Genomic DNA, 108,541 nt, shown 5'->3' on the forward strand with positions numbered 1-108,541 from the left:
ACCGTCGCGACGGTCCGTCCGTATGATCCCCTAGATCTCAGAGACTTTAAGGGATAGAGAAACCAGATGTTGCACAAAGGTGCCTTATGTGTGTTCGCTATACGAGTTTGTTTTATTTTTTGATTTTCCCCCTATGAGGAATTTTTGGAAACTTCGTTCGTATAATCACCTATATATCAGAGACTATAAGACCTAGGGATACCAAATTTTATTCCAAGATACCTTATATGAATACGCAGAAAATGTGTATTTTGGAATTTCCGTCCCTCCACGCTCCACCGCAATAAGTTATTTTCCATAACCCCCGTAATTCTCGGAATCTCGAACTCAAATTTGGCAAGAACCTTCAATTAGTGATTCTGCCAAGTTTCATTAGGATAGGCCGATTAAACAGGAACGTATAAATATAATTGCTGCCCACAGCTGTTGTTGTTGTTGCTGCTGTTTTGCTTCAATATTGTTCTCACACAGATACGAATAGACACGCAAGTGCTTTGTAAATGTGCAATTATACACCCTTTACGTGAGCCTACCGAGGGAGGTAGAATCGATTAACATTTTGTTTTTAATTTATATAAATACTAACAGGTATTGCCCGTCTTAACCCGGCTCAATATAATGTTTCCAATTGTATTTATTTTGTGTGTGCATAACCTACCCATATGTTTTCACCTTATAAGTTACCAGTAGGAAGGCATTTAAGGTATTTAAATGAACATTTTCTGTTCTTGACAAAAAATTGTTCAGTGGTCGCCCGTCAGATCTGTAGACATCAGGTGTGTACATGTCATATTAAAGTCAGATATTTACGTACTCATCAGATGTTAAACATCAGTTTTAAAAACGTCAGATGTATATATAGACAGCTCGTTTATTATTAAAATTCGCATAGATTCTTCTAAAAAATGGGTAGGACTTATGTAGGTTTATTAAAAAATCGGTGCTAAGTAGATGAACATATAATAATATCATTATGGGGGGAAAAACAGTATACACCCTAAGAGGGTTTTCTTGTAAAGTTCAATGCCTAAATTTCGAGCGTCCATCGAGATAATTCCGTTACACGTTTGATATTTTCTATTAACTTCAGATATTTACGTACTTGTCAGATGTTAAACAGCAGTTTAAATAAATAAATGAAATAAATGGCATATGTTTGAGTAGTTGTCCGAATAATATTGTAAAACGTGAATTGTAAAAAAGTCAGATGTAAAAACGTCAGACGTATAAACGTTAGTTGTTCATATGTCGGATGTGTGCATTTCAAATGCAACAAAGACATGTCTACATGTTCAAAGGTTCATACGTCAGATGTATAAACAAATGTACAGGGTGCGCCATCTTTTATGTCGGTATGTAAATATTGAATAACTTTGTCATTAGTGAACCGATTGACTTGAGTAGACCAGTGTTGAAAACCTCAGTTCAAGAAATTGTGCAGAACCAAATTAAATAAAAATATCTCGTACTTGAAAATAGGTTGTTTATTTTCAAAGATATTCAATGTTTACATACCGACATAAAAGATGACGCACCCTGTATACGTCACATGCTGTAGAACTTTTTCACATTCAGCCAGTAAATTCCAAAGTTGGCAATTGAAGAGCTTTTGTAAATACCAATAAATGGAAACTTCTTTTTCTTGTGGATTTATTTTTATTTTCAATAAATTGATTACAGCTCGTCACTTTGTACTTGAAATATTTGCAGTTGTTGTGTACTTTATTCTGCAATCTTCCTTCCCTGACTTTGGAAAAAAAAACCTGCTCAATTCGCTCACTAAGTTAGCAACAAACCCCTAACTAGACGTACACAAATTAATCATTATTTAGATATATACATAAATTAATAATATCGTTTATCAACATTTACAACTAAATATTAGTTAATATTTGCGAGATTGCCTAAACTATTTACACTAGGCCAGGTCGGAATTTGCGGGCCTCAAGCAGAACTCAAGCGTAGACAGGCGCTGCACTGCAGCCATTATTCAGTCGATACTCGGCGTAGACGAGGCCCGTGTTGTGCCAGTGATAGAAGGCGGCCACAATGATCAGATGCCACCAGTTGTGGGAGTGACCCACAAAGTCCACCTTGCCGGTGAACCAGCGCTCGGGAATCTTTGCCGCATAGAAGACAAACGCTACCAGACAGAGCAGATACATGCCGACAATGCGAGGCACCATCAGCTGTAAGACCCATTAGAGACAGTTAATAATTGGGGCTAAGAAGAAATAGGTGTCCACCTACCCGTACGAGCTCGTTCTCCAGACCACCCATGGCGATAGTCCAATGGCCTAACGGAATTACACCATAGGCTGACCATAACAGCAATACGGCCACCTTGGCGTTCATAGAAACATTCAGCTTCGGTATTTGCACCGCAATGGCCAATGCGAACATTCCCAGAGCAATTATGGAGTACAGAGTTCTCAGGAACTAGAAATGGGAAAGAGAAACAAATTAGTTAATGAGAAAGACTTGGGTCAGAGTACAGGATTATAAAAAACTAGAAATGAGAAGGAGAAAAACATTAGGTTAATGAGTACTTGTAAGACTTGGATTATGGGAAGATGAAGATGGAATTGAACATTTCTGATTAGAACATAGCATTCCTAAGTATTGTATGATCTCACATATTACAAGAAAAAAAAATGGATCAAACTTATGTAGATCTATTAAAAAATCGGTACTAAGAAGATGAACAGATAATACACCTAATTCTGTTTTTACACGGTCTTTTTCACAAGATTTTTATATAACACGGTTTGAAAACTACAAATTGCAAATATATTTCTTTAGAGATAAGAAACCAATCACCTCTTTTTGCATGTCTTTTTTTACACGGTTGTTTCTGGAACCAATCTACCGTGTAAAAACAGAATTAGGTGTATTATCATCATGGGAAGAGAAGAGAATACCCCCTAAACAAAACATTTCAGAGAGAGTTTAAAGAGGGTGTAAAGTTAAATTTCAGGCGTCCCTCAAAAGGAAAAAAGCTCGCCATCTGATTGAATTCTCATAAATTTCAAGAAATTAATATTGAATTTTAAACCGCTCCTCCCCAACTGATCTGCAACACTCGGTAGCATTGCCGGTCCTTCGATATAATTCCATTATCTGATTGCATATGGAACTGTTTTTCCAGAAAACCCAAGGTTTTAAAACGGAGATGCAAATAATTATTTAATTCTTTTAAAATCAAAAAAAGAAAAAGATTTTATTTACCAATTTCCCTAAAATTATTTGGACTTTATTTTAGGACGTTGATGTTCATATTCTAATTTCTTCTTCTTCAACTCTCTATGCGACTCACCGGGAAGCACCAAAAGGCGTAGTACATGCCGCTTATATAGATGGCCACGAGCGAGAGGGAAATGCCCAGAAAGTCCACAGACAAGAACAGTTCGTAGTGCTCCTCGGAACGGCAGGAGAATATGTGATATATGGCCGACATCAGCATGCAGAGGCAGAAGCAGACGAGTAGCAGGACCACCAGGACTTGATCGCTGAGCTCCGCGTGCGTGCGCAGAAACTGAAAATCGAAAATGGTGAGGCCAACAAAAAGAATACAGCCAGCCAGATGACTCCAAATGTTGATCTGCAGATGGGATAATGGTAACAAATTATTGATTTGTTAATTTATAGAGCAGCTCCTGTGAAGTGCCTACCGTTTCGTTGGTCCACCAAAAAATGCTCTGCAGACACAGCTTGTTGCTCAGGAATGTGCGATAGCCCCGACGTATGTACGGATTGAACTTTAGATGATCGGGTGCCTGTTGGATTGACCAAAACCAAAGAAAAAAAGTTCAATTAAAAAAGAAAAGAAGTGCAATTCAATGTTCTAGACTGGGCCTGGTTAAACAATCAATCGCATTGTCTTTTGTCTTTTCGTCGACAAATGCAAATTGCATTTTGGCATTGAAACCTTTAACTTTTGGACGTCTGCCAAATTAAAATGCCTAGAGCTTCAATTGCAAAATCAAATCGGCGGTGCAGAGCAGCAAATCAAACACTCGAAACCATTCACAAACATACATACATCTATGTATGTATGTACATCGACTAGTATACGAGTATATCTACTGTATATACGAGTAGATACAGTGGCAGTAGCTTCTTTGTGCCATAATTTTGGCCTTGATTCAGTTTTCTGTTTGCATATTTCGGCGTTCGCTGCTATTACAACACAAATGCGTTAATAGAGTCTTAACAATAACGATAAACCGCGTTTCAAATGTAATTGAATGTCAATGGCTTCGGCTTTCGGCCTTTTTATGCCACGGTCCCTCGCAACTATTTGCGCAGTTTGTCAATGCGCCAAAATTAATTGGCGCTCTATGGGTACAGCCTCTCCCCAACCCCTCCCCACCCCACACACGAAACAGGCGGGTCGGTAAATAGTTAACCCGAAACATTTGAAGAACTTGTTAACCTTAAAGCCAACAAGACTGGGCGGGCAATTTGACAATTGCTCTTAAATTCACAAAAAAAAATAAACCATCAAAGCAATAAAAAATAAAAAGCACACATGCAATTGTAAAATATTGTATTTGTTTAAAAAAAAAGCACTAAAAAATAAGTTACCCATCATTTAGTTGCTGAGCATCAAAAATTGATGTTCTGCAAATAGTTCAAAAAAACAATACATCAATCAATATTAAGTCTTCATTCAGAAAAACCGCAGTTTAAAGACATAGAAACTTTTTCTATTTTTCAGGTAAATTTTTTGAAAATTCAAAAAATTCATTGCTTGTTTGTGCTCTTTGTGGATTCAACTGGAATCCGAACCTTCGACTCTAATAGTCTTTTGTTTATTAATCTCCCTTCTCTGGCTAATCGTAGGTCAGTTCTTAGTATGTGTGTTTCCCCACAAATTGATTGTCGAGGGCAAGGGCGTAGGCAGCTTTTACCAATGGGGGGAGGGCCAAAAAATTAAAATTTTGATTAAATAATGCACGATGTATATAAAAAATAACTTATGCATATGATCAATGAAAAAACTTCAACAAATCCAATTCAGATCCATTTTAAGGCGAAATAGTGCCGACTTTATATGGAAAAATTTTTTGTAAGGGGGAGGGGGGCAACGGCCCCCTGCCTACGCCCTTGGTCGAGGGAGTAGTTTTTTTGCCCTTTAAGGTTGTCTTAATATCTTAGTTAAATTATATGTATATTGCACAGTCCTTTGCTGGTTTTATGTTTCAACTATTCTGATATTTTTGCTCCGGCGCAAGCCAAACTTGCTCTTTCTTTTTAAAAACCTATCTGCTATCGCGGGCATTAAATTTACTTTTTTTTTATTTTCAATAAAATGTCAACTTATTAATTTACTTTAAGGGAAATTAATCAATAAGGTACTGGGTATATGAATATGTTATTTTTAATATTTAAATATTTTATAAGACTGTTTAAAACCACTCAACGATAATACCACTCCTTTAATAATATCTTATTTGTTATGCCTATTCATATTTTTATTTATTCTTTAAATATTAAATGTTTATTTGTTCCATCGATTTTATATATTGTAATTATAAATATTTTTATTGAACGTAGTATAGAACGCATTTGTATTGTAATAGCAACTCTATATATCGATAAGTTATAATTTATCAAACAACTCAACTACCTTCACACAAAATGTAAAATTATTTAAAAACACACACTTCACAGCTTTGGAAATAATTTATTTGTTATGCTTATAAACATTTATAGTATTATCTGTTGTAAGAATTTTTGGACTACACCTTTTGTGTTCTCTTTAATAATTTAATTTAATTAGTTATTCTTTATTCAATTAATTTTATTTGATTCAAAAATGTTTCAAAATAATTTATTTTAAATGTGTTTGATGTAATATTATTGTTTATTGAAAGACCTATCGATTTCTTTGAAAGTTCATTCTGGGACATGGTTTAAAATTTGCCAAATTTTTGCTGGACGATCCACTGATCCCATACTTTATATATTATATACAGTGAAAACTCTTTTGGCCGGACATGTCTGCCCAAGGGGAGTGTCCGCTTAAGGGGATACTTCAATACTTTATATACCGATCGAATGTTTTAAAAAAGGTCTCCGAGATAAAAGAGGTGTCCATTAGGGGAGTTTTCACTGTATATGTATGTATTCCCTCCCAATCGCTTGTACTTACATCATCGTAGTTGCAGAGCCATTTCAGTTTGGAGAGCTTGTCGCCATCATAGTTGGGGCCGTGGCCGAGAATATTGGGTTCTTCATTGGCCGGAAATTGGTGTGCCGCGTCCGAGGCTGCGCTTGCATTGGTGTTGGAGACTGATGCTTTCGCCACTTGTTGGCCATCGTGCTGTAGAGGAAGAAGCAACAAAGAATGCTCAAATAACTGTTTCAAAAAGTGCTGCTTAGTTCAAAGCATATTTGCATAAAGGTCAATCAAAGAGCGCAGCTGCCGGCTGCTAGCAGTTCCGGCTTCTTCAAAATATAGTTTTTGTTATTTTAGTTGCTGTCGCTGTTTTTGTTGTTGTTCTTGTTGTTGTTCATAGCCAACTGCACGTTGGCATAAACGAATTGTTTATATTTAGACACGAAAACTGCAAAGTATAATTGATTTATTTCGCGCTTTTATTATAAAATGCAGCCAATTCGCTGTCTGCTTTTTATTGTTGTTGTTGTTGTATTTAATTTTGTAAAATGCAAAACGTAAACAAAAACAACGAACTACAAACAATAGATAGGGCTTAAGTGTGGCATAATACTCGTAATTATTCCGAATTGCGCAAAATAACAATAAACTATGCGGCTGAGCTTCAAATGAAAAACAAAACAAAAACCAACACAAACACAATAAACTGTAAGCAACAATAATAATAATAACAACAACAACACTAATAAGGGGGCTTGACTATAATTTGTTTATCTGCCGCTTTAATGCATAAAAATTGCAAGTGCAAAAACAATAACAACAACAACAAATACTACGAAGAACTTATGCGCGTGGGGGGCGACATACTTGTATGTATATGTATGTATGTATGTATAGGAGTGTGTGTGTGAAAATGCACTTAAATCTCGATGACGTTTGTTTACAATGCAGTCAGTGCAAATGTTTTTCTTTAGCATTTTTATTCGAAACTAGATACCGATAGAAACGATAGATATATACGCAAAAACGTCGAGCACTCGTGCTATAGAAAGCTCTTACAATTTACTGTAACCAAATTTGAGGCAAGCCCATAAAATGCAAAATGTTGCGCCGTCCGATCTGATAAGTATACTCTATTATAAATACACATCATGTAGGTGGAAAGTGAATAAGAAAAGGGTTTTGCATTCTACAATAATAGTATACCCTATTAGTCTTTTTTTATAGGGTATTAAAAGTGACAAAAAGTTTAGACACCAAGAAAAAATTCAGTTTATTTTGTAATCTTTCCGTAAGTATAAAATAAAGTAAGTAAAGCATAAAGCTAATTGAATGAAAAACGCATACTTTTTAAGCAATCTTTGGAGCCCGTTTTACCTCTTTTAGAGTTCAAATTTGACAAACTTTTCACAAGCCCAAAGATACATTTAAAAAAAAATGGGATATGCAGCTTTTATTTTGTATTTTATCAGAGAAGTTCGGATTGAAATTTGAAGTTCGCATTGCATCGGATGAAAAGTTCAGAATATTAATACAAACGTTGGAGCTTGAACTTAGAAATTTGTGTAATGAAACTAATAAGAATTGAATGACACCAGCCACCTCCATTAAATATGTTAAAAAGGCCTTTCAGCATATGATCTACGGAAAAGCCGTTTTCCTGGAAGCACTTTTCAATTCAATTCCATTCCCAATACAGTCAAGCTATCAAACTTAAAGAAATTATAGGAAATAGGATTTCACTAGAATTATATTATTATCTTCAATTATATGAAGAAAATGTCTGTCTCAAAAAACTCTTCAGTACTTAGAAATAAAGGTTTTTTTTTTAGAAATTTGTACGCTGATTCTTTATATTTGTAAAAAAAAAAGACCTTTGAGGGTGTAAGAGAATTGAAAATGCATTTCTATTCAGAGAGAAATATGTATGTGCTTTGTATAAAAAGAAAATATGTTATTCAATATTTTATAAACACATTTCTTGCACCTAGGAAATCATTCACGTTTCTTTCTTACGATTTCTATATTTGAGCAAATTTTTGTGTGTTTCTATGATTGATAAATAAAACATAGCAGCTTTATTATAAGCTTGGTCTGCAAATAGATAAGTAGAGTTTGCTTGTCAATTTTAAAGCCTTTCGAAGTCAGCTATCGCAAGCCACAGGGGATCATACAGACAGACTTGCTATATTGGTACTTATTTTAGAGAAACTATTGTTTGTTATTTTGGCACGAATTTAAAACAAAAACCAACTTTTGTGCTAATGGCATGATCAAATAGAATGTTAAGATCAAAGCGCTTATAGCCGTGGATGTCCTTTAACCCGAAGAAAGATTTTAAAGCTGAACAACTTCCCACCTAGAAACGCTTTTGGATGCACGTCGGCATTGCCGCTTTCCGGGTCAACATGAGAGTGCTAAAGTGCATTATTAAATATTAGCTTTTAAACGCTTTTTTGTATTTATTTTATTATGCAAAGCATTTGTATATTTTAGTTAACGTCAGCGTGACGTCGATAGTGGATTGTGAAAGTAAATAAATTTACAATTTAAGTGAGCGATGCGTTTTTGTAAGTACAGTACATATTTGATTTCATCATTTTGATTCACTTAAGGTCGGTTTTAATTCTGTGAAAATAAGTGGAATTAGGTCATGCCCTTGAATCAAGCCTTGATTAGTCAGCAAAAGAGTCTCTGATAAAAGGTATTCTCTGTTGAACTTAAGTAGAAAAGTTTGTGAATTACTTTAAACGTAACACGGAACTAAAAACATAACATTTTACACAGCTTTCGTAAAAAAAAGACATTTATTTTTAAAGATATTTATCTCACATGGGGAACGGAAAGTTGAAAACGGATGCTAAACAGGTTCATATTTCGGTAAATTTAAGAAAACTAAATAAACTTACTAGATTAATTTAAATTTTTAATTAAATAAATTAGAAAAATATTAAATTTGAAGAAAATACTATGTGTAAAGCGTATTTTATCAAAATCGTTTATAATTATAATTACGTACTTAAACATCTTTATATTTTGTAGGATATTTGAAAAGTTAACTTTGAAATCATAAAGTATTTATTTAACTCATTCTTACATCCTTTTGTTTATTTTTGCGCGGCAATCGTCGTAGTTCTGTGGTTGTGGTTGTAAAAGTAGTAATAACGGTGGTCTCCATTTTCAAAAATTTAAATTTAACGCACAACAAGGTTTATTTTTTTACACTTAAATTGCACAAGAGGCCTATAAGTTTATTTTGTCTAGTAAGTATTTCTTTGAATTGTCCTTTTCATTCAACACTTATGGCACACATATTCGACTTTGTATTTAGTATCAATTTTTAAACTTCAGAGCGAGCACGTAGAGGAAATTTCTGTTGCAATTTTAAATTTATTGTCCAGCGCATGGAATTTTACCGACCGTTTCGACTGCAAACTTGCTCGAAACTGAACTTTCTGCTTTTTGGGCGACAAGATCGAACATTGGCAGGTGCACTAAAAAGCTTTTCAAAAAAGCTTATGTGTGGACAATCTCTTTGCCGCTCTCGCACTCACGAAACGATAAGCGCTCGATTGCAAAATCCATAAAGTATGTGGGAGAGAGAAACGAAGAGAGATAGTTATGCCCGGCTTGAGGCGAAGCCCCAACAGTTAGTTATGCGAAATTTATGCGAATGAACAGTGGACCACAATTCTCAAACTTAATTGTTCAATTTAAAAAAAAAAAAAAAAAAAAAAAACAATACAAATGCATATAAAATGTATAAAATTCTACATACAAATGGTGACAATTATGTCTGCGAAAGTGCTCGCCTAAATGCGACTTTTGAATTGATTATTCTCTTTTTTATACCCTGTACCCGTAGGGTAAAAAGGGTATATTAGGTTTGTGCAAAGTATGTAACATACAGAAGGAAGAAGGAAGCATCTCCGACCCCATAAAGTATATATATTCTTGATCAGCATGACGAGAGAAATCGATCTAGACATGTCCGTCCGTCTGTCCGTCTGTCCGTCCGTCTGTCCGTCCGTCTGTCCGTCTGGATGAACGCGAGGATCTCAGAAACTATAAAAGCTAGAATAACCAAAGTTGGCATCCAGATTCTCCTAGGTCCGAGTAAGGACGAGTTTATTTTATTTTTTGGAATTTTCCCCCCCTTCCCCCGCTACAGAATTTCGTCAATAGCGTCCACATTTCAAATGCTACATTAACCAAACTTTGCACACATAATTTATATATAATTGTCTATTGTTGTATAAAATTTTATTCAATTCGGTCTAAGAAAAGTTATTAGCGAAACAAATTCTCGCCAGTACAACCCCCTCAAACTGCAGCAACAAGTTCGCTCTTCTTCTTCCTCTTTTTGCTGCTGCTATGGGCGCATATAACTCAGTGACGGAAGTTTACCTGGGTACAGGGTATTACACTGTCGGGCTTGCTCGACTGTAGCGTTCTCTCTTGTTTTTTACATAAGTTCTTACAAATTCCGCCCACTGCATCTTTACAATTTCTATACTGCATAAAGCTAATTTTAATTAGTGTGAACAACATTGTATTTTACCTGTAAGATTTCCATCAAAATTGCGTTTCTTTTAAATGATATTCAAACAGAAAAAAAATCGTTTAAATAATTCCATTTAAGAATGTTAATTCCTTACTTGTTTTCTGTGTTTAAATTGAATAAATTGAACAAATCATTTGAATTGCGGTTCAGAAACTTGACTTCACTGACCCACTGTGCGACGGGGTGCAAAACTTTCATTTGTGCTGAGCAAAGTGTGTCGCCCCGCCTGCTGTGGCCAATTTTCTATACAAAAGTGCCTCTCTTATATAACATTTGCAAACATAATGTTAACGAAGAGAACAAGTCGTAAAATAATTAAAGTATTTATTTTTGCTTGCGTTTGTTTCGTGTCGATAAACAAAGTTCATATTGATTTAAAAATACGGATGCACGGCTAAAAAAAAACAATCTCCTAACCAGTTTCATTGAACTTCAGGAATTCCAAAGCTGACTTTCGAAATGCCCTTCGCTCATTATTTGCCCTGCGCATGCGTACGTTTCGCATTCGTTCATTGGCCCACAAGCTCGACATCTCAGAGTGTGTGGCAACATATGTATGTATGTATGTGCATGTGTATATGCGTCGCTGCTCCCAAACTAGAGACGTCGCGACGTCTTGACCTTGGCTCCATTCGACACACACAGAGCCAAACCGAAAGTGGCAAAATACTTAATACAGAGACAGACGCATAATTGGCCATTTTATAAGCGGGTCTATTTCGCATTGCGTTTTGCCATCGCATCGCATTTGCTTTATGGAAATTTTTTCCTATGCTTCCTACTTACATAGTTACATGCATATATTGCGTGTACATAAATATACGTTTTTTATGTGTGTTATCTGTAAGTCGTCCATAAAATACCGAAATTTATGTACAGTTATGTGAAAAATATAAAGACAAATCAAAGTGTTTTAGGAAAATACTTAATATATAAATAGTTCCACCGATTTCCAACTGATGTTATTTTACATCATTTACTAGCTGCTGTAAAATCAATGTTCAATAGCTGAAAGGGTGAAAAAAAAAACAGCTCTGTTGTCGTCTTTCCTCACAACGCTCGCATTTCACCACCCTCTATACATGACGCCGATCTGAACAAAAATAAAACTCAAATGATCAAAACTTTCGGTCCGAGTAAAACCTATCTTAATATATAGTTTCATATGATTCCTAGTTTATTTATTTACCAATCAAATTTTGTAAAATGCTAAAAATGTTGTGATAAGTATGCTGTTTATTTAACATTTTTTATACTCTGTACATGAAATGTACAAGAGTATATTAGGTTTGCGGGAGCTGAAAAATGTAACAGGCAGAAGGAGGCGTGGCAGACCCCACAAAGTATATATATTCTTGATCAGCATGACGAGACGAGTCGATCTAGCCCTGTCTGTCTGTCTGTCCGTCTGTCCGTCTGTCTGTCCGTATGAACACCTGGATCTCAGAGACTATAAGAGATAGAGACACCAAATTTTGCACGAAGATGCGTTATGTGTGTATTCTATACGAGTTTGTTTTATTTTTTTGATTTTCCCCCCCACTTCCCCCCTATGGGGGTTTTCCCGATTTTCCATTCGTATAATCGCCTATATCTCGGAGACTATAAGACCTAGGAACACCAAATTTTAGTCCCAGATGCCTTATGTGAATACGCAGAAAATGTATATTTTGGAATTCCCCTCCCTCCCCCCTCTACCCCGCAAATCGTAACTCCCGTAATTCTTGGAATTTCGAACTAAAATTTTGGAAATACCCCCAGTTAGTTATTATGTGTCCGTATGCCAAATTTCATTATGATAGACCGATTTAACAAGAAGTTATAGCCATAAATATATTTGCTGATGCAGCGCTGCTGCAGCGCTGCTCAAGCGCTGCCCGCGGCTGTTGTTGATGTTGCTGTTTGGTTGACTGCGAAAATGCTTACACAGACACGAATTGATGCGCATAGGCATACATAAACACACACAGACGCAATTGCTATGTAAATGTGCAATTATACACCCTTTACGTGAGTTCGAATACCGAGAGAGGTAAAATCGATCAAATTTTTTTTTTTATTTTCTTAATTTTTTTTATTTTCTATAATTATTGTAAACATATGTACAGAGTATTTCAAAGTCGGGACACCCGACTTTAGCTTTTTTACTTGTTTTATTTAAACCTCTATATATGCCTCGTACTTGATGTTTATGACATAAGATTATTATTTTTCGAAATTCTATGTCTTCTTAAATAGCACAAAGTTTTCGTGAACATTTCTTTAGCCACTATCTATATGTTTGTTCCGACGGAACAAATTCCCATTATGTATTTTGAAATAAAATTGTTTTCAAATTCCTTCAGTGATTTAGGAGTTGTTTTATGCTACATTTGAACTGTGGCCCCAGTTTGTCTCGCAAGTTGTCTTTATATGTACATAAGTATTATCGCTAAGTTCCCGTTATCAGCAAAGGTTGTCGCACTTACCCAGCCACTATCGGCAGCATCCTTAGTAGTCGTCTTGCGATTATAACAATTAGACTTTAACTCGCTGCTGATCTCACAATCGGCCAAGATCTGTGCCGCAACGAGACTCTCGTGTGGACTCATTTCGCACGTGCGCTGTAAACCTGACAAAAAGTCAATTAGCAACTGGACAGCAATTCCAGTATAGTATGTATAATTTGCCGCTTGTGAATAAAACTGGACAAATATTTAGCTTAAAGTTCAAATTACAATGGACAGGCTTTGCTTGTTAGCTCGGGGCTGTAGCTCTGTGTTATTCGCAGAATAGTGTGAAAACCGAGCTAGGCTTTCCAATAGAAATGTTTGCTGGCAACTTCGGCCAGAGAGTTCTACACATTGTCAATTGCTAGGTATTGACAAGAATTTCTTTATAGCATGTTAAGACTCAAAGACTGTTAGTTACTTTTTGAGATAATGTAGTAACGGCTTCTTTTGGAATGAAACTATAAGTGCTAAGTATAAGTTTTCAGGCAACATTTTTTATTACTGTCATATTTCTTTTGTAACTACATACGTCTAAGGCCGTATCAATCAAATCACAAACCAGTTCACAGCCTCCTCACTTATCAGCTAAAATGCACTCCAATTAATAATAAATGCAATAAAGAACGTCATTACAAATGCGGAACTGACTGCCATTTTCCTTATGTGTCTGATAGCGTGTACACCATATTGAGTATTTCTATGAATATATTAAAAAAAGCATTCCACTCTTCAGCGACAACTTTAATATTTCCTGCTAAAGGCCCACAATTAGGACTCTCAATAGTTGCACCTGTCCGCCGCTCTTACGTGAGGAAAGCAGACAACAAAGAAAAGAGAATTTGTTTGCATAATCAAATTTCTACACTTTTCTACACAACTCAGCAAAGCAAAGCCCAGGCAATAATTGAACAAAGGCAACCAATTAAAGTTTCATTTAATCGGTATGTTTGACAAAAACAAAATAGAAGAACTCTGTCCCATCACTCTGAATATATTTTTTAAAATAGCTTTTGAATTACTTTCGGTTCTATTTTCCAAATCAATCCAATTGTCGCCGACCCGAATATTTTACCCGCACGGCGCGCCGTTAAAAGTCAAACTGCAATGCCAGCAACGAACACGTCTATGGCTAGCTTGGGAAAGAGAGAGAAAGCAAGAGAGCGAGCAATAGTATCGAGTCGAGGCGGAGAGCGCCACACGTTGTTCCACAAGCACCGTTATGATCGTGCATCCAAACCATGTGGCAGTGTCAGAAAGCTTCCACGAAACTTTTGGCACTCTGCTCTGCCCGCGGGTGCTGCGTCAGCGTTCGCACGTTTCTTTTACATTTTATCATTAATTAAGACTCTCACACAATTGATTAAATGTTAATTTAAAATGCTGGCGCTGGTGTCGCCAAACCATTTGCAGGACAAGGCCGTATTGCTCTTGCTTGGTTCAGACAAACTTTATCCATATATTTGAGAATATTTTACTATTTCTACTGCCGCTAAATAGAGAGTGTCGCTTTTGCTAAAAGCTGCACTGAAAACAAATGACAAGCATTTCGTTTTAAAATAAATTGAAAAATTAGCTATAGTTAAAAACGAGATCTATCCATACTATGATTCATTTTGGGTTCTGATCCCCAAACTGTTTTGGAGTTCAATAATCTTGTTTATTTATGTTTTTTTATTGTTTTTTAAATACATTTTCTATTATTTAATATTATTTTTTTCAGTGATGAAACACCTTCTTGCCGTTCTTTTGGTTTGCAGTTGATGTTGTCGATTGATAATTCTGAATGAATGAATATTTTGCAAATGTTTTGACATCATAAATAATCAGCTTTTAATATACGATGCGAGTGAATTTAAGAGTCAAAATACTTTTAATAACTGGTTCTCTATTTAATTAAAAATCAGCAAATCATGTATTTGTAGTTCTGGAAAAGAAAGAACTCAGCTGAAGCTGTTTTTAAACGATTACATTGAAATTTGATTCAATGTTACACATCATCGAAGGAATGTATTATCTTTCTACATTTTCCAATCAAACCCAGCGAAAGTTTACTTGCTTAGTTCGCATTCTTTGCTTCTCTTCGAAGTTTTCTGTTTGTTTTTTAGATAATGTATTTCCCCATATAACAAAGAAATCAACATAACCTAAGAAATGCTAAATCTTTTAAGGAACTTTTCCAGTTTCCACCGGTTATTTATCAGTCACTGATTAAGTCCCTGTGGATTACTGGGTGCTCCTACAATTACATACATAGTTAGGGCATTCCTAAAAATCTATAAATATTAAACATTTATTCCGATATTTTGAAACACTGTGCAGTAGCCGCGTGTTTGCGATTACCCTTCACATTGACCGAGTTTTTGTTTTTTACATTTCTGCACTTTGCTTCCCATGCATTTCACTCGCGTGTTGCCTCTCCCAAGCGTTCCTCGCTGAGTCGCCCGAAATGTCAAATCGCTGCAGCTGTTATTTGTTTATCACGAACTGTATTTGAATTAAATTTTTCTCAATCAGTGCATTTTAGCGGTAAATAAATAAATCACAACCATTAGGGCAGCTAACAAAGATACCCAAAATATACTTACATATGTATGTATATGCATGAATGAATGTTTTAATGAGAAAATTATTTTAAAAGAATATACGCTGAAGAGAGAGAAAGAGAATCTTTGTATAGTATAGTAGTACGATCCAAGTCCAACTTTGCAGCAACATTGATTAGATCAAACACCGATTATTTCTAGGCAGCTAGTATATTAGCCCTGAGGAGATCCCTTTGCAATAAGGAACAAGAAGGAAGTAAGCCTCAAGAACGATAATTACTCGTTAGTGTTTTAAAAAGTATGCCGAGAATAACATATGTAGTTCTTTTTTTGTATATTCAAGCATATTTGTGGAGGAAGAATGCCTGAAAAACTATTATTATTTGCACACCATGATTGCGCTCTTATGTTTTTTGTAGTGCTGATAAGAGTATATTTTTGGAATAACAAAGTACACCTACGAAATAGGCGATGATGAGATGGCTGGAGCAAAGGTACTCGCCCACTCTTATATCGGGAGTAATTTAAATATCATACATATGTACATACATGTTATAGTAGACTTATCTTTATGTTAGCCGTTAATTATAAGCTTCATATTATCTAAAAATGATGAATCTTTACTTTTCAAGTGACATAACATATAAATTTAATCAGAACTTACCTTAGATTGAAAATTTAAAGTCCAAACTAAATTGGAGTTCGGAGAAATGTACTTTACAGCTATTAATAGAATGTATATTACATTTATTAGATCTACTGGTTAATATTAACTTCCCAGATTGTAGACAATATCGTTATAGCCCATATCAGCCCTACAAATCTCCTGGACCAGAGAAGCAGAGTCACACGTTAAGTCAAAAGAGTTCAGGCCCATCAGCGTTTGTTTCTACTTAAGCCTCTAGATAGACTATTATTATTAACTTATCTCAGATGGACAAGGCACTTATTCCCTGGTCTTCAACTACGCACTAAGGATTCCCACACGATTAGAGTGGGAACTCGTCCCTCATGTTAGGAGTAGGGCTATCAACGTACTACGGCAGGATACATCGGAGGGGGATCTACTCTCAGGATAAGATTCTCCTTCCGTATTTCGGACTACTACAGTTTTTTTATCAAAGGGAAGGTATTGCTATCACCCGACACCTCAAATACTTTTTATTTCACGACTACTTTCTAAATAGAATGTTAAAATTACAAACGCCTGCGACCATGTCCTTTAATATAAAACCATTTTATTTTACCAATTGTTCCTATGGCAGATTTGGCCTAAGCGCGCTATTTTCGATTAAAATGTAGCGTTTAATTTGGTTAAGATATCGATATAAATAAGTTATTCTAATGCTCTTAAGTTTAATTAGTTTGTAATAAACCTGCTCAGCGTATGGATATTATGGTTCAAAAGTCGCTTAGTTTCGTCCGACCTATCGTTTATACCTATAAGTTGGGTCTGACACACCGCCTTCTGCCTGTTAAACACATTTGGCGATGAAACTTCAGAAGAGAATTTGGTTCAGTATAGACTATGTTAAAAAATGGAGTTTGTAATAACCTTCCCTTAATTTGTTGTCCCTAGATGTTATGGTTTTCACAACTTCTTGGAGACCAATATGAAATAATGTGTTACTCATAATAATCAATCCTTATACCTATTATATGGAATCTTGCACGCCGTCTTTCGCATATTAATATTTGTAACCAATAACATTTTTAAACGCTTTCAAATAATAAAATAAATTTGCATATATTAAATAAACACTACTGAATATGATTTACAAATTAAAATCGATTCCAAAGAGAAGCTCTACATTTCCCCAAGTCTTTAGATTCGAAAGAATTCAATCAGGTGTAGAAAAAAAGGGGGCTTTGAAACTAAACGATAGCATACATATATAGATGATTTAGGTAATGTTTTCAGTTTTTATTTTCGTTATTTTATGTATATAGTATATATATAGAATTATATATAGCCTATGATGTATCAAGACAAGAATCAGCCCTTTGCCCATCTCATCATATACACGTACACACAACACATACAATTGTATTTATGTTTATTTACGACTCTTCTCCTTCTTCGACTTTTCGCTTACACCACCCGCACCTTCCTCATTCCTTATTCCACATTCCACCTTGCACAAAAGACCAAGCAATTTTTGAACAAAATTCGATGACTGAACTCAAACTTTCATTTCTTTTCGTTTTTTGTTAATTTTCATTTTTCTTGTTGTAATTCATAAAAGAAATCATTGTTTAATTATAAATGTAATAATAAGTGTGTGTCTGGGGTGTATAGGGGGTCTGGGGGGAGGGGATCTCTCAAATGGTTTTACTTTTCGCTTAATGGATATGAATTGAATTTATATAATTTTTTATTTTTTTCCGGTTCTTTAAATATAATATAATAATAATAATAATTTTCTTCCAGCTGATTTTTATTTGTAGGTTGGTTTTTCTTTGTATTTTTTAATTTTTATTATTATTTTTTATTTAATTTATTGTGTTTGATGCTGATGTTGGTAGCTGTGTTTAGCTTTAAATGTTTTATGCTTACATAATTTTTCATTAATTATTATTAAATTAATTTCTTTTCTCTTTATGCTGTTCGGTCAAAACTTATTTCCAATCTGCCATTTGCTCAGTTGTTGTTGCTGTTGTGGTTCTTGTGATTTTAACATCGTCCCCTCCGCTCCAAACGTGGCAATATGGCAATAATGGTGGTTGTTGTTGCCGTCGCCGCCGCTGCACTTGATATCTTTGATGTTGTTGCTGTTGTGGTTTTTGTAGACGATGTTCTTGTTGTTGTCGAAGCTGCAGCTGCTTCTATTGTTGTTGTTGTAGATGTTGCTCTTATTGATGTTGTTGTTGGTATGAACAGCCGCACTGCGGCCGCTGCAGCTTCGATTAGCTTTATTGTTGTTGTAACTATTGCTGTAAACTGCTATCTTTGTTGCTGTTGTTTCTGATGTTGAATTTGTTGTTATTATTGTTGTTGTTGTTGTTGGACTGTTGCTGCAAACTGGAACGCATCACATAGCATACTTTCTAGTCCACTCTCGTGCCAGCTCATTGTATTTTTCCCGATCAGTTTTATATATTCTGGCAATCTCTGGAACAAGCGGGTCATCCGGATTTGGATCACAGAGTAGAGAGCAAATAGATAATAAGACTGCAAAAACAGGAAAATAATTAATTAAATATAATAAGTATTATTAATAATTGCCACAATTACCTTTTGAAATAGTTAATGCTGGCGACCACTGAGATCTTAATATATCGAGACAAATCGATCCATTGCTGTTAATGTTTGGATGGTATATACGTGTTGTAAAAGCCACTTTTGGTGGTTTAAAAGGATAGTCTGTTGGAAAATGTATGGTTAAGAAAAATACACCTCCTTGATAAGGGCTGTCCGGCTGCAAGAAATAGAAAACGATATCAACAAATTAGTTGGTTAATTCATATCAAAAGTCTTATAATTCACATGTATAAATTGGTGCTACGGCTTGGAGTTCCAGAGATCCGGAGCAGAGTGAACATTTGCAGCTATCTACGGCATCGTAAGAAACAACGAAAAGTTTAGGACTGAATTAAAGATTTAAACGTTGTTTGTTTAACTAATCCGATATATAGAATTAATGGGGGATAAGGGGGGATAAGTTAAGTTTCCTTAACAAGTAGATAGTATTTTGTTAACGGAACTTGTTATTATAAAGTATGTTTAGACTAGCCAATAGAAGTAGCAGTTGCCAGTAAGAATCGTACCAATAGGTAAATTTTGGAATTGACTTCCCAATAACCTGATGATAAGTGGTTATGCTTGATAATGTACAACTGCTTTTCTATTTTAGTTTTGATCGTTTTAGACATAAAAAGTCAAAATAATCTCAGGTCATAAATTCAAATATTTAACAGTCTATGAACGGATCCAATTATATTGTTTAAGGATTGAAAACGCGTCATTTTGGCGAATGTGACTGGATTTAACCATTTTTACAAATATAGTGATTTATCTAATTTTTTTAAAGTACTATTCAAAACTAAATATGCCGAATTTAAATGGAACTGGGCCATTTAGTATACTGATTGACATATATAGCAATTAGAAGTAATTACTTTGCGTATTTGCGTTAAGATGAGATTCTGGTTCGGCCTGAACAGGTTATAAAAACGTTCTTTATAATTTAAATGACATTTTCAATAATAAAATCTTTTTGACTTGATTCAAACATTTGGTTCGTTGATTCGCTCTCATGAAATTCCTCAATTCCTCTCTCGCTCTGCTGCTCTGCTCTGAAACTCCAGCGACATATTTATAACACAATTTCTTTCAACTGCAAATAAAATTTCAGCAATTAATAAATCAAGCAAAAATTATTTAAATTATATGTATTATAATACGATAAGCCAAGTCAAGGCAGCAGGTGTGCTGTTGTCGTCTTACCGGGCCCATTATTGTAGCTTGCCAGTGAAATACTGCAAATAGAAGAGAGGGAGAAGAGTATGTTAATATTCAGAGTACAGAAATTGAAAACAAATTGCAAAAAGGTAACTGCACAGAGTGATGAGACGAGCGAGGTAATTTCATTTTATATTAGCCAATGCCAATGCCCAGAATTTTTCCCATACCTTCCCCCCTCTTACGCAACCCCCTCACAAAACACCACCTAACCCCCTCAACACATCAATTGAAGTCCAAGGGTAGTCAGTTAGTCTCCACCCTATAAGGGCAGCAGCAACAACAAGAACAACAACAACTGCCAATGCATCATTAACAAGAATGCAGCGGCGGCGCTCTCTCTCTCTCTCTCTCAAATGGCTGTATGTACGCTCTGCTTCAATTCCCGTTTCCCCCGTACTCATACTCTTCCACAAATTTACTGCTCACTGCTCCAACAACATTGTGCAATAAGAACAAAAACAAACAATCGTTCAAAGAGCCTTGGCACCGTGTGCTGCGCCATGTTTGCTTACGTCGATGTCGCTTTGGCTGTGGCTACTACGCCCGTTAAGCCCATGAGCCACACTCTCCACACCATTCTTTGTGTGTGTGTGTGTGTTTGTTGAGCGCTCCTCTCTCATTGTGAGAGCCTCTTGGCTAAACAACCGCAAAACCGACGATGGCAGCTGACAAACGGCGTCGACAGCATTTGGCTACCGTCAATGTCACCACACACACACACAGACAGACATACACACACTTATAGACACGCACATGCACACCTTTGGCTTTTGGCCATAACGGTTGAGAACTGGGTCTGGCCACCGAACTACTCCACACCAAAGTTTTCAACATGTCAGCTCGGCAACAAGCGTGGCGTAATAAAAAACATTACATTATTATTTACAGTTATACCATGAGGGAGGGAGGGAGGGAGGGAGGGAGGGAGGTAGAGAGACAGAGAGAGTAATATCAAAGCACAGTCAACAGAAAAAGCCAAAGCCAAAAAGTCCAAATAATGTCTAAGGCATGAGGCAGCACCTGACCATCATACACAATTTATGGAATATACAGCAGGAATATTTTGAATACATAAGTAAATGAACAAATCGAAATCGGTACCTGAATAAACTCCATTTAATTATAATAAATAACGATTCGCCATGTGAAACACCTCCCTCCCACATAGCTAATGACCTTGAACGACATTAATAACTGTAAACCTATATGCAAGTTTGCAATTATCTACTACACCTTTTACTGTTATCTACATATACATATGTATTTATATATGTACATATTTCTACATTGAGGCTTAACCCGACAAGACGCAAACTTCTTACTTTTTGTTTTCCAAATTCATTCGTTTTTTATAGAAACTTTCATAGAAGTCTGCAAAATGTCAAAAAAGTGGTTCATTACATTTTAAAAAAAACTTAAAATAAAAGCCTATTTTTAATTAATTTTTACTTATTTATTTCTGACTTTTTTCCACTTCCTGCCCTACAGAATATTATGAATACGGTCAACACTTCAAAAGCCACATAAATAAACTAAACTTTGCAAACGTAATAAAATAGATAATTACCTTCCCTTTAGTTTAATTTAATTTGATCAACATCGGGCAGTTCTAGGAAAAGTTACCGAAATTATTTTAATTTAAACAAAATCTCTTGCTTTTATTAATGAAGTCACTTTTTGTAAAAATCTATTGAAATTTTGTTATAAACTTTAAAAGTTGTTCGTAAAAGGTGTTAGGAAATCAAATAGATTGGGTGTTGAAAAAAACATCGCTAATATTATATTTAATCGATAAACTGATTGAATAATATTTTATAGTTAGACGAGCTATATGCAACTACTGGAAAAAATGTTGCTTTATCAATTGGCTTAGAAGGGACATATCAACGTTAAATGTGGCTTAATGTGTAAAAATTGATATTTCAACTTCTTTATTCGATGTAATTGGTTAGGGGATATAGCAAAAGAATATTTCCTCAATAAATTGTAACGCATACATACATCTGAAGGTATGGAACCTAAGTACGACGTCTAAGGTTAATACTGCTCTCTATATTTAACTAAAAACGATTCATGACAATTACCTCCCTTTGCCTGCCCCGTACCAACTTGTCACCTTTCGCCAATAATACCTACTGATAACATATTTTGTGAAAAGTGTGTATAAAGCTTTGTGAATGGGTGGTTCTGGGGAAAAAATATAATTAGACGACATACCAAGAAACCAAATGATATAACAGGAAAAGAAAGTAAATTAGGCAATGTAAATAATATGGCCATGGGGCAATAATCAATATTTCTTTTGTATCAAATGTATCGATGATGGCGCAGCCCCAACAGCGCACTGTTCGATTTAATTGCGCTTTTATGCCCTCTACTGGCGTGGTAAAATATACAAAAATACAATTGATTTAATTACAATTACAACTACACATGATACGAGTATAGTATATATACTAGTCAGACATCACGTTACTCTCTCCTCCCCATATAACCACCCACTACCAACATGCTTGAGCTGACGGTTTTATTGTAGTACATTTTATATTCAAGAATTAAACGGCTCTCGTATCGATAAGAGCTGCATTTTAATATGGTCAGCGGAAGTGTACTTCAGTACTCTTTGAAGAGAATACGATTACGGCCGGATTTATAAGAGCAAAGATGAAAATGCGCGTAAATAGTAAGCACTGCTATAGGTACATGGGAGGGAGTGGGTCATGTGCAAATAGCCTGCAATGGCCGGATAGAAAAGGCCAAGGTAAAAGCTATGAGTGCACCGAAATGCTGCTTATTCAGCGACGCGGACATTAAAAGGGAAGACCACATCCCTCCCTCTGGCACATGTACATCAGTAGAAGTGCAAAACATAAACAGGACAGCGGATGCACTCCGAGCTCAACTCGTACTTGAAAAGGAAGCAACCACCATCATAATCAACGCACAATATCCGCTTTTTAGCGGACATTACAAAAACAGCAGAGACAGCGAATTTGTAGAGGAATCCGCGTCCGCCCGAGGTCAGGAGAGTGTCCGCTACTTAAATACTTTATACACCGATCGAATGTTTTAGATAAGTGTCCGCCGAAGAGTGTCTTGATAAGAGAGGTGCCCGTTAAGGGAGTCTTCACTGTATCTTCTTAAGCGGACACTCCCCTTGGGCGGACAAAAGTTGGCCGACCATGAGTGTCCGGCCAAGAGAGTTTTCACTGTAGTGGGATAATGCAAGTAATCTCACTCAAGGGGTAGTTAAAACTTGCAGACGAAACTACGATTCCAAGGACATAGTCCTTTTAGTAATGCTTGAAAGGTTTGGAAAAGCGACTCGTCTTCTCATTCTGATGAAGAATACATAAACTTCGTGGGGTCTGCCACGCCTCCATCTGTGTGATACATACATTCGCACTAAATTAGTATAACCTTGTACATTACATTTGAGGAGTATAAAAAGCTTTTAACGTTCAAAATATTCCTGCCTGAAAATTCGTAGAATTCTGAGATCGTAAAACCAAATATTGTCTTAGTCAGTAATTACTGGTGAGTATTAAAAGCTCTTAAATTTCTTTGCATATTATTTTTCATCAAGATATTAGTCATTGAGCATACTCATGATTCATGTGAAATAGGTCTGTTTAGCATATTTTAGTGTGCTACATATATAGTATTTCCAATCAGTCTCAATTTTAGCAATCGGTTTCAACAAATCATCGCATTAATATAAAACATTTGTTTCATCAAATTTGATTAAACTTTTCATTTGTCAGAATATTTTCTTTAAAATATTTAGATTTTGAAGGTGTTATTTGTTTGTTCTATCAACTTGATTAATTAACGAGTTTAAATACCTTTGTATAAACGATCTTTGAATCTGAAAAATGCGGTTTTCGAGAATTTGATGACGAAATATTATTTTCTATTCAAAAAAGGTGACTACGAAAATGTTCATGTATATGTCTCCTTCGATAAGGGTTTGTTGATTTGTAAATAAATATGCCATTTTTAATTGCCTCTCTCTTTAGTTCAGTCTACGAATAAGAAATGCATTTAGCTTTAAAAATACTAGACTTAAATCAAAATTTTTGTCAAGATCGTTTAAGTAATGTGTTTTCATTGTTGAGCACTAAAAACAGATTTTAATCGGCTGACAAACAATGCAGACAATTCTACCTTTCTTTTAATTTATATTTTTGAGGTCTGATAAAGAAATAGATTAATTTCGTTTCAAATTAGCCAACAAGTTTGAACGGAAGTGATTGTCAGATGTGATACTAGCAAAAAATCTAACACAAGCAGACTGTTTTCAGAACATAATAAAATCTTTATAAAATATATGATCGATTGCCATGCAAATAAGTTGATGCTTGAATAGGGTTTGGAGTCTCCACATGAATATTATAACTCTACAATGCCCACCTTCATCATTCTCACGACTTCAATTACATGTGTATCTTAATGTGTACATATGTATGTATGTGTGTAGGTAAGCGATTTCACTTTCAAATGACGTCATTGAAGCGAGCTCCATATGATTCACATAAACACTAAGAGAAACAACTCTCTAAGGCGAATGTATGTTTGTGTGTGGATGTTAAAGCGGATGCGGTCTAACTGTAGTTGGTTGGACTAATTACATGAGTGTTTATCTGGAACAGTTATCATATTACTGTCTGAGCCCCTATCCACCTAGTTAAAATTTATGAAGACAAGTTTCTGTTTCGCATAAACATTCGCAGTTGTTGGGTCTAATTAAACATAGAATATAGCAAGAATAAATAATCCATCAAATAAGTGCTAGTCATTAAAAACTCGACGACTCTCTGTTGCACTCTGACGTTCCCCCGTTAGTGTTGATTGCTTGCCAGATAAGCTGGACTGCTTAGCATTTGGCCATCAATATTTTTAGACCTGAGTATATACATAAGTTAATGATGTACATATGTATGTACGTATATGTCGTCGTCGCTCGTCTCTGCCAAAATCTCCAAGTTACATAATTGCAACAAGAAGGTGCGTGGGCATGTAGTGTGTTTTCATTCTCTACTCACAATCATCGCCAACTGGTCCAGCTGAACATTGTGCAGGTGGATCTCTGCCCAGATCTTGCAGTTCCTGTAGGAAAAGGGAGAGAGAGAGACGAAGAGAGAGTGGAATTAGTAAGATCAATTAATAGAAAATGTATTTTAAGTGAAATGTTATTTATATACATATATTTTCCGGGAGGCGTGGTTTCTGCTTAGGTAAACTAACTTAGGTTCGAGTCATATGATTAACATATTCTAAAAAAAATAATTTTTTTTCGATTAGTATTTCTGGCCGTTTGCAGCTTAACCATTTGTACTGTGTGTTCCGGCTTCCCCAGGGAACCCCTTCTGCACATAGCCCGACTGTGAATATTTAGTTAGCTGTGCGTCTAGACAAAATTAATGAAATAACCAGTTTGTGAACAAAAACTACACCAAGGTGGTGCAGAAATATTGGAAGGTGCCTTATTAACAACCCTTTGCAGGAGGTTCGATCAACGCGGGCCAAGGTGACTGAAGAAGGCATAGGGGAAATTTTAAACAATTTGAATAGAAACTGCTGGCGACAAATTAAGAATCAATGGCGAGTTTGGAAGCGATGAGTCGAGTTGGGCGGTACATCAAAAAATTGAGACTATAACCTACGCTTCTAAGTCGAACTCGTGCACTAGAAATTAATTGTCTATGCAAATAGGGCATGAAAAGTCCTGCCTAATTTTCGCCGGAGTTGGTATATGTTTTCGTTGGCTAGATAATCCTTATACTTATCGAATCTTTGGCTTGGGACAATTCACGACGTTTATAGGAATGAGTTGTTGTTGACGTTTTGTGTGCTGTGACGGCGTTCATTTAAGTTGGAAGTACGAAAATAAAACAGAATTTGTAAAACGCACTTATAAATGAAATATACAGATATATGAAATATATTTTATATATTATGCGGCAAGGCAGGCAGCAAAATGACGCGAAAAATCAAGTTCGTTGGCCCGAATACACTGTTGGCTCTCTCATACGCACACACACACACACACACACACACACATATATTCATTCATACACACAAACACATGGAAGAGGCACGCATACAGCTGAGTAGAGCGTTGATGCCCCCGACAACGTCGTCTCTTAATCACAGCTTGGGGCGCGCACACACACACACAAAACGTGAAGTAAACCGGCAAAAAAAGAAAACGTAAAAAAAGATGAGCTGCAAAAAGGTAGAAAAAATGAGAGTTGACTCTGCTGCCTGCCCCGTCTAATGCTTAAGGGGTAAACGTTCACAGTGGTGAGGGGAAACGAAAGCATAATTTTAACGGCAACATTTTTTTGAAGCACCCCAACGCACAACAACAACAACACCAACAGTGCAAGCGAATATGCCTTTTGTTGTTAGCTGCCTGTTGTAGAAAAAAAACAAAGAAAAGAAATTCACAAAACATTTGCGCGAGCAAAAACCAACCAACCAGCCCCCAAAATATGCCGACGGGCCACAGAGCGCCCGCCTAGGCGTATATTTCAAAAATAGCAGACAGACGACGGCAACGATGGCAGAGCCGAAAAAAGAACTTGCGGCAACATTTTGGAGGAGCAGCAGGCGCTTGCCATCTCGCTTGCTCTCGCACAGCTCACACGCATATGCATGTATTTCCTCTTGTACCTGTTGAGCAAAAATAATTACAACAATCATTAACACATCATCAGAAGGAAAATGTAGCAACATCGGATCGGCTGCTGCCACCAACCGCCAACGCCAAAACAACCAAGTCGGAGTGCTCAGCAACTTTCATTGGGGCAGCGGTTTATGGACAAGCATGAGCATGAGTCATTGAATTGAAGTACAAAAGACGACAAGTGATAGGCGACTTAATTCGAATAAAAACAAACTAACGACCAATGTGCAAGACAAAACTAAAGATAAATGTATGCATATATACGTATGTACATGTGCATATGTACATACATATATTCATATTAAAACTGCGCTTGATCAGCGTTTTTTTTTTTTTTTTTTTTTTTTTTTTTTTTTTGGTTCTGCGCCGCTTATGAAATAACAAGTGAGCTACACAAAGCGCGACTTCAACCGACACGCGCTCACTTGTTGATTTTTTGTTTTAGGTGCGATTGTGCTTTAGTTTCCATTTTTGGCAATTGAGGGCAACAACAAACACCAACCTCCTAAGGCAACTACAAGAAAGAAAATAGCGTAATCAGCGAAACCTTGACTGAAAGGTAGAGTTTAGAAATCTCATTGAGCCATTTCAAGGAACTACATTCAGTTCGTTCGATTAGTTCATGAGTTCTAATTTTTTTTTGGTTTTAGAAAGAAAAAACAAATTCTTCTGCGCCCTATTGGTAATAGGTTTGCCATGTGTGGACTCCTCTATGTCTATGATCTATAGCGGGAGTGTCTTCAGGTGTAAATCCTTAATTTCTTCTATCGAAATACCTTACTAAGTAGTTAGTAATAGTTAAGTAGAGTGTATTGAATACCCGATCACTGAAACTAGTTCGGACCGACCCAAGTCTACTAAAAAGTCAAAAAGAGTAGATCAGAGATGGTCGTCTCTCACACTGTGGGCAAAATAAGCAGTAATAGTTGTTGTGGCTAATTGTTATTGTTACATAAAATGTAAAAGAAATTACCAGCAATTCATTTACTGCAAGCACTTTTGTGCTTCCTCATTTTCACTGACGTTTCGTTTTCATTTTCTCTATGAATACAAAATTAAAAAAGTATATACACATACATACAATGTATATACATACATAGACGTGCAAGAGGCAAAAAATTCAATGGCCATGACGCGTCGTGACTTGCGACGTCGCTTTTGCTTGCTCAAGCCAGTCAGCAATCTACACATATATACATACATGTAAATTCACACAAATTTACTATATCATACATATGCAGACAACAACAGCGCATGCCTATTAACAATAATGTACAAATTCCGCATTCATTTTGTATGTAAATTACGTTAATTTTAATTTACAACTGATTAATTTAGGTCTGTGCACAGCGCTTTGCAACACTGAATAATGAACACAAGCACACATGCATATGTACCATACAATACTGAGCACTGCCCCATTTGTCTCTTGATTTGGTCCGATGTTGTGCAGGAGAGAGCGAAACACAAGTCAAATATCAGTCTGGTTTTGCTTTTGGCGTATGATTCATGCGGGTGTGCGAGCGAGATGGCCGCTACTTTGATAGCTGAGTGTGTGTGTGTGTAGGTTTAATAATGATAACCGGCTGGTGCTGGCCTTATACGATTTACAAATAATTTTTCCTACAATCATTTCTATATTACTTTCGACGATAACAGTGATTAAACTCCAAGTATTAACTATACTGTTAAGGGGATACACTTAATAAAATTTCAAATTGTAAGCCGGCAGTGGAGACCATATGACGGGTAGTGGATAACTGTGTGTTTGTGTGTGTGTGAGAGAGCGAGTCAAATGCTGCGCAAGTAAATGACAGCGCACAGTGGTGCAAAAAAGCCATGAAAATTAAAGTTGGCTGCATTGCAGCTAAATTGTTTGAATTTGTAATGAATGGCTAAGCTAGCGAGTTAACCTTTATTTTCTTTGTACTTGCGTGCTGACTAACAATTCTATTGAATGGAGGGGCGGCATCGGCAATGGCCAGGGAAATATTCACAAGGACATTCTCGACGTGGGCCAAATATATTTTTTGCTAGTGCCCCCTTTAAAATAATTATCGAAATTTACTTGGACATGCATACATACATAAGTACACAGGCACTCATACATATATACAAGTGTATAATATATAGGCAACACTATTTCTGAATTATCAGCGCAAAAAAGTAGGGTTAGGTTAAATTTATATATGTATGTACGTATTTCTTCGGTCTTTATATTTTTCTTTTTTTGCTGGATCTTTCTGCGGCGCTGGCAGCAGCACCAACACACACACACACTCATCCATACTTGTGTATAAATGTAGTAGCTGTGCGTGTGTGTCTGTTGTATTGGGTAACCACAAAAAGTTGCCGTCCGTGTGGAGCGCTCGGACTCCGCTGGCCAAAAATTGCGGGCGACTGCAGTTGTAGGTGTCGCTCCGGCTACACACACACACATAATCACATGCACACACAACACACGCATAGGCGGGGGAAGGAAGCAGAGCAGCAAAGGAGGAGCAGCTGCATGACCATGTGTAACGGAAACGTCAGCGTACACGTTGCCCCGCACGAAACAGATCCGGACAGACAAGCGACAAAGGATTACAGGACAATAACAACTTCTAATTGGAATGTGAATGTAAGGAGTGCTTTTAACTGTGGGCAGCTTAAATTGCATTAGCTTTTTTTTAATGCTAAAACTAAACTTGTTTTTTTTTTCTCTTGTGCTGCTGTTGTAATTAATGCACGTCGTCATCGCCCATTTTTCCTTTGCCTCTTTTGCTTTTTGCACGTTTTCTTTCGCTCACGTATTCGTTTCGCTTTTCTGCTCTTTCTCTACTTTTGTCGCATGTTCCCTACGTTTCACATTTCTTGCATAAATTTTTTTTGGTCCACAAAATTTCTTTTCACATTTTTAACGCGTTATTTTTTTTTCGGTAAGTCAGGCATTATGGATTTGTGTAAATTCGAGCACAAAGCATTTGTTGCAATTTCGTTTTTTATACAATTTCAAATTTTTCACATACCTTATTGATTCTTTTTAACGCCATTTTCTGATTGAAATTTGATTTTCTTGTGTGTGTGTGTGGTTGGTTGGTTTAAGTTGCTTGCTTCGACGATTCGCTCCGCGTATTTCTTTTGTTCTTTGTCGATTAGCACGAGAACTGAGGGAAAATGTTTGAAATTGTTGAAAAACTAAACGAAACACAAAAGCTGTGATGCGCTTTTTATTTATACTTTTCTGTGTGTTCTGTCTATTTTCTGCTCCGCTTTTCTTCGAATGCTAGAAATATATATTTGCAGCACTTGCGAGTATGAACGGCGACCCGACGACGACAACTACGGCGACGATTTCAACCAATGCGGGCTGAAGCGGTCCAGTCAGCGAGTGGAAGCGGGAACGACCGACACGACTAACGAAACGAACACCAGAAAGCGGGGCGACAATTTGTAGCGTGGGTGTGCAAAAGAGACGACCGTTGTTTTCTGAGTGTACGAGTGTTGAAAAACGCCTGTTCTATTTGCAAAGTGAGAAAGGCACGTCTATATTACAATAAAAGCAGCTCAGCTCTATTATATCCGCATTAACATGGGCCAGATGGTCGCAATTATTGAATTGTGCAAAACTTTTTGCCGATGTGGTAACACAAGCACTAAATTTTAATTAAATATAATTTGTGTTATTTTGTTACAGCCAAAGAATAATAAACGCGTAATATAAAAGCACGTGCTCAAACACAAATGCAAGAAACAAAAACCAATTTTATACCGGCGGCGCGTGTTTGAATGTGATTTCGTTTTTTACGTTTTAGTTTTTCGTATCACACAACGTGTCGCTTGCTGCCGGAAAAGTTTTTACTGTAAAATTTTGAACTTGGTGATCTGTTTTGAGTTTCGATTATTTTCTGATGTGCTACTGTGTTACTCGCTCTTGGGCTGTCCCTATTCTAATGCCAGACAGTTGTACCTACTCCTGATTATATACGAATAACTGGATAGTTGATTTGATCGAACATAAAATTCAGCGTTTGCTATAATTTTAAAATGTCCGCGATAACAGCAACGCATCTCTGTACCGATGGGCATTCGGTGACAATTGCTTTGTTGTGATGAAACTGCCAGCTGTTGCAAACATATGGTTTCAAAGAAGAAACATTGTATAGAAGATGTGATAAAAAAATATATTAGCTAATTTCATATTGCAGATCCATATAGCTGATAGATACATTTTGGACACCAGGGTTTTTAAGAAATGCATTTGTGTTGTTAAGCCGGTTTAAAAACCCAAAATTAGTTATGCCGCCACTTATTGGATTTTTCAACACTGCGTTTGTTTGATTTCGATAATATGACTGGCAAATATACTTGCACAAATTTAAACAGATATATACAAATTTGTATTTAATTTTTAATTATTATTATAAAATTAAGCAATATTAGCTTACTATTTTTAAATCTAGAATGAAACTTGAGCGTCTTCACATTCCAAAGCCGGTGGTGCCCATATGCATGATAATCGTACTGCCACTCTTAGGAGAACAGTGCTGCCAATTGCTACGTTGGAGTAGTCGTTGTGATTGGCAAAAACAACTATCCTCTTGCCAGTAAATTGTTCGGAATAGAAATATAAAGTACCCGTGACGCCATAAAAACCGTGCGAATTAAAATAGAGCAGTGGGGCAGACTAAAAGTGTTAGAATCCAGGTAGCAGCAGCAGCAACGCCGCTGGCTGAGCAGCTCCTACCTTGTTTTCTTTTTGTTTTTTTGTTGTTCTTTTTGGGAGCCAACGATGCTGCTGCTGCTATCGCCGCTGCCGCCGCCTTCCTAAAACGAGCGAAAAACAGCAACAACAACACCAACAATAATAAGAACAACGAGCACAAAGGACGCTTGCAGCAAACGAGGCACGGGCCTGGGCACGCCCACCAAAACGAAGGCATTAGCCTTGTTTTATAGTGCGACGCGCAGCTATGCCAATAACAAAAACAACAACCAGTACCACAACAAAAGAAAATTGCGATACGCAAATGGCGTCGGCGTCGCCGTCAGCCGAGGAGGAGCTGCCCAAAGCAGGAGCCGAAAATCATGCAATTTCTGCAGTTGACAGAGAAACAAAAATAGCGACAATGCCGCTGCCAAAAACGCCAACAACTACAACGCCGCGAGCAACACCAACGCCCACGTTGCTGCCTCTGCTGGCTTCGGCCGCTGCATGCAATAAACAATTGCTCTTCTGTCGCCGCTTTAAGGATTCAACAGCGTCAAATGCCACGGACGGCTTTTTACGTAACTTCAACTCATTGCCGCTCTTCGTATATGCAACGTCCCCGTCCACGCATGCCACCTCGGCCGATGGTGTGGGTGTTGCCAAGGAGGCTGCGGCCGCAGCTGCGGCAGCGTTTAATCAAAAGGTAAGTCGGCCTTACGATCAGTGTTGCCCATTTAGCTATTTTCCCGCCGGCTTTGTAGACTGCCGGAATTTATAACGAATTTGTTAGTTTAACTGCCTTTTCTACAAAGAATGAAACAAAAAGGTGTTAATTATTGAATTAATCAAAAAGCAATTACGTTTTTGTCTGTAGTATTTAATTCATCATTTACATAGCTTTTATAGCTCTTTTATATTTCAAAGAAGTATTGGTAGCTCAAAGATGAAAGCATACTAGTGCTAAACTGTCTAAATCTTTTTTGTTTGTATATTAATATGTAATATTTCAAGACAAAATAAATTTCTGCAAAAAAACAAAAAAAAATTGCAGTACTTCCCGAACAATTGAAACGTAATGGAAAGAGCTTGTGCAGAGTTGTAATGTTTTGTTTCTTTATGGGTACAATAACAATCAAAATATGAAGCTTTTTCTAGCTTTTTTGATGACTGGCAATCTAGCTTTTTTATTTACTGGCGAACTTCTCTAATGTTCTAAACATTGCGTAATTGATCGCTTCCGCTGCATTCTGCGTTTGGGGCTGTTGTCCGCGTGCCGTATCTCTTTCCACAATTTATTATGATTATTGTCTATTTTCATGCTGTTCGCTGCCGGCCGGTTACGCATGGCTGCCATAAAAGCTCTCCCGTTTGCACTTGTCGCGCACCCTCTGTGTGTGGCTGCAGTCCATCCACCCTTCTCCCGTCGCAGATCAGTTCCGTTTGTGCGGAAATTGTTGTTGTGGTGGTGGTCTGTTTTCCCCTTCCCCCCACACTCGTTACTATTTCTAGTGTACAGTGTGTGCACACTTCTTTCGACTACCTAAAGAATTTAAAATACTGTTTATGTTTACAGTGCAAATTTTAAATAGTCTGCTTTGTAGTAAGTTGTTTTTTTTTTTTTTTTTTTGTTTAAATCCTTTAAGTTTGATTCTACTTATTGTAATGTATTGTAAAGCTTTTATTTAGATGTTTAAAGAGAGATAGAAAAAAAATTAAAAGCATAAGTGTCCACCGTTGGTAATTGTAATTGTTCACTACATCGAATATGCACTTTAGCTTATTTGTTGTCTGTTTCGTGGCTAAAGCTACCAAAACATATGCGTTGTTAATGTTAATAATGAAATTTTTTCCCTGCTACTCTTTAGCCGGTGATCGCTCAAACGTGGCGAATATGCGCCGGAGCCGAATCCGAAGCCGACGTCGACGCTGGCGCAGATGCAGACGACGTCGTTTGCGTCTGCGTCGTCATTAATGAACCAACAGCGTAACTGTGTTTTGTGCTTTACTTACTTTTTTTTTTTGCTTGCCTTGCTTGGGCAGCACTCTTTTACATGCGAGTGGGAGATTTGGAGTGGAGTGGGAGTGGGAGCGGAGGCGCGTATGTGTGTGTGTGTGTGTGTCTGCAATGTGCTTTGGCGCTTGGTTACAGGTGCAGTCAAGCTCTCCTTTTGCTGTTGTTGCTGCTAGGCTTGTGGTTCGTTCAGTGTATGTGTGTGTGTGTGCAGAAACGCTTCACTTGCGCTGCTGTTGTGGATGTGGTAGAGTCTGCGGCTCGAACTGTTGTTGTTGTTGTTTTTGTAGTTGCAGCTCAGTGACTTGTGACGTGCGCGCTGCTCATAAGCTTCATTAATAAAAAAAAAATAATAACAACAAAAAAAACCATCGAAAAATATAAAACAAGAGATTTTGCCATCATAACTGATTTTTAATGTGCGCCATTTTTGTGGTCACATTGCTGTTGTTGCTGCTGTTGCAATTATTGCAAGTGACAGCAATATTGTTGTTATTGTTTTTTTTTGTTATTTCGAAATTTTCACATTTGCATTTCATTTCAATGTTTACCAAACATTTTTATGGCTAAGCAGCAGATTGTATGACACTTTCTTTGCTTTCTAGCGTGGGCCAGACGTGCCACACCTTTAACGATATTTCTTCTTCTTCTTCCATGTAAAATACGCCCATTTTCTTCATATCATTTACAAAAGGTCGTTGATGTTGACGTTGACAATATTGTTGTTGCTGTTGTGTAGAAGCGTCGTTCCCTCGCTTGCTGCTGCTGCCCTTGTTGTTATTGTTGCTTTTGTAATACAATTACATGCGATGCGCCATCTCATAGCCTCGCCTGCCTCCCTGCCGCTACTCTGTTCACATTTCAAATTTAAATCAATTTGATGATATTTTCTGATTGCGTTTTAAGTGGCAGATTCCCCTTCTGGGCGATCTACACTCATGTCTGTACTCGTATGTGTAAACTCGTGCATACATACTATACATATGTATGTAGATGTACATTTATATAAAAACACATGTATTGGAATTTTTTATGTTTATTGCTGTCATTAAGTGCCACGACTACCTCGAAAAATTCACTCGCCTAAAAACGACTGTGGTGGACATACAACTTTATTTCTCGGGACATATATGTCTAAGCAACAATATATTGTTTAAGGAATATCTGATAAAGAAGTTGATCCTTCCTTAAATGAAGCAAATAATAATATTTGTCGTAAACTGTCTACATGCCAAGGCATGTAAAGTTCACATAGTTCACATGCCAAGTCTAGTCGTCCCAGCTTTTATGGCTCAAAAATGATCGAGGTTCATACAGACAAACAGTTCGCACATTAAAGACCCATATCGACTAGTTACTGAAGTCGTGGAAACATCGAGCGAGCATATGCCAGCTATATCTGTTTCTGTCGCAGTATCTGTATCTGCACTCAAGCATCTACATAAATGCATCTTTTATTGCCCATATTGTGAGACAGCGTTGTCGGTTTCGTCGTCGCTTGCCACACAATTGTCGGCAGCGACCCCCCTCCCCGCCAACATTCCCACGCCAGCTATAATGTTTCTGTTTACATTTCTTACAATCAATATTTTACGACTTACCAAAAACCGAAAAAAATTCTGTGCTTGTCTCTGCTGCTCCGATTGTTCCTGTTGTTTTTGTTGTTGTTGCTACTACTACTCTTTGTTTAGTTTCGGCGTTGATTTGTTGTTGTTGTTGCTGCTGCTGTTGCGCTACATGAAATATTTATGAGTCTTGGAAAAGGCGTCAAAATCTAAAACGAAAACAAGAAGCCATTGCAGCTGCGCCACATTTTCTGCCTCCAATTCATTAGCCAAGTTAACAAAGTGGGGGCAGTCTTGCCCGGGAGCGTGATGGGCAATTAAACTGTATGGAAATTAGTTGGCATTAAAGTTCTAATGGTAACGCCCATACAAGAATGTTGAGCGTTTATCACTAATCCATACATTTCATCACAATGCCGGACAATTAAACATCAAATGAAATTTCTGTATGTCATGATGTGTGTGTGTCCCCCACGCCCCCCGCTGCAGCAACAACAAAAGGAACCAGAAAGGGCTCCAATGCTATAGAAATACTCTTTTAAGGTATTCTTTCAAAGTATTCTAGACTCTATAACTGAATCTTTGTATTTCTTTTGTGCTTTTTTCGAGATTTAATCACGAATATTATAATCTGCGTAAAGCTTTGGAACCAGGTTGGGGTGATTTTTATTTATTTATTTTATTTTTCTATTTCTATTTTTCTAATAAAGCTCCCTACATACAATATGAAGATCGAATTCCGTGCAATTCTGCTACTCATGTGCATCTTTAGTTTACTTCTTGTTTAACAGTAATTAATTAATAATAACGTCAATTATTTAACTATTTTCATCTTAGTTATAATATTGAATACAATGGAGTTATTACTTCTATTTGTTTCTGTTAAAAAATTAAATTTTTTTTTCAAAAATTTTATATAAATTGTTTTTTTTTCATATTTATTATAATTCAGTAACTTTTTATTTTTTATAACAAATTATATTATCTTTGAAACATTTATGAAAACATTTTTAATCTCCAACACAGAAATATTGATTTCCGAGTGTGTCTCACATTAGAAATTTACTTTACGATTCTTTCAAATTAAAATTTTTAATACCAAGTACTATTATCTTGTTGCCGTCTCCTTTGCTTCGATTTGTCGCCCATATGAGTTCCCCAGCTACTGGCTACTCGATTAGAGCTGGAATTATGCACAACTAGCTGCAGAGTACAATAAAATAATAACAGACCACAATTGATTAAACCTTTGGAGGAATGCCTTGGCCGTGCCATGGAAACGTTTTGTTGTGTTGTTGTTCTTGAATTTGTCTGCCCTTCCTGTGTCCCTCTCGCACCCAACCGACCGGAGGCCCAAGTGTCCGCTCTCTTTCACTCACTATGCACACTATTACTATTTTCCCCCCCACTTTTCCGTGTAATTAAGCAAACAGATAAGAAACGAACCGACTTGTCCGACTGTCCACCCGTCTGACTGTCTGGCTGACGACTCCAACTGTTGTCCATACTGGTGGACAGTGGGTCAGTTGTGCGTTCTTGGCCGTTGCACTTGTCGTGGCTTTTGTTTTTGTTGCTGTTTGTCTTCATTTGGAAAGGCAGAAGCAGAAGCAGAAGTAGAAGCAGAAGCAGCCAGCAATACCATAATAAAAGCTTATTACTGACTACAACCGAGGCCCATTCTGAGGAGGCCAATCTCTCAGTGCATTACCCTTTTGCCACAGTTTGTATGCTTCTTCTTCTTCTTCATCTTTGATGCAGCGCCCGCTGAGTTCTTTTGATTTCTTCATTTTGTGAGTGTGAAGTTAGTAATTAGCGTTAATTGATTACCTGATCAGACGCTTAAGTGGGTTCCTTGCTCTCTCTTTCTTCTTTTCAATTGTTTGGTTCTGCATTTACATATAAATTTAAATGAATAATGGGAGTTCAATAAACAAACAAATGGCAATGGCCACATTAACAAACACTAGTAGTGAGTGCAAGTGGGGAGAGGGAAGAGTGTCTGCACTAGAGATGGGTTCTTCGACTTTCGAAGCATACACCCAAGCACGGCACGAAATTGGATTTCAAATACACCAAATTTTTCCCGAAATAATGGATATAAAAACATAATGCTTCTGAAATCGAGTCATTTACATTCAAAGTCATATATTTATATATACAAGTAGGTACTTAGAAAGTACTGGTCCATTTATCCAATCTTATAAAATATCATTGTTAATTCATTAAATCCCTAAATGGAAATGTTTTTGAAATAATAAATTATTTTTTATGCTCATATTTTCAATGGCGAAATTAAGTAAGAATAGATTTGTCTGAAAACCTAAAACGTTGCCTCCGGATTTGAAAACGAAATATTTTTATAAAATTTTGTGTCAGATGCGTGCGTGCGCGTGCGTGTCCGCAAGAGAAGTCGCTTTTGTGAAATTAAGGAATGGAAATGTTTTTGAAATAATACATTATTTTTTATGCTCATATTATCAATCCTGGGGTTCAGTAAGAACAGATTTTTCTGAAAACTTAAAACGCGGCCTCTGGATTTGAATACAAAATATTTTTATGACCATATATCCATAAATTTTGGGTCAGATGTGTGCGTGCGGCTGCATGTCCGCAAGAGAAGTCGCTTTTGTGGCAATGCCGTGTCAGGCAGAAAAAGGCGACGGGACCATGCTCAGCTCTAGTCTGCATTTTCATTGCACGCATTGTAACTAGTTGTTTTTGTTGATGCTGCTGGGCAGTGCTGTTAACAGCTGCTCAATGTTTGCTCACAAATGCAGTTGCTGTTGTTGTTGTGGTCCGTTCCTGATAATGTGACGCTGCATTTGGCTTTCTTTTGAGCACCCGCTTGCTAACTCATATTCTCTCACACGCACACAATCACACTCAAAACAGTTGCACTTCAGCCACTCTCTTCATTCAGCGCTTTCTTGGTTATAACTCATTGATTTGGATTTGTTGGTGCTTTTTTGCAGTTAAAATAATTTTGCGAAAATGCATTAACTAAAATAATTACATGAAATATACTTTAACTATAAAGGTTTTTATGGTTTTTATATACATATATGCTTGAATAACCAAAAACAAATAGAAAGTTGAAGGCTAGCTAGAAGTTAAGCTAACTCGAATGACTCAAAGCTCGCTCTTGCTTTGCAGTTGCTACTCAAACGCATAACGCACAAGTAGGGCTAACTCACAAACAGGGTTAACTCACATATACATACAAGTATACCCACAAACATACAAGTACATACGTGAATCATACCTGGCTGGCTGAAAAAACAAGCAGCAGCTCTGTACTGTTAGGGCTAGTCAGCCAGTCAGGCAGTCAGCCAGTTCACTCGCTCTCTCACTAAAGTTGCTCACTCAATTTATTCAGCGCTCTCTCGCTCATGCGACTCACTGGCTCGCTCAGTTTTGGTTGGCAGCTGTTGGCAGAGTGCTCGTTTATTTAGTTTTTAAACAATTGTTGAAGCACGCGCAGCGTTGCGAACGCTCGTTAATAAAATAATACACTGTGCAAAAATAATTTTAAAAAAATGTTGTTTGTTATCACTACTTAGCTGACGAATTAGGGCTCGCAGAAATCGAAGTGTAAACAAAGTGTTTGATTGCAAGCGATTTATAATCGGCGTCATCAAAAAACAAAAACAAAACGGAAACCGCGTCTTCTGTTGTCTCACTGATTCATGCAACCCAGCCTGTTGGTTCAGTCTCATCGTTGATCGTTGCCTTAATCGTTGTTGTTCTTGTTGTAGTGCTTGTCTCCCGCCTCGTCGTCGCGGGCTTAGACGGTGTTCTACATTTTGTAATATGAAATAAATTAAATTGACGCACACACATATCACATACAAACATACATACATACATGCATATATTAATCAAATTGAGTGTCTCTTTGTGCTTTTTATCATCATAACCAAATGCCTTTGAAGTCTGTTCAACATAATAGTGCAAAATATTTAGCATATTACGAAATGCGCTACTACTACATAATAATAATAGCTTGAAGGAAAAGCAAAAGCAAAAAAAAAAAAAAAAAAAGTGAAATACATACATACAAGTATATCTACAAGTGTGCAAATTTTTCTTATCGTTGTTTTTGTGAATGTGCGCGCCCCATTATTATTATAAAGCTGTGCCGCTTTCATTTTGGATTAAACTCAATTTTCTTCCACAATTTTTTGGAGCGCAAACATGCGCGGCTTTTTGATTTCAACATTCTTCCACTGAGACCCGTTTTAAATGAGATCAACTAGATAAATGGTGCGTATCTTTGACTATCAACTCGTAACTAACTATCAGCTGAATGGGGTTTGATAAATCGAAATGTTTCCAGCTAGTTTTTGTCTTTATTTCTTATTTCGTCGCGGAAGTTGCCGTTGCCGTTGCCAGCGCTCTATTTATTATTTCTGTTTTGAAGGGCAGGCAGGCCATAGATTTTTGTTTGCTGGTGAATGTAACCTTCATTGCCACCGATTATAATGTAAACCACAGGAAAGAGATTTTTTATGCGGTTAGCACGATTAGCTCTCAATGTATAGACGCCCATTTACAAATCGCCCTATAAGATTTATGCTTCGCACTACAAATACCTTACGAGCGAGTATTTACACTGCTCGCCAATTGCATGTTAACAACATTTTTAACTCAAATTATGTAACTTGAAGATTCTTTAATAATGACAACCTAGCTATTGTATTACAGTCATGCCAATTGCATACTTGTGTGGGCAAGCCTCAGGGTTTCATTCAAAGCTGCATTTAAATAGTATTGTAAATGTGAAAAACTACGAATAAATCTATTACAATTTTTCAATGAAAAACGTCTGCAGTTAATCAAAGCAATCACTCAATAAAAGGGTCAGGAATAATGTTTTCTTTAAAAAATAGTGAGTAATGCCTTCCTTTTCGGCCCCTACTGTGCTGTAATTCCCATTTACATGCTGCACAGTGGACAGTAGCTTAATGCTTATCAGCTTATTACCCAACAACACGCTCTCTTTCCTCTCAACTCTGAATGTTCCCTCATTCAATCTCTCGTTCGTTCATCTTGTTAATTAAGCGGAGCCAACTACTGTTTAATTTTTAATTGTTACAACACACATTAATTTGTCTGCTGTTGTTGTTATTGTTGCGGCGTTCGTTGCCTCCTTCATTCCAATGGGGCGCATTTAGTGCGCTTAAAAGCTAGTTATTATTTTTGTTTCTGTTTTTGTTTTTAAATCCGCACTGCCACTCCTGCTGCTCCAGCATTCCGGCCATTCAGCCATTCGGTTGATAGCATGAGCTGAGCTACATGTGTCATTCATTCCCCCCACGGCTTGATTATGCACGGTCTCGCCCGCTCTTTAAGAAATTTATTACCATGCGGGTTTCGAATTTCCGAAATGAAAAACTCCCTCCCTATAGTATATGTATATAGTATGTTGGTGTAGGGAACTCTTTTGCTGCCTGCCACATAGTAATTAATGCATCTACTTTGCTCCTCACATGACAGGCGGACCTGGCAGTCAAAGCTACGCATTCGAGCCTTTATAATGTTCACATTGTTGCCATATTTACGCAGTCTGTATACCCTTATATGAGGGGTGTTTATGATTTGTTTATGAATCGCAGCATGTGTGAATTCAAAATGAAAACCCTGTGATTCAAATGATGGGCATCTTAATGCTAATAGTAAACATATATAAATATTAGAAAGATGGTCAGAATTATTTTTAGATTTTATTCAAAAATGTTTTAAAATGTAAGAGTGAGAAAAAGAAACCCGAAGTCAAACACTTCTTAGTCCCATTTAATGTTGTAAACCCTTAATTAAATCTTAAATTTAAGAAACATTTTGATCCAAAGAAGGGACAATTAATCCTAAATAAATATTGATATAAAAAGGCTACAATCTGCTGGAAAAATTAAACATTTTTTTGAAGATCAAAATATGATATACACCTAATTCTGTTTTTACACGGTAGATTGGTTCCAGAAACAACCGTGTAAAAAAAGACATTGATCATATTGAAAAATAGAAAATTGGTTCCTTATCACCAAATTTTTAATTTTAAAACCGTATTACATCAAAATCGTGATCGTGTAAACACAGAATTAGGTGTATAACGATTATAAATAAATTATGAGCCACTCTAGACTAATTTAAAGCACTTCATGACTTTTTAGCTAATTTTGCCAGTTTCTTTGTAGGGTATTTCGCATTTGGCTTGCTGCTGTGCAATATTATGAGTGCTCTTGCGATTTTTTTCAATGCATTTCTTCTCTTTTTTTTTTTTTTGCTTTCTTGTCGTTGCCTTTGTTTGAGTTTTGTATTGCTCCGTTGGCAGTTTTAATTGTCGGCTGGCATTTTCATTTCTTTTCATTTTGATTTTGATTTTGCTTTATTGTTTAATAATTCAGCAAGCTTGGCATCGGCATTTCAACTAGCGTGGAGAAAATGTCGCCAGAAGAGGCATTGCTTGCCGCAGACTTACGGACAGAGACTCCATTTTAGTTCCTACACACATGCATACGTTTTAAGCTAATTAAGCACAATTCGACAGAAATGGCCGCCTTTCATTTTTTGTGTCTGTTTTTTCCCCCCGGCCCCTTCTTGTTCGTTCAACTTTTGTTTTCTACAATACAACTGCACGTTGCTAATTGTTTACGCTTATCTAAAAAACAAGAAAAAATACAAAAACGAGAGCACAACTAATTGAAAATTGTTGTACACTGCACGAAACAGAGCTCTGTGTGTGTGTGTGTGTGAATTTGTTTGTGTAGGAGACCTTTGTAAGTTCGACCTATGAAATATGGAAAAACGCCTTTTTCTATGGTCTGCTGCATAATCAGCTGTTGCTCACTTTTGTTTAATTCTCACTTTTTTTTTGTTTTTAAACATTTGCACAAAGCATATTGAGCAAATGTTTATTGTTGAATGCCCCCCTTCATGTAAATGAGTTTGTTTGCATTTCTGCCTGCGTGTCTCTTGTAGGGTGACCAAGTTTTACAACGATTTTTAAAAATTTAGATAAACATTTTGTTGGATTTATAAAAAATATTATAAATGTAACAATTGTTTATTATTAGGGCATGAATTTCTTGAACCCTTTTTGATTTTAATTTTGACAATAAATTGTAATTGCAAGAAATGTTTTAGCTTGTCCTTCGGGTTTGACCGTAGTTCCACATATACCGAGTTAGTTCTTAGTGTCGCTGGAGCATTGGAGATCAGTTTTGAACTTGTCAGTTTAATAATCTGTAAGAATCTTTCTGTTTTGAAAACGCTAGCAGTGCGACAAGCCTTTGAACGTTGAGGTATTTCGACCTGACGAGGGGAGATGTTCCAGCGTTTCTATCCGACTCCTTGTATTTTACGCTTCTGTCATCTGGGCTCTGTTAATTTATGGCGTGGGCAGTTACTAGGCCTGTAGGCAGGAGGAATTGGATGAGTTTGTGGTCTCCACCATTGTAGATTGTATGGGCGATGCTGCAACTGGCAGTGTTGTTCCACTGGAGCGCTTTTTGCGGATGTCTGAGCTAGTTCTGTTCCCACCATTGCCAGTGTTTCCGCCATCTCCTTGCCCTTAATGCCTCGATGATGGGGAATCCAGTGGATGAGCGCCATTTTCTCGGCGCTTATCTATCGACAAGACGTCTTTCGAGCAGATTGTGGTTTGGTAGCTGCCTGGTTGTTGACAACAATGTTGAGGCGTTCTTCTGTGCTTCCTTTGGAGAAGACAAGCGCCTAGTCAGGCAGCTGTATCTCAGGATCTAATCAGTACATAGTATGAACTGTCTGCATATATATAAGTTCATATTCGTTCGGAAAATAATAAATTTGTTATTAATGTATTTAAAAACCACATACTCGTATGGTCACCCCATATTTACATTATTTCGACAACTCTTTGAGCAACAATTGTAATGCGGATCGTGAGCTTTAACCTTCAAAACGTGCACGTCTAGGGTTTGCAACGCAGCTCGAAATTGAACTGAAAAAGCATCGTTATCTTTGGCTTTGAAGCTGTGCGGCTTTAGGAGGGCATTACAGCTTAGACACTAGTATTTAATTTTTTTTAATGCCGAACTTGTGAATATTCACACATTTTATGAGAAGTAGCACAGCTGAGCTCTACAAATACTTATTGGCAAATACTTGTACATACTATATGTACAATATGTAGGTAAGCGTTTAATTTATTTGAATTTATTTGCAAATTTTATTCGATTTTTCTGGCCATATTATAATACGCTCGCTCGCTCACAATTGTCATGTGATTTCAATTTTTATCACTTAACTTTTGTTATTGTTGTTGCCTTTGTTGTTGCTGCCATGCCTTTGTATATGTAATTTAGTCATTGTCATGCATTGTCGCCCGTTTTCGCACTCTTAACTCTTATTGTTGCCGTTCTACTTTCTATAACTATGGACGGGCAACAACTGTTTTGTGGGACGCGAACGCGTGGGTTGCTCAAGTTGTTTCATCATTTCGTAACTATTTCATTTAGAGCGCAAATTGTTATAAATAAAGTCAAATTGCAATGCCTAAAATAATAATGGTTATCGTAATGGCAAAGATGGTTTGCCACTTGGTAGTGGGTGGTAGGGGTCTGGCGGGGTCTGTGCCATAAATTGCGCTAATAATGCGCACAATTAAAGTCGCACAGCAAATTGGCAACACTTTCCAAAGCAACGGCGACCAGGGAAACGAATCGAATTGAATCGAAACTCGTCGACTAATGGCTGGCCAGCCGAGGTTGCATTTCAATTTCTTCAATATAGAGTCGCGTGGATCGTTTAGCGAACAGGCGACGTTGATGATGACTATAACGACAACGACGTTGTGCATAATAACAGCAATAAGATGAAGAAAACTAAACTATAAGACGAAGTGCTTATACACTTGCATAGCTTTATATTTTTCCAAATAATAATAATATTTCTTCTTAAAATTGTTTATAATTTTATATTTGTTTTTGTATATCAAGACTGAAATTTTATCTCACTGTTTGCAGTTCTATTCTCCTTTATTTTATTTTTTTTTTTGCAAATAGCTGCTACTCCAATTCAATTCCCAAATGGAACATTCAAATACACACATTATGTTCTTCTTGCTCTTCTAACCGAAATAACCGAATAGACATAAGTATTTATCTTATCTATCAACGGTACTTGGAATGTGGAAATGATTCGTACAAAATATTTGATGTGCAAATAGTTTAACAATATGTGGATAAGATTGTTCCGTTTGATGAAGAGCCACTTTAGATAAACGTACTTGTTTATGAGTGGACGTGTTTTGTCTAAAAAAACGTTTTGGCAATTAATAAAAATAAAACCCGAATGAGAATAGTCATACATACACACCTAGCTATTTATGCCTGAAGGCAGCAATAAATGTTTATGAAATCTGGTGTCAGAATCGATATATCGTTGATATATTGTATATTTACAGTGATGTAAACCGAGTACATTTTGGTGTAATGATGAACTAACTTGTCTGTATGTGTATGTATATATAAAACAGTTTGAGGGATTTGGGAAAATTCGAGCTCCAAAGGGGGGAAAATAGGCTCCAACGTTTGTATGAAAAATCTAAATCTTTCATCTGATTAACTTCAAACTAAGCTTGTACTATATATTTGTATAGTTAATAATTCACTCGCTCTAACATTTTGACAAAGTTTATTAACAAGTTATGATACCCTTGCAGCAATTTAGCTATTATTTTGCAGCTCCTCTTTATTGGAACGAATCGAGAGAGCGTCGTTTACTCCAACAGATCGATCGCCTGCTGTTCGCTGATTTTGCAATCGCCAGCAAATTTGGGTTACACTGACTAACTAACTAACTAACTGACTGACTAACTATTACCATGCTGGCCGAGATCGTGTTGCTGTGTCTTGTTTATTGCCTGACGACACGCCTGCATTTATTCGATTGCTGCTCTGCCAGAAACTTCTTGTCCACGAGTATTTAGTTTGCCGCTGCTTCTAAGTATTTGGTGTCGCATTGCCCAACGAATTTGTCAAATAAGTATTTCACTGCTCGCGCGGAATGCGGAAATATTGTTTGGTGTTGTTGTTATTGTTGTAGCTTCTGCTTTTCGCTTTTGTGTTTTCGCCTCTATGCGTGCACTTTTCTCTTTTTCATTTTACTTGTATTTTCCACAAACATGCTCTACATACATATATCTATATCTATATGAGCTTGTGAGTTTTCAACGCTCTGCGTTTTGTTTTCAACAGCTCGAGAGGCAGGCACAGTACATACTTGTAGACACAATTAAACACTAACATGCACACGTGGGCCACTGTAAGAGTTTTTGGAAATTGAGAAATTTTCATAAAATAAAAATGCACACAAAGTACATATGTTCTTGATCAGTATGACAACACAAGTCGTTATAGTCAGGTCCGTTAGTACGTACCAAAGGAAAATATACGAGCTAACATATGAAGGCTATGTCCAATGAAGGACAAGTTTGTTATTTTTTGTTTCGATGCACCCCCTAATCCCCCGCTAAAATTTCCAATTATTATTATTATTCTTCCAATGAATTAAGGCACCGTGAACACTCCTGAGTCCTTTCGCGACTGACAACTGTATAACGAGTATAATCTCCTACTCTCTAGGCTACACGAGATTATTTTATTTACTAGTAATAATATATAGCCCTTGATAATAATATTTATATGAGCTCCAAGGGGTGTTTGATTAGTAGAAAGGATTCCAAACTATACAAGTTCTTTGAAATACCAAATTATGAAAGACAAGGTAGCAGATAACTCTTAACATATTGATATTAATGAAAACATAAGCAAGCAGGACATTAAAACAACACCTGTCTAACTGACTTCAGTTAGTTAGAAACAATAAACTTTTGTATCTAGTATTTAGTAACTCATAATAAATATTAATGAGTATAGGGAGTAAATAAAACATCTTCTTTAGAGGAAATAAATGTTTCTTTGGCATAACAAAATATTTAGAAATTATAAGTCTGATAACATGATATTGTTCTCAATAAAAAAAAAAGCTGGACATTTCTTCTTTTGTCTCTGTAGCCAACTTCATGAGCACATATACCAATAGTTCTAATATTAATTTAAATTTGGACTTACTTTACACCTAGAAGTTTGTGTGCAAATTATTTGCCTGACTGCTTTCCGCTATTGACTGCTTAGGCTGTTTAATCGGGGTTAATCATTTAACTATTTCCAAACTATAAAATATCGAAAACAAAACTGTACCAATAGCAATACCAATAATTTAAATAATTATTTAAATTTGGATTTGCTTGACAAATTGTATAACACCTTGAAGTTCTATAAATTTGTGTGCAAATTATTTGCCTGACTGCCTTCCCCTATTAACTGTGTATTCTGGTTAATCATTTAAATATTTCCAAACTATAAAATATCGAAGACAAAACTGTTTAACAATTTTGTCAATACTTTTATTGTCAATACTTTTAGTGTGGCCCACGTAGATGCGTTGTCTCCATCTATATCTTCATGTTCATTTTGTTTTTGGCAAATTGTGTGCTGTCTACACATTTTCATTGGTGCATGACATTAAAGTTTAAATTTAAGTGCAGCATAAATGTCTGTCTGCCTGCCTGCCTATCTGTCTGTCCGTGTGTCGGACCGGCATGTAAAGTTGCGTTGTGGTTGCTATTGAAGCCGTTGTCGTTGTAGCTGTTGTCGTCTCAATTGCCGTTAACCCTTGTGAGTGTGCGCGCAATTGAACTTTGCCAAGTGCGTTAAATTGCTTGACAACTCGCCCTACTTTGCACAACACTCGCACGATCGTGTGAGTGAGTGTGTATGTGTGTGTGTTTGTGTGCATAAAAACTTTCAAATGCTTGATTTTTTTTTTTCAAATTGTTTTTACTGACCTGCTTTCAAAGAAAGGAAGACAGCCACCCACTTCAATGTTGATAAATTGCGTATACGCCGCGTTGTCTGCATAAAAGGTAAACTGCAAGTTATTCGCATGCCGTACACAGAGACAACTCGTCTCCCTCGTAACTACTATTTAAAAGAAAATAGCAAGCAAAACAGTTGCTTTGCTTACGAAATTGTTGCTCCTTCGTCGCGCAAATGTTAAAAGTGTGGCAGACGAACTTTACTTTTGACTTGATAGTCGGTATCAAGTGTCTATACACAGCGCAAAATGACGTGCTCGTGGTCTAACTGCCATTGCAACAGGTCGCACTTAGCACGCTTCTTTGTTGCTCTTTGGTCGCTTCTAACGCGATTAACTGCCACATTTCGACTTTTCCTAGCCACTCGTAACGCGCATAAACTTGAAAAATTTGTCTTTCTTCTCACCCCGACTGTACTCGCAGTATGTTTGTTTGCTCGTTTGTTTGTCGGTTGGACCTCAGCACAAGTTCTACAAGTTTTTCCACATTTGCCCAAACAACCTGTGTGCAGACTTTGACTTTGGTACGCTGTGGGAAGTGGCTCCACAAAACAGATCGCAACAGTTCGCAGTCAATAGGTGCCAGACAGAGCAAACAACTGTTCACAACAGATGCGTTAAGTGCCAAGAACTAAATGGACTATGGAAGGAGCTACCTCATTGATTTAATACAAATGCCCCTAATACAGATAAATAAGAGGTGTAATCAAAATTATCACCTTGGCTTCTGTTCCCAGCCAATTAACTAAAAGCTGACGCTTATTTTTGTGAAAAAAATACAGACCTATATGTTTTTGAAACATATAGTGGAAAGCAAAGTCCTTTCTGAGCTGCCGTTGGTATATTTTTGTGGAAAATCATCTAAAATACGGAGTTATTTAAACTTTTTTGCAATCAATTGTGGAAAACATTTCTGTGCTGCCTTTGGAATGATTTTGTTCACTGAACCATGTTTTCGACTTATGTTATGATTTATATTTCCCAAGCATTATAAATGACTCATACATATAAAATGGAACCAAATAAAGTAGATTTTCTTCTACTGATGTTGTTAATTGATCTGTTATCTGCATAGAAATTTTGTGAAGTATATCATACGAAAGAATACTTTTCATATATTTAGGACGGATGATGTAACTTTTCCTTTTAAAAAAAAAAACAAAGTCTTTATCTGTAAGATAACGAAATAAAGGCTTTATCAATCATTTTACTTAAAAATCAATAATTATATTAAATAACAGATTAAGTACTATTTTAAAAGATAAAATGGTAAAAACTTAAAAATGTATAAACCTATTTTAAATGTTTGAAAATATATCAATTAATTTTATTTAAATATATAAAAAACTAAAAATATACTAAAACCTATTAAAATTTTTATAAATATTAATAAATATTAAATCTAAAAAAATAAAAAATATGTAAACATAATTGTAATATACAAGTATATAAAAAAAATAATAAAAAAAAATTATAAAATATAAAAATAATTAATATATATATATATAAAATATCATACATATCAAGAAGAATATACTGTAAATAAATATATGAAAATGGGGAAAAATAAGGATATTAAAACGGATTATATACAAGACTATATTATATATTACGAAATTATTTGAACACAAAATTAGAATAAATATATTAGAACATAGGTACATTGAAATTATTTGTTAAAAGCCATTTCATATTTTTCGCGGTAGTATTTCTTTCTGTTTAGCTATAATACTTATAAAACCTGCCAAATAGATGCATTTTTTTTATTTTTAATTAAGAGATCAGATCTTAATTATAAAAAACTAATACTTAATTAAACAAAAGTGGTTAAAGTAATATTACACTAATAGAATGTTTGTAAAAATATTAATAATAAAATAAATCTTAAAAATGATCATTTTTGAAAAGATCAAGCTCTAAAAGGTATGCTCGTATTCTAAATAGTTTTTCGCTTTTGACTGAAAACAAATGCTACATAAAATTTGTGGGAAACAGTTAAACCACTTCCATTCCAGTCTTTAATAAAAATACTAATTTAGTGTTAGATTTTAAGTAATATTCAAAAGTAATGAGGCCTTGTCCCATGGTGTAATGTGAATAAAGAGACTGCAACATTGTAGCTTTATCTTTGGTTTGGATTGTCTTGTTCGCTTGCTTGCTGGCATTAGGAAATGTTTGTTAATTTTTGTTGTTGTTGTTGTTGTTGCTGCTGCTGGTTGCCTTGCCTTGCCAACAAGCTGTTCGATTTATCAGACGCGTGTTAATTTTGACAACAGAAACAGGCAAATTAAGGAAGCTGTAAACACTCGCATACACCACATACATACCAACATTAATATATGTTTGTACAATTAATCAAAATCAGCAGCGACTATAACAACATTTTTAAATTGCTTGAATCTTGCGAAAAAAACAACAACAGATAATAATATTTAAAAATAGCCACCAAGCGTTGAAAATGCGCTCAATACGTTGGAAACACCTTGCAATACAAAAAAAAATTGTATATATATGTATGTATGTATATAGGTGCGCTTTGGCCATTTTACAGTTAACCAACACAAGTCCAATTGCTAACCCAAATGTGCTGCCATGTGCTACGAGCAAGTATAAGAGGAAGCAGTAGTAGAAGAATAGGCAATGGCTGTGGCTCTGGGGGGGAACACGGTGTGGCATGCCGCTTGGCGCGCTTGCGCATTGCGCGTTGCCAACTGATTTGTTGCGCATTGATTGAAGGGTAAATTACACGTTGCCACATGCGATTTGATGCGATACGGCAGCCACCACACACACACATACACACACACCTGTAGCGATTTGCTGGCTGCGCATTATGGCCATGCTCTTTTTGTTGTTGCTGTTGTTTTAAGCCAGCTTGTGTTTTCTTGTGACGCCCCCCACAGCCCAGGAGCGGCTTATTTTCTGTCTTGCCTTCTTTTCTCTTTACATTTTCGGCTTTGTTGCTGCTGTTGTTGTATTATTTGATTAGCAAATATGTGTCTACAAGATACTGCTACTACAGCACAGACTCTGGCTCGACCATTATTTATTTTTGTAGAATTTCGAATGAAAAACAAACTTTTGCAACTGCTTTTAAATTGCGTCATCAACTGCCGAACTGACGGGCGGCGCTTTGGTTGGCCATATTTGAGTGTGTGCGTGTGTTCGTGTGTGTATCTGTGTCAATAACATGCAATATGGCTTATAAATATATATATATATGTGTGTGTGTGTGTGTCTGTCTTGTTGCTTTTCGGTTACCATACGTAAATATTTTAATTTGATTTCAATGTTGATTGGCAGTCACGTAATTAAAGTCGCCTAAAGTTTAGAAAAAAAGCTGGTTGTTGTTTTTTTGCTTTTTGAAATTTTTGTGCGTACGCTAAGGAATGCGAAAAATTGACACCCAAATAGCTGCAAATAATATGCAAATAGACGAGACAAAAAAAAACTGATATGTGTGTCATTAATCAGTGAACAGGTGTGTGTGTGCTGGAAATAGTTGAGGCCTATTTCAATACGGACGAGCATTATGCTTCCTGCACTGGCCTTTGGATGTTCAGAAAACGCTTGCAAGGCGGGCAATTAGTAATATTTCTAGTATCCAAAGCTGCTAAGATAAATTTTTATTCCTATTTGGAATACCACAGAACACACAAAGTTAAACATTTTATTATTATTACTTCCTTATCATAAAAAATTGTTTAATATACTTTTTGGTTGATTTTTGTAACCGAAGCAGAAGAAAGATGAGTTTATTTCGTTGCAATGATTTCGTAAAAGTAAAACTTCAAAAAGACAAAATCCGGATAAAGATTAAAAAAGTTACCTCCTTTCAGCAGCTATTCAGCCATTTACGAAGTTCCTTACTGAAAACAGAACGTTTAAATTTGGGTTCTTGTATCAGATTTTTCGTTATTTCTTAAACTAAGCCTACTTTATCGAAATAAAACTCTTAATAAAACACAATAATTAACCACTTAAATAGCACGTTCGAACTGGTTGAGAAAATCAAATGCACTTTACAATCGGTTTTTTGCACCAAATATAAAAGTTTCTAATTAATCCATGCGAGGAACTGTTAACCAAGCCTTTTACGTTAGTATTTAATTATACATGTTTCATATTTCAACTCATGCCAGTGGGTTACCACGTTCTAACTTTTTCCCTTGTTCATTTTTTCTCTCCTGTCAACCAACAAAGAACACTTCCTTTTAATTAATGGCACGCCTCCGCATGTTCTGTTGCCAACTGCTAGACATTAAAAGCCTTTGGCCAATGTCAATAAAAAGCACAAACTTTATGACAACGGCCCAGAACCGCGTACAACATTAAAAAAAAAGAAGACAAAGCGGCGAGGCGGATATGCTGATGACCTCATTCGGCAGCAGAAGAAGAAGAAGCAGCAGCGGGAAGGAGGGTCAGGCCACAAGCCACATCCAAGAGTAAATCGAATCCCCATTTGAGTAAAAAACTCTCTTCACTTGATTATGTTTAATGCGGTTTTAATCACAATTTCGTTCAAAATAATTTTTGTGCGGAATGGGAAGTTGGAAGTGGGATGGTGAAGGATGGAGGGGGGGGGAGTGGGAGCGATCTGCCAAATTGTCATCTGCACGTCATGTTTGTATTTCCTTTTTTTTTGTTTTTTTTTTTTGGAACATCATTTTGGTCAACACTTTTGTGGCTTTTAAGCAAATCTGTTGGCGTTGTTTTTTGTTTTTAATATAATCGTTGCAATCAAATATAATTACAAAATGCTTGTGTGTACTCGTATGTGTATTGTTTCGTTTTTGCATAGCAATTATATAAATACATACTCGTATACATATGTATGTATGTATGTATGTATGTATGTATGTATGTATGTATGTATGTATGTATGTATGTATGAGACAGATGCAGTGCTCAATTATTGTTGCAAGTTGCAGGAGGCGAATTCAATTTGCCACGTCTCTCCTCCTTTATTGTTCAATCACGTCTGCCGATGCGGTAACATGCCACAATTTTCGGTATGTGTGTGTGTGTGTGTGTGTTACACACAATTGAACATTATTATTATTTCGCATTTTCGAGCAGTAATTGTTTTCTTTTTTTTCTCCATTTTTTGCTGCCAAAAGCCACACACAGTCAACAATTTTTTTTTTTTTCGTTAGCCAAAGTATGATTATGAGCTGCAACAAAAACACTTGCCGTTCATGTGCAACGTGCAACATGTAGCACAACGTTTCAGCTTCAACTTCAAACACTTGGCTATCTAGCTGCCCATGTCGCCACACAGTAGAGATGGTCACGTGTCAGAATATGGTCTCAGCATATGGAATACTCTTTGAGGGCGATTTTGTTGCTCCCTTGACTTTGGTTAGGTGAACTATATGGTCAGATAATTATATACCTTCAGTAAGCATAGCAAAAAAGTACCAAGAATTTTGCAAAAGTCTTTAAAGACGACAAGTTTGAATTGTGAAGTGGAATTGGAAAGATTTGCCTGTAGTTTAGTCTAAAATTTTTATTTAGATTCTAAATAATCATACGTCTTAACAAATACTTAAGAGCTGTGTATAAATTATTTCAGCCAAAGGCTGCTAAGGACACTTAAAATCTTTGCTGTTCCTGTAAGCATGCTGCCATTCATGGGTAACGAGCATTTTGCAGCGATTTTTCTTATTTATTTATTTTATTTGATTTTTTTTTTTATTTATTTTATTTACTTTATTTATTTATTTATTTTATTTATTTTATTTATTTTATTTATTTTATTTTATTTATTTATTTATTTATTTATTTATTTTATTTATTTTATTTATTTTATTTATTTATTTATTTTATTTATCTTCCTATATCTACTCTTCTCTTTTCTCTCAATTAAATTCCTTACGATCATTTTTTTCTTTCTTTATTGTTAAACCTTTTAACTTAAAATTTGCAAACCTACTTCTGAACTGAAGTATACGAGCATATTGTAAAAGTTTCTCTCATCAGTTCCACTTAATCGTAGTGTTTGTCAACTTTTGGGCATTTTCGCTTAATTTTTCACAACACGATCACGTCACACGCTCCTCTCTACCGGTAGCTCGGATATTACTGAGCAAAAAATGCATTATCTGCTTACTGCTTCTTCTCCTCTAAATGTGCAATGTCGTCAGCGCCTGCTGTCTGACGACGCCATTACGAAATGGGGGGCTTAGGTAAAAAGCAAAGTTTGTTTTCATTGTCTCTCACTTTTCACCTGCTGCCAAGATGCAAATGAGGAGAGGGGGAGGTTGGAGGTTGGAGGAGAGTCGCCCACCGTCGAAGACGGGCCTGTCCGGCAGGCATTTGTCGTCCAGCTGCCACTGCCACCAGTCTTGACTGTTGTTTGCACTTTCCACTGTGTCAGCCAGTCAGTCAGTAAGGCAGTCGGGCAGTTAGTGTGGCAGTCTGGCAATCAGAGAGGCTGCCAGGCGGCAGACGGACAGACAGACAGACTGGTGTTGGATTCGAATTTCGGAATTGTTTGGCCAATTTCAATTTGATTGCCGTACGTAATTATTTGGAGGAATTGAGACGTTTGTTTATTTGTTTGGCTAGAGTTGTTTGTTTATTTCCAACTCTGGCGACTCGTCAATTGTTCGCTCGCCAACTTGTTTAAACAAAATAAAATAAATGTTGCTTCTTGTGCCTTATGATGATTTTTGTGGCCTGCAGCATTTGCGGCTTTAACTTTCTACAACAATGCGCCTTCGAGTATTGTTTGTTGTTACTGTTGTCTGTTTAAAATTTATGTATTTATGTTTTGGCCAACTCTATGGCATGTACACGACTATGTACATATTTATTTATTTTTTGGCTTGTGGTTGTTGTAAGATAAGATTTGCGCTTCAGCTAATTATAATTTCATTGTTCAGTCTAAGTCTTTAAGCCTGCCTAGTTGATTTAAGCCAATTTCAACATGTGGCTGACATACATAACTAAAACTTCAAGATGTTGCCGCCAACTTTTTCCTACATGGGGCAGAAGCAGAGCAATATAAGAAAAAAATCTGTAACAAATGCGCAGCTGCCACAGAACAAACTTTCACCCGCCAAACAGAGGCAACAGCAACAACATATGTACATAACTAGATACATACTCTACATATGTGCGTGCATGCTAGTATCTACTAGAGATGGGGATAGGTCGTGTGTCTGATCGTAGTCCATGGTCTTAAAAGTTGAAATTGACAAGAGGGATTATTTATTTCAAAACAATACACATTATTTTCTGGAAATGAGGAACTGTCAGATTATATAAATTAATTTAAGAAAAAACTTCTTTTTTTTTAATTCCGTATAAAAATTATTGTTTAATACTATAAATAAAGGATTCATAGATACAAAATATTTGGGGTGGGAAATATTAATTAAAATATACATATAAAAAATAAAGAATAAATAAACCACAATAAAATAAATTTAATTTATAACTAAAAATAAAATAATTAACAGAAAAATATAATAATGAAGAATAAATATAATAATTAATTAATATAATAATAATTAATGAATTAATTAATTAATACAAATAAATATATATACATACATATAAAAATAAATAAACAAATAAAAATGTTAAGTAAATAAAACATAAGAATAAAATATATTTTTTTAAATGTAATAAATAAAGAATAAATAAAAATAAATAATTAAAATGAATTAATTAAAATATTGTACCGTATTTTTAAACATTTTTTTAATAACATAATATAATATTTTGTGTTCGTTAGTGCTACGAAAAATGCTTTCAGTGCTACACTTCCCGGCCCAGGTGCCATCTCTAACTATCTAGCTTAAGACAGGCAGCTGTGGCTTGCAACTGTTTTTATGGGCTGAAGTTCACACTTAAGTCGACGACACGACGTCGTCGTTGACTTTAATTGCCCGACAGCAGCTGAAAGTACCGATGCACGCAACAACAATAACAGGAGAAACAACAATACTAACAAAAGCAACTTGCCACTTAAACTGCAATTCATTTGCGGCCCATTGCTCTGGCTCTATCATTAGAAGCTGTGCATCATCTATATCTGTATCTGCATCCATCAGATACTCACATTACATTCGTGTGGGGCTTCAAGCGCAACGCGTTGAGCCCGCAATTATGTGTGTTTACGCATGTCTGGCTATTTAGAATCGTTATTATAGTTAAAACCAGAGGCCAAAGCAATGGCAAGAGAAAAGGAAAATTGATACCCAGAGCTTCCGAAGACGAAGACTAAAGCACTGCAGTCGAGCACTGAGGAGTATGCAGGTTAATTGAGCACATTAGCGGCTCATAAATGGGCGTCTCTGTGTCTGCCTATCTGTCTATCAGTCTGGCTGACTGTAGAAGGTACCAGTAGATGTGTCTGTGTATGATGGCAAACGTGCAGCCAATTTGAGGTTTTGGGGTCGTACTGCTGGAACATTGTCACCGTCACCGCCTTCAGCCGCAAGACGCGCATTACATTTGTAATTTAGAATTGGAGCTGCGCCAACAACAAGGAAACCAATAGCAACACCTACTCAGTGTTGCCAACTTCTGAACATGTTGCTGAACAGAGTTGCATTGGCATGGGGGCAGCAAGCTGGCATATATTTGAGTTTATAGATTTTGACCACAAAAAAGAAATCAAAACAAGACCTAATCTAAATTAAACTGAATTTTTTGTGTAAGCCAAAACACTGAAAAGTCATTTGATTTCAAAATATAATAAATACAAAAAAAATTAAATAATATAAGAACTAGAATTAATCGTTGGCCAAATCTAGATTTCATTCAAAAAAAGTAAAAACCCCAACAATCCCACAGATAGTTATTTGTAAAGACTTTCCCACAGTAGGTTTATGGGAAAGTGTCAAAGCTATTGAAAAACAAAAAATAAAGCCAGATTGGCAACGCTGGCACCCACTTGTGGTTGTCATCCAAACGTACGCAGTCTCTTCCCCATTCCCACTACAGTGTGCAGCATAAAGATAATTTTCTTGCTTTTACGCTTAAGTAGGAAAAGCGCTCGTGAGTGTAAATTGTGTTAAGTTCTTTTGGCTTTGCTTTCATTGTTGGCTTTCTTTTTTCCGCTGACTGGCTGACTGCCTGCCTGCCTGCCTGCCTCGGATTCTGGCTAATGATGCTTTGGGCCTGTGTTGTTGTTATTGTTGACGTTGTTGTCTCTGTTTCAGTTTCTGTTGCCATTTGTAGGAGGAAGTCGCCCGCTTATGCCCTACTCTGAGGCTTATTCCATTTCCATTTGCGTTTGTTTTATTGTTTGTTGTGGCCAGCAGTTTCTCTCCTCACTCGCCCAACTATTTATTTTGGACAGAGCAATGCAAGAAGACATTTGAAGACATTGTTGCAGCCCCGCACTCATCTAATGATAATTAGCGGCATTATTTTCCCATTATTCTTCTTGGTTCGGCCCAAACCAACAAATTGTTTGAAAATGGACGATTTCACATTTTAACATCTGAAAACATTTTCGTACTTCTTTTGTTGTCTTCATTGCAATTAAAGCCACATTTAGAGTGGAAGTGGAAGTGGCTATTGTATAACGTCCAGTTTAGCCAAAAACCAAGCCCAACCCAACCCAGTCCCGCCCAACCCAACTCTTGACCACAACTAATAAAGCCATGACACATGACAAATTATGCGCAACGTTAGCGCAAAAAATTTCCTGAAATTAAATTACAAACGTTTCTTTTTTTGCTTCTTTAATTGAAACTACAAAGTAAATTAATGAGTTTCTTCACTTGGCACACAATTTCAATTAAAAAATATTAAAAAAAAACAAAACATAATAAATGATTTCTTAGTGTGTGCAGAGTTCAATCGAGTTTGATGACCAGACGAGAAACAATGTTTCTGTCTTCAACAATTTTTAATTGTGAATAGATACTGAAAAAATTGATATATGGATACCTTTTTTAGTTTAACTTTAATGACCCAATAAGATTATAAATAATTTGTACATTGTTTTTCCCATATTAGTTTTACAAAAAAGAAAACATATGCCTTCAAACCAAAAACTGTGGGCAGACGCTGAGGTAATCATTTAAGCCTATGTTTTCCAAAAAAACTCGCAATGTGTGTGCCTGTCTGTAGCCGAAACTTAGTCTTATTGTACTTGTATATGCTTCAATTTGCAAAAGAACTCAAAATTTGAGACCAATCAACCTTCTAGTAGTTTTAGTAGAGGAAACTTTCAAAACTTTGCAACTCATTAATGGCTACTACTAATTATTGGGCTCATTCAGCAAATAGTTCAATTTATAACTACTGTTTTTATTTAATGACTGCCAATTTTTCCTACTGAATGCAGTGATTAATGATTGCGATTTGCAAATTTGGTAATCACGATCGACAACAGCCAATAATCTAGAAATTCTTTAAAAACCGGTATTCAATGCCATTCTCAAGCAGCAATCAATATTATTTTTAAAAAGGGAGCCATTATTGATAGTTTAATCGCTTATTTTGAAAAAAAAAAATATATATAAATAAAGATTAATATAGTATAAGGTTCTTGGAACGACTTGAGATATTATTGTAAAGAACGATTGAAAATATTCGTATTAGAAGGGTATGTACTTTTTTATGAATGTACTAATTTTATTAAAGCTTAGGATCAACATTAATAAATCATTATAATATTAGAAGTTGTGCTATGCTCATGATTTCGTTGTCAGAAGAAGCTGGATGGCTTGTTAACATGGTTTTTAATTGCTCTCCACTTCTAGTTGTGGGTCTTTAAAATAATTGGTTAAATTCATCAACAGAAATTAGTACGCTTTTTTTTTTTGTCAACTACCGCTCCAGTTTGTTGGCCAAATAAACACGCGTATGCGTCAACAGTTGGTTGGATTAGCGGTGTGCTTAAGACTGCTGATGGGTTGCTAGTTGCCGACGTTGTTGTTGTTGTTGTTGTTGCTCTTGGTTAGTGGTTGCTTCTGACCCGCTATCTGTTTTGGCTGCCTGCGCTTTGCAACAACATGAACAAACACATATGTATGTATGTATGTATAACAACAACAGTATTTGCTGCTGGTTGCTTCTTCAGCTGTTGCTGTGGCTTACGTGTGACGGCATGCCACGCTTCCGACTTTCTCCACAAACACACACAAACATGCACACACGCTTACATACATACATACATACTTGTATGTATGTAGATGTGTCTACAAGTATATGCACGTTCGTCTGTCCATCCGTCTGTAGTTGGCGTTATAACAAATTTAGTTCGCCTGCTCTTTCGCTTCTCTGCTCTGCTCAGCTTGGCCTGCCTAATGATCTGTGCCTGTCCGCCTCACCGTCCCCGTCCCCTTTCCCATTCCCTCCACTCCTCTATTCGTATACTCCTCTCATATGCAAAACTTGCTGCCAAGTGTGTAAAATGTGTCTTGTGTCTTATGCTTTTGCTTTTTGTCTTGTGCTTTATGCGCATTGCTTGGCCATTTGCCAATTTGCCGCCCGTACAACATACAAATTTTGTATGATATATGAGCATACTCTACTCGTATATTCATACACACACATGCATATGTACATATGTTTGCCAACTGTTGGTCTTTGTTGTTCAGTTTGCGCAAAATGTAAACTGAGTGTGTGACGCCATCATTCACTTCAACGATGCGCGCATATAGAACGTATAGTATAGTATTTGTATCTGTCCAGACATAGTCTTCAACATAATGCTGGCATTAACTAACCAACCGAAATAGCCCAAAAATAATCACATGCTGTTGTCGTCAATTGTTGGATATAAAAACATAGATGAGGTGTAAAAATGCTAAAAATTTAATGCTACGTTACGTTTGCAGGATTACGTTACTCATTCCCAAAAATAAAATAAACTCGTCCTTTCTCGGACCTAGGAGAATCTGGATACCAACTTTGGTTATTCCAACTTTTATAGTTTCTGAGATCCTCGCGTTCATCCAGACGGACAGACGGACGGACATGCCTAGATCGATTTCTCTCGTCATGCTGATCAAGAATATATATACGTTATGGGGTCGGAGATGCTTCCTTCTGTATGTTACATACTTTGCACAAACCTTGTATACCCTTTTTACCCTACGGCTACAGGGTATAAAAATTACACATACTACTTCAAGAAAGTATGCAAAATTTAAGTTACACAATTAAGAAAAATATTTTGACAGTAAGAAAAGATAAAACGCACAATTAAAATAATAGTAAATAAGTTAAACCAATTGAACTGTTTTATAAGAACATAAATAATAACAACAATTTGTATGTTTTATACAATAAAGATGACCATGAAAATGAATGAAATCGTTAAATACTCATACATAGAAAATGTTCAATTATAAATAAATGAAAAGATAATTTCAACAAATTAAAAGGCAATTATTATTATTTCTTCATGTTAAGTTTTTGGTAATTGTATAAAAATATTAACAAATTACTATAATATAGTACATATATATAAATGCAAGTAAATTATATAAAAGTTTAATGAATTTATAAATAAAAGAGATTAAAACTAAAAAAATATGAATAAAAATGTAATTTTAAAAGAAAATATAAACAAATTTATCAATTATATTAAAAGTTATGTATTCTTCTTTTAATCTATACTTATTTCTTTTACTTTTTTTTAACTTTTAAAGATTATTTTGGGTTTTTTATAATTATTTTTAAAATAAAGCCTTTCATTTTTTGTATTATTAAAAAAAAATCTTTTAAGGCTTTAAATATACACTTTTATGTATGTAAAAGAAAGAAAATAATTATTTTTTTACATATATGTATGTACATACACATTTTATAAATTTTATTATTATTATTATTTTATTTTATGTTTTTAATAATTTTATAAAAAAATGGAAAATGTTGAATAGATTTTAACTGAAAAGTGAATAGGTGACAATTTGGTAAAATAATAAAAATTATATTTTAAAAGTTGTTGGGATTTTTCGAATTTTGAATCGCGAATTCTGCTAACTACTGTTATTATTAGAATAACTACAAAGAAAATTTGATTTTGAATTTGCACTGTGGCCTAAAATTGAGCTACTACTGCCCGGAATTTTTCTCATACCCTCTAATATAATATAATGAGTATTTGAAGTCTGTTGCTTGAATTTGTCTAATTTGGTTGATTTTAAAGCTTATTATCGAAACATACATTTTCTGCACGCTTGACACATCCCTGTTAAATATATATTCATGTTTTTCTCTCTCTCTCTATTTGCAGGTGAGCTAAGTGCACAAAATTGAACTTAATTTCCTAATTCGAAAAGCTTCTCGGGTAAGACAGAAACACCTATTGAGGATATATAAACATCTTATTGTGGGTATGTGGTATGATTGAAGTTTATTTAATTGCCCTCCGTACAAGTGTGCAAATTAAACTTTTTGTTGGGATTCTACAAAATCCGGTGCGCATAATACTTAAAAATGTGGGTACACGTACATTTGAATTTGGGCAACGAAGCGCGGCTATTTGGGGGCAACGGCAGTCTTGACGGTTTTGTGCCTGCTCAGGGAACATTGGCATCGTCTTTGCTGGCTTTGGCTTTGGCTTTGTTGGCTGTCAGTCTCGTTTTATATTTCATGCGAATTGAAAAATACGTCTATATATATATATATATATATATATATATATATATATATATATATGTATGCAATTATAGTAAATTATATTCGCGTGGATTAACGAGTTAATGACGGTTGGCTGGTAAACCATATAAGAGCGCGTGTTTTTAATTGTTAAATTGCCCCCCAAAAAGAAAACGGCGGCAACAACTCAACCAGCAACAATCAAGCGTATGAAAAACCGCGCCAAATTTATGTCATGCCCCAAATAAGACGACGACCACGACGACGATGCCGAAAAACCTGAGCTCATATTGGCCAAACTAACTGCCTCAGCCCCATCATTGGCGGATGTGGCAAATTTCGTTACGATGCAGCATCTGGAAGGAGAAATATTAAAAAAAAAACAACGGAAAAGACAAAACCATAAAAGAAGAAAATTATTTTATATGAAAATTGAAAATGGTTTTTTATGATGCATTTGCCAGGAAACTCAAACATCGACAAGTTGTCTATATTTAGGCAAGTTATTGGCTGTGGAAAAGCAATGTAAACAAGTTGCCGCCGCCAACAACATTAGCAACAACAACAGCAGCTGCCACGACCACAACAACGACCTAAATTTACCGTAAAATTCATGAGAAAATGCGCCAAGACGTCATGAGCTGCACGTAGACGCATTTCCACAAAGAGACTGGCAGTGGGAGAGCCAGCTGGAGGGGCAGACGGATTACGCGTTGCGGATTGGTGTCTGGTCTCAGGTGTCGTCTGCCCGCCCCCTACTTGGCCGCCCGGCTCTTGTCTGACTTGGCGCAGCTGTCGCGACGCCAACAACAAAAACAACAGCAACAACAACAACAACGTTGGCAACTTGTTGCATCTGCTCTTAGCGTCGCCAAGGTCATCGTCGTTAAATGTGGCCAGCAGCAGGGGCAGAGCCAGAGCCATAGCCACCATCATGTTGCACAGTTTTAGCCTTTTAAGCGCTTTTGGTAGCGCTTTGATTTACCAGTTTGGCAAGTTGTTGCCTTTTTCTTCTTCTTTTTTCTTTGGCTTTCTGGCTTGGGCTTCATCAACATCACCAACATCATCCATTGTCGTGAGTTCTTTTGGCAATGCTGTTGTTGCTGTCGTAGTTGTTGTCGTTGGCTCGTCTTTCTGCTCGTATTTCATTTTTGGCCACAACATGCTGGCCCATATGGTGCCGTTAAGGTATCGTTAACACACTGCACTCTCAGTGGACTTCTGTATGTTTATCCGTCTTTTGAGTCGGCGCAGTGGAAAATTTATGAGCCATATCAGGAAAGTCTGCATTATAAATACAGGGTGGCTAATATTACATAAATAAATATACAACCTGGTTTATGATAAAATCGAAATATTATTCGTACCTAATCCTAATACTATTACTAAATATTTACATTTAACTGTCATTCTTAGTTACTTATGTTTAGAAGCGCACTTAACTTGGCCCAGTAGGCGCACTTTTCTTTGTGAGACTTGCTTCTCTTTGTGAGACTCGCGACTCAGTGTCGAAGATCGGGGAATCCCATTCCATCAAACGGCACATTGCGGAATTGGCATTCCAGAGGTCAAAAGACGTCAGCTTTTGTTAAAACTGTTAAAGACCTTGAACCGTCTATAAGCTCTATTTGCCAATATTTTCCAAGTTGAGCTTTGCTTTGGAAAGGAAGCCAAGGTGCCTAGTGGATTAGCAATTTTTTAGTTGGATCGTATAACTTCTTACCATTCCGACGATGACCAACTTTGATGTGTTTTACAAAAATTAATCCTTTAATGAATTTATCTGCTCGATTTCCCGTTCCGATCTCCTTACAAAACTTATTAGGCCATTGAAGAAACTCAATAATTTTTCAACTAAAGACAGATTTTTAATTATGAATGACGCAAAAAAAAATTAATCAAAATATGTTGACATTCACATTTAATTGATCTCTACTTATAAATCACATTTTTTAACTGAAAAATATCGATAAACATCTTGCTCAGTACTATTTCGTAAGCTTAGAACAGGAACTGATATTTTAGTTAAAATTTTTTATATTTTTCTTATTTTTATATTTTCATATTTATTAATTTTTTTTTCTTTTTAATATTTTTTATATATTTTAAAATATTTTTTTATACTTTTGAATTTTGTAAAAATTCTAATTTATCAAATCAACAAAATGGGCCGTTGATACAAATTACAATATTTTCATAACAAACCAGATGTAATATATTATTGCACTACAATTTCATAAAAGCTAAGAAAGCCTATAAAATAACTGTACAATAATGCCTATTAACGCCCTCGACACAGTCAAACTAAATTTTGAAAAAAAGCCAATTAAAAATGTGTAGAAAAAAAAAGAAATATAGAAAAATCTCCGGAGATAATATAATTTACATAATAATTATTATTTATATTTGAAAAAGTAAACCAAAATTCTCAAATCTAAAATTAATAATAATATTTCACTTAATCCGAAGTAGGGGTTTCTACAATTTCTTTAAAATGCTAAATAACAATTGCCTATAAAATAAATTGATTGAAAATATTTTCCGGCCAACCTAAAAATAGCTCGTCAGTGAAGAGTCAATGAACCTGTCTGTAATTGGACTTGTAGGAATGGAAGGACATTGCAATGACCTAAGCCTAAGAGACAACCGACTAATGGTGCAAGTACTTAGTTGCTGACGTGAGAGGCAGCTATAGCCTGACAAATCACATGTTAAACGCCAGTGTGGCGCACACACCCAAAACCCACTGAACCGCAAATGTGTGCTGAGCATGGCGCTCAACAACTGGCTGCGTATACTTAATATGAATTTCCAGTTATAGGCGGTCACATTTATCGATCCATTGACAACAACATCGACAGCAGCAGCAGCAGCAGCAGTGGCATGAATATTAGTCGCCTCGCCATCGTCCTCATTTATACAGCACCTTGGCTTGTCCATATGCCTAGAGTATGCCTTGCCTTGCCTTGCCTTTCAAAAAAGTTAATTCCAAGTTGTCGTTGCTATGATCGATCCACACCACCCCCTCGACTCGACTCGACTCGGCTCGGCTCAGTTCGGCCCACCTGCCGCCTGCTGCCTGCCGCCACACGCTAGACAACATGCAAACAAGTCTTTTATGGCGCTTTTCCAGTGACAGTGCATCATATGGCCATGTTTGGCTATCTTTAACTGTTTGGTTCGTCGTCGTCGCTTGCTCTTTACCTGCCCAGTTTTATTTCTTCTCGTTTTTGTTATCAATGCGAAAAACTGGTTTCTGTCTTGCCATGCACACGACTAATTAGGCGGCCACATTTTTTGTTGTTGCCTCTTTTTTTTTGAGCCGACTGCCTTGCAAATAAAATGAAATTAATAAATTGCAAGAATTTCAGTGGGTTGCTCGCGTGCTGTTGTTGTTGTTGTTGTTGTTGCTGTTGTTGCTGCTGTTTCTGTTCGCTCGTTCAAATGGCCATTCGATGTTTCTGCATAATGCTGTGGAATTTAGGCCTCATGAGCAGGTAGCTTTTCGTCAGGGTTGATGAAATTGGCTTTCAAGAATTACGGTCATTCCATTTAGTGTCTAGAGCTTGATGTATTTTTTAGCTTATTTCAAGGATAGTTGCATTTTTATTAAAACAAAGGTAATCCAAGTATTTAATGAAAATTAAAAAATATGCATAAAGTATAACTATAATAGAAGCAATATCATTAAATTGAAACCATGTGTAAGTTTTAAAATCAAAAATAAATGTGACTTAAAGTCAATTTAAATTTATAATCCTTTAATGTTTATTTGAAATAATGTTTAGGAGATTAAGTGAAACGCAGCTGACAATTTTAGAATTTATAATTAATACGTAATTTCATTTTCAATGAGCTTTGTGTTCTTATCGCTAGTTAATATTAATTAATTCCATCTGATCTCTGTTATCGCTTAACCTTCTATTATTGGCCATGACTTAGCTATTAGTCACTGCTTAACTATTAGTCAGTGGTTAATTATTAGTCACTATCGATTGCTGGGCTTTCGTAACCACTGAGGACATTCCCACAATACAAATTTTTAAATACATTTTTAATTCCATTTTAAAACTAAAACAACAAAATACTAAATACTTATAAATATACATTTTAAAGAAATATAATATTCTTGAAAGCTCAGAAAATGTATTTTATTCGAATGATGCAAAATGGTAGAAATTGCTAAATATTTCACAAATCTGTGTTTAATTTCAATATTTGTGATGAAATAATCAATGATAAATAATAATCTGTGTTAAGATATAAATCATAAAACTTTTGTATTCAACTTAAGCCATTGCGTGGATTTTCTTGACCATTTTTGGAATTGCCGGCTTGTTTTGGAGACTTTTCCAGAGTAGAATCGAGCCCTGCTTGGATATTAGTTGAACATTTTAAATGAATGAATGAGTTTCACAAAATGTTGGCAAATTTTTCAACGAAATATTCTACAACATAGATTTTCAAAACTAAACGTGATGTATACGTTATGTTCACAGAAGTAAATTAAAATAAATTATGAATTACAATTGCTACTGGTTTTTCCATAGAGTTAAGTTTCTTGTCGGTATATAAAAAAAGGTTATTTGTCGAACTTAAGCATTCTTTTGTTATAGAAAATGCACACTTTAATTGTCCTTTCGTACCATGATATCCTCTAGTTCCTTTAATGACCCAGTTCGTTGCACGTCTAATCGGTTATATGCCAATCCATAGATATTTTCCTTTCTTGTCTCCTGGCCTGCGTGAGCGCAGCTAATTGAATTGTCGATCCCCAACCCATAAGCCTGGCTAGCTGGCTGTCATTTATTTAGTTGGCAATGCCGCCAACCTTTGAAATTATACGCTGTTGTCAGCAATTAATTGCATTTAACTAAACCTACAAGCGCCAACTGTGTTTTTTTTTTCAATTGCGGCGATTAAGCCGCTGCTGACTTCGCCTGCGCCTCCAAATGCAAATGCTCCGCTCTAATGGGCTTGGCTTGCCATTCGCGTCATCATCATCATCAGTGGCAGAGGCAGCAGCAGCAGCAACAACCTCATCTTCGCAAGGTCTTCTGACGTTCTCTTCCATTAGGCGCAGGTAAACGAATGTACGTTACATGATTGCATAAATAAGTGAGTGAATGAATGAATGAGTGAGTAAATGAAAAGGCCGCCTCAGCTGACTGCCTGCCAGCCTCATTAGCTCTGCCTTATTCATAATAGGAAATAAGCAGCACATTAAGTGCAATTCATGCGCCCAAGTGAGCCCAAGTGAGTGGATTGCGCCAAGTGGCGCTGCTTAAGTGCATCATGAAGCCAGGTCTGTCTGGAGTTGGAGTTGGTGTTGGTGTTGGCGATGAAGGTGGAGATGGTAATGGAGCTCAGCCAAAGTAGTTAATGCTGCAAGCGGCTTGTGTCGGGGTTGCCCTTCGGCGCTTATATAAAACAAAACAAATTTCTTTTAATAACAATTACAACAACAACAACAGAGTGACAGCAACAACAACAACAATGGCCTGACCAGGCCACCAAAATACGTTTTGGTGTTTAATTAGTTGAGGCGTGTGCTTCGCTCGCTTTGTTTTTTTGTTTAGCTTTCTAAAATTCTTGAGCCGCGTGATTTATGGCTGACGAGGCGCAGCGACATGTGCGCCTAGTTAGTTAGTTGGTTAGTTAGTGAGTCCACAATCAGTTGAACATTCATAGACACATGGCAAAGGGGCAGTAGCTGCAGAGAGACTCAAAAACCATACAGTACAGGGCAAAATATGTTGACGCAACTCCAGTTGAGAGTGGAGGCAGAAGTAATCAAATGTTATTCTTGAATAGGAAACAACAAATTTAACTTTCTAAGGCGCTGTAATATAAAAAAATTGTATATGATACGGAATTTTAGGAATTTATATGAGAAGAATTTAAGAAAAATAACGTGTAACACAACTTAATTCTTCTCCATAATAATGTCTTTATTTAGGCTTTAATAAAAACTAAATTAGCCCTTCTCCATATCTATATATTTTACCCGACCGAACTCGACTCAGACAGTTAGTGAGAAATGGGTAGGAAGTACGATAAATAATAATTCTTATGAACTGTTGCGATAAACATGTTGATAACTCTATATTCCTCAACTCTATTTTGCTTGACATTTCTTGAAGATAGTTAATACTGAGAATATAATAAGTTAAGTTTGTTAGAAAAAATCAATGTGGACGGAATAGAAATGATTAGAAATATTTTAAAAGATTTTCATCATTATATTCCACTCCTTAGCTATATATTTTATTCCCTTTCTTAAAGATATGTCATACTATACAATAATATTTACTTTTGTTTCTTTAGTTCGAGTAGTCCAACCACTTTTGCCAGCTACTGTGATGTAGAGTCAAAAGGGCCAGCATAGAATTTTTGGCTACAGTTACGCGCCGCTAGGCAAATTAAGCCACTGAGCTGGAGCCGCCTCAAACTTTATGACTTGGCCAAAAAAATAAAAAATAAATAAAACACGAAAAAACAGTTCGTGCTTTTTTGCTTTCAAGCAGCAAGTTCAAAAGCAGACGCGCCGCCAACAAAATAAAAATAGATACAGAACCTTGAAGTCCAATTGTCCATTTTCAGTTGGCAGCTTTATACACTTATTTGGTGTTGCTCTTAATTGACTTAATTTTAGGTAAAAAAAACAAAACAAAACAAAACAAAACAAACTTTGAGTTGAGCAATAAAATGAATAATGTATCGTGTAATATATGTATAGTATGTGTCTGTAGCTGGCTGGCTATGCTGTAATGGAGTTCTGCTCGCCTACAAATTGACTTCAATTTTCAGACAGTCAACAGTATATGGCCACTTAATCATTATCTGCTGCTGGTGCTGCTTCTTCTTCTTCCAGCAGCAACAATTTAATAAAGCCATGAACCTTGGAGTGTTGGGTACGTAGAAAAAATAAAAATAAACCGCCAGCGCAAGACAAAGAGAAACAAACTACTTTTGTTGTTGGCTGTGTCATAATTTTTTGCCCTGCCTGCTGCTCGTTAGATACCTTGTTGCCAAAAAAAAAAACCCAAAACAAACAACAATTACACAAAATTTGCCTGCCTTCAACTGCTGCTGACAACTGTCAAGCGAGCTACGCACAGCAGCAGCAGCAGCAGCAGCAAATAATAATAATGTCAAGTTTAATTTTTTTATGATTTCATGATTGCTGCCAAGTGTCAGAGCGTGGTCGGTTTAAGGACGGCAGACTCTTTTTTTAATGTCTAAATCTTTTATGCAAATTCAGAGCAAGAGTTGAAGGGCGTGGCTGACTTGATGTTGTTCGACTTGTTACCGTTGTTGTTGTTGTTGTTACAATTCCGCTTAATGCTAAGCCTTTAAGCCATATCGATTGCGATTGCGATTACGATTGTGCATTTGTGCTTTAGCTCTGCCGGCTTGTTGCGAACTAGTTCGCACAGTTTCAAGAGCCTGTAACTCAGTCTTTGCTCTGCCGTTTTGAACTAGTTAAATGCTTATGGCTTTAACGTAAATAAGGGAGCTCTTCTTGTTGGGTTTTTATTGCATCAAAATGTTTAACCGAAGTACTTCCATTAATATTTGAAGATGTTATGGTTTGTTTGAGAAGCGGTCTAATCGAGGCTTCCTTATTTTTTACAATCGATGAATGATAACTACATAAGTACATGTACAAATGTACGAGTTTTTGATAAAGTAGACCAGAGTTGCTCATATTCAAAAATATGAAAATTAACTTAACATACGGACAAAAATAATGGCAGTAAGAGCTCAAAATAGTCGCATGTGAAGAAATGGATCGATTTCATTCCGTTTGCCTAACGATTTACGTATTCATGAAAATAGATAGATAATAGATAGACTATTATTTTTATGTTCTTTTAATATCCAGCATTTTATAAATCGCAATTTTTCAAGACGGGCTTAATTGTGCGAAATGCGTTTTTCAACCCAAATTGCGGTTTAATACATAAATTCTTGTAATTCCTAAAAAATGTTTCATTCAAAGAAAGGCCTATTTTGATAATTAATAACAGGTTTGAAAAAACTGCTATACTTTATAAAAAATGATCATAATGTGCCATATTTTAAATAAATTCAAAAAATTTTAGCTGCTTCTTAGTTGCTAGAAATGCACGACAAATAAAGGAAACAGGTAGTTCCTCACTCTGAACTATTCACAGCACCAGCTAGCCGTCTATATACGACTATAAGTAGTCTACTCTTTCCTTGGAAGGCGTTTTCTTCTTCTTCTTCTTCGTGCTTTATAGCTTTTGACATGTTGGCAAAATGTTTCAAATGAAAGCGACAGAGACAGCATTGAACATTCTATAGGTCGGTACGAGTACGAGGTACCTGTCCGTAAAAATCTCGTCGTGTGTGTCATGCGATACTTAAGGTCAGCCGGCATTTGTGATTATGTATTGCTGTCGCTTTTGCTGTTGTTGTTGTCTTTCTTTTGAGTGATGTGTACGCTTTGTATTGCAGGTCGGCCAAGCCAATTAGGCTTGTTGCAAAAATTCAGAAAAAAACAAGTAAAAAAGCTAAAGTCGGGTGTCCCGACTTTGAAATACTCTGTACATATGTTTACAATAATTATAGAAAATAAAAAAAATTAAGAAAATAAAAAAAAAAATTTGATCGATTTTACCTCTCTCGGTATTCGAACTCACGTAAAGGGTGTATAATTGCACATTTACATAGCAATTGCGTCTGTGTGAGTGTATGTATGCCTATGCGCATTAATTCGTGTCTGTGTAAGCATTTTCGCAGTCAACCAAACAGCAACATCAACAACAGCCGCGGGCAGCGCTTGAGCAGCGCTGCAGCAGCGCTGCATCAGCAAATATATTTATGGCTATAACTTCTTGTTAAATCGGTCTATCATAATGAAATTTGGCATACGGACATATAATAACTAACTGGGGGTATTTCCAAAATTTTAGTTCGAAATTCCAAGAATTACGGGAGTTACGATTTGCGGGGTAGAGGGGGGAGGGAGGGGAATTCCAAAATATACATTTTCTGCGTATTCACATAAGGCATCTGGGACTAAAATTTGGTGTTCCTAGGTCTTATAGTCTCCGAGATATAGGCGATTATACGAATGGAAAATCGGGAAAACCCCCATAGGGGGGAAGTGGGGGGGAAAATCAAAAAAATAAAACAAACTCGTATAGAATACACACATAACGCATCTTCGTGCAAAATTTGGTGTCTCTATCTCTTATAGTCTCTGAGATCCAGGTGTTCATACGGACGGACAGACGGACAGACGGACAGACGGACAGACAGACAGACAGGGCTAGATCGACTCGTCTCGTCATGCTGATCAAGAATATATATACTTTGTGGGGTCTGCCACGCCTCCTTCTGCCTGTTACATTTTTCAGCTCCCGCAAACCTAATATACTCTTGTACATTTCATGTACAGAGTATAAAAATCAACATAAAGCGCACACGGCCTAATTAGTTTTGAAGGGATGATGGCTGGGACCTTTGATGGGTTGAGCCTCGCTTAGTGGTGGGGACGAATTGCATTAACTGATTATTTTTATTTATTATTATTTTTTTTTCGTAATCCCTCAAAAACATGCACTTGTCCACCTCGACTTGGCCTTTGACCAAAAAGTTGGCGGCAAGCAGGCAATTATATTTTGTGTGTGTGGCATGGAAGTGGGTTGTGGAATGAAGTAGGGGGCTTTGCCAAATGTGCAGATTTGTAGATTAGTGTTTGTTTATTCGTTTGTCTGTTTGTCAGTGTGTCTGTCTGTTGCGCTGCGCTGCGCCATTTTGCACAATTGCCCTGGCAATGCAATGCAATTTAAGTTTTTTAATGCGCCCAGGCAGGCATTGAGGCAGTCTCGACTAGGCAGTCGATTGTATCTGCGCTCTAAGTTGTGTGTTTATATGTTTATGTATGTTTGTAGTTTTGTAGTTTGACTTTCGCGCGCACTCACTACTAAGTGCTGCAATTTCAGTTTCAATTTTTACCATGACCTTTTTCTAGCTGGCTGTTGTTGTTGCTGTTATTGTTCTTGTTTACAATTGTTTTACAATCTGCTTGTAAATGTGCAACTATTAGGCAGACTGGCTTGGCTTGGCTTAGCCTGGCCTGGCCTGGACTGGCCGAAGTGAAAAGCAAACACAAATTGGTGCTAAATTATGCCGGAACTGAAACAAAATCGCGCCATATATGAATTCGATTTCGAATCAACGCTTTTACTTCTTAAACACAAACTTGCGTCACAAAACATAACATATGTATGTGTGTGTTTAGGTGTGTGCTTTTAGCTTTATTTGCTTACATAAGCATGCCTGATATTGGACTTTTGTTTGCCACATTTTTTCTTTTTATCGCTTCATGCGAAATCAACACAAATGCCAATTTAAAATCCCGTCTAGATGCTGGACAAGTTGAACGAACGCACCTATTGAGTTTTAAGCTGCTATAAATTTTTGTGGCCAGAGCTCATTAAAACACACCAAAATAATGTGCTGCCAAATCCTTTTACTTAAAGTGAGTGTCAAAAATGTCAGCACCACCGGCACTTGCTTGAAAATAAAACAGCCAGTGAAAAGTGCACTTGAAGAATACAAATGCTCAAAAATCTTGTAAAGAAATATTACAAAAATGCAGAAAAATTTGTCTTCAACATATATGTACCTATAATAATAAATTAATATTGGTAAGGGAACGCACGGCAACATGTGCAAGTTTTGGGAAATATTTTTTCAAGTGTACATAATATGAGTTGCTGCAAAATGCATATATATTTTATGTATAAATATTTATCTTCAATATGTCGAAACATAGAAGTATGTACCTATAATAATAAATTAATATTGGTAAGGGAACGCACGGCAACAAGTGCAAGTTTTGGGAAATATTTTTTCAAGTGTACATAATATGAGTTGCTGCAAAATGCATATATATTTTATGTATAAATATTTATTTTCAATATGTCGAAACATAGAAGTATGTACCTATAATAATAAATTAATATTGGTAAGGGAACGCACGGCAACAAGTGCAAGTTTTGGGAAATATTTTTTCAAGTGTACATAATATGAGTTGCTGCAAAATGCATATACATTTGTATGTGTGTGTGTGTGTGTGTGCTTATGTGAGTGAGTGTGCACATTAATTAATACATAAAAACGTGCGCCTGTCACAACAATGCACAACCAGCAGGTCGCTGTTTTTATTTAGACTCTTGTGGAGCCGACAACGCCTTTCAACGGAAGCCCGCTTATCAGATAGCTCGGATCTAAGTGCATTTTGCAGCCGGCGCGAAAGTCTGCTAATGAAAATATTAAGTTTAATGAAATTAATATTTGCTCGCTGGCTGCTGGCTGTTGGCTGGTGTGTGCCGCCTCGCATGAATTTCAAAAGAAATGCCACTCGAGCTGCCAACCCAGGCCAAGTTGAGCCGGGCCGAGCCGAGCCGGGCTTGGCCAGACCCCTGGAGTTGAAGCGAAAGTGTTAGCTGTTAATTTTTCCACTACGCATTTGGCAGACGGCACGTCAATCACTTTGCTGACCACTTCACTGCTATTGTACTTGTAGTAGTTGTTGTTGTCAATTGTCGAACGACTGAACGCACTGGCTGGCACTTTAGCGCACTTTCGAAAGCAATTTAACATTTGTTAATGAAACTTAAACTTTTAAATAATGAAACATTTTTTTCATCGTTCATTTCTGCTCCAAATAAGCAAATGGCAATTACGGAACGTAATCAAAAGTGATTATGATTGCCATATAAAAGGTATACAGCATATACTAGTATATGTAAGTATTTTCCATCTAACTGCCTGTCACGTAGATAAGCTTGAATATGTTGTTGTAACTGCAATTGCCATCAAGTGGTTATATACGTTTGGGCAGGGGTGTTGGGAGTGCGGTGTTTTGAGTACAAAAGAGCAGTCAGGCCATCATTGTCAGTCTCTACGGACGTGTGCAGTCAGCTGTTCCAATGAAGTCGCAGTTGCATATTGCCTTGCATAGCGATATATGTATGTATACATATAATTTTAATATACTACGATATACAAAATGTACCACCAGCTCTCTAATACACTTAACCAAAACCAGTAGCCTGTTTCAAAATGCACAAATGCTCAAAAGTCGTTATGGAGTCGCTATGAAACTTAATGTGCAGAAATTATTCATCCACCGTAAATTAAACGGTTGCGCTTCGGCAAATAAAATGTTGTTGTTGCTCTCTTTGATTTCTTTTGCTTATTTTGAGGCACATTTAAATCACAATTGGCTTTAAATTTAACAATGCATAAAAGCTTTAGAGTCTCTGTTTTGCATATGGTGATTAGAATAGATTATATAAGATGTTGAGCCATTTGATCTGGAAACTAAACCCATGATCGGCCGAGCTCTGGTTATGACATGTTATTGGTTTTGCATCAACAAGTTTATTTTGTAATAACATTTTTCTTATCGGTTTCATTTGGATTGTTTTCTCCCAATTATTAACATTATTATTTCCTAATTATTGTTTTTATACGTTTTTATGAAAATTGACGTTTTAATTTTAAATTTGATATCTTCTTTCATTATTTATATTTTCATATATTAATTTTAATATTTTCAACAACAATCAATTAAAATTAGATTTTAAAAATATATACTTTTGTACTATTTAATTTTTTTATACAATTTTTTACTCGGTTTTATTTAAATATTTTTAAAATTCTTAGTAATTTTTTTTTCTTATTTAAACAAAATTATAAACGTCTTTTTATGTAAATTTGATTTTGTTTTAAAGATTTTAAAATTTATATTTATTTATTTATTATAAGTTCATTAATTTGTTTTTTTTTTATATTTTTTATTTATTTTAAACATAAGGAAAATCTTTTTTCTTTACATGTTATTTTGTATTTAGGGAAAATATAAACAAATGCATTTATTTATTTATATTTCATTTGTCAATTTTTAAATGTGTGCCATGAATATAATGTAAGTTCAATCCAAACTAATAATAATTCTATACTACTTATGTACTTAAATATAAATTTACTTTTTGCCCAACTTTTAGAATAACACAAATTTACTTGCAAACTTTTTTTTGCTCCTCTAATTATGGCTTACTTAGAACAAGGAATCTACAACATTTTTGGTTTCTAAAGACACACTATCATTTCTTCCTCTGTATAGCCGCGGGTGCCGGTAAAACCAACAAAAACAACAACAATTACAACAAGCAAGTAATGGCCGGGCCCTGCTTATATTCAATTTTGCATGTGCCCTTCAATGGAGGTTGCTGGCGCTTTATTGTTGTTACCATGGCTGTTGTTGTTGTTGTTTTTTATTTTTATTATTATTTTTGCTGTTTTTGTTGGCGGCGGCGTTGGCGTTAGTGTTGGTGTTGACGGCAACAGCGACGTTGCTGTTCATTCGCCCGTTCATAATGTAACCACACTTTTTTTTTCGAGTCTGTGTTTGTGCTTCTATGTATAAAGCATATAATTTGTTTTGTCTTTAAATATAGTATTACATTTGATACGCTGCACTTAAAATAAGCGTTGCATCTGCGACAAGGTGGGTGGATGAGTGGCGAAGGGATCGGTTTTAACTTATGTCTAGATATTTGCTAGTGAGTGAGGGTCTGCTGTTAAGTCCATCAATTGAATGGGGCATGTAATTTGAGGTTTGTGACTAGATCCTGCAGCCGGGCAGCTGCAAAAGACTCTGATGGTCAATGGTTGCCAACACCACACCACAGCACATGGCAGTGTTGTGGTTGGTTCGGTGGTGCGACACGTCCTAGCTGCCTGGAAATGAAAGTGTTGCGGTTAGCGGCGCCCTTTTGGAGTCAAACAAAAAAGGGAATTAAAAATATTATTTTCTTTTCCTTTGTCTTGTGTTGCTGTTGCTTCAGTGTTGTTGTTGGCCCTTCCGTTTCGTCTGATCAGAAAGCAAAAATTTAACTTTCATGGTGGCTTGCAGGCAAACTGTTCGATGCCGCGCCGATAATAAATTTTCCTCATTGTTGCACATTGTTGTTGCCCACATGTTTGCTGTTGTTGTTGCTATTGTGGTTGCTGCTGCTGCTGCTGCTGCTGTTGTTGTTGTTGGTTTATGCATACAACATCATCATAATAAATTTTGCGTGATGTTCGGCATTGTTGTTGGTACTTTAATAAGCCAAGTGCTTGGGCTGGCCGCTTCGTTAGCTTGGCCATGCTACCTGACTGCCAGTTAGTTTATTGAACCCTGCCACTGCAACAACAACAACAACAACCACAGCAACTCTACAACTATTCAAAAAGGCAATGCGTTAAAATGTCTGCAAGCCTTAGGCTCTTGCCCATTTTTTATATATACATTTAAACAATTATTTATTTACTTTACACACCATTTGTTGTCGTCTTGGTCGTCTTCGTCTTTGCGTCCGTCTTCATCTTCATTGTTCATGTCCGCCTGTTAGTTTATTGTTTAAGCATGAATTTGCATGCGTTGTCAGCATTATTTCTTCTTTATTTCTCTTCTACTGACTGACTAAGCTTTGCGCATTTCCGCCTCAATTATAATAAAGCGAGTGACTTGAAACATTGACACGAGTTGATATAATTAAAGACGTAATCAGAGAGGCAGCTGAAGGTGTTAATTAACAGCATGAAGCATAATAAATAAGTCACTCTTGTTGGGGACAAAGGAAAAACTAGTGAAATCTACAAATCAAATGCTGCTCTTTATAACTATTTTTTGGCCAAGTGTCACACATGCAGGTGTTTGTGTGCGTGTGTGTGTACACATTTAATTAGCATTGCATTAACATTATAATCACAAATTTTGAATGCGATAGAAAACGTGATGAGCACTGTGGCATTGTGCCATTGTATAAAGACACGCAATTTCATTAGAAATGTAATAAAAAAATCATAAAAAATATAATTGAAAGCATGACAACAATGCCAGTTGGCATTAGTTGGTAGAAAGCTGATGAAATCATAGTGAAGAATAGTGAAGAGTATATAGTTATAGATTTAACCTATTTAACCTGCACACGAAATTGCGAAATTAAATTATGAACTGACAGAAAAGCATATCGTTTTCCAAGAAACTGCACTTCAAAGGTAAAATTTGGGTGAAAAATTTAAAAAATATATATATTGATGTTGTTGCTTAATTTACAAATGGTATTACAAATTTGCCATGACTAATTTAATTTTAATTCCTAAGCAGTAAATGCATGCTTTCTTAAGTAGACCAATTGTGTTTTTGTCTCTGATGCAGGAATGTTTTATCCTGCCACAAGCAACTTATATTCTTAATTCAGTTCATATTCATATCTTATCTGCCTAGACAGATATTTTACAACCAGTCATCTATTATTCTTTTATCTATATATTTTAATAATTCGCACAGTTCTCCATTACAACTTCTTTATAAAAATAAATCATTTTATGATTGTTTATTTGATTATTTTTGATCAAATTATGTGCAATATTATTATTCAATATCATTTATGAACTTAAGCGGATCACGTCGCTATATCTTCGATTCATCTTTAAACTTAAATATAATTTATAATCTAATAGAAAATGTAAATAAATTAATTTCATATTAAAAAGAGCATCGAGTAATCGCATCTTTTGACATGTTTGTAAAATATATAATAATTATTAATTATTATGTTGTTGCTAATTTTATTTGCGAATAGTATCTGTTCGGCTCATTTCCATCAATATTTCTAAGCCTAACTTCGCCTCCATTGAGTTTAAGTAAGTGGCTTATTTTCAAGCAATATTTAATATGAAATAAGGAAGTTTGACTGCATGACATCATCATCATCATTATGAGTAGCACAAACAGCAACAACAGCAGCACTGTCCGTCCATAGTCTTATTCACTTTCATTAAACATAATTTGTTTTGTCGAATTATATTTGCAGTCCGACATAAAGTTCACTGGCATTTGTTGTTGTTGCTTATTAACAAGCAAAAGTTGCATTTCTTTTTGTTCATAATTTTTTTTTTGTATTCATTATTATTACATTTTTTCTGTACAACTTTACTGTTTTTTGTTTGTTGTGTTGCCATGCAAATTGCGGCAATGTAACTGCAAGAAATGCTTTGAATATTTTCACTTTGCAAAAATGTTTGTGCAATGTGCAATTTTGTGCGGCAGCCAGCGCTAAAATAATAACTCTATTTGTTGTTACTGTTGCTGGTGTTATTGTTGTTGCTATTGTTATTGTTATTGTTATTTACGCTGCTTCGTGCTAGTTGGCAGCTGTTTATTATGGCTGCCATTGTTGGCGGCGTTGCTCATGTTGGCCATGTTGTTCATATTGCGCGCGCGCATTGTTACTCATACGCCCCGTGGTCGTCGTTTTCTTCATCATCTTTTTTCTTCTGTTGTTGCCACGTTGATTGTGTGTGAGTGTGAACTCAATTCATTTCATTGCATTTTTTTCCTCCTCTGCACTATCATAAGCTGCAACTGCAAACAGACGTACATATAAAGTATGTACGTATGTATATGTACGTATAGATTGCAACTGGTGTGCTGTAGCTTCGATTGCTGAGCTCAGAACTGGCACGCCATGTGCTATAAATATCAGCTAACATAAATAGCATTGACTTGGCTGCAAATGTCAGCGAAGCATAGCCAGTTGTAATCATTATTAATAGCCAGGCAATTACAATGGCCAACTAGCAGGCACAGTCGTCATGAATCACCTGCTACTGTTGATAAAAAGCAGCCTGCAAGCTTAGTTGCATGCAAAACACAAATACTAAATAATAATTAAATGCAAGATAGTATGAACAAGCAAAGCGCTGATTGCACGTTAACAAACTTTATAAAACAGTCACTCAGTACATATATAAAATAAACAAAACCACAAACAAAATACTTGCAACAGCAGCAGCAGCAGCAGCAGCAGCTTGGCGCGCTCAATTAATTCGCGCTGGCAATATTAATGTTTAAATTTAAAATAAAAAAACTGATTTGCCACTGCAGATCACGATGAATAACGAATAAAACAACAAATCACGACACCGAGCAGCGGAAAACAAATTGCAAAAATGCATTTTATAATTGAATATTTGAGCACTTACTTGGTTTAGTTGAGCGGCTGGCTCCCTCACTGAATAACCAGGGCGGTTGAGGCGAGGCATTGGAAGCGGCATGTTAAAAGGTCATTGTCTGCCAATCGAACGGCAAAAGCAATAACAACAACAACAACAATAAGAGCTGCGGCAACCACAATAAACTTGCAAGTAATATCAGATTTTTTTTTGTATTTTCTTAAACAAAGACAACTCGAAGCAGAGCGCAGAATAAGCTGAAAATAAAAATACAAGAAAAAAAGCTTGACTGACAACAGCTGCGTGCTGTTTTTTGCGGTTTCTGCACATTTTTTTTTTTCATTAAAAAAAAATAATTATGAATTTTAAGTTTAATCAAAGTGTATACTTTTTTATTGTATTCTTGAAAGTTGCCGAACTATGCCAAGAAGGCGTTCTCAGCATTATTGAATGTTTTTATAGGGATTGTTTTTTAATCTACACTGAAAGGAAAAAGGAGATTAATTATGAATAGGTAAGATTTTATAAAAATGAGTTAACCGGAAATAACAGTTCCTGAGTGGCTTGAAACATAGCTATGGATTCTGAAATTTAACATTATAGCAGATGCAAGAATGAAAAAGCCTTAGCACAAATAATAAACATTAAATGCAATCAAATTAAGAAATGAAAGAGTTCTTATGGTGTTTTATATTATCGATTACTATCGATTAATTAGACATTGAAAGACGAGAAAGAACAAGACTGACGCTAAAGAGCCTACGAATGAAGCAGCAGATATTGATATTCGGTAGAGATATTGCGCCGATCGATCCTATGTCAGCTGTATAGTATGGTGCACCGATTTTGATAAAAATGTACAACACCATGAACTATGGAACTATGGAAAACTTTTAACAGTTTCATGTTTTTATAGTGGTGCTTAAGATACCTTAATAACCAGAAAGTCACATTTCTATATATTATATTTCAACTATATATTATAGAAAGACCCTATAGAAAACTTCTAAAAATCCATTGTGGTTCCAACAACGTTATAAACCAACAACTGACCGTTAGACCTTCTAGTAGATCCTTTCACCCTTTCGGGAACTTGCATGTTTGTAACATTTTTCTTTGTCTGATTTATATTTAAACCTTTTACTATAATCCACCTACCTACTATTATATCTAGTATTGCACTTAATTTAGTCCTCAACGTTAGCTGGTATCTATCAAAATAGTTCTTCTGTTTTTTTGAACAGTGTATGTGAGAGACCTTTTAAGCATTTTAGCTCAGTTTTCTGCTGGCCAAGGCAAAGGGGCATGACTCAACCAAAAAGTTTGTACTGCCAGCTGCCTTATAAGTAGTATATACATACTTGCAGTATATTGTGTTTACTTACGCCCATTGTTTAATACTCGCACATATACATGGGCAAGTTTTTAATAGCTGGTAATTATGAAAGACACAGCTGTTTTGGACTAACTTCAGCGGCATTTAGTTTCGGGTTAAGTCTTGAGCGATGGCGGCGTTTTAATTTTTATCTTTTCAGTTTTTATTTACTTCCAAGGCCAGTCTCTAGGCACTTTGCTTGGGAAATTCTACAAACAATGGCACATTAAAGGCTAAAACGTTGCTTATAGGCGTTGCTAGCAAATTGTACACGCACAACTATATACTTGTATATATACATATGTATGATATGTATATTATATAGATATGATATGTATGTATTTACTTACTACAAATGTTTTCGTTGTCTATGCCCAACCGTTTTTGACTGCGCATTTTCACTTTTCATTGGATTTCCCATTAACAGGTTGGTGTCAAAAGCTGAAAGAATTTCACTTTTGTGTCGCAGTCGCCGACTTTGTGCCAAATTCCACATTAATTCCGACATTAAACCTTTTGCGAAAGGCAACATATTTTATTATTAATTTTTATAACCAAGTTCCAGCTGTGTAGCTCATTTGTTCCTTAGTTTGTTTTTTTCAGGTATTTCATATTATTTTTATTGTTAGTGCCATCGTCTTCATGAGGCGCCATGTTCATATTGACGTCAAAAATTGTTTGGTCGATATTGCGTTACACTGGCTGGAAGAAGAGAGAAAAATTTTCCAATGACTTTGAGTGACATTTTCCGTTGCTGTGAAAAGTTGTTATTAATATTTTCGCATTGAAAATTGTTGGTAAATTGTGAGTCGTTCACTTTTATGCAATTATTTTTTGCAGCCATCGATAGTGGATATAAATAATTGTTGCTGTGGTTGTCTATTTTTATGCAAATCGCTTTAACTACGTGCTGCTATTGTTGCTCACTGGATAGCTATTTGTTAACTTTTGCATTCCATTTAACCTTCACATTTATTTTCCAGCTTTTTATAACAAAATAATTAATTATAATTAGGTGATTTTTTTTAACAAGCATATAATTATGGAGCTTCTTAATTGCCGGAAGCATATGCACTCGGGCATTTAAATTGTATTTCATATACATATATTTCTCGTTAAAATACAACTTCGCGATGCCTTGGACATCATTTATTTACAAAAAAAAAAAAAAAAGACAAGCCTTGTGCGCTCTCTAATGAAATTAAATTGTATCATTAATAAATGTCGCCCTATATGGACAACTCTATGTATTCCTGGCAAATGCCAAAACGAGGGACCGTAAAAAATACGCAGAGCGACATAATAATCATTCATGTTACAGAGCGAATTGCAAAAGCAAGCATTACATGGAAGATATAGCCGAATATTAATTACTCAGTACTTCTTATTTATAAACATTCGGGTATATATGCAAGGTGATCAAAGCAGTTTCAAATTCAATTATAGACGGTACTACATATTCAATAGGCATAATTTATCTATTTAAACATTTAGGACGCAGCAACTATTCGGTAGTACTTGACCGATATTGTGATGCAGGTTATCAGTCATAGTTTTTAGCATGAGGCTTGGCTATGTTGCATTCGGTTATTGTATCGGTCGTGTTATCGACAGACACACCAGCTCTTAACCATAACAATAACTGCCTTTTATCGAGTATTCCCATTACAACTTAATGATATCTCACTTCGAGTTTCAGTAAGCTTTAGGTAAATAAAATAATTGAATTAAACTAATAAATAATAATTTTATTATAAATTATTTTATAAGTGCCGATGTAATATAAATGTAACCGTGCAATATAACTTATATAATAAATCGTTAAATGTAAACTGAAGACGATTTGAAATTATTCTTTCGTTTAATACCTATATTTGATTTTTCAATTTTGAAACTATTAAGTGAAGTATCTTCAAGTACTTCAGACTAGTGTTAGAGAACAAATTAACGGGCTAATACTTAAACAATGGTTTCTCTGACTACCAAATTTTTATGGCACTATAATACTTTTGAATGGCAAATATAAAAATGTTACACTGAGAATATTTTCATCAACATATAAGTCGACTATACATATCACCTAAAGCAAGCTATTCATTGATTTTTCTAGCTATTGTATAATCAGGGATCAGTTGTTTCTTCATCTATGTCATGCTATTAAAGGCGTTATTAAAACTATACAAACCCATTTAGCTAGTTGGTATAGAGTATTAAAATAGAGCATAACCATCAGACCATTTATGAAATACAAAACGCAAACGAAGCCGCACAATTTGTTGTTTTACACGAGCAATTCAATTGAATTCGCATTGAATGGAAATTGTATTTGGTATAAAACAAATGACACTAACGCCAAATGTGGGTTGCACACACATACACATACATATACAAGCATATGTACATACATATGTATGTCGCATCAATCTAACAAAATTATGTAAATTTGTTTTTTCAATACACATGGAAACTGAGACGCTGCCGAGACAGACGACTTGGAAACGTTCAATAAAATATGGCAGACAGTTAAATTGATTACACTACATGCACTGTTTACATACACACATAGATATACACTAACATATCTACATCTATGTAGCTATAGTTGGGTATGTATGTATGTAGTTGTGTCTGCCTAACTGTCAGCGACGTCAATTTTTGCCATTTTACCAAATTTGGCAACTTGTTTGGCTTTTAGTTTGACTTGTTTTCATGTTTGTGGCTGGCGATTCAAACATTTACTGTAATCAAATAATTGCACTAATAAATTTGCTTAAAATCATTTTTATAAATTGCGCCCAGCCATGATTTTCAATGCAAGCGAAGCCATCAGAGACGCCTGCCAGTTGTCAGAAAGGCCGCCAGGTGATTTGTCTATCGGACGACGACGCCGACAACGCCGACGAACAACGACGACGCGTGTGCGTTGTCACTTTTTGGGCGTGAGTTTTCAATTTTCTGTTCAGCTCAGCTCTCAACCGTCTAATGTGGGCTGAACTGTTAAGTTAGTTGAGTGTGTTGTGGTGATATGTGCGTCTGGAATCAAATATAGCCCACATGAATGAATGAGATGGTGATTCATGAAAGCAACTTGTCTGCTTTAATGATCGTTTGCAGGGATGATAAATGTTGTAATGCGTCGAGTGGAAGTGAAATTGAGTGCTTGTGGTTTTGAATCCCTAAACATTTGTTAGTTGGAAGAAATTGTAAAAAAAGAAAAGAAATGTTTTCATAATTCAGATTTGAGGGTTTGTGGTTACCCATGGAAAAAAAGTTGGTCATATATGCATGTTTCTTTTTTATCAAATCAAAGTGTTATTTATTTAGTGTTGGCTTTTTAAAGTTTTGAAAAATTTACAAAAATTTTGTAGTGGTTTGATTGGTGTTTTATTTAATTACATGTTTCTTTTGAATTACATACATATTTGAATGTTTCAAATATGCTTTATATTAAGTTTAACTAAGCGATTCGAAACATTTCAAACTAAAGTATTTGTAGACAAATCGGTGAAGTCGATTATACCTACTTGTATTTATTGAAACATTAATGAAGTGCTGCCAAGCAATTCTTAAATTTAATTTTTCACTGGCCAGATTATTCGAAAATGGAGGACAAGCTCATTTGCTGTTAAAGGCAACTTGTGTTAGCTTTTAGAAAATGTTACATCACAGTTCAAAGATTGAAGATTTTTAAAAAGTGAACCACACAACATTGAAGCTACTTTTATATTTACATTGCAATTTACCTTGAACTCTTTTGAAAACAAAGAAAAGTCTAGAGTCTAGACAATATCTGAAGCAGAATAAATGCACCTTTTTGCATTTTTTGCGAATGAAGCTCATTGAATGATTGCGATTCGATGAAAATTAAATGTGTTTCAGCAGCCCTGGACTTTTGTGTTTGTCGGCAGAGTAAAACTTGGCTCATTTGGGAAGCACGGCACATAAAAAAAGCCCACTCGCGGCGCAGTAGAGATAGACGGCAGGCAGCTTTGACTGGCACATCTTCAAATGATGGCGCGCATTGGCGTCATCGTATATACTATAATATATATATATATATTTTTTTTTTGCTTTTCTTTTCCTTTTAAATTTGTATTTTTTTTTTAAAGCCAGTTGGCAAATGTAACGCTTTTTGCCAATTGCGAGACTTGAAAAATGCTTACAAATCCCAAATGAAGAATAAGTGTTTTCTATTATTTTTACCATTTGTTGCGCTTTTAGATCAGACCAGACGAGTTATTATTAAGCCGGCTGCCAATGCAGACAATGGAAATATCAGAGCTGTAATGCCTAAAGACCATTAAAGCGTCATGGCTCATAATTCATGGCGCAGTGGGACTATCACTATCTCCACAGGCACTAATCTTTGTTGTTGCTGTTGGTGTTGTTGTCGTTTTCGATGGCGCTGCCATTTCACACTATCGACATTTATCGGCCGTTTGTGATATTTTTAGCTCTTTCTGGCCAGTTGCTGAGATAGTATGAAGAGCCAGCCATTTTGCGCGATTTGGTTTTTTTTGCCAATTCGCTGCAAGCGCAAACAATGAAATGAAAAAAAATTCCAAAGTGCCGCACATTTGCGACACTCAATTGGCTTGCTGCATGCCTCGTGACGCGGGCTTGGCTTCTTTGTTGTTGTTGTTGTTGTTATTGTTATTGTCTGTTGCTCCATTTGCATGGTCTTTGTTGTTGTTGCTAGTTCTGCCCGTTGGCTGCGTTGGCTCATAAAATTTTCTAAGCTCATTATTTGCTCATATTTTTAAAATATTTGTCGGCGTTGCGCTCTGTTGTAGTCACTCGACTTATTTCTGATTTTTGCGCGTTGTGTAAAATAAAAACTACTCACACATATACTACTTATATGCATATACTATACATGTATAAAAAATATAAAACTAAAATTCAAAATAACTTTTAATGCGCGCTTTTTTCATGCTTTTTTTATGCCAAAGTGAAAGTTTTTTTTTTTTTGTCTTTGTTGACTATAAAACGTAACAACTAAACCAGAAACAACAGCGTGAGTCTGTCAGTGCTGGGTTGGTGTGTGTGTGTGTGTTGTTGTTGTTGCTGTTGTTGTGGTCTATGCGCTTCACTTTGGTCATGTCAAAGATCACAAACAAATGCCGGCGCACGTCGCTGGCTCGTTGACAGCTCTTTTGCCAGTTTGTTGGCTTCTCTGCTAAAAATTTGTCGCAGATTTTCAGCCACGAAATCAACCCAACAACAAATAAATAACAAGATGCTAACTTTTCATTTTAAAATATTTGTTTTGAACAGTTTTACACCTTTAAAATGCATGTAAGCATGTAAGCATTGCGAACGTGGCGTATGCGCAATATTTGCGATGGTCGTGCGAAACAAGGGAGAGATGAAAGGTGTGTTTGTTTGTAAGTGTGTTTGAACACGCAAGAATGCGTGTGAACAGTGCGTTATCAAACTGTTGTTAAATGACTCTTTTCACGTAGATACTCCATCATGTGGCACATGATGGATTTGTTTAATAGAGTGGTTTTAAGTTTTAAGAGAATATACTTGTAAATATTATTGAATTATTTTGAATTAAGTAGTTCAATATCGCTTTTTTTATCTGTCTATATTTATTTATTTATTATTACGTCAACAAATATAATGTAGGTTAAAGATAAGATAAATAAGCCTTAAGAATAATCTAACAATGAATCGATTAAGCCTTTGACACTATGGAAGAACATTTAGCTGCTAGTCCATATGTGGCTAGAGATTTATTGGGAGATCGTTTTAGAGAACTGTTTTTATAAAGTAGAAGGAGATATTTCTGTGGAGTAATCGACACAATACGTACAATCCATAGGTGTTACGGGAAGCATAGTTCTAACAAACGTCATACAGGGTCGACTTAAATCAGTTTTCGATTTAGGTCCAAGCTGTGCAAACAGATTGAACAAATACTCAATTTCTTAACAACAAAAACGAAATTAAAAAGAAAAACAGTTTAAAGTATATATTTAAAATTTTCAAATTACCATAATATCGCAAAACCCTGTTTACTTGGAATATCAATGTTTGTCTCAAAAATATGCATCATTAATGAAAAGCTATTTGAGCAAAAAAAAAAAAAAGACAATATGTGTGTGAAAATCGGTAAAATATAAAAACTGAACTAATTAATAATAAGTTATAGTAAAGCTACTAACAACAAAGTTGTTGATGATAAAACATTTTATTTATAATTTATTTGATCACCCAATTTCCTTGCTTGGATTGATTCTCTAAAAGGAAATTTTATGTATGTTAAAAAATACATTAGTTTGTCATTCACAATACATTTAATTTAGAGGAAGTTATTTGCCATCATTCTTACATTAGTGAAGCAAGAAATGTATTTGGGTTTTAAAAACATATACAACGGATATGTCAGATGATTTAGTTAGTATGCATAAAAACCCGACAACTGGTCTTAATCATCCATAATACCAGCTGTCGCCATTTCCAAATCTCTACTTCGGCCAAGTCAACGATAAAAATCCACAAAAGACTAAATTGGCAACAAAAACTGTAAACACATGTACATATGGCTTTTAAATTGTATTCGTGACTCATTCTCAGCCCATTCAAGCTTATCAAATGGCGACTAATGCCAACAATGAGCAGCCATGTTATGAAAATAGCATTTAGCTTAACTTCATGTCTTTATCAGCTCAATTCAGCTGATAAGCCATATAAAGCAAACGCAATTCAATGCGCTTTTAAATTGCGTTGCCCATTTCTGGGTGTGCGGCCGTAAACTGTCAAACAATATTAACAAAATGAATGCAAAATGTGCGGAGCAGGTGGGCGCAGCTCAGAGAGTCGAGTCGAGCCAAAGCGAGCCGAATAGAGCGAATTCAGTTGACTTGACAAACTGCACATAATAAATATAATGTGTATCGTATATATTATGTGTATAAGTATAAGTTTATACGAAAAAAAAGAGTCCGCTGAAAGTGAAACGTACCGGATGTTGGAAGATTGACAAAGCAGTGAGCGACGGCCAGCAACTGAAACTATCGAATGGGCTGCTGCACAGTGGGCCAGATATAATACTACTATAATACTACAGCTTTGTAAAAAAAGCTTAAAAATGGGATAAACCTCACTATAATCGATTTAAACACTAATTTGCTTAAAATTTAGTAATCTATCTAATAAGAGTTGAAAGTTCAAAGTATTTCTTAATAAGATATTCATTGCAATTCAGATTATTATTAATATAAATATTACTAGTCAGAAGTTATGCCAATTCGATTCCTCAAAATTTAAGCTAAATTCATTCTCTTGGTCTTGGCAAACCAGATATTTTTCAAGACATATATATTAATGGTATTACATCAAGCACAGATAATAGAACTTAATTGTGGTTAATATAGGTATTAAATCAAAAACATTCTGTTTGATTGTTTACGCGTAATAGAAGTCCGAATAATCGAAATTCAAGTCTCTTTTTGAGTTTGAATAATTTTCCGCACATATGTAGACTTTTAATTGTGATCTATAAATTTGTAAAACTTATATTTAAGGTTGCTTTACATTACAAGTATATCGAAAATAGCTATGAAAGTATATTTTTCTTCGAAAGTATATTTATCTTTAAAAGTATATTTAGCTTTGAAAGTATACTTAGTTTCGTAAGTATAGCTCTCCTAAAGAATACTATTATTTTTTCAATATGCATGGAATTGAAATTTATAAAAAAAAACGCTATATTCTAATCATTGATATTTTTCAAAACAATCGTTTTTCATTATTTTATTTAACATTGACAAAGAATGGATGTAGAGTTCATAATCACTAATCAACAGCAATTCAGTAGAAAGAAATCCTCTTTTTATTCCGTATGTCTCAGCTTCATTTGTCATTTAGCTCTAATTGTGGGCATCTATGCCATAGTGCTCTGGGCTCTGATGTGTCCGACCGATTGTCCGATTGTCAGTCTATGCTTCGATGGCGTTGCATTGACAGATTGCAGCAGTTGCTCGGATGGATAGATAATTGTACAATCGTGCAGTCATTGGCACATTAAAAGCAACTGAGGCACGTACGAAAAAATAAAATAAAATCGACAGCCAGACAGACAGACAAAAGAAACTATTTTGATTTTATTTTCTGTATTGGCGATTATAAAAGTGCAATGAACAGCGAAATTAATGCAAGCGTCGAAGTAATGCGGAAAAGGGCGTGTCTCGTTTTTATAGTACATATTTGGAACGCTCGGACGAACCGATCCATTAACTAAACAGAAGAGAGAGTGTATTGAGTGAACAAGTTTCAATATTCTTCGATCGGACTCCGATGTGATATTTGATTGTTGGCTGATGGCCAATAAAAACCAATGATGGGCCACTTGCACATTTTGATAAAGTGCGCCAAACTTCCGGAAAAGCTTTTGCTTTTTTGGCTAATCGCTGCAATCGCGTGACTAAGCGCTCCAATATTATGAGCATGCTAATTAGCAGAATCGCCGCCGCCCGGGCCAAGAGTGTGAAAATTGTGTGAAAGTGCCAGCCATGCAACAAATTGTGGTCAAGGAAAACAACAAAACACCAATGAAATATTGACAAAAGTTAAAAGCGACAACTAAACTGTGAATGTAAAGCGGTAATCGCTGAAAAACGAAAACTGCCGCCCCTGGCCTCTGCCGAAGTCGGCGTTTTTATTGTTGTTGTTGTATATGTTGTAGCTTTGCAGCGGCGGAAAATCGATTAGAAATCGCTGGCAAATGACAGCAATAGGTGTGCCCGTTGGCCACAGTAGATGGTCAACAACAAAGACACCACCAAAGCTTTGTTAACAACGTTTGGCTGTTTGGCCGCCAGGAATCCCCGCAGGACAGACAGTTAGACACTAAAATAAAATTGTACAAAAAATATATAGAAAAATGACCAACTAGCCAACAACAACATGACAGCAGAATGACAGCACCTTAGGGGCTCCGCACACACTTTTATGTTATAACCATTACAGCAATAAAAAATATAAATAAGTAAAAAAATACAAATAAAATAACATCCAGCGAAAGTGACTAAAAGGCCACTAAAGTGCAAAACTAAATGACTTTTGCCTTGATGACCATACTATGCCAAAACTGAGCTATTAAAATATAATATACTTGATTAATTTAATGCAAAGTGGTGGACGGCTAAGCTCTTGGGCTGCACACTGGATTATACACAAACATACATGTAATGCCGCATTTGTTGGTTAACTTTCCTTTTTATTTTAAAACCTAACTGACACCTAAACATATTCGTATATATCACCTACTTTTCTTGACATTTTTGCAAACTTTTCACAGTTCTTATTTTAAATAAAATATGCAAACTTTTTTATTCGATTACAATCTCGTACTGCAATACCACTGTACGCGTCCTCGGTAGCTGTTGGCCAAGCCAGTGGCGCCTTAAAATGTGTTAACCAAGTTGTTATTAAGTTCGTTCAGTTGCTTTTGTTGTTGTTGCTCTTGTTGGCACTGTTGTAAATAGTCTGCGCCACATAATTTATGTGCTTAATTAAATTTTATATTTGTGTTTAATTTTTTTGCGGAACATTTGACATTACATAATGTGCAGTGTAATTTATATCTTTTTTTCAAATTTGTGGTTGCAGCTTTTGGCAATGTTTAATGGACATTGTAAATAATTTTTAATTAGTCGGTGGGTAGTTGCAGATTTGGGGATGCATACTATAATGGAAGCCGTCTTTTAAAGTGCAGTAGCTGACATGAAAGTAAGGTTTACAAAATACACCTAATTCTGTTTAAATATTGGATATATATTTCTTTATAGATAAGGCACCAATCACCTATTTTTGCATATGATCAATGTCTTTTTTTACACGGTTGATTCTGGAATTAATCTACCGTGTACAAAGAGAAAAGGAACACAAGAAGTTATCAGCTTAGATAGAACAACAAACAAATTCTTTTAGATGTTCAGAGCATCAACGTTCTATTTCGAAAAGACTTTGTTGTGGATCATATGCTTGAGCTGCCTAAAGGGAATTTCAATACTATTTGGGATTATCCTTTGCAAATTAGTTCAGTCTTAGTTTCCACCAATTATGACTTTACTTCCCAACCATGGCAGCTCCTACATTTCTTGTCATCTCTTCTGTTCTGCAATCTTTGGGATTAGCTGTGGGAGCCATGATAGCAGGTCTTGTGATAATACTTTTCCACGTCAAGAACGAAATTATTCTTAACAAGAGAGAACGCTACAGTCGAGCAAGCCCGACAGTGTAATACCCTGTACCCATGTAAACTTCCGTCACTGAGTTATATGCGCCCATAGCAGCAGCAAAAAGAGGAAGAATAAGAGCGAACTTGTTGCTGCAGTTTGGGGGGGTTGTACTGGCGAGAATTTGTTTTGCTAATAACTTTTCTTAGAATTGACCGAATTGAATAAAATTTTGAACAACAGTAGACAATTATATATAAATTATGTGTGCAAAGTTTGGTTTAGGTAGCATTTGAAATGTGGACGCTATTGACGAAATTCTGTAGCGGGGGAAGGGGGGGGGGGGGGGGGGGGGGAAAATTAAAAAAATAAAATAAACTCGTCCTTACTCGGACCTAGGAGAATCTGGATGCCAACTTTGGTTATTCTAGCTCTTATAGTTTCTGAGATCCTCGCGTTCATCCAGACGGACAGACGGACGGACATGTCTAGATCGATTTCTCACGTCATGCTGATCAAGAATATATATACTTTATGGGGTCGGAGATGCTTCCTTCTGTATGTTACATACTTTGCACAAACCTAATATACCCTTTTTACCCTACGGGTACAGGGTATAAAAATCGTCAGTGTTGTGAAACGCAAGCAATGTCAACCAAAATTATCTTAGATGACAGTATTTTCCTGAATCAGTGTTTTGTTAATATTTTTTATTTTATTTTATTTTTATTGTAATCAGCTTGAAGTGCTTTTAATTGGTTTCGTCAATTACTTAAAACATGTATACGATCGTTATGTTCCATTCAAAAATGTATATTTATGAAAAATTGGTGGTTCGCTAAAAGTGTTAAAGAGAAAGGTCTCGAAGAATTTTATGTAAACCAAAATATTATACTTTTTATTCCCATCTGACGAAACAGTGTTCAAATTTATTATTATTTGTTAAATAAGGAAAATTTTGTCATACTTGTAGAAGCAATGGAACTTTTAGGACTGTGCGCCCTATATAGGAATAATTTTTTTTTAAGTCTATGATGACTTATTCGTCCCCCACTGTCAGCACCTATTTTTGGGTTTTTTGATCAGCATGAAAAAACGAATCCACGTCGTTATGGCTGATGATCCGTCTGTTCAAATCACTATTGCCTCAGTTTTAAAGCTAGCCATTAAATCTTTAATTTTTGAAAAGCCCTGACAAATTAGTTAAATCCTGTCATAGAAACGATAGGATTTTCAAATAGTTTTTGTACCAAATACATACTTGTTTACTTCTAAAGATATAGGAAACAAATTGTCTATTGAAACTGTTATAGTCTTATCTGTTGGTTTTCCATCACTTGTGGAATGAGAAATGCACTCTTATGAGATAAATGCGATAATAATAGTTCGCCGGTTATGGGTGATTTAGGTCCCAAGGTATATGGCTGCGGGAGAGGCGAAGTTAATTTGTTTGCCATACATTAATGGTGGAATTGCAGTTTGATTTATGCACCGATTTAATTCATTAATTTAACTAAAGTTATGGAAACGGAGCAAGGCTGGGAGTCAAAAATAACCACAACATAACCTTCATATTCCGAAGCAATAACAAATATAATTTCATAAATTTGCTTTGCCACATTAATAAACTGGCTTTAATAATGGAAGACAATTACACAAAAGTAGAAAAATAAATAAATAAATATAGGAGATTTAGACAAACGCCGCCGTAAAGCAATTTTATATTGCAACAGCCATTGTTGTTTTATCACCATTATTAGATGTTGTTGGTGTTGTTATTATATATTGTTGTCGTTGTTGTAACTTCTTTACAATTTGTTTTGGGCACTTTGTAAATAAGCGACCAAAAAATTGTTAATTTAATTACAAAACTTGCGACGCTTGACGGCGACGGCGACAGAGACGGTGATTACCAAAGTTGCCAAGCCAAACACATTAGAGAATTGCTAGGTTTGTTGTTGTTGCTGCTGTTGACCGGTTGCTCGTTCATTTGTTTGGTCTTGCCACATATGAACAACAAAAAAATGTTGCAAGCAGCTAGACAAAAGTTCGCCTTTATTACTGTGGCTGTTACAAACAAATTTGTTGTTAAAGCTGCAGAATTATAAAATTTAAAATGCTGCCAAAAAGCAGATAAAAAGAAAACAACAACAACAGCAACGAAGCTTACAACTAATGGCAGCAACTAATGGCGGCAACACACAACACACGGTCCAAAAAGCCGCAGCTGTTGTGTTTCATGTGTGGCGTGGCTTATGAGCTATAGATGTGCAATTGCCTGACATCAACTTAGACATCGAAAACGACACAGACGGAGACAGAGACAGCGACATGCAATTGTCTTTTAATAGCAACGCACAATGGCCACAGCCCCAGCCCCAGCCAGACTTTTTGACTATAACTATGACTACGGCCCGGCCCAACATTACGTCAGAGTATTTGGCAGGCCGTGCCCAGAGCAGCCGCCAACATGAAAACTGCATTGAAACTGTAATTGAAATTGAAGTCTCAGTCGAAGCCAAAGCCGTATTGGCCCAGTCTCAATATATTTGAGTGTGTGTTTGCGGAATGACTGTTGAAAATGCTATAAGTCATGCCCGTTTGATATAACGCACACACTCCTAATTAATAAGCCAAGAGCCATCAATATGGGGCGGAAATAAGTGTGCGGCCTGCCATATAATTACACCCCGAAATGATGGATACCCTCCGCTAATGGTGAGTGGAAATTGAAAGCTTGTTCAAGCTGCAAGAATCTGTTCAAACTTAAGATATGAGAGTATTCATTTCACAATCATTGAATTGGAAAGGCCGTTAAAGCACGAATACTAACTAATATTAATGTAATTTCTTATATAAAATTTAAAAAAAACTTACGAATATTCACAACATTTTTACAAAAACAAATGAAAATAAAACAACGTAATCAAACGTATTAGAGAAAATTTGTTTTCAATAAAAATTGAATGCTAAAATAGTAGAGAGAAGCAACTTTGTAATACCCCATATCCACTCTCAATCTCACAGAAGCTTTTCGATGATTATTGTAATATCTATAGGAGTTTTTTAATGCGGGTATAATCTTCCCAAGGGATTATCATATTGCGCTTATAATATAAATAGACATGAACGCTTTTGTTTTACTCAAAAACTTTCAAATACGATCATTTCTGCATAACATTTCGATCGAGAGTAAGGAGTTTAGATAGCCAGTGAGAATTATGCCAAACTGCTAAATGCAGCTCAAATAATTAACGAAAGAAAATTTTGCACTTTTGGGCACAGTCTGTCCAACAACAATGTCATGTCTTGTGAAATCTTAATTAAAATGATTGAAAAGCTAACCCGATACAGAGGCTTGAATTAGAAATTTCGCAAAGTAGGCGAGGCAGACGATAAAACAACACAAGAGCATATGTGGGTACGAAAGAAAAAAGAAATTTCAAAATAAAGAATTGCAGTGCAGCACCACTGTGGTGGTGCAGTGAAAACGTGCTGGTTGGAGCATAGCTCGCTCACAAAGCCGCGAACACTAAGCACGTTACGTATACGCCATCGCGTACCGTACGATAGTTGAGCGCGCTCGGCTAAAAATCGATCAAACTAACGTGCCCGGCTCAAGAAAGTGGGCGACGAAGAGAGAAGAATGTAACTGTAGAAAACAATTGTTCACGAACATTTAAATGAGAATGTGATGGGGGGAGGGGGGCGGGGAGGAGAAGGGAGGAACTCCTCCACGACCATTGCCTCGCCACACGTTGCCTTTTGTTTTCATAAGTGCCATGCGCTACGGCTATAGCTATTGATTTTTGTTGTGGTTGTTGTTGCCGTTTTTCACTTTTTTCGGCAGTTGCTTTTGCCTTTCTTTATTTTAATTACAGCATGTGCATTCTATTTTTGTTTATTGTTTATTAATGATTCATTTTCATTTCATGCTGCCAGTTACCAAAATACCTAACTGCATATTTAAGCCAGAGTTGCTCATTAAAATCAAAGTCATTTTGTTGCTTTGTATTTTGATTTCTAATTACAACCGACTCATGCTCAAAGGCCCCAACAAATTGTGTGTGTATGTGTGTGTCTGTGTGTGTGTGTGGCAACAACAACAACCACTTACATTGTACAGCAGCTGGTGGGCAGCTTAATTGATCGGCTCAGCCAGCAAATCGCACTCAGGTGCTCTTCAAATGCTGCGCTCTCCTACCTTGCCACACATGTTTTTAGGCCACTGCAACAGCTAAATGGTAATCAAGATATTTATTAGAGAGTACATGTTCAGTCGATATAAGGGGAATGAATCAAGAAAATCAATTCAAAAAATATATATTAATATTGGATATAAGGCGACCTCAGCTTCATAAAGGAATTCTAAAGTAGTTTTTCCATCACTTCATTCGAGGAAACGTCAAGACATAATTATTATTGTGAAAACGTAATTCATAGCTCCAAACTATATTAAATTGTTGAATAAAAAAACTATAGCTATACGAAATTTAATCATCAATCATAAAAGCAATTATTGCAAACTTCATAATAAAGAAAAAAAACATTATTTACTGTATCAATTGAAATGTAAAACTTTTTAAAAGCAATACAAAAACAAATTGGAATCATCTAATAGTTAATATTCCTCTATCGTCATACTATATTACTTGCATCGGGGCTGTCTTTATTTTCTTACGATCATTTGACGCTGGTTGTGGTTGCTGATTTCAATTTGCCAAATATTCCTTGGTCTTTCTTAAATTTATAATTTATACATTTTATAATTGTCGAAACACCATACTCCAAATTCATACAATATTTAACAACTTACACTTTTAAATGTGGATCTTGGCGATTAAGTATTGCCAAACATTCTTATAAAAATTTTGATTTCTATTTGTGAAGAAACAGATTTGTGTGTTAGAAACAGATTTGTCTGTATGAATCGATCTTATATTTTTCATTTAGCATATATACTTTAAGCAATTAAGTATTGGTATTTTAAGAAGACAAGGCATTCTAGTTCTTGCATTGACTTTTTAAAATACTTAATAGCCAAATCGAACTTTCCTCTTTTCAATTCTCAGTGTAACGCTGATCATCTTAGGCACTAGAGTAGAGTTCGATTCATCGTCATATCTGCCTTCTTATTTCTTCTTCTAAACGAAAATGCGGCAATGATTCGACTTTTGTTGATTGGTTCGCCAGTTTTTGCCAATCAGCTTACTCTTCTACTCCATTTAATGACAATTCGTACCTTAATAGAATTGCCTCATTTAATTCTGCATATTCTCCTATCATTGGCGAATCATGTACGTCTCTAAACTCTTTATACTCTCCTGAGGCAGCAAAGTTCCTAGTTGTGTCCAATCATAGAGTCTTCTAGTTTCTTAGGGCAACCATTGCTAAAGATCTTAAATTTATCAACTTCATTTAAAGTTGTTTAGGGAGATATTTTGATAAAATAAGTTAGTGTTTAACCAGCTTTATTTTGAGTGCAATTATTGAATAAACAAATTACAATTATATCAGCTTATTATTTCTTTTAAGAAAAAAGTTTAAGCTCAGCTCATCTGTTCTTTGAACTTTGCATAAGAGTCTTTATCATTCGATGTCAGAGATTTGTGTGTTTTCTGATTTTTTGTTTGTCATTGCATCGCACGATGATCAACCCAATTGCTAGCTAGTAATAAAATTGTAGCTCGGAGGTTTCAGCAGTGCGTGGCAAAAGACAGCTGCAAACAAAGACGACAGTTCGCGACTAGCGCCCACAATGACATCAAGAAACACTGCTCTGCTGCTGATGAGGCACAGAGCGTGGCTTTGTCTGCCACGAAGGCGGGAAGGCGCAGCACCACAGCCATCAGACTCAAGAGATGCGACAGCAAACAGACGCCTCGCTTGAGTGACAAGAAAACACTTGTGTCTATAGCTGAATATACTTGAACTGTATATATATTTGCATACGAGTGTATACTCATATGTAGATTTTAGTTGCGTTTCCGAGACTGACTTTTTGTTGTTGTTTTTGTTTTTGTTTATTTCTGTAATTAGTTGCCCACTCAGGCCCAATTCCCGGCTGAGACCAACGTTATGGGCCAAAAGACCAACTTCCAGTGCTTCAAGTTAATTGAGTAATATAATGAGAAATCATAAAGCAAAGCCCCCATTATAGTACATACTACTATATATCTACGAGTATTCGTTGACTGACATTGAGCACTCTTTAGAGTCGAACTCGATGTTGTCGTCCATCAACCCGCCCAGTGACACACGACAGCGACGTTTCAATTGTTGTTTGGTTTCAATCTCGCGGTTGACAATGGATTTAGCTATATAATTACATTATCTATCCCAGCAAGGGGGACTAGGAGGCTGTGGGAAACGAGTGCAACGACGTCGACGTCGGCGTCGACTTTACGCTCCACAGGCCAGGCAATACGGCCAAATTGGGAGATTATGTAAGTCAGTCGGCGAAATGATGACTTTTGCTTCCTGGCCGACGCTGGCCGCCTGTGTTAATTAGTTTTTCATTTCTCATATTGTAAAATGTATTTATGATAATGACCGCCCAGGCAACACACACACAAGTTATTAGATATGGCAGTAGATGTGGGCCAAAAATGTTATGCTTCATTGCTGCGATCTAGCGATTGCTGCAATTTCATATTATTAACATAAGATTGACCAAGTTTTTCGTTATTGTGTTTTTTTTTTTTTTTTTCTTAACTAAAGCAAAACCATTTTAACTGACATCAATCAAAGAAATTGTGAGCGAATGAGTGAGTCAAGAAAGTCAATCAAGGTGCATGCAACCAGCTGTGTGGGCAAGAAAAACAACCCAATTGCCTGCTTTTGTTTAGCGTATTTATAGCACGACCGTTGCTTGTTTGTTTGATCAATAGACGACGACAACAACAACAATAACGGAGACAACGACGACGATTACCTCGCTGGGTGAGGGGGAGGGACGTATTTATGCATATTGCATGTGAAAGTATTTGCTATCAATGGGAGAAAGAAACATTCTCGGCTTCATTCTACACAATGCAGTGAAAGCGTTGGCGCGAAATTTTTATGCCACATGCGATCAATGTTGACATTTGCAAACAAATGCTTCGCACACAACTACACTAAAAAAAAAGTGCTTAAGCCATTGAAAATGTTGCTGTTCTTAGCTTTTGGAATTCCAAAATAAAAATTAATTTGTAAAAATGCTTTCATTCATTGAATTGGAAGCTAAACTAGTATAGCCTTTCACCCTTTGGGTACAGGCTATAAAAATATACGATAAATTCTTTTTAGATATTAATTTCTACTTTTTTTTTATTTTATAATAATAAATAGTTTTTGTAGTTTCGCAAAATTGTTTTCAGTTATTTTGAATTGTTTTCTCTACTTTAAAATTGTTTTTGTATATTCAAAAAACGTTTATTTAAAAAAAATGTAATGATTTTAAGGTTTAATATATTCTAATTTTCTGTTCTTTTTTATTTTTTTAAAATTTTATTTATTTTATTTTTTAATTAATTTTATTTTTTATTTATTTTATTTTTTATTCATTTTTTATATATTTAATTTTTTGTTTTATTTTATTTATTTTTTTATTTTTTGTTTTATATTTTTATATTTTTTAAATTTATTTAATTTTTTTATTTTATCTATTTATTTCCCTTTTTAAATTTATTTATTATATTTTTCTTAAATTTAATTTTACTTTGAGTAAAATCTATTTTCTTAATTTTCTATTGACATAGAGTTCTAAAAAAAGAAAGGAATTCGCTTTTAGTTTATATTTAATTGCCATTTACTGAATACACGTTTTCATGAGTGTAGATGGTTGGCAATTCAAATGCCGATGCAAACAACTTTTACTCGACCTGAGAGCTTAAATCCAGTCCCGCGGCTTGTTCTAGTTGCTGTCAATGGCCCCGCTTTGCTTCAAACAAACCGACCGACAAAACAACATCAACATCAACATGATTGTCACAAATTGCTTTCAACATATTGATTTTGCTGTTGCTGTTGCTGCTGTTGTTTCTGTTGCATTGGGTTGCACTTTTGCTATAGTTTTCTCCACAGGTCGCCCGAACGAATGAACGATTGAACTATTGAATGCACGCTGAGCGCCTGTCTCATCAATCATAATTTGTATGTCATGCATTAATCGTTCGTTTGTGATGCTTGAACTCCAATGATTGCACCACCACGATGATAAATTAAATTCACTTTTTGGCTTTTTATTTATTGTTTTTAGTTTTTTTTCCTACTTTTCGTTTTATCATCATCTGAGCAATTAGTAGCATAAAACTGATGTAGACAAACGGGCCCAGTGGGAGGGAAATCCATGTAAGCACATTGACTGATAATGAGTTCAAATGGGTAATAGTCTTGAAGGTTATCTGAACTTTTGTAATTTTAAAGCAGGTAGATATTGTAATTTTCTTTCCCCCTGATTATCAAAAACATTACTTGCTAAAATAATTTACGTAAACATACTCGTTTAAAGGAAAATATCTTTCAAATTGTGCTGGGAATTGCTATTTAAAGCATCGATAGCCACCGATTTTCGATATCATATGAACTGGGTAATCGATTCTCTGTATATTCAGCCTGTAGTAGACTTTGGTTTCCTTGACACACAATGTGGCATTTTTGATAGCTGGTCCTCACTTTTGTTTTCAGTTGGCGCCTCTTAAGAAAGAAGTTTTCAGTTTTTTCAGCTTACCATGTTCCTTATTGTTAGTCCGTAAACAATAAATGCAACTAAATGGTTACTTTATATGTTATTCCTTATCTTCTTTACAGAATGAAGGCTTTGAACTTGCAACGACGCATGGCACGAGCAAAACGGACGGCAGCTGCCTCAGCCACAATCAGAACATCAGCAGCGGCAGCAGCGCCAGTAGTAATAGCGGCGGTTGCACACGCACCACCGCCAAGTTGGCCATGGAATGCTTGCCACTGACTGGAGCGCATCATACGCACATGATGGCGACCGCCAATACAAATGGAGGCGTTAGTACCGCCGCCTCTTCGGTGCTGCCCACAGCGGCTGTGGTGGTGGGCGCCACATATCCGCATCACATGCACCACCATCATCACCACCAGCTGCTGAGCCACCACACGCCGTACGGCAATGCCAGCTATGCGCTTCACCACAGCGGCAGTCATCATCACATCCACAGCGAGCAGACCAAATCGCTGCAGGAACTTCAGCACGAGGTTGGAGCGCTGCTAGAATTCCGAGATCTGGTCATTGAAACGTTTCCCGATCTCAAGCATAAAATGGCCTCCATGTCCGCAACGCCGACATCCGCATCGTCGGTGGTAGTAATGGGCGGCGCCGGAGGCGGCAGTCATTCAGTGGGCGCGTCCGGGAGTAGCAGTTCATCGTTAGCGACCAGGTGAGGGGAAAATCAGTTTGGATTTATTCAAAAATTTAATATCGTTTACTAATTTTAACAAATAGGGCAAATAATTTGCAGAATATCAAAATCAATATCTATACATACTATACTTGTATATAATTTAGTCTACCATAAAAGTAGTAATAACTTTTATTAATAAACCATAAAACTGTATCAATATACCGAATATTTGTTAATTATAGTACTGATATCGTATTAAAATTGATAATTATCGATATGTCTATATCATATCTAAAAAAAATACACTAATAAGAAAAACTTGTTGGTGTTTTACATTCTTTGAAAACTTTGTTGAAGTTAACATTCTAGTTTACTTGTAGAATGTTAGAGCCTAAGCCAATTTAGTTATGCAGATACTTCGAAACCAATTTGATAGCAAAGTTTGGGGTATTTTGTCTTAATTTGAAAACATATTTTAATTCGTTTATTAAATTATAAAACTTTCATTGAATCATATTATATTTCTTATAATCCTCCAAACATTTGTTGAATCAAATGTTATCACATTTAAAAAATACGAAACAGTTTATAACTAATATTATATTGCTTTTTTAGACGCGAATGGGAGCCTGGCATACGTATGAAACGGAAATTATCGCACAAGGAACCGTCCACAACGTCCGCAGGAGGAGCCGGAGCAGTTTCCACAGCAGCTGGTGGCAGTGGAGATACCCAGTTGTCATCCTCATCGTTGACACGCAGTCGCAGCAACTCGCACAGCGGCAAGAAAGAGCCAAAGAGTGGAGAGAACAACAACGGCAGCGTTGTGCAGGACTCCGGCTTCTCAACCGAGACCAGTTCCTCCAAGGAGGGTCACAGTGCCTCCTCAACCAATGGTGCTATGACAGTGAGTTTAACACAAATATCTATTTAGTCATTGCTTTCTATTAAATTCAAATTGCCTTCTAGGTGGCCATAGCATCGAATCGCCTGAGCTGTGCCGAATCAGATGATGAGCTGCTTAACCTGCTAGACGTTATACATCGCAAATCGAACCGCTTACGCGAAGAAGTGGAGCAGCTTCAGACCTATGAGCGTCAACAGAGCGAAGTGGACGCTGCAAAAGGTCCGAAGAATGGCAGCACAATGACGCCACAGCAATTCCGAGAGCATGTGGAGCGACTGAATCGCGAGGATATTACTCAGCTGCGAAAGGAGCGCGATCGTTTGCTCGATAAGCTGGCTGAAATGGAGGCGGAAACTCTGACGGGTCGAATTAAGGCAGCCAAAATGAGCGATCAGGTCGAGGAGTTGATCAGCGTGAAAAAAGATCTCGAGGAGCAGCTGAAGCTGGCCATGGCGCAAAAACTGGAGCTGAGCTCACGCGTACAGCAGCTTCAGCAGCAAAACAAGAGCTCATCCAGGTGAGACTAAGATATATTATATCGAGATTTATCCGTTGCAATCTCATTCAAAGAACCTGAAATCGTTCAATAAGAGCTTTTCAAAAATATAAAAAAGCAACGGTAGTTGCTGGTGCGTACAATTCTGACATAGAAAATAAATTCATACATAAATAAAGAGATTCAAAGCAACGAAGACAATTGATGTGTAAATAATTAGAGCGCTTTTCAATTCTATCTAAGCAAAACAATTAAGTAAAAATGAAACCTAGAAGAAGACACATTTGTACACTAAAATAATTATAAAATACTTTAAAATAAAAAACAAAAGGAGCACCAGAAACATAAATTGAACAAAATGGAGAGAAATCAAACAAGCAGCAGTGGCATCTGACGCATACAAATCTGACGTATAAAGAAGCTGACAAATGTCATTCATTTCCCCAATCTATAGTTAATTAAAGATCAGCATCTTAACAACAAACGGTAGAGAGATATAGAAATATTAAAAAGAAGAGGTATCTGATGTTTATCTATCTGACGAATATAAGACATGCATTTCACTCTACAGCTTTTAAATAAATTCCCTATAGATAATAGTCGCCGTATTGAATTAGAAGTAATAGCAATAAATACGACACCACCACCGCTAATAATTTTGGGAAAATAAACTTAAATATTTTTTAATTACGCTCTTTCAGTGGCAGCCCATCGGAGTACTCCAGTCAACGCAACTTTCTATCCTCAGCCACGACGGTGCTCTCTAATGGCAGCTTGGCACAGGCGGAGCAGTCGCGACGGGCCAACACATTCCAGCCGGTTGTGGTAATTGATCAGCAGCCATTGGCATCAGCGGCGGACGAACACTTAGCATTCCATCAAAGCGCAGGCAGTGATACGACAGCAGCAGCGTCAGCTTTTCTTAGGAAGCAGCAGCAACAGCAGCCACTGGGCCGGCTGGATGGAGTTGTGAGTACGCCGGGCGCACGCAATACCAAGTGCCGCGTTGCGGACTCAAAACGTTTCTCGGCCATTTTGCTGGAGACGAATGTATTGGAACTGCAGCGTCATCTGCTAACGCTGACGGTGCAGAACCAGGTGCTGCTGCAAAAGCTAGACTCGTCCAGTAAATGCAAGACACATCTGGCGAAGCGTTTGGAGAAAAACAAGGAGGACAATGAGCACTTGCGCTTTCAGCTGGAGGAGAAGAATATAGAGCTGGAGGGCACCAAGGCGCAGCTGCGAGTGCTGGAGTCGCGTATGTTGGCCTCCACGCCCAGTGCGACAAACTCGTATCTGCATTCACAGAATGATTACGAGACCAATCGCTCCTCTGCCTCTACCACACTGATGCTAAGTCGACGCGGCCTGGTTGACTCTGTGGAGGCACGCTCCAGCACGCCCGTGTCCACAACATCGCCATTGGCAGCAATGCCGCAGCCTCAGGCCACACAAATCAGCACGCCCAGCATGAAGGCAATGGTGCATCTGCCCATGGATGAGCTGCAACAGCATAGCAGCAGCACTGAATCTGCCCATGAGCATGAACTGACGCACGATGAAACGCAAAGCAAGACAATGACCAATATGTTGGCTCCCATTGGCAGCAGCACGCCCACCTCAACAGCAGGGGGTGCGAGTGCAGGAATAGGACCGGCAGCGGGCAGCATAAGCGCACGTGTGATGAGCACCAGTGTCGGTGGCGTCAGTCCCTTTGAGCAGACACCGCCACGTGGTGCCGCTTTTCGCAAATTCCAATCGGCCAGCAAGCCCAGCAAGATTCCTTTACCGGGCAGCAAAGCGGCTGCGTATTTTGGAGCTGCTGGCAAACCACCAACAGGTCGTTCCTCAACGGCAGCTCGCTCACCGCCCTCGGCCAACACATCGAGCACTTCGTACGGCTCCAGTCGCAGCTCGCTAAGTCGTAGCACCGGAAATTTGCAGCTTGGGAAATCACCGCAGAGTCTGAAACGCGCCGATTCCGCACAAAGCATTAGTGGCCGAAAAGATGCATCCAATCATTCACTGAGCACCAACACAAGTCGCAGTTCGACGAGCTCATCCATACCGCTGGCAACCACACCCTATTCCTCATCCTCCGGTGGGGGTGGGACTGGCAGTGGTGGTCAACGAACTTCAACGACTACAGCCAATACAACTCCGTCCCCCAGAGTGCTGCAGAACTCGCCGCTGCCGAGGCTGAAGCGTGAGGCGATGAAGGCGCGTCTGTCCAACACAATGGCGCCGTTGAAACCAAGTGCTGGCTCCATAGCAGCGCAACTTAATTCCACGCTGCGTCAGGATCTGCAACTGAGCTCATCGGCGGCGCAGACCTTTCAGCGACGTGCCACCGGTGGTGGTAACAGTGGTGGCAGTGGTGGTGCAGCAGAGCGTGTAACGCGTCGCTTTAGCAGCGCCTCTGTAGCCGCTCGGCACACCGACAGCACCACCGCTGGTGCTGGTGCTGGTGCTGGCACGCCCACATCCAGCTATGGCGATAGTGATAGTGGCAAGGTACGCACTTTAAAATCAACTTTTTTGGGTTGGTTCAAATCTTGAATAATAATTATTATGATACTGATATTGATAATAATGAGATGCATACTGATTAATCTATATATATATATATATATATGCGTTTGTTTATCAACCATCAACACAAAAACAACAACAACAGCAGCAGTTTCAAAATATTAGATCAACAGAATCAAAAAGATATCAGAGAAAACAACAACAGCAGCTACAACCAGCAGCATACTTTTACATTTAAACTATATACATACATAATATATAAACATATACTGCGTGCATACATGCAAACATATACATACTTATTTATTTATTTATCCAATATATACCAACACATACATATTTCTATCTATCTGTCTGTATACATGCGATTAACCTACAATGCATACAACAAGAAATTCAACCCACAAATCATCACACATCGAAACAAAAGGCGTAACTTACTTAATATTCAAACTGAGTTTGGTTTTCGAACTCCAAAAATGGCTTCCGGCGCCTAAATGAATACGAAAAAAAAAATATATTTGTCAATTGCAAATTACTAGTAAGGCATAAATTATTTAGAAACGAATCAAATAGAAAGAATCACAAAGTTATTTTTCCCTATATGTTGTTAAATAAACGATTCTGAATTTCAAAAGTTTCTCAAAAGTGCTAGTAGCGAGATTTATGACTATCTTTATAACTAACTTTATCGGATATGTTCTGATTTTTGAATTTGATTATATCTCTTCAACAAATTTGATTTAAATCTTAATTCTATATTCAACTCCGGAAGATTTTCGAAATCGAATTCAAGATTTGCCACCGAATTGTGTGTCTGCAACCATCAGACTTAACTGGTCTTAAAAATATAAAAATTCGAAATTCAAGGTTAGAGAGGGACTTTCTCGAAGTAGAAAACCGCGCAACATTGTTAACATAAATGGAGGAATATTATTTAAAAACTATTCTCACAAAAATTGCAAGTTAGGAGTATGAACAGAAAGAAATTATTTCAAACATTCGCTTGGAAATTTAAAAGCCATCGAAAAATGAAGCAATTTTGTAAAAACATTAAAGTATTATTGTAATTTGTAATTTGGTAAACAAACAATTTTAGACAATGCTTAAAAATTTGTTTTGTATTTCTTTGTACCTTCTGATCATAAATGTAAGTTACGCCGTTTCCTTCTGTGTAAAAAACAAATATAGTAAATAATTATTTATATAATTTTTGGCGCATTAACCTACTATTGTCATATTGTTCCTTGATCCCTTGGGCTTGTTCGCAGCTCTGTTTTTCAAGTTCAAGTTAAAAGGTTTTGTTAATTATACGCAGCATGTCTATCACGTATACGCACCGTTGTGCTCGCCAAGTATTAAATTTTCGATTTGTTTTGTAGTGAAAGGTGCCAAGAAACACGTTCACTGCCTCATGCAACATTCTTTGCTTAATGTAAAAATTAGTCGTGCAACAACAACAACAGCAGCAGTAGCAAAAAAAAAGAAACAACAAATTATGCTTGCATTGCAATTTCTTTTTGTTTTGTTTTCCTTTTGTATAGTTTTACATAAATATTTAATCTGTATAACGCTGTCTGTTCGCCTGCTCTTAGTTGTAAATAATTTAAACAAACCGCATTCAATATATACACACATACATACATATATACACATACACATACATATGCATACACATAAATAGATACCATGTAAATTATTTCTCATTTAAACAATTAATTGAGTTAGGCTTATTGTTTTAGTTGTTAGCATGTTTGTTGGGTCTATAGCTAAGAGAATGAAGCCAATTTCCCATTGTGTTGAAATGAAAAATCAAATACCATTAGTTCTATAGTTTCGTGTGTATTCAAATCATCATTGTAATTTATATAAGTTTATGTTAAATGCTCCTTAATTTATTTTGTATGCAGCAAAAAAAAAACATCCTTGGGTTTATAACACATGCATATATGTATCCCATGCAGAAATATAAGAATTAAACAATAATTGTATAAGTTTGAGTTTGCTTGCCGAAAAAAAAGACTATCCTAAGACCATCTACATCGTACGTATAATTTATGTAAATTCCTAAAAACGATTTGTCAACTTTTGTCTATATGCGTTATAGATGTACTTCAATGTCAACAAATATACAAGAATTATTGAATGCAATAAGCTGCTTCAGTTCTATCAGCAAAAAACCCTCCTCCAACTTCCGTTTGAACATCAGATTTATAGCCAAAGGATTGAGGCTGTTTCCTTTTAACTAACTTCTACCAATTTGGTTTTCGAATAAACACATTTTGGTTATCGTTTAATGCAGTTCATCAACAATGTTTTATAATTATTACCTGTTCTTGTATAATCGACAATACTATTGCAATCAACGCAACCTAAAGGCACACATTTAAGAGAAATTGGTAACAAAAATGTTTGTGAACTTCAACTCACAGATAAGGAATGTTTGTTTGATAAAATCGAATTTATTGGTGTTTTAAAATAGAAGTGATAGATGAACTACAAATTTATATCGAATAGCGATATACTGGTTTTTAAACTGGCCATGTTTTCTCAATTTAATTTAAATAATGTGCTTCAAGGCTAAATCTGTATTTGCTAGAAAGAAACCATAGCTTTAACTATTTAGATTTCTTTTAATCCACGATTGTTCAATACTATTCTGCATTTCCATCGCGTTCGATGGAATTCGAAGATGACCATCTTAATTATCATATCATATTTTTCTTTATTGATAATATTTACTATGCATGTCTTTAGTGCTGACTGATTATAATTAATAGCGTTTCTCCAAAACCTAATTACATATGTATTTTTTCGAGGTTCAAGAAATCTTAACATCATTCATCACATCAACAGCGGCTCATACATTATTTCCGGCCAGTCTCAAATATTCATCTTCCCTTAACTCATCATACAGTACAACCAGCTTAACACACACACCTACACAACTGCTTGCAAACGCCACAAAAACAAGAATTCCAAAAAAAAAGAAGGTGAAATTAGAAGCTAAAATATTCATTTTGTTTGCTGAATTAATGCCAAACCCAAAAACAAACAGCCAACAAAAGCTTACACTGAGTAATTGTATCTAATGCTGTAATTTCTTTTTTTTACTTTACTTTTTCTTTCTGCGTTTCTGCCCCATGTACCATGTATGTCTGATCCACCAACTCCACATGTAAATCCCAAACCAACCAACCAAAAAACCAACCAAAACATCAAACAAATATTTATGCTGTTTGTCCTATATAACTCACATGTATCTTGTATATCCAAAACAAAAAACAACTGCCCGTACCAAAAATATCCTTGCAAAAAAATCTATGAACTGCAAAAATAAACCAACAACAGGTCATTGAAAATTGTAACTAAAAACAATTATGAAAACTTTTCCTAACGACTTTTTAAACAAAACAAAAACCAACAACAACAACATTGCCTAACCGGAGCTGGTGGACTAAAAATTTTGGATAATGGTGGTGTATTGATTGAATCAATCGATTGATTGTTAAGGCGTTACGTGTTGGTGGTGAAAATTTAAGCTGCATGATAATGCTAACGTAAGAGTGTGAACATCGCAAGGAGTTTTTGGTTTGGACAGCTGACAGAGAACAGGAGGCGCAAAGATCATCCCCCTCAGCTCAGCTCAGCTCAGCTCAGCCCGCGTCGGCGTCCACCTACACGCCCACAGTACTGTTGTTGTAAACTGTTTGTCTCTTTTGTTTGAACAAAGACAAAGACTTTGACACTTTGCCGCAATTCGTTATACGCGTAAGTCTCTCTTTTGTTGTACATCACTCTCTCTCTCACTCTCTTAAGCTCTCTCACACTCTCTTAGCTTAAGTTCCAAATTGCTTTTTTAAGTTCCTTTTCACACAACCCACAACAAAAGTGCCAGGTGCCATTGGCTTAGCATACCTGCTTAGTACTGTTTTGTTTTTAGTTTGTAGCGCTGCACCCTTAAATTTTTTAATACATAATCCCGCAACAAAGAGAATTTTGGGCACACACACGCACTCCCAACTTTACCAACGGGCTCTAAGTAAGCACTGCAACTTTTTAGTAGCAAGCAACAGCAAACAAATTTGCGATACTCCAAGGATTCAAACAGAGTTTCAATGGCAAGTTTTGTTGCCCAGTGTAAATATCGTGCTAAACATGTGCTGACTAATCTCGTGAAAAAGGTTGAGGAAAATAAATAAAACAAACCAAAGAATCTAATCAATAATTTTTGTGTTCTATTCTAATCAATTGTTTCTAATCAATTTGCTAGCCCCTCTCATTTTGTTTTTATTTTCTTTGTGTTTTTTGTGCATTCAAAATGAATTAAAATATATATGCAACATAATATTGAACTAAAATGTTTGAATCTCTTTCTACTCTCTCCCAATCTCCCGCTCCAATGCTCTTACGTCTCTCTCTCTCCCTCCCGTTGCTCAGAATTTGGTAAATGCAATGAGCAAACCAAATTGTGGTTTCCATAACAACAATTGGCAATTATGGCAGACATGTTACAACTATAACAATAACAATAACAACAACAACAACAGCAACAATGACAACTTGGAGCTTAAAGCTCAGCAGTTCGAAAAGTTGCCCATCGAGCGTGTGGCGTCCGGGGAGACAGCTTACGATTCGTATGAGACACAATACACTAAACCCGACTCTCTGGACTGTGGCAGCGATAATTTGCTGGTGACCTTCGATTATGGTTACTGCGATTCCTTTGAGGCGCCACCTCCAACTCCACCTCCAGCTCAGGCTGTCGGCAATGCTGAGGATGATGATGGAAATGATGCGGCCATTTGGTTTGGTCCAGCAGCTGGCGCCAGCAATGATGCCCAGGCTTTTAAGGTTCACCACGTCCAGCACAAGTGGCCTGAGGTTGAGGGCATCAGCTTGCAGTCCCTCATCTCCTACGATGTTGACGATTTCGAGCCGGAAGTTGAAGACGATGATGAGCTAGAGGCAGCTGAAGATGAAGAAACCTTTTATGATAGCATTGAATGCACTTAAATTTTCACATTTCAGCTTTCGACTTATTTCCTAAAGTTCCTTTATTGTTTTTTTTTTTTTTTTTTTTTTTTTTGTTTGGCAGCGGCAGTAACAGCATTTGAAAAGTTAACGAATTTTAACCAGGCAATACGTTTTAAAACACTTACGTATATAACTAGCCCAATAGAAATATATTTCATAAAAACATATATCGCGCATTATTAAAGGAAATATTTCAACTAGTCTATTTTAGCAGGTTTATGCGCAGCGGTGAGTTCATGAATTTCAATTCTAAAAAAAGTGCAACTTTATAAAGAATTTTGAATATTTCTGAACTCTCCGTAAAACTTTTAAATATAAACAGCATATACACATAGTATGTATATTAAAAAAAAAAAAAACACGCAATTTGCGCAAACTTTGGCAACTCTTTCTTATTCATTAATCAAACATTTGTATGTATTGTATGTATTTTTGTATATAGAATAGCATGGACAGCAACAAGTCTTTGTATAATGATTTTTATCTACGTCTGATGTATGTATTGTATATCTATTTCCTCTTATGTATTTATTATTTACAAGAGAAACTATGAAATGTATGTATCAATGATTTATGTGAGAACCCTTTGAAAAGGTCTTGAAATATATCTACATATGTACTATATTGATAAGACTAAGCACACCACTTGTGTGCGCTATATGTATTCTCAAATTTAAATTTAGTTTAGAGTGCAGCAAGTTTTTAGTTGTTATGCAAATTTAGTTAACAAACATACCTATTTGCAGCATGTAATGTATGTATGTACAGTTCGATATACGTATGTATGTATTTAAGCCAGCAAGCAAAATGTAATAATTTGTACACATCTAAGATCTATCATGTTATCAACATACATTTAAACAAAAATATATTGCGTTTACTACATTTATAAAAAGTAAATCACATGTGAATGAATGAAGCGAAGCAAAAACAAAAACTAAAACTAAAAACACA

General features: G+C 36.2%; 3 protein-coding genes across 6 annotated transcripts; 1 reads left to right on the top strand and 2 right to left on the bottom strand.

Annotated features, from left to right (window-relative positions):
• Positions 1-1,821: 1,821 nt before the first annotated feature.
• LOC115620865 (progestin and adipoQ receptor family member 3) lies at positions 1,822-14,266 on the bottom strand. 2 transcript variants are annotated; one of them, XM_030514333.1, is made up of 7 exons: positions 14,200-14,266; positions 13,157-13,299; positions 6,158-6,328; positions 3,672-3,776; positions 3,317-3,601; positions 2,251-2,439; positions 1,822-2,189 (listed from the first exon to the last, which is right to left on the bottom strand). In XM_030514333.1, the coding sequence occupies exons 2-7, from the start codon at positions 13,277-13,279 to the stop codon at positions 1,956-1,958; spliced, it is 1,107 nt and encodes a 368-aa protein (XP_030370193.1). In that variant the 5' UTR covers positions 13,280-13,299; positions 14,200-14,266; the 3' UTR covers positions 1,822-1,955. The 2 variants fall into 2 exon arrangements, with proteins under 2 accessions (XP_030370193.1, XP_030370194.1); XM_030514334.1 differs by lacking the exons at positions 13,157-13,299; positions 14,200-14,266 and adding an exon at positions 9,222-9,390 and having other exon boundaries at positions 1,956-2,189.
• A 3,631-nt stretch (positions 14,267-17,897) lies between these two features.
• Positions 17,898-30,282, bottom strand: LOC115621108 (ubiquitin-conjugating enzyme E2-17 kDa). Of its 2 annotated transcripts, XM_030514649.1 has the most exons (6): positions 30,102-30,280; positions 29,891-30,028; positions 25,234-25,297; positions 20,171-20,202; positions 18,959-19,142; positions 17,898-18,895 (listed from the first exon to the last, which is right to left on the bottom strand). In XM_030514649.1, the coding sequence occupies exons 2-6, from the start codon at positions 29,912-29,914 to the stop codon at positions 18,756-18,758; spliced, it is 444 nt and encodes a 147-aa protein (XP_030370509.1). In that variant the 5' UTR covers positions 29,915-30,028; positions 30,102-30,280; the 3' UTR covers positions 17,898-18,755. The 2 variants fall into 2 exon arrangements, with proteins under 2 accessions (XP_030370509.1, XP_030370510.1); XM_030514650.1 differs by having other exon boundaries at positions 29,891-30,282.
• A 1,117-nt stretch (positions 30,283-31,399) lies between these two features.
• LOC115620539 (mucin-22) lies at positions 31,400-107,583 on the top strand. Of its 2 annotated transcripts, none has more exons than XM_030513818.1 (6): positions 31,400-32,275; positions 98,053-98,651; positions 99,231-99,522; positions 99,585-100,039; positions 100,720-102,532; positions 106,991-107,583. In XM_030513818.1, exons 1-6 carry the CDS (start codon positions 31,835-31,837, stop codon positions 107,564-107,566), a joined length of 4,176 nt encoding a protein of 1,391 aa, XP_030369678.1. In that variant the 5' UTR covers positions 31,400-31,834; the 3' UTR covers positions 107,567-107,583. The 2 variants fall into 2 exon arrangements, with proteins under 2 accessions (XP_030369678.1, XP_030369679.1); XM_030513819.1 differs by lacking the exon at positions 106,991-107,583 and adding an exon at positions 105,902-106,982.
• The last annotated feature ends 958 nt before the right edge of the window (positions 107,584-108,541 follow it).

This window comes from Scaptodrosophila lebanonensis, unplaced genomic scaffold (genome assembly GCF_003285725.1).
Source record: "Scaptodrosophila lebanonensis strain 11010-0011.00,11010-0021.00 unplaced genomic scaffold, SlebRS2 tig00000024-arrow-pilon, whole genome shotgun sequence".
Taxonomy (NCBI): Eukaryota; Metazoa; Arthropoda; class Insecta; order Diptera; family Drosophilidae; genus Scaptodrosophila; species Scaptodrosophila lebanonensis.

Bases quoted from the DNA above. Each gene is read 5' to 3' on its own strand.
- LOC115620865 (XM_030514333.1), bottom strand. From the start codon at position 13,279: ATGAGTCCACACGAGAGTCTCGTTGCGGCACAGATCTTGGCCGATTGT. The intron at 3,602-3,671 runs GTAGGCACTTCA...TCCCATCTGCAG, and splicing joins TTTGGTGGACCAACGAAACG to ATCAACATTTGGAGTCATCT. The intron at 2,190-2,250 runs GTAGGTGGACAC...TGGGTCTTACAG, and splicing joins TGGAGAACGAGCTCGTACGG to CTGATGGTGCCTCGCATTGT.
- LOC115621108 (XM_030514650.1), bottom strand. From the start codon at position 29,914: ATGGCGTTAAAAAGAATCAATAAG. The intron at 20,203-25,233 runs GTGAGTAGAGAA...TTCTATTTGCAG, and splicing joins TGGACCAGTTGGCGATGATT to TATTTCACTGGCAAGCTACA. The intron at 19,143-20,170 runs GTAAGACGACAA...TATTTCTTGCAG, and splicing joins AAGCTACAATAATGGGCCCG to CCGGACAGCCCTTATCAAGG.
- LOC115620539 (XM_030513818.1), top strand. From the start codon at position 31,835: ATGCCAATAACAAAAACAACAACCAGTACCACAACAAAAGAAAATTGC. The intron at 32,276-98,052 runs GTAAGTCGGCCT...TCTTCTTTACAG, and splicing joins CGGCAGCGTTTAATCAAAAG to AATGAAGGCTTTGAACTTGC. The intron at 100,040-100,719 runs GTGAGACTAAGA...ACGCTCTTTCAG, and splicing joins CAAAACAAGAGCTCATCCAG to TGGCAGCCCATCGGAGTACT.